This window comes from Culex quinquefasciatus, chromosome 3 (genome assembly GCF_015732765.1).
Source record: "Culex quinquefasciatus strain JHB chromosome 3, VPISU_Cqui_1.0_pri_paternal, whole genome shotgun sequence".
Classification (NCBI taxonomy): domain Eukaryota; kingdom Metazoa; phylum Arthropoda; class Insecta; order Diptera; family Culicidae; genus Culex; species Culex quinquefasciatus.
The window spans coordinates 89,254,938-89,387,785 of record NC_051863.1 but is presented as its reverse complement, the minus strand read 5'-3'; the positions used below and the strand labels follow the sequence as shown (position 1 = coordinate 89,387,785).

The 132,848-nt window shown below is 43.0% G+C and overlaps 6 protein-coding genes, 1 long non-coding RNA gene and 2 pseudogenes across 8 annotated transcripts; 4 read left to right on the top strand and 5 right to left on the bottom strand.

Annotated features, from left to right (window-relative positions):
• Nucleotides 1-25,240: 25,240 nt before the first annotated feature.
• Nucleotides 25,241-26,927, top strand: LOC119770605 (annotated as a pseudogene).
• Nucleotides 26,928-37,665: 10,738 nt separating this feature from the next.
• Nucleotides 37,666-38,237, bottom strand: LOC119770614. Of its 2 annotated transcripts, none has more exons than XR_005278914.1 (2): nucleotides 38,065-38,237; nucleotides 37,666-38,020 (listed from the first exon to the last, which is right to left on the bottom strand). It is a non-coding gene; the product is annotated as an uncharacterized LOC119770614 (long non-coding RNA). The 2 variants fall into 2 exon arrangements; XR_005278915.1 differs by having other exon boundaries at nucleotides 38,070-38,237.
• Nucleotides 38,238-42,437: 4,200 nt separating this feature from the next.
• Nucleotides 42,438-43,151, bottom strand: LOC119769049. The gene is made up of 2 exons (XM_038260939.1): nucleotides 43,057-43,151; nucleotides 42,438-42,927 (listed from the first exon to the last, which is right to left on the bottom strand). The coding sequence occupies exons 1-2, from the start codon at nucleotides 43,149-43,151 to the stop codon at nucleotides 42,438-42,440; spliced, it is 585 nt and encodes a 194-aa protein (XP_038116867.1).
• A 26,785-nt stretch (nucleotides 43,152-69,936) lies between these two features.
• LOC119770607 (viral IAP-associated factor homolog) lies at nucleotides 69,937-70,537 on the bottom strand. The gene is made up of 2 exons (XM_038265827.1): nucleotides 70,511-70,537; nucleotides 69,937-70,418 (listed from the first exon to the last, which is right to left on the bottom strand). The coding sequence occupies exons 1-2, from the start codon at nucleotides 70,514-70,516 to the stop codon at nucleotides 69,972-69,974; spliced, it is 453 nt and encodes a 150-aa protein (XP_038121755.1). The 5' UTR covers nucleotides 70,517-70,537; the 3' UTR covers nucleotides 69,937-69,971.
• A 1,585-nt stretch (nucleotides 70,538-72,122) lies between these two features.
• Nucleotides 72,123-81,470, top strand: LOC119769048 (annotated as a pseudogene).
• A 945-nt stretch (nucleotides 81,471-82,415) lies between these two features.
• LOC119769047 (uncharacterized protein K02A2.6-like) lies at nucleotides 82,416-86,876 on the bottom strand. Its single transcript, XM_038260938.1, has 2 exons — nucleotides 85,696-86,876; nucleotides 82,416-85,609 (listed from the first exon to the last, which is right to left on the bottom strand). Exons 1-2 carry the CDS (start codon nucleotides 86,874-86,876, stop codon nucleotides 82,627-82,629), a joined length of 4,164 nt encoding a protein of 1,387 aa, XP_038116866.1. The 3' UTR covers nucleotides 82,416-82,626.
• A 9,362-nt stretch (nucleotides 86,877-96,238) lies between these two features.
• On the bottom strand, nucleotides 96,239-96,913 carry LOC119770610. Its single transcript, XM_038265829.1, has 2 exons — nucleotides 96,400-96,913; nucleotides 96,239-96,338 (listed from the first exon to the last, which is right to left on the bottom strand). Exons 1-2 carry the CDS (start codon nucleotides 96,727-96,729, stop codon nucleotides 96,291-96,293), a joined length of 378 nt encoding a protein of 125 aa, XP_038121757.1. The 5' UTR covers nucleotides 96,730-96,913; the 3' UTR covers nucleotides 96,239-96,290.
• A 32,200-nt stretch (nucleotides 96,914-129,113) lies between these two features.
• Nucleotides 129,114-130,029, top strand: LOC119769046 (uncharacterized protein K02A2.6-like). Its single transcript, XM_038260937.1, has 2 exons — nucleotides 129,114-129,242; nucleotides 129,307-130,029. Exons 1-2 carry the CDS (start codon nucleotides 129,114-129,116, stop codon nucleotides 130,027-130,029), a joined length of 852 nt encoding a protein of 283 aa, XP_038116865.1.
• A 47-nt stretch (nucleotides 130,030-130,076) lies between these two features.
• On the top strand, nucleotides 130,077-132,221 carry LOC119769045 (uncharacterized protein K02A2.6-like). The gene is made up of 4 exons (XM_038260936.1): nucleotides 130,077-130,313; nucleotides 130,369-131,188; nucleotides 131,268-131,789; nucleotides 132,211-132,221. Exons 1-4 carry the CDS (start codon nucleotides 130,077-130,079, stop codon nucleotides 132,219-132,221), a joined length of 1,590 nt encoding a protein of 529 aa, XP_038116864.1.
• The last annotated feature ends 627 nt before the right edge of the window (nucleotides 132,222-132,848 follow it).

The following is a 132,848-nucleotide window of genomic DNA, read 5'->3' as shown; positions in this document are numbered from 1 at the left end:
AATTTGGACAACTCGAATTGCGGCGTGCGGCGGCAACACGCACACTTACAAAAAACTCGGTTTGATGAACCAAAGGGCCTATCCACGATTGTAATTTTGAAAATATTTATTTCAGAAATTAAATAATTATGATAAAACAATGGATTTGAATTTGAAAACGATCGGGACTGGCAACACCAGCCAGCAACAGTCAACTGTTCGGAGCTCCTCAAACTTTTCGATTTTTTCGCCGTAATTTACCGTGTTTACCCGCGAGTTTGCTGCTCCAGCATGCCAAGGGCCGGCCGTGGCCGTGGCAGTTCGAGTGCGGCCTCGAAAACCCGCGAAGTTCATCTACCGGCAGAGTGCAGAAAGGTAAACACACCAACGCCGCATCGACCGCCATCGCGCACGGGAGCGTGCCCAGTGACGTCACCGATCCATCGTTTTTACACGTGTCATACCGTCCACGTGAGTCCCCAGTACGGACGAGACAATCGACCCGGGCATCCGGAAGCACTTCCGGCCAGCAGCAGCAGCAGCAGCAGTCCACCAGCACTACGACAACAACCACTTCCAACGTTCCCACCAGCAACGAATTTGAGATGCTGAGTGGAGATGAAAACAACACCGCCAGTGACAGCAGCAGTGCTGGCGACGACGATGACGATGATGAACTTGCGCGCAAGCAAGGAAAGCAGAAAAAGTGTAACTCTCCGAAGGAACGACGACCACCTCCAATTTTTGTTTTGGATACGTTGGCTGACGATGTTGACGAGTTGCTTGAGGGACTCCAATATTGTCTCAAAATTAGCAAAACTTCTGTGCAAGTGATTACCCACAAGAAGCTGCATTTCAACTTGGTGGTGAAGAAGTTGAAGTTGAGAAACTTCAAATTCTTCACATTTGATCCTGCAGAGAAGGTCCCAGTAAAGATCGTCCTTCAGGGATATCCGGACCGCCCGATCTCCGACCTGGAAGAACACCTGACGGGCGTCAAGGTAAAGCCTCGAGAGATAAAGGTGCTCTCAAAATCGACTACGGTGACAGGTACGTACACCTTGTACCTCCTGTACTTCGATCGCGGGTCCGTCAAAATCCAGGACCTACGGCGGATCAAAGCACTGGACGGCTTCTTTGTTACGTGGCGATTCTATACGAAGAATCCGGCCGACGCAGCTCAATGCCACCGCTGTCAAAAATTCGGACACGGTTCCAGAAATTGCAATCTTCCACCCCGGTGCGTAAAGTGCGGTGAGACCCACTTCACCGAAAGGTGCAATCTTCCGCGGAAAGACCAGCTGGGGGAAAACGCCCAGCAGCACAAAGCGCGCGTCAAGTGTGCGAACTGTGGTGGAAACCACACGGCGAATTTCCGTGGCTGTGCCGCGCGGAAAAAGTACATCGAGGAGCAGGACAAGAAGAAGAAAGCGCCAGCGTCCCGCCAACCTCCAAAGACATCGAGCTCGAACGCTGCAGCAGCTGGCGGCGGAGCGGTTCCATCGACCAACCCAGCGTTCCCTCCCGGTTGGGGAGGTTCGTACGCTAGAGTAGCCGCTTCTGGGAGCGGTACTTCACCGGGACAAGCAGACGTCACCGGAGATGACCTCTTCACGCTTCCCGAGTTTTTCGCTCTTGCTGGAGAGATGCTCACGCGCTTCCGTGCCTGCCGGAACAAGGCAGAACAATTCCAAGCTCTCAGTGAGCTGATGATGAAGTACATCTACAACGGATAAGCTGCCTTGTGCAGCGAAGTTTTTCGACGTCAATGGACAAAACATACTGTGATTTAGTTTTAAGCTTTTCTATTTCTATCCTTTTCCTTAGTAAATCTAGAAGGTTTTTTTTTTTTTAAATTTTTCCTTCTCTTGCCAAATCCATTGTTAGAATATCCAATTACATCAAAATGAATTATAGTTTAAATCATAGTTGAAAGGAACTCCAAAACTCTATTAGGTTATAAGAATTACGAAATTGTGAATTGATTATTTACTAATAAAAACTAATTGAATTGAAAACTAATTGAATTTGAAAACGTGTTTTAATTATATTGAATGGAAACTCACGCATCTTTAGCAGATCTCTGTCCTATTTACAATTTGCGTATTCTTACGACCTAATTGTTCAAGCATTAGAACATAAAAGACAACCCGTTATTAGTCGCAATAAAAACACCTTAACTTAAAATCAAATGAATGACAGAGATACATAACAAGATGCAATGAAAAAAGGTTCTAAATTTTACGCAGAGCTTAAGTTCAAATATGATTAAACAATGAAGAAAATTTAAAGGGAGATTATAGCTTGTAACTTGGTGTGAAACTTTCTCATCTGCCATGTTAAACTTTACAGTTGCTTGACAAAAAGTTTAACTACATGTTGCACTTTTAAAAACCATAAAAAAAAATCTTTGTTTGAATACCAGGGTGCCTTTGATAGTCATAGTTTGTCTTGTTAAAAGCAGATTTGAGGTGTTCAAACATTATTTTTACTCTGAACTTACCATCACTTAGGTTGATGATATATTTTTTTAAGAAAATCATTTATGACAATATTTAGTTAACTATGTTTATAAATTTTTTAACATAATACATATAAATTTTAGGTAAAATTGTTAAAAATTCAGAACATTGCCTGAAATTCGTTGAAACTAGTTTTGTTTATTTAATTATAGATTTACTGAATTCAAAGAACGAATCAAAAATTTTTACATTTTATATTTATTCTGTTGTGTGTGTGTGTGTGGTCCAATCCAATACCCGCTAACCGGTAGCGAAATTATGGGAAAGTATAATTTGTATCAGACTTTGTATATGCCGAATGCTGATACAACTTATCTCAGTCCCGGGTATTAGGTGGTGATAGCCCTCGCGCTGCTTCCAACGACCCATTTCAGAATGGCAGAGATCCTAGCGGCCCAATTCCGAGGTCGTTGGGCATTGTCCGGCCCCGCCTTAACATAGAAGCAAGCACCAGACGGATCCTTGATCTATCTTAAGACTCTCAATCCCTTCAGGCAAATCAGGGATCAGAGCGTATTTAATATGAGAAGAATACAACATGTTTTATAACCTTCTGATGGCCGACTGGTTAGAGTCCCAGACCATCAATCCAGAGGTGTGAGTTCGAATCCCACCTGATTCAGTTTCGTTTTCGTTTTTGTTCCAATTCCTGATTCCAAATTTCAAAGGTACCGACCGGGATTTGATCCCTGAACCTTCTGCTTATGAGGCAGAAGCCGTAACCATTAAGCCACGGAGCCGGTTTACATTTTATATTTATTCTGTTTTAATGAAAATGCCTTTAAATTAGGAAATTTTTTTGAATTATGTTTCAAAAACAAATAATATTTTATAATATTTATTATTTACAAACTTATTTAAGAATCCGAAAATGCATTCCGTTTTACGATTCAAAATCATGTTCATTGAGAAAATCATGACACTTTGAGAAGATTAAAATAATGCTATTTATCAACATTTTCTTAATTATAGTTAATCAACTTTTCAAACTTTTCAAAAAATTTCTTGAAGGCTTCTTCATGAGGTACTTTGAACACTGCTCTACCACGGTCATTATTGATTCCATACCATTCCGTACGTATTTAGTTTGTACTCTTCATTTTGCGGAAAAATCTCAAACCTATCAAAGTCACCTTGGCTATCAAAGTCACCCAGATTTATGGTAATCAGATATGTCTCAAATAATAAAATTCTTAAAGTTAACATCGTATTAACCTCTCGGGACCATCCATAAACCACGTGGACACATAAGGGGGTAAGCGATTGTCCACGCTCCATACAAAAAGATTTTTTTGTATGGACAATTGTCCACGAGGGGGGGGGGGGGGTTGAGAATTTCATAAAAGTGTCCACGTGGTTTGTGGATGGTCCCCTCATGCTAATTTGTTTTCGAACATTGTTATTTTTCTAGCTGGTTCAATTGTGTTTCTAACATGATTGACACGGTAAAATCTAAAAGTGTAATTTATTATAAGCCAACGCTGCCAATTGTGAAAAATACGTTTTACCTGTATTTTAAAAAATATATATTGATAGATATGCAAAAATCAGACAAAACTTACAAAAATCAGTTTTCCATATGTATATTTCTCTGATTAGTTTGCAATATGTCGTAACAGCCATCACGATCTCCGACACTTATTTGATTTTTTTTTCTCTGAATCAAACCAAATTTTGTTTGTTTTCCAGTAAAGAGCATTAAAAGACGTGCAGATGACAATTCAAAGCATTTTTTATTTATAATTCGCAAATTGATCGAGAACTGATCGAAAAATTGATTTGTTTACAACTAGCACTCAGGATCTTTTTAAAACGAACTCAAGATTTTTTAAATTTAATTCATACGACTTTTTCAAAAACCACTCGTAAGCAATGTTGACAGCTCCTGTCATGGTGACAGCTGACGATTTAATGAACTAGACCCTTTAGGTTTTTCAATCGTTTCCCCTTCAATTCCAACAGGGTAGCCAGTTTGCATTTTTTTAAGCAAATTTTAAAAATATATGCAGCTAAATTGGTGATAATGATATTAAGACAAACATAAATCAACATCAGTTTAAATTTTGGGATACTTTGCAATCGGTCCTTACAATCATCTAAATTTCCATCATCAATTTGCATTTTTATCGTTTCAAAACACATTTTCATTGTTTCTGTTAATCATTTGCTTTTAAAGCTTAGATTTCTTTCAAATAATTACAGTAAAGGAATGCAATTCAAAATATTAAATAAAAAAATCAATTAATTTTAATGAAATATCGAAATAAATTGATAAACAAAACTGGCAACACCTTGTTATACATGTATTGGTGATAGCCTTGAACCGACGGCAAAGTAGCTCCAAAAACTGATCCAACGCGGCTGATTTGAAAAAATATTTTGAATTGAGTTTTTTTTCGATAATAGAATAGTTATTTCAATGGTTTAGTGACGAAAAACATAAAAGAATTAAATAGACAACAGTTACATTGCTCGAAAACCGGAGGAAATTGCTTGGTGTCCGTGCAAAACAGAAAAAATCATCATGGTGTCACGAGCCAAATCCGATAAGCAACGAGGTCGGAATATTTGGACCTAATCGATGTGCTAGGAAAATGTTAAGAAATACGGATGGAATTGGAAAAAGTGGCTGAAAAAGCGGAAATAATCAAAAATGTTAACATTTTTGGAAGAGGTAAGCTACAAAACGATCCTGCTTAAACTTTCTGTTGGTTGGATTCAGTGAATTCGTACTTTAAAAGCCTGTACTACCTCGATTAATAAGAATAGGTCCAAAATAGGTACTAGGTCCAAAATAGGGTCATATACCCTATGTATTTAAAAAATAATTCTTAGGGGCGCTTCAGTCAATTTTTCATATCCAGAATTTGCATGATTTTTTTAAGTCATAGGGGCGCCTCCAGTCAAATTTTTAATGTTGAGAATATGTTTAAAAAAATTAGGTCGTAGGGGCGCCTCCAATTAAATTTTCATATTGAGAATTTTTATAAAAATGTTTCATTCATAGTCATAGGTCAAATTTTCATAATAAGAATTTGTATGATTTTTTTTTAGTCATAAGAGCGCCTCCAGTCAAATTTTCATTATAAAATTTGTATGATTTTTTAAGTCGTAGGGGCGCCTCCAGTTAAATTTCCATAATTTTCATAAAAATGTTTTAGTCATAGGGCGCCTCTAGTCAAATTTTTCATATCGAGAATTTGCATGATTTTTAAGTAATAAGGGTGCCTCCAGTCAAATTTTCATATCAAAATTTGTATGATTTTAAAGTCGTAGGGGCGCCTCTATTTAATTTTTCGTATCGAGAATTTGCATGATTTTTTAAGTCGTAGGGGCGCTTCCAGTCAAATTTTTATATTGCATATTCGTATTGAAAAAATTAAGTCTTAGGGCGCCTCCAGTTAAATTTTCATAATTTTCATGAAAATGTTTTAGTTAATGGGGACGCCTCCAGTCAAATTTATCATATCGAGAATTTGCATGATTTTTTAAAAGTCATGTGGGATCCTTCAGTCAAATTTTCATATTGCATATTCGTATTGAAAAAAAATAAGTCTTAGGGGCGCCTCCAGTCAAATTTTTAATATTGAGAATTTGCATGATTTTTTTTAAGTCATAAGGGCGCCTCCAGTCAAATTTTCATAATAAGAATTTGTATGATTTTTAAGTCATAAGAGCGCCTCCAGTCAAAATTTCATTATAAAATTTGTATGTTTTTTTAAGTCGTAGGGGCGCCTCTAGTCAAATTTTTATATTGCATATTCGTATTGAAAAAAAAGGCTCAGGGGCGCCTCCAGTTAAATTTTCATAATTTTCATAAAAATGTTTTAGTCATAAGGGCGCCTCCAGTCATTTTTTTCATATTGAGAATTTGCATGATTTTTTTAAGTCATAAGGGCGCCTCCAGTCAAATTTTCATAACAAAATTTGTATGATTTTTTTTAAGTCGTAGGGGCGCCTCCATTTATTTTTTCATATCAAGAACATGCATGATTTTATTAAGTCGTAGGGGCGCCTCCAGTCAAATTTTTATATTGCATATTCGTATTGAAAAAAAATAAGTCTTAGGGGCGCGTCCAGTTAAATTTTCATAATTTTCATAAAAATGTTTTAGTCATAGGGGCTCCTCCAGTCAAATTTTTCATATCGAGAATTTTCATGTTTTTTTTTCAAGTCATAAGGGCGCCTTCAGTCAATTTTTATAATAGAATTAATTTGATTTTTTTTAAAGTCGTAGGGGCGCCTCCAGTCAAATTTTTATATTGCATATTTGTATTGAAAAAAATCAAGTCTTAGGGGCGCCTCCAGTTAAATTTTCATAATTTTCATAACAATGCTTTAGTCATTAGGGCGCCTCCATTCAAATTTTTCATATCGAGAATTTGCATGATTTTATTAAGTCGTAGGGGCGCCTCCAGTCAAATTTTCATATTGCATATTCGTATTGAAAAAAAAAAACAAGTCTTAGGGGCGCCTCCAGTTAAATTTTCATAATTTTCATAACAATGCTTTAGTCATTAGGGCGCCTCCAGTCAAATTTTTCATATCGAGAATTTTCATAATTTTTTCAAGTCATAAGGATTCCTCCAGTCAATTTTTATAATAAAATTAATATGTTTTTTTTTTTAAGTCGTAGGGGCGCCTCCATTCAATTATTCATATCGAGAATTTGCATGATTTGTTTAAGACGTAGGGGCGCCTTCAGTAAAATTTTTATATTGCATATTTGTATTGAAAAAAATTAAGTCTTAGGGCGCGTCCAGTTAAATTTTCATAATTTTCATAAAAATGTTTTGGTCATAGGGGCGCCTCCAGTCAATTTTTTCATATTGAGAATTTGCATGATTTTTTTAAGTCATAAGGGCGCCTCCAGTCAAATTTTCATAACAAAATTTGTATGATTTTTTTTAAAGTCGTAGGGGCGCCTCCATTCATTTTTTCATATCAAGAACTTGCATGATTTTTTTGAGTCGTAGGCGCGCCTTCAGTCAAATTTTTATATTGCATATTCGTATTGAAATAAATAAGTCTAAGGGGCGCGACCAGTTAAATTTTCATAATTTTCATAAAAATGTGGTAGTCATAGGGGCGCCTCCAGTCAAATTTTTCATATCGAGAATTTTCATGTTTTTTTCAAGTCATAAGGGCGCCTTCAGTCAATTTTTATAATAGAATTAATTTGATTTTTTTAAGTCGTAGGGGCGCCTCCATTCAATTTTTCATATCGAGAATTTGCATGATTTTATTAAGTCGTAGGGGCGCCTCCAGTCAAATTTTTATATTGCATGTTCGTATTGAAAAAAATTAGGTCTTAGGGGCGCGTCCAGTTAAATTTTCATAATTTTCATAAAAATGTTTTAGGAATCTATGACATTTCCCCGAAACCCATATTACCGAAGGGACAATTCCCCGAATGCCACTTCCCCGAAAAGACACTTCCCCTAATAGTCATTTCCCCGAATTCCATTTACCCGAATTTCCCATTTCCCCTAATCGTCCACATCCCCAAATGCCATTTTCCCGAATGGGCCACAATCCCGAATGCCATTTACCCGATTAGTCATATCCCTGAATAGTCATTTCCCTGAACGCCATTTCCCCGAACGCGGTCAAGCCGAAATGCCCGGTGCCCCGAAGCGCGCGCGCTCCTGGGCACCGGGCATTTCGGCTTGACCGCGTTCGGGGAAATAGCATTTTACAGTCTACTCTCTGCTTGTCAATATCCAAGGGACCGTCGAGGAAGAGAATCATCAGATTACAGAACGATGCAAAATGAAGACTCGATTGAAAATATTTTTTTCTTGATACCCAGCTATGGGAGACAATCATGGCAACGTCCATCAAACAAAAACAAACTAATGTCAAACACCCTTCAAAGCTTCGTTTCGCCAAGAAAAATGTCTATGCAAGCCATGAGAAACTGAAATTATTGACAACCGGAAGAGATTTTTAAAGCAAACAGGGACTGAAGAATTCATCGATAGATGGAGAATTATTGATATCGAGAAGATGGACAACCAGAGTGTCGACTGTGTAAGAAAAAAAATGATGGCAATTTTTATCACATCAAACTACATATAATATTTCTTGAAAGGTTCGTATTGGCCTTGAATGATCAACTTTCTTTTTGGCTTAACTCAGAACAGACGTAGCATTTTAGGGGGGAAGGGGTGTTGTAAGGTTTGGTACTATTCATTTAAATACAATGAATATTGTTACAGACTTATTTTATATATTCTCAAAACAAATACCTTTTCCTTATAGACATGATAATAATAATGCAATAGAAGTTTTGTTATTTTTTATGATTCAGAAAACAAACCGTGCGATTTTCTTAGTACAGAACCCCGTTCACACTGATCATTTTATTCGCATTGCTGGTTTGGGATTTGGCGAAAAGCATAATCAACAAAAAATTGTACCAGCCTTATGTACCTATTTGTTCGATTTTGGCGTTCTTGAACAAAATTCGAAAAAAAAAATCCTTGCAAATTTCTCAAAAACAACATCTAATCATGCGGTTGAATACAAATGTTAATTGAACAACAAAAAATCTAGTAATTCGGTCCTAAAATTAAGCTTAAATTTGTGATATTATTGTTCACAAGAAAAATAAGCTTTACTAAGTACAATGACCCTTTGAACGACCGCAAAGGATTTAAAAGGGATTTTAATTCAATTTCTAAAAATTCACTTCACGGCCCTTCTTGGCAGAAAATCTCCTACTTGACAGCTCGATCCAGGGGGGGCATAGTTGATCCATCGGAAAAATGTTGTCTTGTCCAAAACTTTTTTTTTGCATAAAAATGAATAAAAAAAAAGTTATCAGAAATGGTTTTCAATCGCATTTCTTACCGTTGTTCATAAAAATTGACAAAGGGCTTTACTACCCAATTTACAACATTTAATCAACAGCGAGATCATCAGCATACCCGAAAAAGCTGTTTGTTCGGTAAAATTGAGAAAGAAAATAACTGTAAGTCATGGAAAAAGGCTTTAGCGAAAATGATGATTAGGGGATATGCAAATTCGAGTAATTTTAAATTTAAATAAACGGCAATTGGCGTAAGTGTCATTTCGGCGAAATGGCATTCGGGAAATGGCCGATTAGGGTAAATGGCATTCGGCGATATAGCCGATTAGGGAAATGATATTCGGGGAAATGGCATTCGGGGATGTGGCTGATTAGGGAAGTGGTATTCGGGGATGTGACCAATTAGGGAAATGATTTTCGGGGAAATGGCATTCGGGAAATGTCATTCGGGGAAATGAGCTAGACCCGTACTTTTATGATGTTTTGTACTAACCAACATAAAACTTAAATGTGGATCACTTTTATGGATTGATCGAAGAAAATTCATCATGCTAAGTCAACATTTTGCTGAATACTTTTTCCGGTATCAAACTGAGATTCTCCAGTTTCGCTTGAGAAACTTCGGTACGAATACCTTATTTTGACTAAGGTACTCAATTTTAAATGTAGGCAACAGAAAATAGCATAGCATAGCATAGCATTGGTGTCTACCCGTAGCTGCTACTTCGTTATTGACCAGGACCCCCAAACATTGCTCCGTGGACCACAGATGAAAAGTAGGAACCAATCATCACCCCTTCGCAATTTTCAAAGGTCCCTATCATGCTGATCAATACCGACGCCGGCCACGACCAGAGGTAAGACACGGGGAAGTGGATGGGAATGTTAGTCCGATACTTGAGTGATGGGACCGCCAAATCGACTGCGTCTCCGACAAAGTATCACATGAGTTTTGAGGGGTTAGTAAGATGGGTATGAGGTCAGGATTCACTGTGGTAGGTGATGCGACCATAAGCAATTTGTTTATCGGTTGAAATTTTAAAAATCTTAGGCAGCCGGCTGCGGAAAGATAGCTATCTAGGGATTTAAATATAGTATTAATTCGACCGCGATTCTCCAGAAATTCTCCGTCGGCGTGCCTTCCGATCAACGGTGATGTAGGAAGGGCTTCATTTATTGAAATGATTATTGAAATGATATTGAAAGGGCTTAATCCAGCAATACGACTTGCTAGTCTAAAAAAAATAGGTACGTTTTTATAGAAAACTATAAATAGAGAACAACACAAAAAAACTCATCGGCCAACGAACGCGAGTGGAAAAAACAATGAAAAAAAAGAAGGTAAAAAAACAGAACTGCGCGTCCCGATAAGCATAATAGCCAATCACCCCATGCTCTCGAACAGCGACACAAAAGAGACGGAAAATAACACGAAAAAAAACAGGACTGCGCGTCCACACAGGCACCGCACTACTGATGCCATTATTTAATTATAATAGAGTTATCTAAGGCCGATCTCACGCACACTAGCACACCATTTGTTTTGCTGGCTGGTACAAAATTTAACCTCAATCTTTTTCGTGTACGTACACGCAATACATACGCACGTAGATAACTCTATAGCCAATCACCCCATGCTCTCGAACAGCGACACAAAAGAGACGGAAAATAACACGAAAAAAAACAGGACTGCGCGTCCACACAGGCACCGCACTACACTTTAAATGTAGGCAACAGAAAATTCCAATAAAGTCATTTCGAACTTCTTGAAACCACACTCAAAAAAATATTCACGTTGAAGTTACGTGAAAAGCTATGTGGTTTTTTTCCACTACAGTTTTCATGTAACTTCTACCACAGACAACAGACGTTTGGGCTCGATTCTTCCCTTGTGTAAATCTTCGCTACAGATTTTTTAGTTGTGGCAATCCGTTTGTGGCGCTGCAGTCGCTTTGCCCTGACACATTGCCCGATGTCAAAATATCACTTTCCGCCTACTGTCATTTTACATTTTGTTGGTTTTCAACGTTTGTAATCGTTTGTTCTGGTTCTGGTGTTTGAGGATCGCTTGCACTAGAATCCGGTGGGGGAATCTGACATGCCGGGGAGAACATTCAAGATTCAGGCCTTTGGTATGGCGACGAGGGTTCGCCGGAAGTGGCGGCACTTGAAGGTGGGGTGGGTTTCGAGGGCGTTGAAGAGGTTGATGTCTTGAAGGTGAGCGTTGAAATGATCGTGGTAGTTGGTTTGTCGGTTCCGGAGATAATCTTCGGAATGCGGTCGTTTGGGGCCAAAACGTTTACGGGGTTGGCCGTGATCATAGCTCTTGCTGACGGCGCCGATGACATCCAGACTTTACCGTGTCATACCTTGCTGTTTTTCCTTCTTCGACAGTTCCGGATTGTTTCGTTTCTGGTTACGGATCTTTTATCCTCCAAGAAACGCTTGCCCATCCTCCCGATTTCCACCGGGTCTTCCCTCCTTTTCGCTCACCTCTGTTGGTTTTGTTTATAAACACAACCAGCAAGAATTTGACAGCCTCAAGCGCGGCCTTGGTTGCTGTGTTTAAAAAAGCATCAGACTAGACTATTTTTTTAATATCGATAATTAAATGAAAAAAAAAACTTCCATGTGCTCGTGAATCATGTTAATTAATAATTAAAGTAGATTTACTATAGCATAAAAACATAATCTTTACCTTTTTAATTTTTATTTCAAAAAATTGAAATAATATATTTTTTAAACATTTCTGGGTGATGCATTTTCAAACACACCTTCTCAGAAAACCATCATGGCTGCTTTAGAGAGTGGCAATAGGCTAACAGATGGCGCTAGTAGATTAGCAGGATGCGGCAGCCATGTTTTTACACACGATTTTCAAATTATTTTGTTCTAGCCGCTACGTCTGTTGTCTGTGCTTCTACTAGGTGGCCCTAGTAGAAACGGGATTTGATTGACCAGATTATTTCACGTCGATTCTACGTGTTTCACACGTAAAAGCTAAATGAATCAACCGATGAGTTTTACTTATTTGTTTTAATAAAATTTATATGAACTTTTTAGTTGAAGGTTCTTGTTTTGGTCGCATTTTTTCAAAAAAGAATAATAAAGAATTGTATTTGCAGAAACTAATGTATTTTATCATTGATTAGCATCTTCAGAACACCTGCAGTCCTGCAGTATATACTAGAACATAATTTGGTGCCTCTTGCCGGAAACATTCAGATGAAACGCGTACGGCTAGTCTACCCAAGGTCGCGGGACCTGTTCTTCCGCCAGGTAATCGCTAATCCCGATGTGCTTGATCCTGGTCTCCTTGCCAAAGATCGCCACCGATAGGTATATTTCAAGGCACCACGATAAAATAAAGCGGACACCAACAAAAGTGATGTAACCCGTAATTGCACTCATTCGAGACACACTCAGGAATGCCCAACTTGAATGGCTTTTTAATTTCCGATGGCGCCAAGAACCACAGTGGCACGGACCGAGATTGCCATTCCGATGCATGAAATCGGTGTCAGGGAGACTGCCAGGTTATCTAATTGCCTTCAAGGAGATCTTTAGTTCACCGCCTATGTCAGCACCGGCCAGAATTCCGGTAGCCGTCGGATAAGAAGATGCTATGTTCAGAAGTTGACTTCTGCAAAAAATAATCGTTACTTAAAAATAAATACATATTAAACTTAATTTAACCTACTTTCTGTTAAAATTTGACGAGCACAAGTCTCGCTGCATCTTCAACGTTCGCCATCAATTTTCATACTAAAATAATCACGTAGAAATTTCGCGCATTCGAGTAAAAGAAGTTTCGTCGATGCTACATTCCAAAACACATAGAAGCTACATGAAAAAACCTAGTGGAAAAATACTATAAGGTTTTTCACGTAACATAAACGTGAAATCATTGTTTTGCCGGTACACTTTCACATTATTTTTACGTGTGTCACGTAAAACGGGGCTATGGAGGGGAAAATTGAGTTTACGTGATTTTTCACGTAGTATCTACCTTTGGATTTTTTTGAGTGCAGGTTTTGATTTTTGAAGCACCGATGCCCACGAAGTAGGTAGCAAAGCAAGTGAAGTAAACGGACGCATATGTAGATTGCAGCAAATTTTGATAAAACGTAAATGTTCAAAATGGCATATCTCCGAAAACGCAAAAAATCGCAGGCTGGAAATTTCAGCAATGTTAGATTATAATCCAATCTTTCAAGTGATCTTAGTTTCATGTTTAGCATCGGTTAGCAAAAAAAGTACTCGATTAACAAACACAAAAAAATATGATTTGTCAAAAAAATGCTCCAGTTATTCGATGAAAACTTCAGTTTTTGGTTTGAAAACAACATTTTATCTGTTAACAGTTTCAAAGCTTATCTAATTACCTTTCCAACGATGTATATTTGTCCAAATAAAACATTTAAAATGGCTGAGCTATGTTAAAATTAAACAATCAGCCTTTTTCTCGAAAAACGCTACTTTTTTACTCCATTTTTTGACTTTCAGCTTGCGTATCTCCGTAATGAACAAACTTAGAGCTTTGAAAATTTGGATTTTTCTTAGTCAGAATGTTTACTTTCGAGAAAAAAATACCAAAAAATATTTGGAGAAGGTAACTTTTTTGAAACTTGGCCACCCAATGTACCATAGTACGGAGATTGCAGCGAGTTGTTTGGAAGGATCAACAGCGGGACTTGGCCAGTCCCCGGCCCACTACTACCCGGCAAATCTTCCCGGTCAATCGGAAGCAACAGTTATTACCTTTTTTCGTAACAGATTTGCACACACAAAAAGTGATGTTTCTTGAAGATTTGGTGTAAACAAACAGACAACACCAATACTGCTATACTCACAGAGCCCACGCAGTAGTATTAGTGAAGAGCCCACGATAAACAACGTGGGCTCTTCACCAATACTACTATGTGGGGTTTTGGTGACTGTCAAACGTTCTAGCCATTTACAGTGGTGCCAGAGAGTTGAGCTTATCTCAGTCCCGGTTATTAGGTGGTGACTGCCCTTGCGCTGCTTCCAACGACCCATTTCAGAATGACAGAGCTCCTTGCGGTCCAATTCCGAGGTCGCTGGGCATTGTTCAGCCCCGCCTAAACATAGAAGCAAGCATCTGAAGGAAACTCGATCTATATTTAGACTTCCAATCCCCTCAGGCAAATCAGGGATCAGCGCGTATTTAATATGAGAAGATAACATGTTTCAACACTACTGATCAATTCACTGCTAGAGTGTAAACCTTCTGATGGCCGACTGCTTAGCGTTCCAGACTACCAATCCAAAGGTGTGAGTTCGAATCCCACCTAATTCATTTTCGTTTTTATTCGTATTCAAATTCCTGATTCCGAATTTCAAAGGTACCGACCGGGATTTGATCCCTGAACTTTCTGCTTGGGAGACAGAAGCCGTAACCATTAAGCCACGGAGCCGGTTTAACTGGAAATTTGGTTTATTGGACCTTTAAAAAAAACTTCAGAATTGCGCTTTTAAAATATTCACTCAATTTCAGTCGAAAATGTTCTAAACAATTGGCCAACATAAGGTGCTCGATGGAATTAAATGCTGATCTCAAATTTCAGTTCCGAGATTAAATGTAAATTTTGTAAAGAAAAAATAAACTGAAAAAAGTTTTAATTTATGTAAATTATGACCGATGCGCATACGACCTTTTCAAACGCTACGCGCCAAAAACTTGGTTCGATCTTGGTTCGATTTTGACTTCACTTGCCTTGTATGTGGATGACAATTGTGACGTAGCGTAGCCATGGCTATTTCACCAATTGGGTCCTAAAATGAAGCTTAGATTGCTGATATTATTGTTTACAGCGATAAAGCTTATTTTTCTGAGTACAATGACCCTTTGTACGACCATAAAGAGTTTAAAATGGAATTTTAAATCAATTTTGAAAAATTAACCTCGCGGTCCTTCTTGACAGAAAAGCTCCTACTTAACAGCTCATTCCAAGGGGACCATAGTTAATCCATCGGAAAAATGATGTCCTGTCAAAAAAAAATTTTGCATTAAAATGAAAAAAAGTGATCAGAAATGGTTTTAAATCGTGTTTTTTACCGTTGTACATAAAAATTGACATAGGGCTTTAGTACCCAATTCCAGGTTGGTAAATTTACCTGTAATTTTAGCTGATTCAACCAAAAAAATCCCTGTTTCACCCAATCTTAAGCCACACAGCTAAAAAGTAGTAATCCAGCTGCGTGTAAGAGGCCTGAGTGTAAAATAAATATTGCATTATTCTATGCAATTTTATATGATTTTACACCCTGAAATATGTAGCCCATCAGTATGGGAAACCTAAAAAAAAAAACGAAACTATTGGCACTACGCCCCCCGGGGCATGGCCTTCCTCTAACGTGGGATTTCTGCTCCAGCGCCTCTGACGAGACAGGAGAAACCGGGACCGACGTTTTACTTCACCATCCGATAGAAGCTCAGTGGATAAGGCGGGAATCGAACCCGCGTCTCATAGCATCATCGGGATCGGCAGCCGAAGCCGCTACCCCTGCGCCACGAGACCCACTTGACCTACTTGACCGAAATGTCAAGCTCATATATGCGTTTATCCTTACAGCTATTCATCGGTCTGATGGCCGAGTGGGATATGGCGCCAGTCCTTAATGTTGGAGCTGGGTTTGAATTCCGTCGCTTGCAACTTTTTTTTTGTGTATGCGAAAAATGTACATGCAGTGTGTAATATTAAGTGTTTATTCTGACAAAGGTGATGTCCATGCTTTTGCATGCGATTTTACCATCGGATTTTTTGCTGTACACAGCTAATTTGAATTGTTAAATTATAGATTAGATTAGAGTGTAACAAAAATGACTTTTTGGCGGGCATTCAAGGGTTTGTTCCGGTGGGCATACTAAGCCCAAATCCAAAATATGAGCTTGATTGGACGTAACAGGAGCTGGCGCTCCGCCCTTCAATTTTAAATGGGATTTAACCCGTAAAAAAAGATTTTTTCAAAAATGTCACTTTTTGAGGCATTTTGGCCACTGAAGCGTCCATTTTCAATATCACTGGCATGTAGGCCAGATCCTTGCGCATCTTTTGGTATATATAACATTGACATTTGGAGCACTCTGGAGCTCGGTACAGTTGGGCATTTTTTCGAAAAATCGGCCCCGGCAAAATCAAATGGCGTCTAGGGCGTCGCGAGGCGCGACGCATATCTTCTTTGCTGCCGGGACCGATTTTTCGAAAAAAAAATGCCAAACTTTGAAGGCCTGTACCGAGCACCAGGGTGCTCCAAATTTCAATGTTATATATACCAAAAGATGCGATCTGGCCTACACGCCAGTGATGTTTTTGGTAAACGCATTGGTGGCCAAAATGCCTCAAAAAGTAATATTTTTGAAAAAATCTTTTTTACGGGTTAAATCCCATTTAAAATTGAAGGGCGGAGCGCCAGCTCCTGTTACGTCCAATCAAGCTCATATTTTGGATTTGGGCTTAGTATGCCCACCGGAACAAACCCTTGAATGCCCGTCAAATAGTCATTTTGTTACATCCTATTATAGATGGAACTCCTTTCCGTGTGGGAGTCAATTTTGTTGCCACCTTTCGGTCCCTTGGATTAGCCGTGGATATTTTCACAGTGTCATAAGCTGCTACCGCAATGCCTCGCCACTGTACTGGAGGAGAAATGATACAGTTTTTTTTACGAGATTCAATCCCGTGATATGAGCTGTTTAGGTTTTTATGTAAACACATAGTATCAAAATGGCTGGTGCGTACTTTTACCCCGTTCTACTCTAAATCAATGTGAACGATTCAATGTAACCAGCAGAGACATTACCTTTTGTCACTTATATGGTATCCAGTGACGAGAATTTGATTGACAACTATGTCAACTGGAATGTAATCATATACCAGATCTAATCCAATCGGAAGTCTTCGAATAACACCTTTTGCAGCTCCCATTAAAAATCCTTGAGGTCCATTTTTAGAAATAGTCCACCCTGGTACAGGTTCTTTCCATGCTCCGGTAACTGTAAAATAAAATAACAACATGAAAGATAAAGGGGTTATAGTTATCGAACTCACACGATAATTATCAATCCGATATTGATTCTCTAGACTGCTGAGATGTGTACCACTAGGGTGCGTCACAAAAGCAAATAATTTGGCAATATCGCATAGATCAAGGCAGTGTGCTTGGACCGCTTCTTTTTATTTTATATATCAACGACCTGAAGCAAGCACTGAGACGAGTTCAAGTAAACCTTTTCGCTGACGATACTGTACTGTTTCTGACCGGAACAAGTTAACGTGATGAATACTGAGCTTGCCAGTTTTACTGAATGGCTGAGATGGAAGAAACAAAATGCATGATAGTGACCACACGACCAAGGGACGGCGTAAACAGAGCGGTTCGGATAGATGGCGAGGAAATCGAGAGGGTCGAGACGATCAAATACCTCGGAGTGATGCTGGACGAAAAATTGAACTTTAATGACCACATTGACTACACAATACCGAAAATTTGGAGTACTCTGCAGAACTAACCGTTACCTGACGACTGAAGCCAAAATAGATGTGTACAAATCCCTGATTGCTCCTCACGACTACTGTGCCTCTATCCTGTTTTTAGCAACTCGTCAGCAACTGAAAAGAATGCAGGTCCTGCAGAGCAAAGTGATGCGTCTTATTTTGAAATGTGATCGTTTAACACCTAGGCAAAACATGCTGGATTGTTTACAGTGGATGTCTGTTCGTCAAAGGATCGAGTACAATACGTTAATTTATGTGTTTCGTGTAACTGAAGGTGTTCGGGGATGGCCGATTGTGGGTAGTGGACTGTATTTCGGGTTGTTGGTGGATTTGCAGCGGATCGCAGGAGGTAGGAAAACACACAGAAGTTGTAATTTTCCGATGTTTATTTTCTCCTTCTTCTTCCTCTCCTACTTCTCACTACACTAAAAACACTTTACTTCACTTCTGCCGCGTGTTGCCTCGTTGGAGGTTGGACGTGTTCTGACGCGAGCGCCCTGCGCGCGCGGTTCGTGGATGACGTTTTGACGTTTGGCAGCTGCTGTCACTTGACACGGTGGGCGCAGGGTTGTGCGCACGGCGGGGTTTCCTCTTCGGTGATACCGAACAGAAGGGATTGCGCCCAAATACTTGACAGGCACGATGGTATACGGGAGGGATATCCATCAGCACGACACCAGATGAGCTGACAATCTCAGATTGCAGATGTGCAGGAAGGCGTGTACGCAGAATTCACTGTTCTACAAAGGATACAGCATGTACAACCAGCTACCGGAAGCAGCAAAGAACACCAGGAACATCAACGAGTTCAAAAACTTGTGTAAGAATTTCGTGCGTCAACGACCGATGGAGTAAAAGTGGACCACGACGGTACTGTGAGGAAGAGCATGTTATGGCGGCCGGCCATCTTCATTATCGGTACATGTCGCACTTGATCAAAAGTAACGCGAATCTGGGCTCGGTTTTAACCCTATGTGCTCATATGTGTGTGGGATAGCAAATGATCTCAATACCCTAAATGGAAGCTGCAATCTGAGTGATACACGCAAACATATTCCGGTGAACATCGGATGCGCATTCGGCTTTGACCATCCGATGTTCATACCTGTGAACATCGAACGTTCAAATTTCGTAAAAATTACCAACACAATTAAAACTTATTTCAATGTATGTGTGAACCTCCCTATCGAGCTGCTCTCTTCTTCTTAAACTTTGTTTCAATAGCGGGATTTCTTCCTTCATCGCGTTTGACAGTTGGATTTTTTTGCTAGCGCAACGTTTTGTTTTGCCCGGAATAAATCCGTCATTTTCCGGATCTTTCATTAAAATTAACGCCAAGTAGTGTGGCTTCTTCAGCCTTAGCCGGACAGGCTGGCCAGCTGAATACGATTGACCCAAACCTGCAGATCTCGCTGGATCAGTTTCAGCTGCAGGTGCGTTACTTTCTTTTCAAAAAAGTCGAGGATAATTTCTCACCAATTATTTCTCCCCTAACAAGGCCACCACGACCGCATCCGGAGCGACGGTCCTTCACCACGCACCCGGCGCAGTTGGCCAAGGCTGCGGGCGGAAGCTAGCAGTAGCAACCCAAGTTTGTGTTCAACGTGGACGCAGCAGCCCCAAACGGGAGGTCCGCCGATGTTGATTCCGGTTGACGCGTCCGGAATGCCCACGAAGATAGCCAAAAAAAGTGACAAGTAACGCAAGGAGAAGAACCGGCTGGCCGGAGTACGACAGGCGCCTGCAGGTCAACAAAGTGCAGCTGCAGCGGCCGCCGTTCCTGGAGGATACCAGTTTGAGGCTAGTCCCGCTCCGGCACCCATTCAATACCCGGCTGGAAACGTCGTCCAGGAGCGTCAAATTGACGTGGACTCGGAGACCGATTCCAACCACGATACCGCGTTGCCGCAGGCCTGTGCCGGTGGTAACAAAGAACTGGTGAAGTTGCTTATCAGTCGCGATACCGACATAAAGCGAAAATGGAGGCCCAGTCCGAACGCACCAAGGACACTCCACTGTCGCTGGCCTGTTCCGGAGGACGTTATCAAGTGGTGGAGTTGCTGCTGAACATGAACGCCAACCGTGAAAACCGTAACGTACCCGACTACACGTCACTCAGATTGGCCACCAGCGGAGGTTACGTGAAAAACATCAAGCTTCTGCTGAGTCATGGCGCTGAAATCAACTCTCAAACGGGCAGCAAGCTGGGAATTTCACCTCTCAAGCTCGCGGCGGCCGTTGAGGTCAAGAACAAAAAGGGCAAATCTCCACTTTGGCTCGCTGCCAACGGAGGCCACCTGGCGGTCGTGGAGGTTCTGTGCAACAAGTGGATGGTGAACTACAAACGGAAGAAGCGCAGAAAGGCTGAAAAGCGCGAACAGCAGCGCAAACTAGTCGAAGGCGAAGCCGAAGTAAGTTGAGGAAGAACAACCATTAAATGAAATAATCTCAATCTTTTCCCCCGTTTAGATCCAGTGCAAAAAAAGTACCAGAGCGTGCTTAATCGCCGCCTGCGCGTATTGAAAGCGTGCCTGAGCAAAGTCCCCGAAGAATCGTTCGACAAACAAGGCCCTGCCAACGAAACTCCGGCCATTCGGTCCGCGTGGTTCGAGGTCGTGTTGGCGTTACTTCAGCACACGCCGTTCCTGGTGGCCGGGCGCTCGTGAGCAGTGTGTGGCAATTTTCCGAAGTTGTGAAAGGTGCTTAAAATCAGAGCGAGAGGGACATGTTCCACACGCTGAGAGCATCAACGAAGTTTGTAGGACTCGAGCCGGACGACCTTCCACGTGGAGCTGATCCGGAACGCAACTCGCACAAACGTCAAGTTCAACAGCGGCTCGGCCGAGCGACGCGACGAACCCGACGCCAACTCGCACCCCGCTTCGAAGATCAACTCCACACGCTTATCCACAAAATCGTACGTCGATCGCATCACCTTCACCCGTGACCAGGCGTACGTTCTCAACCTAGAAAATATCATTCAGTTCCAGTGCGTCGAACTGTTCCATTTCCTGGCCGAACCAGGCCAACCCATCGGCGCTCTGCCGCAACATCTACACTCGAATCGTGCCAGACTCGTCAATCCGTGACCTAATTTCGCAGCGGCGGTTATTTGAGGAATTGGAGCCGGAAGAGAGGTTTAAAGGTCTACGTTTGGGATTACTCGTCACATTTCTAACAATCTGTTTTTATTTTAAGCTCGAGGAAACCGTCATGCCGAGCCTGTCTGGCGTTTCGTTAATCCGGATAGCTGTTCGTGGCGACACTTCCCAACACCTTCGTGCCAATCCGCCTTACTTGCTGTAGCGCGGTTCTTCCGACCGATGGAAGTCGATCTGGTGCTGGTCGACCAAGCGGAAACTCGGATGGAAACCCCCGGTCGACTGTTCCGTCAGGAAATATTTGATGCACTGGAATTGAACGGCCGGAGTACACAAGGCAGCAGCATTTTTTCCCGACTCTGCTAATAGAAAGTGGTTTTCCGATAACTGGAGTAACGAAGATTCATTGTTAAACGTTTGTAGTTAAATTGAATTAAACATAATTTAACGTCTTACTGATTCTTTCCTTTAGAAAGGGAATAGTAATCAAAACAGATGTTTTTATTAGGTCTATTCCCGTACTGCAGAATTCTGCAATTCTGCACGAAATCGGCAGCAGAGCGTTCCCGTACTTTTCTGCAACATAAGTAACTTTTTTTCCAGGCAGAACTTCTGCAATGAGAGAGACAGAAGTTGCAGCAAAACCGTTCCCGTACTTTTCTGCAAGCTCTCTCTTCTCTTTCTTGTTGAAAAGTGACTGCAAGTTAGTGTGATGGATGTTGAGTACACGCTTACATAAAGTTTGCAATTTGGGTGAAATCAAGCATTTTATTATTAGCTGTAATATTTTTTTTGTTTTATTATTACTAAATTGAATTAGTCTTTTGAAGAGACGTTTGTATATTTTGAATTGATGGATTTTTTGGGTAGTTAGTTTTTTTTATGTCTGGTTTTATTGAGAACGATTTTTTTGTGTTAACGATTTCATGCTTAGTTCATTAATGTAAATGAAATAGCGATATTTTTTTTAGTGTTAAAATGATAACTTTTTGAATAGACTAAATATGTTTGTTTAAATAATAGGTAAATTTAATTGCCAAATAATAAATTGTACCTTTAACGGTGCTACCAATTTGTATTCTTATTTGAACCAATAAATGTGATGTAATTTAGTCGAATTCTTAAATTTTAGGAAGTATAAATTGTAAAATTCGGAAATTCTTAAATGCGCCATCTTGAATCACAAAAAGTACATTTTTTGGAGTCGTTAGAAAATCAGGTTTAGAGATTGAACATTTTGACGAGTTCTTCGGAAAATAGAGTACGTTTCTGTTTCTATTTTTTTAATATTTGAGTTTTCATTTTTTTATGTACAGAATTTTAAAATTTTACTTTTTTAGTTTCTTAATTTTTATTATTTTTTAAACTGTAGCTTTTGTATTTTTGGTGTTCTGAACTTTGAATAATGAAAACTTTTTAATCATTTATTTCGAATTAAAAAAAAAAGAATTTTTATGTTTAGGAACTTTTAAGTTAGAAACCTTTATTTTTTATATCAAATTTTGAAAATTAAGATTTTTTTTTTAAATTTTCAATGTTTAATTTTTAATTATTTGAATTTTAAAGCTTTGAATTTCTGATTTATTGTTATTTTTCTGAAATAAATATTTGCATTTTTAAATTTCTCTAATATCCGATTTATTTTTTTCAAGTTCCTCAATTTGAAAATAGTTCTTTTTATATTTTTAATCACGAATTTCTTAATTTTCAGATTTATAAATTTATGAGTTTCAAAATTGTAGAGTTTGTGATTCATTTTTTTTTATTTGTCAATTTCGCTGCGTCACCGTTGTTCTTCGATGTGAAATCCAATCATAATTTATTTATGTTATCTTTCAAACATTTTGCTATTAAAACATGTATTTATGGTCTATATAAATATACCTTCTATATTAAACCTTTTTCTTTTTTAATCATGTTTTTAAACGTACCTGCCAATCTCATTTCTTAAATTGTTTACCTAATGTAAAGTTTTGAGTTGTTTCTAATATAAAATGTCTACCTAAGCATTATTAATTTCTAGTTTAATAAATGGTACATGCTTGATTTTTTAGATAAAATGTTGATTTGCATAAAAAATAAGTCCCCGTTCTAGAGGTAAACTTCTTTCAACTACAATTTTTGTCAATCCATTTTTTTAATTGTTTTGAAATAATTAAAAAAAACTTCAATACCCAATTTGAGTAAATCCACTCAACTGTGTACAATATTGCAGAAAAAGTACTGGAACGCGCTACCCAGGCAAAAGTTTTGCGGCTTCTCTCCTTGCAGAACTTCTGCAAAAGAGAGAGATGAAGAGAGCGAGCTGAAAAGTACGGGAACGTGCTGCAAAAAAGCACAGACAACAGACGTTTGGGCTCGATTCTTCCCTTGTGTAAATCATCGCTACAGATTTTTTAGTTGTGGCAATCCGTTTGTGGCGCTGCAGTCGCTTTGCCCTGACACATTGCCCGCTGTCAAAATATCACTTTCCGCCTACTGTCATTTTACATTTTGTTGGTTTTCAACGTTTGTAATCGTTTGTTCTGGTTCTGGTGTTTGAGGATCGCTTGCACTAGAATCCGGTGGGGGAATCTGACATGCCGGAGAGAACATTCAAGATTCAGGCCTTTGGTATGGCGACGAGGGTTCGCCGGAAGTGGCGGCACTTGAAGGTGGGGTGGGTTTCGAGGGCGTTGAAGATGTCTTGAAGGTGAGCGTTGAAATGATCGTGGTAGTTGGTTTGTCGGTTCCGGAGATAATCTTCGGAATGCGGTCGTTTGGGGCCAAAACGTTTACGGGGTTGGCCGTGATCATAGCTCTTGCTGACGGCGCCGATGACATCCAGACTTTACCGTGTCATACCTTGCTGTTTTTTCTTCGACAGTTCCGGATTGTTTCGTTTCTGGTTACGGATCTTTTATCCTCCAAGAAACGCTTGCCCATCCTCCCGATTTCCACCGGGTCTTCCCTCCTTTTCGCTCACCTCTGTTGGTTTTGTTTATAAACACAACCAGCAAGAATTTGACAGCCTCAAGCGCGGCCTTGATTGCTGTGTTTAAAAGCATCAGACTAGACTATTTTTTAATATCGATAATTAAATGAAAAAAACTTCCATGTGCTCGTGAATCGTGTTAATTAATAATTAAAGTAGATTTACTATAGCATAAAAACATAATCTTTACCTTTTAATTTTTATTTCGAAAAATTGAAATTATATATTTTTTAAACATTTCTGGGTGATGCATTTTCAAACACACCTTCTCAGAAAACCATCATGGCTGCTTTAGAGAGTGGCAATAGGCTAACAGATGGCGCTAGTAGATTAGCAGGATGCGGCAGCCATGTTTTTACACACGATTTTCAAATTATTTTGTTCTAGCCGCTACGTCTGTTGTCTGTGGTTTGATATAGTTTAATTTTCATGTTAAAGCAATAAAAGCATCTTTTTTGAGTAATATTTTCTCAAAAAAATTGATTACGTAAAATCACAGACAACAGACGTAGCGGCTAGAACAAAATAATTTGAAAATCGTGTGTAAAAACATGGCTGCCGCATCCTGCTAATCTACTAGCGCCATCTGTTAGCCTATTGCCACTCTCTAAAGCAGCCATGATGGTTTTCTGAGAAGGTGTGTTTGAAAATGCATCACCCAGAAATGTTTTAAAAATATATTATTTCAATTTTTCGAAATAAAAATTAAAAAGGTAAAGATTATGTTTTTATGCTATAGTAAATCTACTTTAATTATTAATTAACACGATTCACGAGCACATGGAAGTTTTTTTTTTTCATTTAATTATCGATATTAAAAAAATAGTCTAGTCTGATGCTTTTTTATACACAGCAACCAAGGCCGCGCTTGAGGCTGTCAAATTCTTGCTGGTTGTGTTTATAAACAAAACCAACAGAGGTGAGCGAAAAGGAGGGAAGACCCGGTGGAAATCGGGAGGATGGGCAAGCGTTTCTTGGAGGATAAAAGATCCGTAACCAGAAACGAAACAATCCGGAACTGTCGAAGAAGGAAAAACAGCGAGGGGAATGTCACTCCGCGATAACACACTAAAACGCACAAAAACGAGCTCGAAAAGCATCAACGCTACTCATCGTGCCGAGTTTTCACATAACGCCACCCTAAAGCAAGTTATCGCAAGTTAACGCACGTTAAAGCGAGTTAAAGCGACCAGCGTCTGCTCGACTTTTGAACCAGGGAAATTTATCTTGCAACCTTGCCGTCGAGCAGTTTTTGGTCATGTTTGGCAACTCGGTATTTGTTTTTGTTTTTGTCAAGCAGTTTTGACAGAAAGAAAAAAAAACAGCAAAAATTTAGTTTTTTTGTCGACGGCCGGAAAAGTTTGCTCCGGTGTGAACACCGATTCTACCATCCACAGAACAAAGTTTGCGTCAGGATTCTCCGCCAGTCATTTTAAGCTCTTGGTGCTAGAGCCGCCGATCACACCGGGAATAAGGTTAACTTTTCCGGTCGGCAAAACGTGCGCCTTCTCTAGGAGGAAAAAAGTTGCAGGGTAATGTTTTTTTAGCAGTGCGATTAAGAGATTTTAATTGTGATCCTTATTGTTGTTTTTGTAGGCAAATAACCGACGTGCTTGGCTGTAAATTAACCTAGACTGGGGCCATTACAGTGCCGGGCCCCGCTGACCACTGAATGGCGCACCACATCCTGTACGCTTTTGCCCCGATTGTGGTCTTCCCCCAGCGAATCGCCGAAACGTTTGCCGAGGAGGAGGAGGACGAAATCGCCCGGCTGTCGTCGTTTGTGATGGCCATCGGCGACCTGAAAAAGATCACACTCGGCCCGAAGGGAATGGACATCGACATGATTCAGGTAGCGCACGGCCGCAGCGCCGGCCAGGTTGAAGTCACCATCGAGGGGGCCGACGATTATGAAGGCGGTCTAGACTGTGCGAGCCGGAAAAGCTGATCGAGCAAAAGTTGCACCCGCAGACGATTATCGCCGGGTGGAGAGCGGCCACGCAGGCGGCACGTTCGGCGCTGATTGCCGCAGCTCAGGACAATTCGACGGATGCGGAAAAGTTCAGAGAGGATATGATGAACATTTCCTGGACGACGCTCAGCTCGAGGATTCGGTCCCAGCAAAAGGAGTACTTTGCCAAGTTGGTCGTCGATGCCGTGATGCAGTTGATTCGAGGATTCGTTCTTGGACGAGGGTTTCCTGCTGTACAAGAAGCCCGGTGTGCACCAGTCGAAGCGCATCGAGAATGCAATGATCTTGGTCGCCAACACGCCGATTGACATGGACAAGATCCAGGTTATTGGATCGAGCATCAAGATGGTCTCGATGGCGAATATTGCCGAGCTGGAGGTCGCCGAGAAGGAGTAGATGACGGACAAGGTGACAACCCGGACCAGGTTCGTCCCGGTCGTTGCAATCTGATCGAGCAGGTCAATGGGTGAGGATACGCTACGCTTCAGCGGAGATCCCCTAGGAGAGGCCTGTACCGTCGTAATCCATGGGGCAACGCAGCAGATCATCGACGAAGCGGATCATTCGCTGCACGCCGCCCTTCGCGTGCTGGCCGCTAACTTCAAAGAGGCCCGTATCGTGTACGACGGAGGTTGTCGCGAAACGGACCCCGAAAACATTGAAACACTGGATGAGAAAGAAGTGAACGTGGATATGGATTGCCTTCCGGAAAACGATCGGCACAAGCTAGTGGCGCAACACATCAAGGATTGCAATGAGTTGAATAAAAAGGGCGCTGCGGAATTCTAGAAGGACAATTTGGATTAAATCGAGCAGAATAAATGAAAACAAATAACTTATTAAAATTTGTCCTGATTTAATTCATAGCTTTCATCGCTGTATAAATATATAAAAACATAGGATAAAAATATAAATATGATTAAATGATTTCACGATTTTCTCTCCTCGCACATTCCATCCGGAACCTGCTAACTCGCTGAAGCCGGATCAGTACGTGTTCAGCCAGGTTTGAGATGGCGTTGGATGCTGTTGTTTTGAGCGGGTATCGTTCGGGGTCGGGTCAATCGGCAGAAAACCGAACGGCAGAATGCCGAATGGCAGAATGTCAAATGGCAGAAATTTCAATCGGCAGAAAAATAAATGGCCGAATGATAAATGGCAGAAAAGGTCAAATGGCAGAATATAATATGGCAGAAAAGGTCAATCGGCAGAAAGGGTCAATGAGCAGAAAATTAAGAAGCCGAAAAATCGAAAGGCAGAAAAATCAAAAGGCAGAAAAATTAAAAAGCAGAATAGTTAAATGGCAGAACGTTAATAAGCAGAAAAATTAATTGGCAGAAAATTAATTAGCAGAAAATTAAATGGCAGAAAGTTGATCAGCAGAAAAAATAAATAGCAGAAAATTAAATGGCAGAAAATTAAACGGCAGAATAGTTAGTTGGCAGAATAGTTAGTTGGCAGAATAGTCAAATGGCAGAACAGCCAAATGGCAGAATAATCAAATGGCGGAATAATTAATTAGCAGAAGAGTTGAATGGCAGAATAGTTAAATGGCAGAATGTCAAATGGCAGAATAAATAATTCACAGGAGAGTTGAATGGCAGAATAGTCCAATGGCAGAATAGTCAAACGGCAGAATAGTCCAATGGCAGAACAGTCAAATGGCAGAATAGTCAAACGGCAGAATAGTCAAATGGCAGAATTCACTTGATTTAATATTAATAGTACGTTCATTTGAAGTGCCGGTGCGGCACTGAGTGCCGCACTCGTCGGTGCCAGTTTTGATTCAATCGAACGTCATTTGTCAGAGTGCGTGGAACTCGCATGAAACTGAAAAAATATCGAGTGCGGCACTAGAGTTTCAGTTCCAAGATGGCAGCGAAACTCGTGCGGAACTAGCGCGAGTTTTTCCAAAGAAACACTTTGCTTATATTGTAACTTCAGTGTTTATTCAACATAAGGCTTCATCCATAAAGTACGTCACGCTAAAATCAGCCAAAATTTACCCCCCCTCCCCCCCTTTGTCACGCTTTTCCAATACTTATAACACGCAATGTCACACTTGCTCAGACCCCCTCCCCTAGAGCGTGACATACTTTATGGATGACGCCTAAACAGTTTATCAAACAGTTCATGCAATAAAAGTAATAATTTTTAATAAATTGTACTGTTTAACATTTATAGTCTTTTGAATAGGTCCTTTAAACATATGAAACACAATAGCTTATAGGACCTTTAAAAAAAAAACTATGAACCGATGGAGGTTATGTTACACATGACCAGTCTGCCCAAGAACTATGCAAGAAGCATGTTGAAATGGTGGCAAATTTTCGATTCGGACAATGCATGTGTTTGAATGGGGAGAAAGACCGCAATTTAGTACCGCCCCTTTCAAATGTTGCTCCAGCCAGCCCAGTCACGAAATATTCTTGCAGAGCTGGTTCTGCTAAAACCCTGCTAGAACGGTGGAGCATTTCTGCTAGAATGCTGTAAGAATTTCCAGCTTTGCTAGAACTGTGCTAGATCGTCGTAACTGGGAGATTTCTACCACTTGAAGCAGTGTATGCACTTGGTAAGAAACCAGTCAAGGAAAATTTCAAATGGGCAACAACAGCAGCGAAAGCAAGCCAGAGATGGTGTAGAAAACCCCCCAAAAAATCGCTTCGTTGTTCTGCTGTTCGTAAAAATGTTTTTTGACTCCTTTCCCTTTCGAGCTGCGTACTGGCCCTGTGTCCTAAATAGTTCCTTAGTAACTTTTTAAAATGGCGTAACCATTAATGTAAACAAACAGTCTATCCCACTTGCTCTGGTGACAGTTATGGTTGTGTAAGAGTGAGATAGAGTTATCTACGTGCGCATGTATTGCGTGTACGTACACGAAAAATTATGTTGTACCAGCCAGCAAAACAAATGGTGCGCTAGTGGGGTCTAGCTCATTTCCCCGAATGCCATTTCCCCGAAAATCATTTCCCCCTAATTGGCCACATTCCCGAATGCCATTTCCCCGAATATCATTTCCCCTAATCGGCTATATCCCCGAATGCCATTTCCCCCTAATCGGCCATTTCCCCGAATGCCATTTCCCCGAAGTGACACTTACGCCAATTGCCGTTTATTTAAATTTAAATTTTCCCGAATTTTTATATTCCCTAATCTTCATTTTCGCTAAAGCCTTTTCCATAACTAACAGTTATTTTCTTTCTCAATTTTACCGAACAAACAGCTTTTTCGGGTATGCTGTTGATTAAATGTTGTAAATTTAGTAGTAAAGCCCTTTGTCAATTTCTATGAACAACGGTAAGAAACACGATCAAAACCAATTCTGCACAGAAAAAATATTCCTGTGAATTTACATTATTTATCATGTACCAAAAGGTATCATGATAAATGATGTATATTTACATTAGGTTCATCGGAAATTTATATTAGATTCATTGAAATTTACATTAGTTTTGAAAATTTACATTAGTTTTGGCATTTACATTACTTTTGGAATTTACATTAGTTCAAATCAACTAAATCTAATTAGTCAATGGGAATGAGAAGCTCGACTTGGATTGCAGTAGGAAAAGGGTGTGGCCTATGTTCTATTTTAAAATTATTGAAGCGGGCAGCAAAGGAAATTCCGATTTTAAAAGTTGTTTCACAGGTAGGGGACGCTTTCTCGTCGACGGCCAAGTGGAATAACGCTAGACTGGAATCGAACGGACGACGGGTAGGATGTTCGGTGTTACTGCTGCTACCCGCTGCCGACTGAGCCATCTTCGCATTTTATAAACGAGCGGCAAAAGCATCAACTTGTTCAGGTCGAGGCTCAGGCAGTGGGCCAGCGAAGTATGAGAGCGATAGAAAGAGAACCAAATATAACTATTTTTAGTTCGGGTAGTTTTGAAGTCAACGTTTGGCAGAAATACATCGGATATATGATTTACATTGAATAGGAATTTACAGGAAGCCGAACACGGGTAGAAATCCATCAGATTTGAGTTTCCATGCTCAGCGTTTCCATTAGATTCATGATTTACATTAGATTTAGATTTACATTGGAGTAATTTCCATGACTTTTTACTCTTTACATCATATTTCAACATTACATTGAGTGAGTTTACATAAGAAACAGTAATTACGTGCTGTGTAAATTTACATATTTTTTTCTGTGTGATAACGTTTTTTTATTTAATTTTTATGCAAAAAAAAGTTATTGACAAGACAACATTTTTTCGATGGATCAACTATGGTCCCCTTGGAACGAGCTGTCAAGTAGGAGCTTTTCTGCCAAGAAGGGCCGTGAAGTGAATGTTTAAAAATTGAAAGAGTCATTGTACTTAGAAAAATAAGCTTTATCGTTGTGAACAATAATATCACAAATTTAGGCTTAATTTTAGGACCCAATTACAGTCCAAACTCGATTATCCGAAGCCTCAATTATCCGAAGTTTCGACCATCCGAAGTTCGATTATCCGAAGGTTTGTATGGGACTTCGGATAATTAAATCACGAACATTTCAGTTCTACAACCCCATTTTAGTCAAATTTGAATAGTTGATTGCCTGTTGAACAATAAAATGCATTTTTTCAACATTCCAGCACCGCCATATTGGCCTCCATCTTGGATTTAAAAGTTTTAAATCACTTTAACGTAGTTTAGGGGTCATACTTAAGCTCGACAATAAAAAATTAGGCATCGAAAAAAAAAATTCTTTTCGTGATTCGATTATCCGAAGTGAAATTTTTCCGAGGCCTTCGGATAATCGAGTCTGGACTGTACTAGATTTTTTTTTGTTCAATTAACATTTGAGCAGTTCTCTACGGAATCGGTCTTTTTTCTTTAATTTTAATTTTTGTATTTTTTAATCCGGCTGAAACTTTTTTGGTGCCTTCGGTATGCCCAAAGAAGCCATTTTGCATCATTAGTTAGTCCATATAATTTTCCATACAAATTTGGCAGCTGTCCATACAAAAATGATATGTGAAAATTCAAAAATCTGTATCTTTTGAAGGAATTTTTTGATCGATTTGGTGTCTTCGGCAAAGTTGTAGGTATGGATATGGACTACACAGAAAAAAAATGATACACGGTAAAAAAAATTTGGTGATTTTTTATTTAACTTTTTGTCACTAAAACTTGATTTGCAAAAAAACACTATTTTTATTTTTTTTTATTTTTGATATGTTTTAGAGGACATAAAATGCCAACTTTCCAGAAATTTCAGAATGGGCAAAAATCTTTGACCAAGTTACGAATTATTAAATCAATACAGATTTTTAAAAAATCGAAATATTGGTCGCAAAAATTTTTCAACTTCATTTTTCGATGTAAAATTGAATTTGCAATCAAAAAGTACTTTAGTGATTTTTTGATAAAGTGCACCGTTTTCAAGTTATAACCATTTTTACGTAACTTTTTTGAAAAAAGTCGCAGTTTTTCATTTTTTTAAAATAGTGCCCATGTTTGCCCATCTTTGAAAAAAATATTTTTGAAAAGCTGAGAAAATTCTCTATATTTTGCTCTGTTGAACTTTTTTGATGCGATCCATAGTTACTGAGATATTGCCATGCAAAGGTTAAAAAACAGGAAAATTGATGTTTTTCAAGTCTCACCCAAACAACCCACCATTTTCTTATGTCGATATCTCAGCAACTATAGGTCCGATTCACAATGTTAATACATGAAACATTCGTGAAATTTTCCGATCTTTTCGAAAAAAATATTTTCAAAAATTTAAAATCAAGACTAACATTTCAAATGGGCGTAATATTAAATGTTTGGCCCGTTTGAAATGTTAGTCTTGATTTTAAATTTTTGAAAATATTTTTTTCGAAAAGATCGGAAAATTTCACGAATGTTTCATGTATTAACATTGTGAATCGGACCTATAGTTGCTGAGATATCGACATAAGAAAATGGTGGGTTGTTTGGGTGAGACTTGAAAAACATCAATTTTCCTGTTTTTTAACCTTTGCATGGCAATATCTCAGTAACTATGGATCGCATCAAAAAAGTTCAACAGAGCAAAATATAGAGAATTTTCTCAGCTTTTCAAAAATATTTTTTTCAAAGATGGGCAAACATGGGCACTATTTTTAAAAAATGAAAAACTGCGACTATTTTCAAAAAAGTTACCTAAAAATGGTTATAACTTGAAAACGGTGCACTTTATCAAAAATTCACTAAAGTACTTTTTGATTGCAAATTCAATTTTACATCGAGAAATGAAGTTGAAAAATTTTTGCGACCAATATTTCGATTTTTTGAAAAAATCTGTATTGATTTAAAAATTCATAACTCGGTCAAAGATTTTTTGCCCATTCTGGAAATTTCTAAAAAGTTGGCATTTTATGTCCTCTAAAACATATCAAAAAATAAAAAAAATTAAAAATAGTGTTTTTTGCAAATCAAGTTTTGGTGACAACAAGTTAAATAAAAAATCACCAAATTTATTTTTACCGTGTATCATTTTTTTTCAGTGTAGTCCATATCCATACCTACAACTTTGCCGAAGACACCAAATCGATCAAAAAATTCCTTCAAAAGATACAGATTTTTGAATTTTCACATATCATTTTTGTATGGACAGCTGCCAAATTTGTATGGAAAATTATATGGACAAACTAATGATGCAAAATGGCTTCTTTGGGCATACCGAAGGCACCAAAAAAGTTTCAACCGGATTAAAAAATACAAAAAAAATCGAATGACCGAAATCTCAGAGAATTGCTCATTTGTATTCAACCGCATAATTAGATGTTGTTTTTGAGAAATTTGTCTTCTTTCGAATTTTGTTCAAGAACCCAAAAATCGAACAAATAGGTACATAAGGCTGGTACAAATTTTATTTAAAGTTTTTGTTGATTATACTTTTCGCCAAATCTCAATCCAGCAATGTGAATAAAACGATCAGTGTGAACGGGGTTCTGTACTACGAAAATCGCACGTACGGTATGTTTTCTGAATCATAAAAAATAACAAACTTTTTATTGCATTATTATTATCATGTCTATAATAAAAAGTATATGTTTTGAGAATATATAACAAAAAGTCTGTAACAATATTCATTGTATATGAATGAATAGTACCAAACCTTTCAACACCCTTTCCCCCCTAAAATGCCAATAAGGACCTTTTAAGAAATATTATATGTAGTTTGATGTGATAAAAATTGCCATCATTTTTTTTCTTATAAAATGCTATTTCCCCGAACGCGGTCAAGCGGAAATGCCCGGTGACCAGGAGCGCGCGCGCTCCGGGGCACCGGAAATTTCCGCTTGACCGTGTTCGGGGAAATGGCATTCAGGGAAATGACTATTCAGGGATATGACTAATCGGGTAAGTGGCATTCGGGATTGTGGCCCATTCGGGAAAATGACTTTCGGGGATGTGGACGATTAGGGAAATGGGAAATTCGGGTAAAAGGAATTCGGGAAATGACTATTAGGGAAGTGGCTTTTCGGGAAGTGGCATTCGGGGAAATGTCCCTTCGGTAATATGGGTTTCGGGAAATGTCATAGATTCGCGCTAGTGTGTGTGAGATCGGGCTTAGAAAGCTCTATATAGATCTCCACGGTTTCTCTCACGCGCGAGAGTGTGTTAGTTCGTAACAAAATTGACACGCATACTTAGGCAAATCGAGTAGAATGATTCGTCTGTCAAAATCAGCCGTGGTGGTGCACGTGGTAAACAGCTGGTTTTACAGGCGATTGATCTACTCGAAAATAGTATAATCAAAATCTAAGCTATCTAAGCCCGATCTCACGCACACTTTGTTTTTGCTGGCGGGTACAAATTTTAACCTAAAAACCCTTCGTGTTCAAACACGCAATACATGCGCACGTAGATAACTCTATCTCACTCTTACACAACCATAACTGTCACCAGACCAAGTGGGATAGACTGTTTGTTTACATTAATGGTTACGCCATTTTAAAAAGTTACTAAGGAACTATTTAGGACACAGGGCCAGTACGCAGCTCGAAAGGGAAAGGAGTCAAAAAACATTTTTACGAACAGCAGAACAACGAAGCGATTTTTGGGGGTTTTCTACACCATCTCTGGCTTGCTTTCGCTGCTGTTGTTGCCCATTTGAAATTTTCCTTGACTGGTTTCTTACCAAGTGCATACACTGCTTCAAGTGGTAGAAATCTCCCAGTTACGACGATCTAGCACAGTTCTAGCAAAGCTGGAAATTCTTACAGCATTCTAGCAGAAATGCTCCACCGTTCTAGCAGGGTTTTAGCAGAACCAGCTCTGCAAGAATATTTCGTGACTGGGCTGGCTGGAGCAACATTTGAAAGGGGCGGTACTAAATTGCGGTCTTTCTCCCCATTCAAACACATGCATTGTCCGAATCGAAAATTTGCCACCATTTCAACATGCTTCTTGCATAGTTCTTGGGCAGACTGGTCATGTGTAACATAACCTCCATCGGTTCATAGTTTTTTTTTTTAAAGGTCCTATAAGCTATTGTGTTTCATATGTTTAAAGGACCTATTCAAAAGACTATAAATGTTAAACAGTACAATTTATTAAAAATTATTACTTTTATTGCATGAACTGTTTGATAAACTGTTTAGGCGTCATCCTAGGGGCTGGACAGATAGGTTAATACACTATTAGTACATTAAAATAGATTAAAATAATTGGTCAGCGTATCGACATTTCGTTAATATATTGACGAAATCCCACCCTGAGTTCAGAACCTTGCCCAGTTGAAATGTCATTTAAAATCAAAACAAATATTTCCAAACAAACCGAGAAATACCATTTTCATTCGCAATTTTCAGGATACAGAAAAAAAACCTCATCGAATTGGCGATATGAGTGACCACCAAGGTGACCGGCTTCTCTTTGCCACGGTAAAAAATACAACATGAGAGGTAAAACGATGCTCAGAAAAGGTTTTTCCGACGATTTTTCTGCTGGCGTATTTTAGCTGCTCAATCCGGCGAGGATAACCACAACTGACAGGATGATGCATCCGGTGGTTCTGTCTAAACTACTGGTTCTTGCTACCGAACTGGTAGTTCCATAATCGTAGCTGTATCAACCGAATTCAGGTGGACCGTAGTCAACCTGTCGATGAACTCCTCTGAATGCGTCTTTTTCCCGTGATTCCACCAGCACACACCCATTCAACTAAACCCGTCGGATCGGAGCTTCTCTCCCGGAAGCGTTGAACGCCAGGTCCAGCTTCACGAAGCACCGCGGGTGTTTGTACGACCATAGTCGACGACCAACTTAAATGCAAACATCAGCACCGTTTCCGTCATGGCAACAGAAAGGGCATTGATGGCGGATATTTTCAGAAGTGTACTCGGATAAAGATTTCAACCCACAACAATAAAGTTCTGCTGAGATTACAAGATAGATGAACTAGGAACAGGAAACAGATATAGTTTATTTTATTTGACGGGGAGGGGAAGCAGGCGTGGAAGTAGGAGTGTTTTAAAGTAGTTTATTCGAAAGCGACAACAACGGCTTGAAAAAATCAACTTTGCGGGGGAAGAGCAGTTTGGAGACGTAGGTACGCTGGCGGTCGAGGTCGAGGAAATGGCCCTGGCCATCTGCGAACACTCGCTGCCCAGAAAACTGATTGGAAGAGCCGGCGGTCGCTTTTTGCGATCTGTGCATCATTTGGGGTTGTCTCCGTTGGGTTATATTGACCGTCTCCGCCACCGCTGAGTTACACGTCAACAGGCTATTGTGATCCGATCCGATGTCCGCCGAGGCGTTCGATTTGAACAAGAACGAGGCTAGCTTATAGAACTTTATGAGCTGGACCGGTTCATTGTGGGGCGTATATTTTGGTTCACAGATGCTGGATGGCCGCTAGCGGGTCCGTCTAAACGATCTCTAGCTCAGCATGTTGCCACTGGTAGGATTTTTCCAGCTGGAAGTCATCTTCTCGTTTCTGCGAAGGAAGGAGGAAGATACGTTGTAACTTCACAACACCTTTACAAACTAGAGCTTACTTCGGTTCCAAGATCCAACCGCCAAACGCGTTGATCGTCTGCTTGTCCACGTCGATTAAAATCTGGTGGTGCGCCAACCTGGGCCGTGTCCGGGCAGATCAGAAACCACGTTTTGCTGGCCGTGTTGTACAAGTAAAAGTCGCTGTTAATGTTCTCCTCGGTGCGTGATACACTCGGTCATCTTAACGCCCTCCAGCTTCATATCGGTTTCCCCCTGCATTGCGCTGCTGACGGCAGTTTTGCATAAAGAGCAGCATGCTCTCGACCTTGACCTGGTCCTGTTTTACTTGCACAGATTGGACAGGGCAAAGATCGAGTAATCGATACCAAGCAGTTTGATGTACCAGATGTAAAGTTAAAGCTCGGTCCCACATGAAAGCAACGGCACATTCTGAATGCACTTGATCGGCAACAGCTCACACGAGTCGGTGCGGCGTTACTGCTTTATGGCTTTGCTTTGTTTCTTTACCTTTTAAAACACTTTAAATACTTTTTAAAGTAAAAATGATAAACTTAAAAAAACGAAAAAACACCTGTTTATGTTTTTAAAAATCAAAGCTGTCAAATTTGCCCGAGGTTCAACACTACACGGTGGGAACGTCAGGTCAACTGATGGTTAAAGTATTAACGAAAATATCAAAACCGCCGTCAATAGATTAACGAATAATAAAAGTATTAATTCTGTCCAACCCCTAGGCGTCATCCATAAAGTATGTCACGCTCTAGGGGGGAGGGGGGGGTCTGAGCAAGTGTGACATTGCGTGTTATAAGTATTGGAAAAGCGTGACAAAGGGGGAGGGGGTAAATTTTGGCTGATTTTAGCGTGACGTACTTTATGGATGAAGCCTTATGTTGAATAAACACTGAAGTTACAATATAAGCAAAGTGTTTCTTTGGAAAAACTCGCGCTAGTTCCGCACGAGTTTCGCTGCCATTTGGAACTGAAACTCTAGTGCCGCACTCGATATTTTTCAGTTTCATGCGAGTTCCACGCACACTGACAAATGACGTTCGATTGAATCAAAACTGGCACCGACGAGTGCGGCACTCAGTGCCGCACCGGCACTTCAAATGAACGTACTATTAATATTAAATCAAGTGAATTCTGCCATTTGACTATTCTGCCGTTTGACTATTCTGCCATTTGACTGTTCTGCCATTGGACTATTCTGCCGTTTGACTATTCTGCCATTGGACTATTCTGCCATTCAACTCTCCTGTGAATTATTTATTCTGCCATTTGACATTCTGCCATTTAACTATTCTGCCATTCAACTCTTCTGCTAATTAATTATTCCGCCATTTGATTATTCTGCCATTTGGCTGTTCTGCCATATGACTATTCTGCCATTTAACTATTCTGCCAACTAACTATTCTGCCGTTTAATTTTCTGCCATTTAATTTTCTGCTATTTATTTTTTCTGCTGATCAACTTTCTGCCATTTAATTTTCTGCTAATTAATTTTCTGCCAATTAATTTTTCTGCTTATTAACGTTCTGCCATTTAACTATTCTGCTTTTAAATTTTTCTGCCTTTTGATTTTTCTGCCTTTTGATTTTCGGCTCTTTGACTTATTCTGCCAATTAATTTTCTGCCTTTTAATTTTCTGCTGATTGACCTTTTCCGCCATTTAATATTCTGCCATTTGACCTATTCTGCTATTTGTCCTTTCTGCCATGTAATTTTCTGCCATTTGGCATTCTGCCATTCGGCATTCTGCCGATCGATTTTCTGCCGATTGACCCGACCCCGTATCGTTCGACCTTGTAGGAGGGTTGATTGTGTTTTGGAGTATCGTCCTGGTCCACTTTTCATTCCTTGAACTTGTTGACAGGCAGCACGGAATTGTCTCACTTGGAGGGGCAGGTTTCGCACTATGATTGACGTGTGACTTGGACAACAGGAGCCTATCGAAGAATGCATCCGCGTATGGTCCATCATCACGATGTACGAGGAACACCTCAAATCCCCGCTGTCCGGATCAAAATAAAGCGTCCCTTCTGGATGTTGCCTGATCCGCGTTTCACACGACACGTATTCTCCGCCTTCTTCGCGTTCCGCCACCAACGAAACTTACTTCTTGCTTTTCCAGTGCTTATCGATTCCCGGTTTTCCGGGTGTGGTCCATCACGACGTTGCGGCAGGTGCAAACCAACATCCTCGAAACGGCTATAAAATAACGGCGGCTTTGGCGATTTTGTCCAGGTATATACTTAACATTTAGATGGAAGGTGGAAGATGGTGAAAAAGAAGGTTCTTCCTCCTCCTCGTGGTCGTCGCAGTTCTCCGGCGACGGGATGCGGTCTAGAATTCCGATGGCAGACGATCGGTTCCAGCAAAACAAACTGCTCGACTGATTTGACAACGAGAACTGTCATATGCGTTTGACAGTTCTCGCTGTCAAAAAAATCGAGCAGTCTGATGCGTGAAAGCAACAAAAGGCAAGCCAGAAAGCAAGTTATCGCGGTTAACACGAGTTAAAGCAACATAAAGCGGAAAAGCAAAAAATAGTGCTGCAAAGGTTTGAGAAGGGAGCTTTATCGCTCGGTGAACGCAGGAGTGACGTCCCCTCGAAAAACAGCAAGGTATGACACGGTAAAGTCTGGATGTCTTCGGCGCCGTCAGCAAGAGCTATGATCACGGCCAACCCCGTAAACGTTTTGGCCCCAAACGACCGCATTATCTCCGGAAAGACAAACCGAAGAACGAAGATTATCTCCGGAACCGACAAACCAACTACCACGATCAATTCAACGCTCACCTTCGAGACATCTTCAACGCCCTCGAAACCCACCCCACCTTCAAGTGCCGCCACTTCCGGCGAACCCTCGTCGCCATACCAAAGGCCTGAATCTTGAATGTTCTCCCCGGCATGTCAGATTCCCCCACCGGATTCTAGTGCAAGCGATCCTCAAACACCAGAACCAGAACAAACGATTACAAACGTTGAAAACCAACAAAATGTAAAATGACAGTAGGCGGAAAGTGATATTTTGATAGCGGGCAATGTGTCAGGGCAAAGCGACTGCAGCGCCACAAACGGATTGCCACAACTAAAAAATCTGTAGCGATGATTTACACAAGGGAAGAATCGAGCCCAAACGTATGTTGTCTGTGGTAAAATGCTCATTGAACAGAGCCATCTAGCGGCAAAAACATTGAACAGAGCCATCTAGTGGCGAAACGCGGAACTGCTCAATAGCGGCCATGTACGGTGGCGCCGCCAGTGTTGAATAGAGAAAACAGCAAAAAGCTGTGCGTTGCCACACGCACACAATCAAAACGAACTGTCAAATTCCATTCAAAGCGAAACGAACATCGGATGGTCAAAGCGCTTTGAGCATCGAATGTGCATGATCGTTTATGACCATTCGATGTTCAAAATTTCGATACCAATGGTCAAAGAATTCGCATTGGTTGTTTTGCGTGTCGACATCTGGCCGATTCAACAACGGCGGAAAAAAATCCAGCTAAGACGAGAGAAACGGGAAGGCGAAACAAGAGTGCGAGGAAGAAAACGGAAAATATCGCAAGAGCTCAGTCATTTCAATTCGAATTTGGAAACGGAAGCTAATTAGATTCTAAAAAAATTAAATGGAATGCAATCGAATCTAATTAGATTCCGTTTCAGAATTCAAATTGAACTGACTGGGAGGAAAAGAAACCCAAAAGCCAAAGTTTGCAACACGCACCCACATGAACACAAACGTACACAGCTTTTTGGGCCAATACTAAAAAAAAACGAAACTATTGGCACTACGCCCCCCGGGGCATGGCCTTCCTCTAACGTGGGATTTCTGCTCCAGCGCCTCTGACGAGACAGGAGAAAACCAATACTAAAGGAACCTTAAAAATACTGTAAAACCTGCTGTGTTAATTATATATTTCAAGGTTTTTATGTAACTTTTACAGTACAATTTTGTGTAGAACAAAAAATAAATAGTATAAAAAACCATAAAACACACTGTAGTTATTATTTATTTCATTGTCCGATTATAGTTTTTATAGTATCATTTAGTAGGGAAAAATCCATGAAGAACTGTGAATTAACTGTGCAAACCATTGTAATAGTTATTGTTGTTATTATAAATATATTATGTTTTCTATGGACAGGGTCATTTTTTGGCGGAAAAAGCATCAATGAAAATACGTAAAAAATGTATAGCATTTGTTTTTTTTTTGTACGGGGAAAAGTCGAAATTTTTATGGTGAATATGCCTAACAAAACCAATCAAAAATATAGTTGAACCTAAAGCCGTGGAAGCATTCATAAATGGTCTAAAAGATCAATCCAAAGTTTTGCAATTCTCGTAAACTACATCAGCAAACCTTCTGAAAGTTGGCCCAGAGATAGTTGACAGGAACAATTGACTTTTACAGTGCAATGTCGGTAAATAGATTACCCAGGATGCGTTCCTGATTTAGTGCGAACGATTACATCCTCATCCGATGGAAGCATGATTACATAAAATCTCGTCTCCTAAAATGCCACCGGGCCGACTGGGATCGAACTCAGGCCAGTGGGTTGAAAGGAAGCCACGCTTACTACAACACCACCGAATCCGTTAAACATTCTCTAAAATTCAAAACGTAGACTTCTATCAGGATTACTTACTCATGCTAGGACGCACAATTCCGCATGGTACAATATGTGTTAGTTTGTTGACTTCATGCTCTGCCAGATGCTTCGTAAACGTGTATGTGTTTGGATGATTTTTTAAAAGCCTATTTGGATGAGAAAAAAACTAATTATTAAGAGCTACAATAATACATCTAAAAATTATATTCAAGTAAATTTGGCCACTGTCTTAGGTTTGGGACTCGGGGCCGTGTAAAAAGGTAGAGTTTTGGGTGTTTCGGGTAGTTCGACATCGAAAATACTCTATCGTAGAATTGTACCTACTTAGATAGTTTACTGACATTTTGCAAAAATATGGTGAAATTTGACGAACTCTACTTTAAATGCCAATCATTTGAAAATTGACCCAATCTCTGTCGGAGAGCGGAATAACTAGGCGACTGGTTTATAAGAAGTTAAGTACAGAATGGTTTATTCAACTAGGTTTACGAATAAGGTTAACTACAATCGGTCCAACTCCACAGCTTGCTAGATCCCAACACTCCTCCTCAAGCTGCGTAGGTTGGGGAACTCATCAACTTCTTCCTCAGCATCTCAGCTTGATCTTCGACAGCGGCTTCGTCAGTACAGCAGTTACCATCTGGTAGGCCTCCGACTACGCAACTTATTCGGCTTGGTCCTGATGATCGCCGTCCTGGTCCTCCGAGCTCCAATTCTTCCGTGGCTTTCGGATACCGCAGCGTCCGCTCAGCTTCGGTCTTGCCCGTCTCAATCGGGTTGCTTCCCTTGCGTCCACTGGACGCACTGATCGCTATGTAAGTCCGTGTGTTAACCGTAACGTACAGCAAAGCACTAACGAGACTCTGGTAGTCGTCCTTCCGGGGCAGCGATTCTTCCTCCTTTTGCTGGCGTTTCGGGTAACCTTGATCAATCCTCACAGCGATCGTATTGATGTACGCGCTTCGATCCAGCCAGAACCGTCCGTTCTGCGAACTGTCGAACGATCTATCGTCGACCTTTTTTCTCACGAACAAACAGGGGTCCGCTTCTGACGGCTGGTACTCCAAGTTTCGCAGCACGTCAGAAATCTGCTGGTTCCAGACGCGTCCCGCCTGCTCCAGCCCGTAACAGCATTTCTCAAGATAATAGACATCGCCCGGTAGCATCGCGCCGGTCTCAAAACTGGCCGAGTTCTCGTTAAGGAAATGGATCTCCTCCTTCAAAGCGCGCAACCACATCTCGCGGTCCGAGCACTCCATCACATCAGCGAACGTACGGGGCTCCCAGTGCTCGTCGAAAGGGTCTTCGGGCGACAACGCATCATCAACGTCGTCCGTATCATTCCGTCCGTCGCCGGAAACATCCACCTCGAAATCGCTGGAGTCTGCCTCGATCGGGTCATCAGCGTTCTCCTCGCCATCGTAGATCGCTCCGGCAGGATCCTCACCGCCGTCGTGTTCGCCATTGGGCACTAGAACAACGGGCACGTCATCAGCCACACATTCTTTTGGGAAGACTTCAGAAAATGGATAAAGAACGATACTTCCCTACGGAGGTTCGGTTTCCCGAACCTCCTGATGTGTCATAAAATGACAATGTCGGCTGATGGTCCACTAGTGCGTATCAGGATCGATGGAACGAGCCGAGCGACACTTGCGCTCCGAGGCTCCATTCCACCACAGCGCTTCACGAACCGGCCGCATCTTGTAGAGTCTGCCGGCCATCGCCGCGGATCCAATCACCTTGTTGTTTTTTGAGAATCCGGCATCCGTTCGCATGGAAATCGACCTTGGCCCCACAATCAGTCAGCTTCTTCACAGAGATGATGCTGGTCTCGAACTTGGGCACGTACATCACATCGGACAGGACAACGTCGTTTTGTTTGCCCTCCGGAGACTCCCAGATCAACTTACATGAGCCAACACCCTCCGAGATCGTCTTCTTGCCGTCCGCAAGGTAAACGTCCTGCTTCACGCTCCGATCCATCGACACTTTTCTGGTCCAGCGTCAAAATGAAAAATTCTCCTTAACGTCCTCGTGAGCCGTCAACACCTTCTTGCGCTTCTGGTGGTCAACCTGGAGGACAGATTCGCCGGCTCCGCGAGTTCCACTTTTGGCCACTTCGTCCACCAGTTTCATCTTGACCAGCTTCAGAGTCAATTCCTCGTTGGACCTCGCCTCCAAAGCCGTCGTAAGGGTGTTAAACGAGCTTGGCAAACTCCGCAGGATCATGGCCACGCACAGGTCCTCGTCCAGCTCTTGGTCAGCCATCGCCAGCCTCTCGAAAATTTCTTCCATCTGCTGGACATGCTGCTGGATGTTCTCTCCTTCCGAGTACTGCATCCCGCACAATCGCTTCAGCAGAGCCACCTTAGACGTCAGGGTGACCGTCTCAAAGTGGTCCTTCAGGGCGTTCCAGCAAAGCTTAGCCGTCGTCGCATTCTTGATGAAAGGCAACTGGGAGTCCTCCATCAGCAGCCCGATCGTGGCCCGCGCCCTCTGGTCGCCGTTGTCCCAAGCTTCAATCTCCGCCGCGTTGAGTACGACTTGGTTCGCGCCAGCAGCAACATCCAATCCGGAACCGACAGCCACTCGCCGTGTAACCGGCTTCGTTCCGACTACTTACCGCCACAAATCATCCCGGATGAGCAGGAACTCCGCCTTGCGCTTCCAGCTGCAGTAGTTCAAACCGTTCAACTTCACGACTCCCATCCGGTCCATCTTCAGTGGGGTCTTCAAATTTTCTTCGTTGAAAAAACTTCTTGATGTTTGTCTCGTCGTCGTCTGGTTACATGTGCAGGCTAGGGTGCCCAGAAAAATGACCCCCAGCTCCACAAGCCGAAAACTGATCCCTAGGGTATTCTAAGCCTCTGTGCAAAATTTGAGCGGAATCGGTCAACAGTAACCCATTGATACTCGGGCATGAAGTTTGTATGGGAAAAATCGTCAAAATGTATGGAGAAACGGCACAGTTTCGTAATACTCCCTGTAGGTGGCGTTGCGAGTGTCCAAAGTTTGCCAAACGTGAGATTCTTATGTGAAATTTAGGGAGCGTTCTTTTATTACGTAACGCAAAAAAATCGGATTTTCAGACCCCCTCCATCCCCCTCGTAACAAAATTTCCATACAAATTTTAAAAATTTTGTATGGAGCGTAACACGGCCTCCGACCCCCCCTCCCCCACAACTGCGTTACGTAATAAAAAAAACGCTCCCTTAATGCCCAACAACTTTGTAGAAGAGTGCAAGACGATCCGAGTTAACGGTACACATCAACCATAGCTTTTGCACCCAGATTTCTGTTACAGACATTTTAGTATTATCAATACTACGGGAACTATCGATATCATTTTTTATTCATCCCCTAAATTACTGTCTTCGTAGTTATTTACAACAAAGTTTGACTATTTTTACAATCAGATTCATGCAGGATTGGGTCCGTAAGTTTGACAATTTTGGTATAAGAAGACAACAACTTCCTTGGTTGCTGTGCACCCTTAACCCCAAAAAGTTATTAGCATTTTAGTGAAGTGGTCACCAACCGACATGGCCAAAGGGCCTAATCCGGTATTGCCACTTAAAAAAGCAAGCATAAAATTGTAATTTTGGGATATTTTTTGTCAAACAAAGACAACAAAATCAACAAAGTATGAATTAGACTAAATCGATCCAGCTGAATCCGAATTTTAAGGTTGATAAGCGGAATTTTCAAAGAGACGCAAGACATTCAAGATGGCGTCAAAAATGGCGGCTGTTTAGAAAACCCTAAACACAAAAGGTATTATGCGACCTGCAATCGACTACTCAAATTTAACTAATCTTGGGGCTCTGAACACGATTAAGACCACTACAGAATTCCAAACAGACAATGTTATTCAAACCAAGATGGCGGCAAAGATGGCGGCTGTATAGAAAATCCTAAACACAAAGGGTATTATGCGACCTGCAATCGACTACTCAAATTTAACTAATCTAGGGGCTCTGAACACGATTAAGACCACTACAGATTTCCAAACAGACAAGGTTATTCAAACCAAGATGGCGGCCAAAATGGCGCCTTTATATGAAATCCTATAGAAAACACTAAAATTAGAGGGTGACGATTCTCGAGAATTTGAATTTCCCGGGAATCGAGAGTTGAATTTGGCCATTTCCCGGGAATTCTCGGGACCCGGGAGTTTTTTTTAGCTATGCCAGTAGTGCCAATAATTTAAAAAGGAAAAGTCATAAATTTATTTCTTTTCAAAGAATTCGGTTACAATTTATTCATACTTATTCATACATGGTTACTCCAGAGCACCACTCATTTTTGTCTTCAAAATTAAATCTCTCTTCAATCATGCATTTTTTCAACCAGGTTCAACCTGCGTTATTTTAAATAGAATGTTAACTTATAACCATTAAAATTTCATCGAATTTGGTCGAATCAGTTTCGAGTAATGGTGGAAACCTTAAAAAATCTCGATTTTGCTCTGGGCGGGAAGGAGTTAAGTAGCCTCATTATTTCAAGGAATTTTTTCAACCTTTAATTTTTTTTCTGAATCTGCAAATACAAGATCGTTTTGAGCTTTTGGGACTCAAAATTGTAGTTTCAATTACGAGTCTTAATTCGTAATTGAAACTACAATTTTGAGTCCCAAAAAGCTCAAAAACGATCTTGTATTTGCAGATTCAGAAAAAAAATTTAAGGTTGCAATAATTAAGACGAACTAAGTGATTTTTCAAAAGTTGTTGCATGCACTTGTTTTTAGATTTTTGTGAAGTAAAAAATAGCAAATATATAATTTCCCAGTATCGGGATTTTTGCAATATCATACATAACAATTTGAATTTTTTTTCTTGTTTAAGATCAACTGAAAATATTCATTGAAGAAAAATTTACATTTTTCAGGAAAACCCGAATGTTCACAATTGGCGGACCTTAACAAAAATTGAGGCAATCTTTACAAATTGCCGAGTTTTTCTTCCAAAATATATTCTAATATTGAGGTTGATGCGAAACACAAAATGACTTATTGCCATCAACAATGAAATTGCTATGCTTGAGAGAGTATATGGAAATTGAACATTTTGAAAAGGGTTATCCTTATTACAAATAATAAAAAAAATCTATTTTATTTCTGGGATGTAACCGCTAAGTTTGCTTTATGGTAAATTTTGGAGTCCACATTTATTGGGCTTCTCTCGATTATAGTTATTGGAACGTACGACAAGTTAACATCCAATGTTCTAAACCATTTGAAATTTGTCAAATGATGTTCTGATTAGTTTATAACATTTTGCTTCGATTTTTATAAGTACAAAATTTCCCGGGACTCTCGACCAAATTTCCCGGGAATCGAGAGGTCCAAAAATGGTCACTAACTAAAATACTAAAATACTAAAATACTAAAATACTAAAATACTAAAATACTAAAATACTGAAATACTAAAATACTAAAATACTAAAATACTAAAATACTAAAATACTAAAAAACTAAAATACTAAAATACTAAAATACTAAAATACTAAAATACTAAAATACTAAAATACTAAAATACTAAAATACTAAAATACTAAAATACTAAAATACTAAAATACTAAAATACTAAAATACTAAAATACTAAAATACTAAAATACTGAAATACTAAAATACTAAAATACTAAAATACTAAAATACTAAAATACTAAAATACTAAAATACTAAAATACTAAAATACTAAAATGCTAAAATACTAAAATACTAAAATGCTAAAATGCTAAAATGCTAAAATGCTAAAATGCTAAAATACTAAAATACTAAAATGCTAAAATACTAAAATGCTAAAATACTAAAATGCTAAAATGCTAAAATGCTAAAATGCTAAAATACTAAAATACTAAAATACTAAAATACTAAAATACTAAAATACTAAAATACTAAAATACTAAAATACTAAAATACTAAAATACTAAAATACTAAAATACTAAAATACTAAAATACTAAAATACTAAAATACTAAAATACTAAAATACTAAAATACTAAAATACTAAAATACTAAAATACTAAAATAGCATAGCATAGCATAGCATTGGTGTCTACCCGTAGCTGCTACTTCGTTATTGACCAGGACCCCCAAAAATTGCTCCGTGGACCACAGATGAAAAGTAGGAACCAATCATCACCCCTTCGCAATTTTCAAAGGTCCCTATCATGCTGATCAATACCGACGCCGGCCACGACCAGTGGTAAGACACGGGGAAGTGGATGGGAATGTTAGTCCGATACTTGAGTGATGGGACCGCCAAATCGACTGCGTCTCCGACAAAGTATCACATGAGTTTTGAGGGGTTAGTAAGATGGGTATGAGGTCAGGATTCACTGTGATAGGTGATGCGACCATAAGCAATTTGTTTATCTGTTGAAATTTTAAAAATCTTAGGCAGCCGGCTGCGGAAAGATACACAATCATTGATTTAGAAATAGTTTTAATTCGAACGCGGCGCCAAATTATCATTCATTCCCCCGTCGGCGTGCCTTCCGAGCAACGACGCTGTGAGAAGGGCTCCTCCTTTTACTATTTAAGCAATATATTAAATTGTATTTTCTGTGGTTTCCAAATGAATTATATCAAAACTTTATAGTGAAGTTTGCAATGATTTCATCGTGTTGCAGGATTTTATGACGAAATGATCCGAAAATAGTAATCTACGAGACCGACAGAATTGCGAAAAATAGTAACTGAAAGTTTTCGTTTCGAGCAGTTATTAATAAAGTGACACTATCACGAATGGTACATTTTTACGAATGGTGCATTTTTAAGCCGAAGTCGTTATAGGTGGTTATATCTTTTACGTTATATTTATAATTATCGGAAAAATAAGATCAGAGTAAGAGGAGAACGAATCCGTAAAAACAACGCATGAACTCGGGTTAGACATTCTCGTTTAACGACCGGTATATTATTTTTACGCGACTTGAAAGAAGGAAAGAAGAAAAAGAAGAGGGAAAGTGGGGAAAAATATGATAAATATAAGATACATACAAGGATAAATTAAAGTAAATAGATAGATTGAAATAAATAAGTTAAAATAAATTGATACATTAAAATAAATTGGTCAATAAAAAAAAATAATAATAAAATTAAATCCATTCATGCTTCCATCCATACATGAGCCAAATGATAGAGTTCACCAATTGTGGAAACTCACAAATGGCTCTTCACAAAACTATTCATGCATCCACCTCACTCGACTCACACATACATGCACACAAGCAAACTCACCCAGGGTTCCCAGTGTCGCATAAAACACGCTGACCTCTCCAGTTATAAGACACTCACCAAGGTATGCTTTTCCACCTAAAACACCAACGTTTGCATGAGCATTCCGTTATCGCCCGTTAATAACACCACACCAAAGCTCCCGAAAGCTTTGAAATTGACTCCCTCTGCTGCACTATGCGTCGACATTCATTGTTACGATTCAAAGCAAGCAATACAACTCTTTCCAATTCCCCCCATTTTGTTACTTTACCAATAAATCGTACTTAAAAATTACAAAAGCGTTGACTATGATTTAAAACTAAGAGGGATAGACACTTGTGTTTCAACAAGCATCTCTTAAATCTACAGCTACAGCAACCATTTCCCGATTAACACTGTTCATTCAAGTTTTTAATAATTCACAACCCGATCAAACCTTATACCAACCCCAAGAAAACAAAATAACAACACTTTTATCGATTCAAACTGTTTACCACAACACATGTTCTCACACAATCTGTACTGCTCAACGCGTTCGCATTTATATCACCGTAAACACTTTTACCAGACTTTTGAATAAGCTATTCCAAGCTTTTTCACTAAAATACTAAAATACTAAAATACTAAAATACTAAAATACTAAAATACTAAAATACTAAAATACTAAAATACTAAAATACTAAAATACTAAAATACTAAAATACTAAAATACTAAAATACTAAAATACTAAAATACTAAAATACTAAAATACTAAAATACTAAAATACTAAAATACTAAAATGCTAAAATGCTAAAATGCTAAAATACTAAAATGCTAAAATACTAAAATGCTAAAATACTAAAATACTAAAATACTAAAATACTAAAATACTAAAATACTAAAATACTAAAATACTAAAATACTAAAATACTAAAATACTAAAATACTAAAATACTAAAATACTAAAATACTAAAATACTAAAATACTAAAATACTAAAATACTAAAATACTAAAATACTAAAATACTAAAATACTTAAATACTAAAATACTTAAATACTAAAATAGCATAGCATAGCATTACGGGTCTGCACCACGCTGTAGGGCAGGGGTGCTCAAAGTTTCTGGATGCCGGGCCAAATTTGAAACTCAAATTAGCTTGCGGGCCAAATGTACAATATAGTTAATTTAAAAAAAATAAATTGCGTTATTTTAATTTAAATGGCTAATATTTACATCAATAAGTTGAAGTTTATTAAAATTTCTGTTATATTTTGAAAATGTTTGCTATTTGAAAATAATACAAAACAAAAAATTGGTTTTATTGTTTTAATAGTTCTGGTAAACAATGGGAATATGTTGAATGTGCTTGTGTATTTATGGAAATTGCATGTATTCTATTCAAAATAGTGACATAAAATCTGATGAAAATGTGTTTATCTTCAAATTAAGTGTAACAAATGAAAAATCGTTGCAAAATTACTGCCCAACTATTAGTCCTCTGCAAATATTTATAAAAGTTTTTGTGAGCACAAATAATAGCAAAAAAAATATAAAAAAAATAAATTATATGCCAGAATTTTAACAATTAACATTCAATATTACGAGAAAAAAAAAAGTGCGGTGAAATGTCGAACATTTTGAAAGACAGCAGCCTCATTCCTTCGATTTCAACAATAATTTGTCTGCCTGAATCAGATCGTAGCTAAGCATTCGTTTCGTTATTCGTTATCCAACTTTTATGAGTTAGAATCCCAAGGTGGAAAAAAGGATTCTAAGTACAAAGTAAGTCAGATTTGAACGTTTCATAAATCATTTCTGGAAATATTTGATTAATGTTTTCTTGAATTTCACTAAATATTTTTGCTCACATTGAAACTATGATATAATATTTGTATCGTTTAAAAGGATCACAATATGGATAAACCATTAGTTTTGATCAACAAAAATAAAAAAATAGCATAAAATGGTTTTGAATGAACATTCATTTAAAAAATAAAAATAAATCATTATACAAATGATCAAAGGGCCAATTTACATGATCATTCAAAATGGGTCCGCGGGCCACCAAAAATCACCTCGCGGGCCACGTTTGGCCCGCGGGCCATACTTTGGTCACCCCTGGTAGGGGGTGCCACAATGGTCAATTCAATATTCTTAGACAATTTGATTGCTGCCCGGTACAACCAAAAATATCTGAGAACGTAAATTTCCACACTGTGCTCCAAGGCTACGCCCATACAGTCCCGTGGGGATTTGGGAGGGGATGTTTTTGTTGTTCACTAGTGGCAAAAGTGCAGGGAACCCATGCGACTTTTAAAAGTGAACGGAATATTTTTGGGAGGTTTGGAATGAGGGTTAGGGGACTTTCATCGGGCCGATGAAAATGATTGAATGCATAATGTATAAAATGTTTTGGAAGTTTGTATGTGTAAGTGTGAGTCTGTATTGTAATATCTAATAAGCATATTATTTTGTAATGATAATATATAAAATTAAGATGATTCCAGGAAGCTGTAAAAAATAGCAATAATTTAAAATACAAATGCTCCACAGGGTTCCATTGCTGTTTTAGTAAGTGTCATTAGTTTATACAAATTGATCATATATGGTACGAGGAAATGGTAAAATGAAGGAAAAGGAATAGGATATTTAATCATTTAAATAAATCATATGAAGAGTAGACTATTTAATAAAAAAAAGGAAAGAAATGCTCCAAATGGACCTATTGTTGTTTTTCTGAAGTATCGTTAGTTGATGCAATTTGAATATATATATATTATATGGGGAAATTGCATGATAAAGGATAAGGAATAGGACAAGGAATGATATAACAATGCAAATAAATATAGTGAATAGATAAATACATATTGGCAGTTAATTTAAAAATGTTTCCAGGAAGCTGTGAAAAATATAAATAATTTAAAAACTAATGATTCAGATGGACATGCATGATTGAAACACGAATATAACACAACAGAAAACAAATAAAATCAAAGTTTCCAGCACTGCTGCTTGCACTAACATCGTGCATTGTATGGTAGATATTCTGAACATAAAAATGATGTAATATAATAAGGAGAAATTAGAACCCTGTCACCAAATTCAGTTCAAATCCCACCACCTATGTTTTATAACTAAACATAAACTTATGACCATCTCAAAAAAGCATGCAGACAAGTTACCACACAAGACAAAAACGAAACCCAGAAATTATAAATTTTACTGAAAACTTTTTCTAACAATAAATTTGTAATCCAAAAATATGGCAGCCTTGCCTTTTTAAACTGTACAATTGAGGATTTGCAGCGCGACTGCGTTTCAAATGTAGATGGCGCCAAAATGAGGTTATTTGCCTAAAATCGTATGCCTTTCTGCCGATGAAAGAATAAAATCGTTTATTTCTCATGATTCCCTGCATCAATCTTAATGAAACTGGTTGCAAAAGACGAGAAAAATTTTTTGCTTTAGAATAATGAACATCAATTTTTGGGCGCGCTAAAATTTGTGACCTTTTTCTTTTAAAAACATGTTTTGGAACACGAAAAAATGAGTTTCCTCGTGTATATCAATGAAATAAACAGTTATATAGTTGTTAACAGATGTGTTAACGTATATTCAACTATTTTTATTGATTTTTGACAGACTTTCATGCCAAATAGTCCAAATTACTATCATTTTCAAAATTTATAGTTTTCTCATAGAAAAACCAAACAAATATTGGAAAAATGTACACCAAATTGTTGGAAATAATTTTTCTCATCTGAATCCGACATAAGTTTTATTAAAATGTTGATAATGAAGGAATGTGTCTTTACGCTTTGCTGCAAATTCTCTATAGAGGCCTGCAAAATGAATTATCCTCAGCACTCAAGCACTCACCTAGTGGGAGAGGGTCTCCTGTCAAAGGAACTCACCTCTCTTCCGAGGAACGGTCAAACGGAGCGTGGGCTCTCCGGAACATGGCCTTCTACGAGGAAATAACTCACCCGCACCCGGGTGAAAAAAAAACTCTCCTGAATGGGCAAGAATACACAAGAGACAAGTATCGGATAATTTCCGCCGGCCTTCGAGTAGCAAGTGGAATATCCTCCGAAAATAACACCACCGGAATTTCCATAAATTAGCCTAGGATTTCACAACATTTCAATAAGCCATGCAAATCATTTTCTTGAATCACTAAAATACTAAAATACTAAAATACTAAAATACTGAAATACTAAAATACTAAAATACTAAAATACTAAAATACTAAAATACTAAAATACTAAAATACTAAAATACTAAAATACTAAAATACTAAAATACTGAAATACTAAAATACTAAAATACTAAAATACTAAAATACTAAAATACTTAAATACTTAAATACTTAAATACTTAAATACTAAAATACTAAACTACTAAACTATTAAAATACTAAAATACTAAAATATTAAAATATTAAAATAATAAAATGAGCATGAGAGACCACCCATGGTTGCCCCTCCGTTGCTGAACAGAACCGTAATATCCTTTCAGCACTACTGATCATACACACAAAAAAAATTCTGAATGTTACATCATGTATGATGTAACACTTTTGCACGTCATTAAACATTTAAATTTAAATGCAATTTGATGTTAATTTGCGACAAATTATACGTAAAAACATGATTTTACGTGTGATTCAACCGTTTACGTCGAATCTCAAGTTTACAACAACTGAGTTTACATGTGATGCATTTTTTCCGTGTCGAGTAAATGCACATATTTTTTTCTGTGTAGTCTACGACTATCAAGTGGTATTTCCCTTATCAACAACATGTAGGAATGCGCTGAAAAGATAAAACACCATGATTGCTAAAACAAGATTAGTTGCGAATAGGTAACAGTCATTGGCCACCAACGGCGCCCGCCATGTTAGTTTGTAGATCTCGATTTTAAGGGACGGGAATGTTAGTTAGCGCAGGTTGCTACTAGGGCAGCTGATTTACTCTGTGCTTACACCCCACGAGCGCCAGGAACCTGAAAACTTGTTAGTAGGATAGGGTGTTTGGTCAGGATTCATCATAGAAGATGATGATGCGACCTAAAATCATAGTGTTTGTTGTAAGGTATTATATTTTATTCTCAAGGCAAACAATCGGATGCTGCGGATGAGACATTTCCCGTTTAACTGTTGTTATTTTTTAAAAGGAAATGGTTTAATCTCGGGTAAAACCTAGATGACCGCAGACTTCTTATTGACGTTTAGGCCTGCTCATCCAACATAACCCCTCGTGGAAAGAAGCAGACGCGCGCCCGGACTTGACATTCTTCATCAAAAAGGAAAACTGAAAATGCAGCACCAGGAACCAGCAGCCAGTAGGAACCAGTGGGGTAGTAGTAGCAAGCGATGTTAATTAGCACTCAAACATAATTAAAAGAAATCCCCAAAGGCATAATTAGGAAATTGAATGACTTTTTATGGTTGATATTTTCATATTATTATCATTCATAAATGGCGTATCCCTGTCCAAACTAATAAATTACAAAAAACTAGTAGTTAAAGTATCGTAAAGCGACATTACTCACAAATAAAGGATTAAATTAAGAAAAAAAAAACTTTTGAGCGAACACCTTGAAAGTATTTTATGAAAAGCCTGTTTAACATTCTTGTCTGCCACGATATGTTCTTGAACGGTTATAAAAACGTTTGCCCAACTCCCTCCTGAATCTTAAAGGCAGAATGTTGTTAAACGGTTCTAATGACGTTATCCAACCCGGTTCAGAATCTTATAGTCAAGAGTTCTTATGACATGTTCAGCAAACGTTCTCTATGCAAGTAGGACGTGCGCTGGTAAAACTTAATTAAACCATGCACATTTCTAACGGGTTAAGAGATGTTCAACAACAGAAAAACGTGCGCTTTTTCCAGCGTTCAAGAGTTCTCAGGGATGTTGGGAAAACATAGTAAATGAGTTCAACAACAAGTTCGGAAATCTTTTGGTGAACAAAGTGTGCTACTTGGGTTCCAATATGCAGCCTTTGTCGAAATAACCTACATATGGAAATCGACATTAGAAAAATAATGCAGCATCATTTAGAAGGCAGTCATATGATCTTGACTCACATCAAGACAAATGACAAAACAAATCAAGAAGCCCTTAATGAACTGCATAATAAAATCATAGGCCTGCAGGAAGAAATTAAAAAATCTGCAGAAATCGCAAGTCGAATACATACGGCAGTATTAACACAGGCACCGGCAATGGACTTCCCTTTAAACGAAGTCAGAAAAGCGTTTGAAGACACCACCTCGGACCAGAATCAAAAACTCGCTGAATCATTCTGCCGTATCCAGGAAATTACGTCATCCCACCGGGATGACATAATTAAAACAATTGCCTCAGCAGAAAAATGCCCCTCGGACATAATTCTAGCAGTCCACGATGAAGTGAGGGCCCTCACTTCATCCATCAATAAACTGCAAGACAATGAAATTGAAGTCCGGCAAAAATCACTTGCAGAAGAATTAAACGAACAAACCGTACTGGAAATCGAATCTGGCTGGCGACTTATCGGCAGCAAAAAAATCTGGAAGCCAGACTGGACCGACTTCGACGCCAGACAGCGGACTCGCCGTCTTCAGGAAAAGGAAGCCGAAAAAGCACGTCGCCGCAACCGAAAACATCGTCAACAAATGCAGCACCAGCAACAACAACAATCACAACAACATCATCAGCAACGCCGGCAACAGCAACACCAGCAGTCGTATGAACTATTCTTTAAAACAGTAGAAATCATAACATCAAAAATGGAACCGGAAGTAAAACTTCACATTTATGGGGACTTTAATCAAAGCAAAGTCGAATTTATATCTGACCAAGAAAATGAAGCAATTCTTCTCCCAGTCATTGGGGAAAATGAAACTTTGCATTTTCTCTTTGACAATATTGCAAATTATGGACTTTTCCAAATCAATCATGTAAAAAACCAAAGAAATTCATTTTTAGACCTTTTATTCACTAAGAGCAACCTTATCAGCGTGAGTATTAGGCCGGTTTTAGCGTTTTGTAACGCGTGTTAGTAACTTTGCTCCCACACCGGTCGTTGCTAAATGGGTTGCTAAACTAAAACGTAACGCGTCGGTTGGGAGCGAGTTACCAAATCTAGCAACGCGCTAGCAACGCAACACTCAAAATCAGAAGTACCCTTCAAAAAGGGTTTTATCTACCCTTTATCTGTCATCCCAAAGAAAAAAAACCCTTTTTTGAGGGTTACTTCCAGCCTTTTTTCAAGTTTACCGGTAGTAACCCTTTGCAAAAGGGTGACGACGGGTGAACTTGAAAAAAAGGGTGGAAGTAACCCTCAAAAAGGGTTTTTTTCTTTGGGATGACAGATAAAGGTATATAAACCCTTTTGAAGGGTACTTGATTTTGAGTGAACTAAAACTTGGAACTGTCAAAGTTCAAAACAAAGTTTGTTCAGTTTTTATGTTCGAATGTTGTTTATGTGTTTTTTCGTCTTTTGTCGGTCGAAGTGACCAAACCGCGCAAAAATTAAGAAGGAGTTGGATTGCGGCAATAGAAAATCCGGTAAGTATCGTGAAAAATGGCCTGGATTCCGGGTTTACTGGCCACGGAACCGGCTACTGAAGGATTGACTGTTCATGAGAATGGTTTTCCCAGTTTTCTGAAAACAGCATCCTTCCTCTAGCGCAGGGAACTCCTTCCGGATGGTCACGGAGCTGGCAAAAAAAATCCGGCAGCATCATCTCATGCGCAGGGAACTCCTTCCGGATGATGTTTGCTGGTTTCGTAACCATCCGGAACGAGTTCCCTGTGCAAGAGGGAGGATGCTGTTTGGACTTCCGATAGTCAGAGCCGGCAAAAACATCCGGAAGGAGTTCCCTTTACATCAGGGAGGATGCTTCTTTTATTTGCTGGTTCCCACATAAGGTATTGGGGTCCGTCGACCCCAAACTTAAAAAAAAATCGTCATAATTCCAGTTTTTGACCGATTCCGGTTCTTTTGGTCACAAATGAAAGCTCGACGTCCCCTTTTCGAAACCGACATGGGAAACCGGATTTGGACACCGGTGGCCACGGGAATCGGCTACAACCGAAAAAAGACCTTTTTGAGACCCCAACTTTGACGACCTGTATCTCCGGTAAATTTCAGCCAATCAGGATGCTCCGGGTTGCATTAGACAGGCATTTACCTGTACTTTGACCACAAATATTAATATCAGGGCCAGGTGACCTACCGGTTCCGGAAATCCGGAACATCCGAAAAGTTCATGTTTTAATGTTTTACACATATACAGTAGTTGTTCGGTAACTAGGCGTTGTTTAACTGGGCTGCTTTTTAACTGGGCGCTCGATAACTGGGCCGTAGCCCAGTTAAAAAGCAGACAAACGTCAAAAAACCAAAACAAACCAAAATGACCGAGGAGTTAATGGATGCAAAAATAATATTCAATAAATAAAAAAAGTTTTTTCAAACTTTTGTTTAATTTCAAGTTACAATTAAAGAAATATGAAAAGTAAGCATTGTAAATAAATTTGAGTGAATTTTATTTTTATATTTCATCTGGAAAATATTATACATCGGTGGTCCCCTCGTTATTTTTTGTTCAGCCCAGTTAACGAGCAGCATTCGGTGACTGGGCTACGTTCTCAGCCCAGTTACCGAACAACTACTGTATGTGATACAAATACTCTCACAATGGTTGAAATTGATCCATAAAACTTACTAAAAATACAATACACGATTGCCAGAACCACTCTGGAGTGTTAGTGGCCACTTCCGGGTATCCTGGAACCGGTTCCCGGGTACCCGATGAACGGCCAACTTGAATTTTTTGGTGAAAACTCATCATGTTGCACTTCAAACTCCATGAAATTGAAAGATATGTCCATCTTTGGTAATGCCGTTATTAGCTGAGCCATCCTGGCCAATCTGGAACCGGTTGCCGGTGGCCTCTTGGGGACACTTCCGGAATATGAGAGAAACCCTATCATCCGATATATCAAACTTCATAAAATTGAAAGATATGGCAATCTACGGTCATGCCGTTGTTAACTGACCCATTCTGGCCAATCTGGAACAGGTTACCGGTGGCCCCTTGGGGACCCTTCCGGAATATGAGAGAAATCCTATCATCCGACATGTCAAACTTCATGAAATTGATAGATATGTCAATGTACGGTCTTGCCGTTGTTCGCTGACCCATTCTGGCCATTTTGGAACCGGTTCCCGGTGGCCCCTTGGGGATACTTCCGGAATATGAGAGAAACCCTATCATCTTACATATCAAACTTCATGAAATTGATAGATATGTAAATAAACATCGACATATCAAACTTTATGAAATTAAAAGATATGTCAATTTACGGTCATGCCGTTGTTCGCTGACCCATTCTGGCCATTCTGTAACCGGTTACCGGTGGCCCCTTGGGTACACTCCTGGAATATGAAAGTAACCCTACCATCCGACATATCAAACTTCATGAAATTGAAAGATTTGTCTATCTACGGTCTTGTCGATGTTCGCCGATGTGACCCATTCTTGCCAATCTGGAACAGGTTACCGCTGGCCCCTAGGGGACACTCTCGAAATATGAGAGAAACCCTATTATCCGACATATCAAACTTCATGAAATTGATAGAAATGCCAATCTTTGGTCATGCCGTTGATCGTTGACCAATCTTGGCCAATCCTGAACCGGTTACCAGTGGCCCCTTTGGGACAATCCCGGAATATGAGAGAAATCCTATCATCTGGCATATCAAACTTCATGGAATTGAAGGATGCAGGCACCTAGCTAAGGGGGTGGGCTTCGGGCAAACCCCCCCCCCCCTGATTTTTTTTTGGAAGACATATGGGAGAGAGGGAAGAAGAAGAAAAAAGAAGAAAATATCATGTTCAAGCCCCCCCCCCCCCCCCCCCGGGACCAAAATTCTGGCTACACTTCTGGAAGGATGTGTCAATCTACGGTCATGCCATTGTACGCTTATTCATTCTGGCAATTCTGGAACTAGTTCCCGGTGGCCTCTTAGGGACACTTCCAGAATATGAGAGAAACCCTATCATCCGATGTATCAAACTTCATGAAATTCATAGATATTTCAACCAACGGTCAGCGATCAATTGCATAACCGTAGATTAAGGTAGTTTTCAATTTCATGAAGTTTGATATGTCGGATGATAGGATTTCTCTCATATTCCGGAAGTGTCCCCAAGAGACCACCGGTAACTGGTTCCAGAATGGCCAGAATGGGTCTGCGAACAGCGGCATGACCGTAGATCAGGGGTGCTCAAAGTTTTTGAAGGCCGGGCCAAATTGGAAGCTCAAATGAGCTTGCGGGCCAAATTTACAAAAAAATGTTGTTAAAAAAATAAATTACGTTATTTTAATGTAAAAAATCAGACATTTCTGTTATTTAAAAAAAAATCTTTTCAAAATAATAGGAACCACAAAATAACGAGTTTCTATCGGTATTGTTGTTTCTGGTATTTGAAAAAAAAAGTTCTTAGCTGAATGTACTTGCATCTTCAAAAAAATTGTTTTTATATTTCGAAAATTGTGGTGACATTACATGTTGAACAATTCTTCTATAAGTTAAGTGTGGCTAATGAAAAATCGTTGAGATCCAGAATTTCAACATTTCAATGAAAATTTTTTTTTTGGAAAATGTTTTAAGCTTTCGTATAGTTAACCTGCAATCATTATTTTCAAAAAAAAAAAGCGAAACAACATTCATTTATTTCATCGAAAATTCACTAAAATTCAAATTATTTTTAACAAACCCAAACATGCTCAAATGATTTTAAATGCAAAGGAATGCATATTTAATTAATTTCAGCTGAATGCTCTTAATTTTTTTTTTTTTTGAAAATATATTTTTGCTTCTGGTTTTTCGAGTCAATTTTTTAATAATGGTGGAGGGGTGGGTTGATCGACGAAAGCTTTGTAAAATATTTGCTGCAAACTTGATCCTTCGATTTCCACATTTTGTCTGCCTGAATCAGTTGATAGTCAATCAGATTCGTTATCTAACTGTAATGAGTTCGAATCCCTAATGAAGTGCATTGTATGATTAAGGGTGACTTGCAAATTAATAAAGAAAACTTTTTTTTGCATCTATTACAGAATTCTACCAAAGGCAAACTTGAACGTCTTTTTGATATTTCTAAAAATGTTTGATGAAAGTTTTGACGACATTTACTAGTTTCACTCACATTGAAACGTGTGAAATTGTTTTAATTATAAAATATTTTGAACATATTATTTGTATCCTAAAGTGGGGATTAAAATATTGATAAATCATAAGTTTTTTATTAACAAAAAATAAAAAGATTAGCATATAAAAGCTTAAAATAAACCATAATTTTGAAAAAGTATAAAATCACTTTACAAGTGGTCAACGGGCCATTTTACATGATCATTCAAAATGGGCATCTTTCAATTTCATGAAGTTTGATATGTCGGATGATAGGATTTCTCTCATATTCTGGAAGTGTCCCCAAGAGGCCACCGGTAACCGGTTCCAGAATGGCCAGAATGGATCAGTGAACAACGGCATGACCGTAGATTGACATAACTATCAATTTCATGAAGTTTGATATGTCGGATGATAGGATTTCTCTCATATTCCGGAAGTGTCCCCAAGGGGCCACCGGTAACCTGTTCCAGATTGGCCAGAATGGGTCAGTGAACAACGGCATGACCGTAGATTGACATATCTTTCAATTCCATAAAGTTTAATATCCAACATGACAAGGATTCATAAAAATAATCAAGTTGGCCATTTTTCTGGTATCCGTTTCCATGTTAACTGGCCATTTGGCCAATAAGCATCCAAAGTGGTTCTGGAAGGCGCCTTCTGTTTTTGTAGTATGTTTTTGTATCAATAAAAAATATAATTTAAAATGGTGAAAGCTTTTATATTTTCTTCAAACAATGATTTCGAATCATTTTCATGAAACTGCCATACAGCAACCACCGGTAAGGTTGCCGGGTAGTAAATTGCTAACCCAATTTAGCAACGACCGGTGTGGGACCGGATGACTAAACTAAAATAGAAGCGTTACGGGTTAATAAAATAGCAACAATTTCCGCAACGCACCGGTAATGATGCTCTAACTGTATTGAAGACTTTCATGTACAAGAATCTGTAACCCCCCTTTGGAAGAATGAAGTCTTCCATACAGCAATTGAATATTATATTTATGTCCATAAAAACATTTTGCCCATTGACTGGGAATATGAAGAAGTCCTGGAATACAATAAAACAAACTTTGTAGAAGCCAAACGTAAACTACTTGCAATTGACTGGCAACATTTATTTAATAATGAAGGAAATGTCGACGAATTAGTAGGAAAATTCAATTCGGAAATTAACACTATAACATCTGAAACCGTACCTACTAGAGAAGAAGACGACGTAATAACACAGGCAATAAATACCCAGTTTGGTTCACTCCACAACTAAGAAATTTAAAAAATAGAAAACAAAAAGCCTACAAACTATACAGAAACAATACAAATGACACAAATCTTCTGAATTATCTGAATATTTCCGACCATTTTTTTCGGCACTCAATTCTGCCAACGAAGAATATAGTAGTAAAGTCGAATCCGAAGTCAAATCATGCCCGAAAAATTTCTTTAATTACGTAAAATCCAAATCCAAAAGTAGTAACTTCCCATCGCAAATGCAACTGGACGAAAATGTAGGCAGTAACTCAAAAGAAATTTGCAATCTTTTTTCAAAATTTTTCAAAGAAGTATACACCTCATTTTCCGAAGAAGACCGCGACCGCGACTACTTTTTATAAATACCAGAATTTCCAAATGACGTCTCAGTCAATTCTTTGTCAGAAACGGAAGTACGCCAGGCATTGAAGGACTTAGACTCATCAAAAGGACCAGGACCCGACGGAATAGCACTTGCATTCCTAAAGAACCTTGCAGAAGAATTGACATTTCCACTGCATCATCTTTTCAACATGTCAATAAATACTGGGAAATTCCCACAAACATGGAAAAAGTCTTTTTTGGTGCCTATTTTCTAGTCAGGCCGAAAATCAGACATACGTAATTATCGCGGAATTGCCTTTTTGTCTTGCATTCCAAAACTTTTCGAATCTATTATAAATGAAAAAATCTTTCAGCATTCGCATTCGCATTCGCATGGAGATGGTGATCTTAGCGGGTTGCAGACTGGATTTCTTCATGTACATGTGATGATTGTCCAGCCCAGGTTGCTTAGAAAATGATTAAAGGGAATTAAAACCAATTCTACCCGAACAGGACAGGCAGCACCATGAAAGCCATCCATTGCCGGCCGCTCCCATCTCCACCATTCACCGGGAGAGGAAAAAGGATTCGGAGCACGGGAAATGTTGATGCTTGACTTACTTAGAAAAAGGTAGCGAAACCGCAGGCTCTTTTTCCCAACCCTATTGTGGAACTTGACCAAATTGACCGTTTGACCAAATTTGATCGAATTTAAACAACAGGGCTGCGTAAGTGTCGCGGGGAGTTGGTAGTTGTGATAGGTAAAGGTCTGGGATTCGCCCTAAGCAAGCGATACGACCATTGGCATAAGTGAGATTAACGGATAAACTATTATTCTCAAGGCAAGCAATCGGATGCTGCTGTTGAGACATTTCCCGTTTAGTGAATGTGCGGAATTAATATTTTAACGATTGAAGGTTTATTCTAAAGCAACTAAATGTTGCTGTCGAATCAGTTTCTATTTAGTTTGTTGTTAGTATTTTTAAATGTTTAATCCCGACGCGAATAATAGTTTATGATCCAATATTAGACAGCCGGCTGTGGAAATAAAGGATCTTATAAATAAATCAATTCTGTTGACAAAGTCATAACGACAATTGCAAATCCCGTTCAAGATGACTAAAAAAATCGAAATTGCGAAACCTACAGAATCTAATCTGTACACGATTCTTGAATAGAACATGATAAATTTAAAGAGCAATTCTCTACAAAACCGGCCGATTTCGACCATTTTTATTTTTTGTATTTTTTGATTTGGCTCAAACTTTGTGGGGCCTTCCCTATGACCAAAGAAGCCATTTTGCATCATTAGTTTGTCCATATAAATTTCCATACAAATTTGGCAGCTGTTCATACAAAAATGGTACGTAAATATTCGAAAATCTGTAACTTTTGAAGTAATTTTTGATCAATTTGGTGTCTTCGGCAAAGTTGTAGGTATTGTTAAGGAGTATTTAGAAAAAATAGGTACACGGAAAAAAATTTCCCGATTTTTTATTAACTTTTTTCACAAAAACTCAAATTCCCAAAAACGTATTTTTGATTTTCGAGATTTTTGATATGTTTTAGGGACAAAATCCGCAACTTTTGAGCTATAGAGAAACATGGTCAAAAATCTGCCGCCGAGTTATGATTTTTGAAAAACTGGTGATTTTGGAAAAAATCGAAATTTCATACATAAAATTTTTTGACCTCATTTTTTATGCAAAATTGAATTTGCAATCGAAAAGTACTTTACAGATTTTTTGATAAAGGGCTCCGTTTTCAAGATATAGCCACCGAAAGTTTGATTTTAGCGAAATATTTGCAGTTTTTCGATTTTTAAAAATAGTGACCATGAGTGACCATTTCTAAAAATATTTTTTTTGAAAAGTTCAGAAAATTTGCTATAAAATTGTCTAAGAGACATTGAAGATTGGACCTCTGGTTGCTGAGATACAGCGGCTTAACCCTCTACAACCTAACCCCGCCTTTAGACGGGCTTCGATCTAAAAAATCGCCAAAAATCAATTTTCCAACCGATTTTTGATCTTTAAAAAGCATTGGAAAGAAGAGCTCTTAAAATTTTAGAAAATTTCAGGGTTGGAAGTTTAACTTGTTTTATGTGACTTTGCCAATGTTTTTAAAAATGTCATTTTTTTAGGGGTCAACTTTGGCTGTGTTTTTTACTAACATTTCCTATATTTTCAGTAAAAAGAAGTATGCAGTAATTTTTGTAGTGTCCCAGACTATGCCTCTACGCATTTTTTTGCAATTTAAATGATGATGGTGCGATTCTATAGCAGAAAATGTGAAAAACATGCAAAAAATTGAAAAAGTGACTGTAAAAACATGAAAAAATTAGATAGGCGAAATGTTATTATATTAGGTGGTAGAGTAGGCCAAATACTACCAAAAACAAACATAAACTAAACAAGATAAATGCAAATTAAAAAAACTAAAAATGAAACAAGAAAAACATAAAACAAGAGAAGTAAAGTTTTTCGTAAAACAAAAGATGCTCAAAATGACCTCCTGAACACGGGAAAAATAAATATTTTCGAAAAAAAAATTTGGGCAGTAGAGGGTTAAAGAAAAAGAAACACGAAAATTGAAGTTTTCTAAGTCTCACCCAAACAGCCCACCATTTTCTAATGACGATATCTCAGCAATTAATGGTCCGATTTTCAATGTTAATACATGAAACATTCGTGAAATTTTTCGATCTCTTCGAAAAAAATATTTTGAAAAAAAATAAATCAATACTAGCATTTTTAATGGGCATAATATTCAAAGTTTGGCCCTTTTAAAATGTTAGTCTTGATTTATTTATTTTTTAAATATTTTTTTTCGAAAAGATCGGAAAATTTCACGAATGTTTCATGTATTAACATTGAAAATCGGACCATTAATTGCTGAGATATCGTCATTAGAAAATGGTGGGCTGTTTGGGTGAGACTTAGAAAACTTCAATTTTCGTGTTTCTTTTTCTTTAAGCCGCTGTATCTCAGCAACCAGAGGTCCAATCTTCAATGTCTCTTAGACAATTTTATAGCAAATTTTCTGAACTTTTCAAAAAAAATATTTTTAGAAATGGTCACTCATGGTCACTATTTTTAAAAATCGAAAAACTGCAAATATTTCGCTAAAATCAAACTTTCGGTGGCTATATCTTGAAAACGGAGCCCTTTATCAAAAAATCTGTAAAGTACTTTTCGATTGCAAATTCAATTTTGCATAAAAAAATGAGGTCAAAAAAATTTTATGTATGAAATTTCGATTTTTTCCAAAAATCACCAGTTTTTCAAAAAATCATAACTCGGCGGCAGATTTTTTGACCATGTTTCTCTATAGCTCAAAAGTTGCGGATTTTGTCCCCTAAAACATATCAAAAATCTCGAAAATCAAAAATACGTATTTTGGGAATTTGAGTTTTTGTGAAAAAAGTTAGTAAAAAAATCGGGAAATTTTTTTTCCGTGTACCTATTTTTTTCTAAATACTCCTTAACAATACCTACAACTTTGCCGAAGACACCAAATTGATCAAAAAATTCCTTCAAAAGTTACAGATTTTCGAATATATACGTACCATTTTTGTATGAACAGCTGCCAAATTTGTATGGAAATTTATATGGACAAACTAATGATGCAAAATGGCTTCTTTGGTCATAGGGAAGGCCCCCACAAAGTTTGAGCCAAATCAAAAAATACAAATAAAATCCATTTCCGGTTTTGGTAGAGAATTGCTCTAAAGAAAAATTAGACTTATAATCCAACAAGAGATATTGCTATAAACGCGCGATTCATGTTTATCCTGATTCATATTGAAGAATTCTGCCGGTGCTAGAAAACAGCATATTTTGTATTTGTATCACGCAAGTAATCACACACACACACACACACACACACACACACACACACACACACACACACACACACACACACACACACACACACACACACATGCATTAACACGGAACAAACTCACCGGAGTCATCCTGCATTGGCCGATTTATCAAATCCACAAAAGCAGCTGCATATTTTTCTTCCTTTGCACAGATGTCCAAACAAATGATTCGTACTCGAAAAACGCACGCGAAAAGTTTCTTTTGCATTAAATTTCTTATTTTGTTCACTTTTTCTCATTGCTAGCTTGTACAAACATAACAGTTAGAATGTACAGATATTCAAAAACACTAGCTGGCATCCCTGACCTAAAAGCTCTCCTGTAACGCACGACGACCCTTTTGACGTTTCTCGCCGAGGAACAGCAGAAAACGAAATCGCACAAAAGCTCCCCGCTGCCTCCCGAATGCAAACAAAAACAAACTAAACCGCGTTGGACCCGTTGGACCGGTCACGCAAAATTCGATTTTTCCTTCAATAAACCACGATATTTGTTTTAAAACCACTCTATTCCACTACTATACGTAGTTATAAAAGTTTTAGAACACAATTAAGCTACAATAAGGCACAATTATCACGTCAAATAACAGAAAACAACGGAGCGCGAGCAAAAGTGAACTTCCACACAAAAAGCTTTTCTATAAATGAAAAAATCTTTCAGCAAGTAAAAAACCGCATCACATGTAAACAGAACGGCTTTTTTAAAGGCCGCTCTACTAGCACCAACCTTTTAGAATTTGTAAATTTTACACTGAATGCAATGCATAATCGCAATTTCGTAGAAGTAATTTACACAGACTTTAGTAACACATTTGACAGAATCGACATACCATTATTAATCTTCAAACTGCAGAAAATTGGAATTCAACCGAATCTTTTGGAACGGCTTAAGTCATATTTGACTGAGCGCGAACAAATTGTTCGCTTCCAAAATGTACTATCGGAATCAATTCACGTCACCTCTGGGGTTCCACAAGGATCCCATTTAGGACCTCTTCTTTTCATCTTGTATGTAAACGACATTTCCTTCATTCTTAAAAAAAATTAACGTACTTGTATATGCAGACGACATGAAATTGTATATGGGTCATTCCACCCGAAGCGGAACAGCACTTGAAAATTACCATCTCCGATTCTGCTCAAATTTAGCAGAGCTGTTGAGACTATCAAAACATGCAAAAATCCCGAATTTCATCCAAATCGGACCACCCCCTCCATTTTTATACCCTCCCAAAAAATCGACTTTTTGACGATTTTTGAGCAAAACCCCTATCTTCAAACGACGATAACTCAGGAACTGCAAATCATAGAGGGTCGGTCTTAGACTCAATTTTGAAGGAAATTGGACGTAGAATCCATTTCCGTGATCAAAATTTAGATTAAAATATGTTTTCTACCTGTATTGAGCAATTGAAAACTTTAAATGGCCGTATCTCAAAACAGCCCTATTTATTTTTTAAATTTGACCTCACCATCGTATTCCCCGGCCAATTTTACATAAGAATCATTTATCGACAGAAAGGAATATGTTTCGTTCCAGAGATATCGAATTTTAAAGTTTTGAGTATTTGAGATTACCTAAATTAGCTACACTCGCAGCATCTGCTAGAAGCACTCGGGCGCGTTGATCAATAATTACTACCTGGTGTTCTGTATGATGAATTATTTTTATTTTTTTATACGATTTTGAGATTATTAATCCCTTGACAAATCTATTTTTTGTTTAAGAATTATTTATTGAGTAATTTAAGAGTCCGGTTTGTGCTGTCACTGAGTTCGGATCGTTGTGCTTCGTGTGTGCGGTTTTTTGTGTTTTAGGCTGTTTTGGGAAGTGTTTGTTCCAAGTTTTGTGTGATTCGGCCCATGTTTGTGCTGGGATTGGTTTTGCGGTCGAGTTTTTGATGGTTTTGTGTTTGATTCCCGTTAAATTCAATTTTCTCTTAGATTTTTCCAATCCATATTGATGGTTTGCGCGGCGTCGGTTCGGTGTGGCTTGTGTATTAGTGTCGTCGAAAGGAAATAAATAACGAGTTTGGTTGTCTGTATGCGTGCGTTGTTCAGCGATGACACGAGGTTACAGCGGGTTACAGCGAATGTTGTAGCGCGGGTTGCGTTGGTGTAAGTGAGCTGTAATGTGAATGCGGTTACGGGACTGTTGTGGACGAAAGGAAAAAGGGGCGAAAGAGACACGCAGCACCACATTCATTTGAGAGAGCAGAGCGGCAGCCGAGCCGAGGTTTTGTCACATCACAAATTCTTTGGTCGTGGCTTGGGACTGGTGGAGTTTTCGGCGGGAGCAGCGGCAGAAACTGGTGAGGAAATTCCAATGGGAACCCAGAGCGAGAGAATGCTAAAGAATGTATGTGTGTGTGCATGTGATTTTACAGATCAGGGTTGCCGGATTGTCTAATTTTTATTTTTACAACCAATTTTTTTTACGATTAACTAAAAGATGAACCTTTTCACGTTTCTTTTATCTTGCTGTTCTTTGGCGCTAAAATGCATGAATAGCTAAAATGAATTGATATTCAAGCATATGTCTGCGTCTGGTTTAATGGGTTGGGTTTTTATTTCTTTTGTGTTGCTGTTTGTGTGCCTAAGACAGTAATTAAATTAATTATTTTTTTGTGTGATTGGCTGAGTGAATAAATGAATGAAAGAGTATGAACATTACTAATGAAATATTTGGTTTCAGAGCAAGCTTACTGCTGATATAAAAACGAACGGGTAGCGTTTTTCGGTAGTCGTGTGATCGATTTTTATATTAATGTTCATAAATAAATAAACAAATTTAATTCGAAAGTTTAGTCCGAGCAACGCGTCGGGTCAGTTTTGTTTTGCGCGTTCGTCGCCGTGTTTGATAAATGATATAGTAGTTTTCCTTGTATTATTTCTACGGCTTGAAAATATGTGTTTTGTAGGTGCGCTATATGCTTGCGAGGTATAAATTTAAAATTCGAAAAGACTCTCAGCATAGCCCGGAGAGCACGATAACGAGTATTTCTCCTACGCGATTGCCAAGCCCTTCTTGTTGCTTCGTAACTCATCAGTTATCGGTCGCTATTCTTATAACTATTCAAAAGTTGAAATCGTCTATGATCCACTCGAACTTAACACTTTAAGTAGAGCTTTGTTAAATACATTCTTTGTGGTTTTATCTTTCCACAGCCGGCTGTCTAAGATAATCCATCTAATCCTAAACAAACCACAAATAAACGGGAATAGTCTCAACAGCAGCATCCGATTGCTTGCCTTGGGAATAATACATCACCCCATTAAACAAAACTTATCGATTATTTGGGTCACATCATCATCTTCTATGATGAATCCTGACCATCACCCTTCCCTACTAACAAAATCCCAAGTAGAAGTAGTTTTCCGGCACACGCGGGGGTGTGGATATCGTATAGAACCCACCCTTGGTAGCAGCCTGTGCTAACTAACATTCCCGTCCCGTCCCCTCGAGATCTACAAACTGACATGGCGGGCGCCGTTGGTGGCCAACGACTGTTACCTATCTGCAGCAGTTCTAGTTTTGATGATCTTGATGTTTTATCTTTTCATCGCATTCATGCATGCTTTTGATAAGAGAAACATCACTTGATCGTTGAAGCGTATGATCGGTTGTGCTGTTAGGTTATTACGGTCCTGTTCAGCAACGGAGGAGGACAACCATGGGTGGTCTCTCATGCTCATGCTCATGCTCAAGAATTATTTATTGGGTAATTTAATTTGAACCGTATCAAGTAAATTTTGAACTTTTAATATTTATTTGCAAATACTACAGCGTTTTTACCATATAATTTTATCATTTTCATATCATTAGGAAAAATATGAAAATAATACAATTTCATATTTTTCCTAATTCCTAATTTCTTCTTTTATTTAAAGCGAGAATAAATGTAGAGCTGGCTGTAGTAGATGAAATAATTCTCATTGGTTGCCATGTGCGGTAGCGAAATAGTGCCATTCAGCAAAAACTCCTAAATCTGCCATACGGTTTGAAAGATTGATCATATAAAACCGATTTTTTATATTGTGAGCCAGTTTCATCTGAATAATTGATAATTTTTTTTTCAATTCTGATAAATTTAATTTCAAAAACAAAACCATATTTTTCTGATACATGTGGACAGCAGCTGTATCAAAAACAAAAACAAGAAACCAACACAACTGAATTTGATCTTAATCAGATCATAAATCAAATTAATCTTTGTGATTTTCTCACATTTTTCAGTTTTATACTTTCCAGAAATCCTCCTCCTTAATTATGCTTCACGAGAGTTTAATTCATGTTAATTCATCATTTTTAACACGATAATGTATCGTACACTTTTTCTTAAGAAGTGTTACTTACAACACAGAGAACAGATGTACATCTTGGTTCTAACTTGTGTGTAAACCGTGTAAACTAAAAAAATGCGTTGCATACAATCTTGCATCAAAGAAATTAGAGTGTGCAGGATACGCTTGGCAGCGCCACCGTCGCGGCTGAGAATACTTGACCTAACAATGGAAAAGGCTCAATAGAGTTATCTACGTGCGCATGTATTGCGTGTATGTACACGAAAAAGATTGAGGTTAAATTTTGTACCAGCCAGCAAAACAAATGGCGTGCTAGTGTGCGTGAGCGGGCTTAGATAACTCTATAATTTCGAAAGAAAATAAATGTTAACCTTGTTTAAATATAAAATTCACTTCTGTATAATTCCAGTTGACTAAAAATAATGCAAAAATGCAATAACATTAACAAAAACATAACAAAAAAATCATTCAAAAATGATTTTTCAAGCGACAACTTAAAATAGTCCCTTTACACATGTTATGTCCGATTTCGTTTTGTTTACCTTCTTTGGCGCGTAAAATTGCAACCCTCTGATGAAGGGCAGTCAGACATTGGTCTGATGTCGTTCGTACGGAATGTTTTATGCAGTGATTAGATGGTCCAACGTTCTGCTACTGTAGGCCATCATGATTTTGGAAGTGGCGCTATCTAGGCGGATGGTGCACACCCTAGCTCTTTTCAACGTATTTTGGTTTGAATTTTTACACACGTTTTTCAGTGCTGTTTGTTCAATGATATACATCTGTTCTCTGTGCTTACAAGATCAATTGCAATTTCCTGCTAGCTCTGTGTGAATTCCATTCTGCCCTGTATTGCGTGTCGTTCTTGCTCTGTCCTGTGGGCTAGCACATAAATGCACCGTATACTTTTTTTTAATTTAAGATTATACAGCAGTTTCCTACTAATTAACTAATGATTATTTGGGATGAAATCTTATTTCAATAAATAACCAGGTAGCAGTTATTGATCAACGCGCCCGAGTGCTTCTAGCATATGCGGCGAGTGTAGCTAATTTAGGTAATCTCAAATACTTAAAACTTTAAAATTCGATATCTCTGGAACGAAACATATTCCTTTCTGTCGATAAGTGATTCTTATGTAAAATTGGCCGGGGAATACGATGGTGAGGTCAAATTTAAAAAATAAATAGGGCTGTTTTGAGATACGGCCATTGAAAGTTTTCAATTGTGCAATACAAGTAGAAAACATATTTTAATCTAAATTTTGATCACGGAAATGGATTCTACGTCCAATTTCCTTCAAAATTGAGTCTAAGACCGACCCTCTATGATTTGCGGTTCCTGAGTTATCGTCGTTTGGAGATAGGGGTTTTGCTCAAAAATCGCCAAAAAGTCGGGCCGGAAAACGGGGCGCCAGCTGGGACAGATGCTGATTGACCAGCGAACAGAACGGAACTCCTCGGCTGTACAGGTGCAGCACGACGTAGATTCCTTCACCGGCCTTGGTCACCTCGTTCACGTAGTCCTGGCCGGAAATCTCCAGCAACGAACCGAACTTGGCCTTCCGGGCCAGCTGCTGCAGCTCGGCTATCCGCTTGCGACGGTACTCCTCCAGCACAGCTTCGTCCTCGGAATCTTCCAGCTCGTCCAGTTCGTCCAGGCCCATCTTGGACATGTCTTTGCCGCCGTTCGCCTTCTGCTCGATCGTGTTCTCAATCATGCCGATAATGTCATCCTCGGTGATTTCCGCCTCTTTTGGCTTCGGCGGAAGGATTCCCTTGGCGCGGAGGACATCGTTCCACTCGGTGTCTTCGTTGGGGTCCTACGGAACGAGGGAACGGAACATCATCAGTACGATGGAATCAGCCTTGACCGGATATTTATTTGCCCATATATGGTAAACGAGTTGCTTACCTGCATTTTGAGTTAAGTTTTTGGGATGTAACTAAACCAAACACAACTATTCTAATTAAGTACAACTGAAATACTTGATATTTCACTATTTAGCACTAATTTCAATTCACAGTTAACAGTAAATTCAATCTAACTAAATTGGATATTGAGAGGAGTGCCGAGCGCATGCAGTTTAGTCATGCGAAGAAAGAAAAGTCAGACTAAAACATTGCTACCGTAGGCGAAGCGAATACTGGCCATGAATACATGAGAATAGAGAAAAATCGAGTTTTTTAATGGTCCTATAAACTATTGTCTTTCAAAGAGAAAGAGCCGTTTGAGTTTTGTTGGAAAGGAAGTCTAGAGAGCGTTTTTCTACGTAGAGCTTGTTTTCTGAGAAGTGCCGGAGAGTAGTAGTGAGGCAACGAAGAGCGTAAAAAGGAACGAAGAGAGAAAAGCGCCCCCGGAATGGTGACTGTTCGAGGTGTGCTGCTGTATGAAGTGTCAAGTGGGTGAAAGTGTGTGTGGCAGTGATTGTCACAGACAAGTGGAAATAATATTTATCAACTTAAAAAAAATTACAATCACAATGAATCAAAGGAAATTCTTGGCGAAAGGGGGGAGTGAAATTCGAAAAGTGCTAAAACTTAAAATTGTCGCTCCTGAGAATGTGATCAGAATGCTGGCTGAAGAGTCTTCAAATTAATCGCTTTAGTGATCAAAGCCAACAACCATCGACGCCATAGGATCCTGTGAATTTGGTGAGCTCGTTTTATGTTGTGTGTGTATGTGCGTGTGTGCGTGTGTAAGTGCGTGCGTGTGTGTGTGTGCGCGCGCGTGTGTGTGTGTGTGTGTGTGTGTGTGTGTGTGTGTGTGTGTGTGTGTGTGTGTGTGTGTGTAATTGGGTGAATGCAGTAAACCACAAACTTGTTACTTCTTAGGCAATCATTTCAGGATTAGATAGACGAGAATCGTTTATCGAAAAATACGCTAACAATTAGGATAGGACAGATTGGTGTGCGTTGCAGTTGAAGAGTCGCGCGTGTTCGGTTGCTGGTCAAAATTCGCGATTTTTGCTCGAATTTCGAGGGTTTGGTTTGCAATGGTGGTGTCAGTCGATCGGTGCATATAGGTTCTTCGTGGAAGTGGTAGAGTTCGTTGGTTTTCCCGGTTAATTTGTGCTTTTCGCGATGTTTTTCCTGCGGTCGGTGGTGCATTTTTTCTCGCAAGCGTCGACGGAAGAGGGATCTGTTTAATAGTGTTGGTGTAATGGGAATCGAATTATTCAACTTGCATACAAGTTTTGCGTGTGTGGTTGTGTTAGTCAGACGATGACCGTTTGGGTTTGACAGATTGGGTGTGAGTGTATTAGTAGTGTGTAACATAAAATTCGTTCGTTTTTTTGTGCTGATGATCGTGGGGCAACAGAGTTTATGCTGAAAAAGCGGGCTTCTGAAGAGTAGAGAGCAGATCCACTGCTTGCTTTCCCCGCTTTCCCCGGGTTGAGAAGAGAGGGATAGTGAGTGCCTCTTACGGCGCGCGCCGTTCTGGTCGTATTGGTGTGCAGTGATTGGGGTGGCCGAAGTGGACTGCAGTTAGCAACTGCAACTGCGTTGCTAGCAGCACGAGAAGGATGCGACTGATCAGCGAGAGGGTGGGAGGTGCTGGACGGCGATTCTGTGCCACCCCGTCGCTCGGTGGGGTGGAGCGGCAGCGATCGAGAGACAACTACATGCTAGGCCGTGACCCGGGTGAGAGCGTTCTGTTTTATGTTGTGTTTGTGTTTGTGGCAGGAAGAGGGATGTTAGCCGTTTTGTATGTATGTATCTTATATTTTACATATTTTTCCCCACTTTCCTTTTCTTTTTCTTCTTTCCTTCTTTCAAGTCGCGTAAAAAATAATATACCGATCGTTAAACGAGAATGTCTAACTCGAGTTCATGCGTCGTTTTTATGGATTCGTTCTCCTCTTACTCTGATCTTATTTTTCCGATAATTATAAATATAACGTAAAAGATATAACTACCTATAACGACTTCGGCTTAAAAATGCACCATTCGTGATAGTGTCACTTTATTAATAACTGCTCGAAACGAAAACTTTCAGTTACTATTTTTCGCAATTCTGTCGGTCTCGTAGATTACTATTTTCGGATCATTTCGTCATAAAATCCTGCAACACGATGAAATCATTGCAAACCTCACTATAAAGTTTTGATATAAATCATTTGGAAACCACAGAAAATACAATTTAATATATTTCTTAAATAGTAAAAGGAGGAGCCCTTCTCACAGCGTCGTTGCTCGGAAGGCACGCCGACGGGGGATTGAATGATAATTTGGCGCCGCGTTCGAATTAAAACTATTTCTAAATCAATGATTGTGTATCTTTCCGCAGCCGGCTGCCTAAGATTTTAAAATTTCAACAGATAAACAAATTGCTTATGGTCGCATCACCTACCACAGTGAATCCTGACCTCATACCCATCTTACTAACCCTCAAAACTCATGTGATACTTTGTCGGAGACGCAGTCGATTTGGCGGTCCCATCACTCAAGTATCGGACTAACATTCCCATCCACTTCCCGTGTCTTACCACTGGTCGTGGCCGGCGTCGGTATTGATCAGCATGATAGGGACCTTTGAAAATTGCGAAGGGGTGATGATTGGTTCCTACTTTTCATCTGTGGTCCACGGAGCAATTTTTGGGGGTCCTGGTCAATAACGAAGTAGCAGCTACGGGTAGACACCAATGCTAAAATCGCCAAAAAGTCGATTTTTTGGCAGGGTACAAAAATGAAGGGGGTGGTCCGATTTGGATGAAATTCGGGATTTTTGCATGTTTTGATAGTCTCAACAGCTCTGCCAAATTTGAGCAGAATCTGAGATGGTTATTTTCAAATTTGCATTTTTTCTTGCACACTTCAGGTGGAATGACCCATATGGAAATGGGAAATTCCAATGACAGTCATGTATTCCAAAACGAAATTAATCTTTTCTACACATGGTGTAGTAAAATCCTACTCCAATTGAATGTAATGAAATGTAATTCCATTGCCTTCAGCAGAAAACATGAAACACCAAACATAACAGTATTATTAGGAATCCAACCAGTAGAAAAATGCAAAGTAGTACCTACGTGATCTAGGTGTCATCCTAGACTCACAACTAACTTTTGTAGAACACTATAACACAATAATAAACAAGGCAAAACGTACATTAGGCTTTATAAAGCGCTTTGCATTCAACTTCCAGGACCCGTATACTATTAAATTACTCTATTTAACGTATGTCAGGCCACTCTTGGAATACTGTAGTATCGTCTGGAATCCATACTATGCCGTACACCAAGCACGTATTGAATGTGTCCAAAACATTTTTACTGTACGCACTACGTAAACTTAACTGGACTGCATTTCCTCTCCCATCGTATGAAGCACGCTGCATGCTCATAAACATACAATCATTACAAGAACGTCGTAAATTTGCCATGCTCTCTTTCATCAACGACATTATTTCTCAACGCATACAGTCAGCAGCATTATTTTCAGTAATACGCAATAGTATTCATGAACCAAGCCGTACTCTTAGACATTCACCACTTTTTAGAATAACTGCATAAACGACAAATTATTTAAAAAATTCGCCGTTAAATCAAATGATGCGCTTTTATAATGAAAATTCACAGTACATACATTTCGACATGTCTAAACCGGAACTACGAAAAATCTGTACAATAGAAATAATATCTAGTATGTAAGAAAATTGTAAGTAGACTACATAAGCTTGACGAATTAACAATAAACATGAACTAATCGTACAATATTTCATTTACGCTGAGCGGATCCGCTCATTTGAATTTCGCTTATGGGTCATTCCACCTCAACTGTGCACGAAAAAGTGCAAATTTGAAAATTACCCTCTCCGATCCTGCTCAAATTTGGCAGAGCTGTTGATACTATCAAAACATGCAAGAATTCCGAATTTCATCCAAATCGGACCACCCCCTCCATTTTTGTACCTCCCCAAAAAATCGACTTTTTGGCAATTTTTGACCAAACCTCCTAGTTTCAAACGTCGATAGCTCAGGAGCCACACATCTTAGAAGGTCGGTCTTAGACTCAATTTTGAAGGAAATTGGACGTAGAATCCATTTCCGTGATCAAAATGTTGATTGATTTATTTTTTCTACCTGTATTGCGCAATTGATAACTTTAAACGGCCGTATCTCAAAACACCCCAACTTATTTATTTTATTCTCACCATCGTGTTCCTCGGCCAATTTTACATAAGAATCACTTATCAACAGAAATGGTTGGTAGCACTGCTCGTGAGAGTTCGGACATTATTTTTACTCCGCGTCTTTTTGTATTTCTTGCTTGTTTCGGTCCATAAAATATGTATAAAAGTGACGATAATGGTTAATAACAACGCGTTGTAGTGGAATAATATCGAGTTCTAAGGATTTCTCTTGAATTTCGTCCAAAAAAGACAGTTTTGTGTATCGGCCCAGCAGTGGTTTTGTTTGTTTGTTTTTTTTTATCTACGGGAGCTTTTGCGCGGTCCCACCAAGCGACGTTTGTTTCTTTTGTTCCCACGGGAGCTGTCAAAAAGCTCGCGCGCTCGGGCGGTTGTTGCAGGAGAGCTTTTAGGCCGGGTTGCCAAATAAACGGTGGAGGAATCTGTAAATCAGATTTGGCAACGGTTAGGTTTTGCCACAGACTTTTCCAACGGTTTGTGCGTGCCGCGATAATTTTGTTTTAAGGTGAAATTTGTATGTTTTGAGGTCGAACCAGTTTTTGTTCGTGGTCTTGTTTACCACAAGATGACTAGGACGACAGGATGTGTTCCGAAGCAGCATGAGGAAGCTCAAACTGCTCGTGATTGAGGACCCGCAGCTGGAAGACCGAAGCTGCAAAAAGGACTAAAGGATGTTTCAGAAAATTGGTGAGATCTATCCAAACTGAATCTTTTAACTGCTGCAGACTTTCTGATCATTATTAAATACGCGCTAATCCCTGTTTTGCCTTATGGGATTGGAAGTTTAAAGATAGATCGAGAGTCCTTCTGATTCTTGCTTCTATGTTTAGGCGGGGCCAGACAATGCCCAATGACCTCGGAATTGGACCGCAAGGAGCACTGTCATTCTGAAATGGGTCATTGGAAGCAGCGCGAGGGCTATCACCACCTAATACCCGGGACTGAGATAAGCTGTATCAGCATAAACAAAGCCTGATACAAATTATACTTTCCCATAATTTCGCTGCCGGCCAGCGAGTATTGGATTGGACTACACACACACACACACACAGAATCACTTATCAACAGAAATGAATATGTTTCGTTCCAGAGATATCGAATTTTAAAGTTTGGTGTTTTCGAGATTACCTACATTAGCTTCATTCGCCGCATCTGCTAGAAGCACACAGGCGGGCTGATCAATAACTGCTACCTGATGTTCTGGGAGATGATTAAGAGCGAGTTTTTCACCGATGTGAAACAGGTCGTATCGAGGTGCTCCGATTTGGATGAAACTTTCAGGGTTTGTTTGTCTATACATGAGATAAACTCATGCCAAATATGAGCCCTCTACGACAAAGGGATGTGGGGTAAAACGGGCATTGAAGTTTGAGGTTTTTTACGCGTTGCTAACCGTTTTAGAGTACTTCCGAGGCCATGACTAAGGCCTTTATCATGGGCAGTAGCAAAATAGTGCCATTCAGCAAAACCCCAAAACCTGCTTTAATATTATTATTATTATAGTTTATTATTGACACTTTACCATAATTTGGCAAATCTGATTTATGGTTTAAAAGATTGATCATATTAAATCAATTTTTATATTGTGAGCCAGCTCCATTTGATTAAAAGATGATTTTGGTCAAGGTACACAGCAGCCGTATTGTGTTCCAAGAATCCAAGAATGATAGAAGAAAAAAAAACACTGTTGTTCGGACGGTGTCGAAATCATCACAACTTAATTTGGGGAATTAGCCGCTTTGCTGCAGATCAAACTTTGTGATTTTCTTACATTTTTCAGTTTTATACTTTTCAGAAAACCTTTTCCTACTCCTTGTGATCGTCCTTCACTAGAGTACAACGTACACAGGAAAAATACGATAGTAAAATCGCATGCAAAAGCATGCACATCACCGTCGTCAAATTAAACACTTAATATTACACACTGCATGTACAATTTTTGCAAACATAAAAAAAAGTTGCCACCGACGGGGTTCAAACCCAGCGCCAACAGTAAGGACTGGCGCCTTAGCTCACACTGCCATCAGACCGATGAAAAGCTGTAAGGATAAACGCATATATGAGCTTGACATTTCGGTCAAGTAGGTTTCCTATACTGATGGGCTACATTTCAGGGTGTAAAATCACATAAAATTGCACAAAATAATGCAATATTTATTTTACACAAAGGCCTTTTACACGCAGCTGGATTACTACTTTTTTAGCTGTGTATCAACAAATTTTATTCATTTTAACGGTACACATCAACCATAGCTTTTGCACCAAGATTTCTGATACAGACATTTTAGTATCTTCGAAAATACGGGAACTATCGATATGATTTTTTATTCATCCCCTAAATTACTGTCTTCAAAGTTTCTTACAACAAAGTTTGACTATTTTTACAATCAGATTCTTGCAGGATTGGGTTCGTAAGTTTGACAAATTTGGAATAAGAAGACAACAACTTCCTTGGCTGCTGTGCACCCTTAATTCATATTTTTTACTCAATAATGTATCGTGCACTTATTGTTCAGTGCTACTAACAAGATTAATTGCATTTTCCTGCTCGGAATCCAATTCTGCCCTTTACTGCTAAGTGGTATGGCTGAGTGCTCTTCATCTTTGTTGTATTTTTCGTTTCATTATTAACTTATCTCATACATTTACTTACTTCAAATTGTTTTCAATTTTTTTCATTGAATTGAATACATTTGGATAAAAAAGAAAAAGCAAATCACTTTAACAACTGATCCTAGATTAAATATTGGTCAAATATAGTTGGTTAGAGTCTCAAAGGCATATTCATAAGAAATTTGAGTAATACCAACATGAATGCACCGATTTTCTGTGACTTTTTTGAACTAATATTCCATAAAATCGAAAGATTGACAATGAAAGATGGCGGCGGTGTGGAAGTTGTGGATTGCTGTCGCGATTTATTTTGCCGATTTCTAAGTGTTTTTGTAGTGTTACGGTCGGGAAAAGTGCATCTATACAATAATTAAGTGGCAGGCTATCCGATTTTTGTGAAAATTACGCGTGTTTCTGTTTTGAAAGAGGTTTTGGTCCATTTAGTTTTTGTTGTCGTGTATCTAAGGAAGAAAAAAGTAGCCAAACGTCATTTCTGTCAGAGAGTTCGCTCTCGGAGAGCGTCACAGGAAGGAGAGTGTGTGTGTTCGGTGTAGTTTTGGTTTGCCGATGACGCGCCTCGACACTGCTGTGCGGCGGAGAACAGTTCTCGGTTGGCGGGGGAGTCGGAGTGGCCGTCGCTTACTCTCCAAGGGAAAGGTGCAGGCTCCTGAGTCAGGAGCAGGTGGAGGGGTGGTACATTGTGGGAGAAGAGCGGTGAGGTGACAGCACAAGCTGGTTGCTTGTGTGTGTATTTGTGTGAAGTGCAGATGGATTCTGCTGCTGCTTCATTTTTCGCGAGTGTTTGTGACATACGTCATTTGAACTATGAAGTGTAGTTTTTGAAAAGGGCCAATCTACACATGCAGACTTTAGATATAACCTGCAGACTTTTTACAAACATTGGGTGAGCTCGTTTTATGGCGAACTTGGGTTTGTGCGAGGTGGGTAGGGGAAGGAGGATGGGTGTTGTGAGCGTTAAAACTTGTGCAGTGGATTTGTTCGTACCCCAGAGAAAAAAATATTGTGAAACTGATTGAGGCAACATGTGAGAGGAGCGGCTGTCAGTAGGTCGGATGTTGAATACACGGAGCAGTAAGGCCGACGACAAACGGATTTGTGCGGTGCTGCAGTCGTCGGTCGGTGTGGTCGGGTTGCACCTGATTTCGATGCTGCGGCGGCGGAGCAGTCTTCAGTCTTCAAGACCCCGGTGAGCTCGTTCCTTGATGACATCTCAAGCATGTGTGTGTGTTGAAGAATGAAGAATGAATCATGAGTGTAAGAGTAAAAACCATTTGCGAGCGAGAACTTTTTTTTTCGCGAGTAGATTTTCTCCTTTGCTGGAAATTCTACCCAATTTAGGGTACTTTGTTATTTCTTATTTTTGCAGTACAGGCTGTTTTCATTATATTGATGCCTTTCAAAAATAATTTCAAGTCTAATTTAAAAATCTTTCTCACTATGTGTGGCAGTGCGTGGCCGAATTGTTACGCTGTCCGCTTTGTAAGCGGATGATTCTGGGTTCGATTCCCATCTGCTCCAACCTTCCATCGAATGAGAAAGTAAAATGTCGGTCCCGGCCTTGGTTGTTAGGCCGTTAAGTCATTCCAGGTGTAGGAGTCGTCTCCATGCCATAAGAACAAACAACACACCAAACCAAGCCTACTCCGGTTGAATCGCTGGCGGCGGTTGGACTCGCAATCCTAAGGTCGTCAGTTCAAACACTAGGGTGGAAGGTTCCTTGGAGTAGAAAGAGGTTTGGGTGTGAGAGCAATAGAGACCACAAAAGACCCGGGGGTCGTTAATGTGGATGGTTTGATTTTGATTCTCACTATAATGTTGAAGTCTAAAAATGTGCCCCTATGCTTTGCTTTGATCCTAACTTAAAACTAAAATAAAAAATCTTTGAATTATTCAAAATCATTTGAACGAGTAAACTACGAACTGTATTTCAAGATGAATGCTCCAAGGTCTTACTTGTTCCTGGTGAGTTTTGTACTCACGCAGTGTTGTTGTCATCTCGATGAAAATGTTCAGAAGTTCTTGTGGAGAAAACAGGTCACTACGGCCTTCATCCGTTGATGCTGGTTGGTTTTTCCTCGGTTGCTGACTGAAGCCTGGAGGTGTTGTATACTCTGCAACTCTTTGCGCTGATAACAGCAATGGCTGCAGATTCGGAACCACTCGAGCAGATCCCGCTCCTTGTGACGCAAAAGCAGGAAAATCCACGTCCGTGAATGCTGGTGGTGTTTTGCGACGATTTGGTTGGTTCCTCGTCGTCGCTTGCTGCCGAATTTTCACAAACTCAGCACGTATTGGGCAGCTTCGATTCTTGGTCGAATGGTCACCACCGCAATTGAAGCATTTAGCTGTTTTCGTTGATTGTGTTGCAAGCTTGAGTTTTGTGCTCACCTCCGCAGGTTGCACAACGACTCTTGATGAAACAGTGCCTTCCACCATGTCCAAATTGCAAGCAGCTCGAACACTGCGTCACGTCACGGTGCACTGGACGATTACGTTCCCAAGTCACGATGATGTTGAAAATTGCCCGAACTGCTTTCAGCTCAGACGAGGTTGTCGATCCTTTCTCGAGATGAACCAGGTACAGTTGATCACGATACTTGATGTCCTTGTTGTGTCTCGTCATCTTGAAGACTTCGATTACGTTCAACTTAAGAGTTTTGAGCTCTTCTTTCAGTACGCTCACATCCATGTCCATGTCCATGGGCGTTTACCTGGATCGTCATGGCTGTAGTATTCAATCTTTGTGTTGTTCAGGAAATCCCGAACGTAGTTGTAATCTTTTCTGCTAGGTAGCATAATTTTGAGTCCATCAGCACACAAGCGAATGGAAGCTCGTAAATCACCAGATTTGATAAATCCGGTCAGCCACTTTCGCACCGAATCCGATGACGATGTTGCCACAAAAATGGGTGGCATTTTTTCCCGTCGTTCAAATTCTTCCTTCTCGCTCACGTCCACAGGGAGGGTAGCGAACTGGTTTCCAGACGAATTTTGAGCGTCCTTGCTCAAACTGCCTAGCTTTGCAGGTAGCGCTTCGACATTCTTTAGCTTCTTAAAATCTGCCGATCGAGGACCGCCTCTTTTTCTTGTCGTGAGGCATTTTTGCACTTTTTAGCACTTTTCAGGAGCTAATATCGAGGAGTACCTCTCTAGTTGTTGGTTCCCAAGGGAATGAACAAAACATATTTTTTGTTAAATTTAAGATAAATCCGACTCCGGGTTATCAAAAATTCTCGACTCCAAGTCCTCACCGACTCCGACTCCGCAGCCCTGTAGAAACAGTGTCATGTTTTTAAATGCTTTTGAAAAAAATTGTAGATCTGCACAGACTTATAAAAAAAGATAGCAAAAATGTTGCGTCGTTCCGAGGGGCGTGAAACTGGGCTTAATGTATTTAATTTGCGCATTAAAAAAATTAAATTCCTCTTGTCAACTAACATTTGACAGCGCCCAACCTGCTTTGTCAAAAACATTGATTTGTTTTGCGTCTCCTTCGCACACCCGCCTGTCAAGTTTGTGTTGATTAATTTGTTCTTGGTGAAAAATGTGGCGATGCAGGTCAGTATTTCTTGTTTGAAATTTGTTTTTGGAAGGAATTGGTAAATTTAGATTTCTAGTAGCTACAAAAGGTGGTACATCGTTCGCCGCAGTTGCGCAGGTTACGAAACGCCGGTCTGTCGGTATCGAAGCCGACTCAACCCGCATCACCAAGGAGGTCATCGAGCTGAATGGCAGGTCCGTCGAGTAACTGATCACTTTCGGCCGCGAGAAGCTGTCCTCGATTACGTCCGGTGGTGCTGTCCCGGCCGCTGCCGCCGAGGAGAAGAAAGAGGAAAAGAAGATGGGGGAGTCCGATTTCGAGGACGATGACGACATGGGCTGCGGTTTCTTTGAATAAGGGATTTCCCCGTGGCCACATCGTTGGATGGCTGCTGGCGGTTGCACTGGCCCAAAGACGGCAGGACGGAACTGTTCCGTGCAGTGGTTCCGGAAGTGTACAAATTATGTATTTCTACGAAATGCTAAAAGAAGGAAAAAGGACGATGGCCGTACAAAAAAGGGCAATAATTATTTCGTTTTTTATTCAGCTGCTTTGTTGGTACTTTTGGCATTGAGTTGTTAGAGTTTGAAACAATAAATAAAGAATCATCTGCTTGTTTTTATGCTTCCCACGATCAGCACGTTCGATGGTCCATCCATGTTTCCGCCGGCACGGTGATCAGCTGGGATGATTGCTGAGCGTTGGAACTGGATTCGGTTGCTTCGGAAGAGGCTCTCAACGAGACTCCCGAGTGCGCGACAGCCGCAGGTACCGGTTCGACCTTGGACGAACTTCTAAACCCGGGTTCCATCTCGGCGGCGGCTGCCACCGGAATTCTTTCTCCGTTACTTCTGAGAATGTTCGGCTCGCAACGATTTCTAATCAAATAAATCAACTGCGGTGGCCACTACAACTTCGGATGGGGCATCACTTGGCGGGGAAGGGGTTTTGTTGTGGAGCTGCTGCTGCTCATGGAACTTTCGCAATAATATGATGGCCGGATTGGAGTGGATTTGAGAGACGTGGATTTTGAGTCCGCTCGACGACTACTCTAGCTCAGGGTCGTCAATGTAGACTTCGACTGGGTGGTAGGAGAGCTTGTGATGACAATCTGGCCGACGCTGCTGGCTTGAACGAGTTGTGATCCGATATCAGGGTTGGTAAATAGGCCACGGATCGGGTCCCGTTTGTCATAGGTTCGGAAATCAGCTTTAAACCATGGTTCGGAAGTTGCGCCTCTGTTCATCGCTTGCTGTTGGAGGTCGTAGAGATGGTACTGTCCTCTAGTAGCTCCCTGTCGTCCATTGCAATCGGGATGTTGTCAAAATCGAACTTGTTCCCGTCGGAAGGTACCCGGTGCGCCAGTCGCAGAAGACGACGAGCTTCCAGCTGATTGGAAACCCTGATGATTCTCTGTACTGGCCAGCTGCAACAGGTCTCCTGAACTCGATGACCATTTCTGTTGCGATTCCGCAAATGTAATAGAAATGATTACGAACGAATAAAGACTAACGTTTATTGATTACTCCTAATTATACAAATAGACACGCGATAGTTCGTCTTGCCGGCGCGAGTGCGGGAGTAGAGTGACGGCACAGATCGAGTGCATCCGGTTGGATGACAGATCGGCGACCGCTGTCGCGATGACATCAGTCTGCTGGCAGTCGGGGCGAAATAGAGTCGCACCCCAACACCTCCCCTTTTAGTAGAGCTGGTACGGCTCGTAGCGGACCGGTGTAACCCGTGACCTCGACGAGCGGCGCAGCGGCACTTCAGGACCCGGTCTTGCCGGCCGTGGTCGTCGATTCGTGTTGGTTGTTCGAAAAAGCTCTCGCAAGAACTCTCGCTGTAGATCGCTCAATCCCTCAGGTTCAGCCGGCGGCGGCGGCGGCGCTGCTTCGGTCGTAGTGGAATCTCCAGATGGTTTTAGACCCCAGGCGCCTAGCAGAATGTCAAGTGGGATGGTCTGCTCTGCTTGATCCGGTACTCCATCGCAGTCGTCATAGCGCGGCCGCAGCTGGTTGCTGTGTGAGCGGATGAGACGCTGTCGTTCGGGGAGCCACACATTATACATGACTCGTCCAACACATTCGATCACTTCTCCGGCGACCCAGCTCCAGTTGTTACCTTGGTGCACCTGAGCATACACCTTGTCTCGCACCACAAAGCTCTTCTCCTTCGCACCGTGCTTCGCGTTGAACTGTTGGTCCTGCTTGTTGTTGTTGTCCTTGGTGAACTTGCTCGGCGGGCGCAGCAGCTCCAAGGATGTGCGCATTGGTCGGCCAAGTAGGATCTCAGCAGGCGATTTCCCACCAGGTGCGTTCCGACACGGCGTTGATCTGTAGCAGTTGAGAAAGATGTCGAGAGCTTCGTCCAGATCTTCCCCTCCCGCCCGAATTTTCTTGACTGTCCTCTTGAAGGTGTCAACAAAACGTTCCGCCTGCCCGTTGCTTTGGGGGTGGAACGGTGCTGTTTTGAGGTGCATGATCCCGTTGGACTCGCAGAACTGCTCGAAGGTGTCGCTGGTTAGCTGCGGGCCGTTGTCGGTCACCATCACTTCCGGGTTTCCGAACCGAGCAAAAATTTTGCGGAGGATCGAAATGGTGGCAGCTGTGGTGGTGCGCTTGGTCGGAATGATCTCCGGCCACTTGGAGAAAGAATCGACCACAAGCAGGAAGTAGGTGTCGTTGATGGGACCAGCAAAATCCGCATGTACCCTCTGCCACGGCTTTTCGGGGGTCGGCCACGACTGGAGCTTCGTTTTGGTGTCAGCTTTCGCAACCGACGCGCATTCCTGGCAGGCGCGTACAAGAGCGGAGATTTGGTCATCGATGTTGGGCCAATAAACGAGAGTGCGCGCTAATGACCTCATCCGATCGATGCCGGGGTGCCCTCGGTGCAGTTGTTCGAGGACCTTCTTCTGCAGCTTCTTCGGGATTACAATCCGGTCACTGTACATCAGCACCTTCTGGGCCAAGTACAGCGAGTCACGACGCGCGAAGAACTGCTGGACCTCCGGTGTTCCGGAGAGGGATTTCGCGTCGCTGGGCCAGCCTTTGTCCACGAACTCCACGACTTTCTGCAGTGTCCGGTCCTGGCTAGTCTCGGCAGCTATCGTGTGGTACGAAACTGGCAGATGCTCAATGGACTGGCAGACGACATTGCAGATGACGGTTTCCACCTCGATCGACGCGATGACGTAGTCCTCGTCAGGCTTGATGTGGGAGTTGATTAAGCGTGAGAGGATGTCTGCATGTCCGAAGTGGTCAGTGGAGATGTGTTCGATCCGGAAATCGTACAGAAGCATCGTGAGGGCCCACCTCTGGAGGCGGTTGGCCGTGTACGGTGGGATTCCACGCTTTGAACCGAAAATCGCTAGCAGCGGTTTGTGGTCGGTCTGAAGAACGAAATGCCTCCCGTAGATCATCCGGTGGAACTTTGTGGCCGCGTACACCAGACCCAGGGCTTCTTTCTCGATCTGGCTGTAGCGGGACTCTGCTGGCGTGAGGCTTCGGGATGCGTGGTAGATGGCCTTCTCCGACCCGTCCGGGAACCGATAAGCGATGCGGGCGCCAATGCCCACATTCGACGCGTCTGCGGACACCACCATTTCCAAGCGAGGGTTGTAGTGCGTCAGCATGAGCGGTGATTGGAGGATTTCCTTGAACCGGTCGAAGGAACGCTGGCAAGCGTCGGACCACTGGAAGCTGGCACTTTCCTTGAGCAGCTCGTCCAGCGGCTGGCGAAGTGTACGCATCTCCCGAATGTATTTCCCGTAATAGTTGACGGCGCCCAGATACGACCGCAGAGTCGGGACGTCGTGAGGCGGGGGCATGTTGACGATGGCCTTCACTTTGTCCGGGTCTGGGCGGATGCCCTCCGTATCCAGCAGCTGGCCCAGATACTTGACCTGGCGCATGAAGAATCTGCATTTCTCGAGCTTGACCGTGAACCCGTACTGCTTGAGCCGCTCCAGGACACGGTACAGATTCTCCTTGTGCTCCTCGGCGGTACGACCACCGACCAGGATGTCGTCGAGATACGGAGCTGTACACGGAACACCACCCAGCATGGTGCCCATGATCTGCTGGAACGCGCCGGGGGCGCTCTTGACACCGGGGGAGAGCCGGTTGTAGCGGTAGAGTCCCAGGTGCGTGTTGATCGTGACGAGTTTTCTGCTGTCCTCGTCGACCTCGACCTGTAGATATGCATCTAACAGATCGATGTGGCTAAACATCGTGCAGCCCGACATCTGGTTGAAGATGTCCTCCGGGAGAGGAAGCGGGTAGTTGTTGGACTCGAGCGCGTTGTTCAAACCGGTTGAGTAGTCCGCACAGATGCGAACGGAACGATCGGGCTTGCGGACCACCACAATGGGAGCGGCCCAGTCCGAATAGCTGACCGGCTTGATGATACCCAGATTCTCGAGTCGCTGCAACTCGTCCTCGACGACGGCCTCCATGTTGTACGACACCGGCCGCTTCGGCCGGAACACGGGCTGGACGTCTGGCTTGAGAACGAGGCGCACCTGCGTTTTGGTGCACAGGCCCAGGCGATCGTTGAACACCTCGGGAACTTGGTTTTCAGCTCGACCACTTGCTGATCCGGTGTTTGAGTTCCGACCAGCTTGCAGAACGACGAAAAGGGTACGTCCCAGAGCCCGAACTCGTCCATCAAGTCGGAGCCTAGAACGTTGAGAGAAAGGTCAGCGCTACAAACATAGCAATTGCTCTCCTTGTGCGTTCCGCCGATGGTGTAGGTTGCTCTGAACATCGCCTCGATGCCCAGTTTGTCCCCGGAAGCTGTCTGCACGTTGCAGTCCGGTGGAGACGTTGGAGGTGACCCGACATTGACCCAGTTCTGCCTGGAGATGATTGTGATGTCTGAGCCCGAGTCCAGCTGCAGGTCCACTGGAACTCCGTTGATCGCCGTCTCCACGTAGCTACGTTTGAGGTTCTTGACGGTGACTATCTTGGATGCGTGGTTCTTGACGTGCTGCTGCTTTCCTTTGAACGGCTTTGATCTCGACTTCGACGCGAAACAGGAACAGTACCCCTCCTTATGGCCGGTGCGGCCACAGTCGCGGCACTTGTGGTCCTTGAACGAGCACTGGCTGTTGTAGTGCATCCCGCCGCAAGACCAGCATGGGGCGTTCGGCACGTCGGACTTTCCGCCAGTCCGCTCCTTCTTCCGGAACTTGCCGTGGGGAGAACTCGTTCGGACAGCCTGCGTGGAGGCGGTAGCGACGGTGGAGGTAGACTGGCCACCGATGAGCCCGGTGTCCTTTTTCAAGTTGATGATGCTTTTACAGTCCTCCACTATCTTCTCCAGCGTGATGTCCGCCGTCTCGTTGATTTTCGAAAGCAAGCGCATCCGGATGTCCGCGTCCTTCGGAGACGTCAGCCCGCACACGAAAATAAGGCATTTGAACTGGTCTTCTTTGAGGTCCTTCAGCTTAAACTCGACACAAGCTCGGTTGACCTTGCAGGAGTAAGCGACGTAGTCCTCGCCCTCTTCCTTGACCGTCTGTAGGCACTGGTACCGACGGTGAAACGGAGAAACCGGACTGCCAAAGATGGACTTGAGCTTGGCAACCGTGTCGTCGAAATTAAACTTTTTAGGAAGCTCGGGCAGGATGAAGGATGTGTACCTCTCGTGTGCGGCGGGACTGAGCTTGCGCAGCAGCAGACGCACTTTGCGTCGTCGTCCAGCTTGCATGCATCCTCCGTAAACAGATCTGCATACCGGGAAAACCAGGCCTCGAACGAGCTCCTTCTCCAGGTCGTACTCGAACTCGGTGATATTGCTCGCGAGGGAATCCAGTACGAGCTCGCTGCCTTGGTTTCCTCCTTGTTTCTCCATCTGCTCCGTAATCCGCTTCATGAGGTCCTGCTGGTTGGTGAGAATCTGCAGGATCGTCTCCTTGAAGTCCGGCGGCGGAGTTGGCGTCATGGCGAAACACGTGCACGGCGCACAGCGAACGGTACGGCACACGGTACTGTGCAGTCAGATTTCGCGAGAAAAACAAAACAAGCCGGTCGTCACTCACGACCTCGTCGCTACTGTTGCGATTCCGCAAATGTAATAGAAATGATTACGAACGAATAAAGACTAACGTTTATTGATTACTCCTAATTATACAAATAAACACGCGATAGTTCGTCTTGCCGGCGCGAGTGCGGGAGTAGAGTGACGGCACAGATCGAGTGCATCCGGTTGGATGACAGATCGGCGACCGCTGTCACGATGACATCAGTCAGCTGGCAGTCGGGGCGAAATAGAGTCGCACCCCAACAATTTTCAAAGGATCTCGTACGGGCCAGTTAATTTATTTTTAAGAAAACAATTTTCCACCCAACGCAACAACAACAATCACGCGCGATGTTGAACTGTCAAACGTCGTCGGTCAAATCAATGTGGTGTAAAGAGAGGTGACGATGCTATGATCGTAAACAAAAGTTAATTCCTGCAGTTAATTAATTAAATGTATTTAATATTTTACTATTGTCGCGCCCCTCGCGTCGTTCCAGAGAAATCGACGAAGTACAAAGCGTAACGTCTGAGCGTAACCCGGGGTTTTAGTGTAGTTGATTAAAATTAAGCAGATGATTATATATACTCATCAGTCAGCTGGTCAAGGGCCTCATCTTCAAGAGTATTGACTAAATCAATAACTTTTTCAGCACTTTCATGTACTTTATACAGCTTTTCGTCTGTTTCATTCAAAAATGAATTGACATAGGCACTAGAAACGTGTACCACACACTGAAATAAAAAAGATGAACAATGTGTCACTTTATATCGTAAATGGAAATGATTTCAAAACTAAAGCTATTTTTAGTTTTTCATTAAGTTGGTTTTCGTTTTTTTGTTTACTCACCTTCAAATTTTGCATTTCTTTGCACAGTTGCATTACTCTTCTAGTACCAAGTAGGTTTATTTGTACTGTTGGTCTAAGTGTGGCTTGAAAATCCAAAGTAGCTGCCGAATGTATTACGATATCTATAGTTTTGGATAAAACCACTCGATCTTCACTAGATAAGCCCAAACCTTCTTCTCCGACATCTCCAGCAACGGCATGTAGTTTACAAAACAAATCAGATGTAGCTTGTTGTAGCAATGTTTCAAAAACCTGTAATTAGATTGTGTCAAAATAAACTTTTAAATAAAAAATATAATTTTTTGTTTGAGTGTCAGATTTTGACAATAAACACCTTGAAGTCATGGCTTTCTACCTAAGGTAATCGCGATTGAGTGTATAGTAGTGCGGTTGTCAAAATAGTTATCTCTGACTCTCTCACTCCACTGACACTGACATTGTTTATGTTTTGGTTTTCCTGGCACGGTCCATTGTTCGTTTGTTATTGTTTTGGTTTTAGTGGCACGGAGTCATGCACTAACACTAATGCAAAGCAAGATCGCGAGTACCTATGATATCCCAGACGGAAACGGGGGGCGCGCGTCTGGCGTTTGTCTTGGGCATTGCGCCAGATTTCTGGCGGATTTTCCCCCAGTAATTCTGGCGAATATGACACAAACCGGTCGGGCGCGGTCAACCGATTGAACCGATTAAATCGGATATGCGGTTTGACAGATGGATTCGACCAGATTTTCGCCAGATATGACGGACGACCTGCGCCCGATTTCGGGCAAAATATCTGGGGGGAATTCTGGCGGATTTCGAGGACCACTTCTTCTTCTTCTTTGTTGTTATATCGGATTTTGAGGTTGTGTTTACTTTTTGTTTAATAATGCAACAAAACAACAAATTAAGAGTATTTTATTGGCAAACATATAAAATTACAAATTCTCAAACACAATATGTTAATCCTATCTTGCTGGTTTTAAAAATGGTTGCACTTGAGGTTGAACAAGGTTGAACTAACTAGGACTACAAGTTCTTGTTGAACAGCGCTCTCGGTTCCAATGGCTGACGAACCCATCGTCAGCCGGTGATTAATCCGATGGCCTTTTTCGTTTCACCTCTGCCAAATCTTCTCACCTGGTGCCAGCACGTAATCGCTTCCTCCGTAGGTTCGCCAGATCGTGATCTAAATGTGATCCGGCCACGTTCATCAGTCGTTTCGGCTGGTCCGAAGACCCTCATTTTTCAGAATTATGATTCGTCGCCATCTGTGCAGTGGGACACGCAGATATTTGATCCTGTCTCCGTTTAGTCTTCGACGTAGTCCTGGTCGTGTTCCGTGACTTCGGACGCGTCGTCCGCGCATTCGAGGTCTGCCTTGGGGTTGATGGTTCCGTTGGATCAAAATACCAATGAATTCCGGTTCGGAACAGGTAGCTGCTCGATCCGGCATTGTGTTAAAGTTTTTGTTGAGTTTCTTTTTCAGGGTTACCTGTTAGGAGGAAAAGCTGAGTTAGAATCGTTTTTAGGGTATTCCGGGATATCATCTTACCTGCGATACTAGTCGGGACTCCGGCTGCAAGAGTATTTTTAGAACACTTTGCAGTTGCCGTGGAGGTACACGTACGGGCTGGACTGGGTGTTGAAGTACTGGATCTACAGCCAGTCATTAAGGTGTTGGTGTCGAACTGGATGTTGCACTCGCTTCTGCAGCACACCGTTTCAACATCCGGTGTAAAACCATGTAACCGAACTTGCGCGTACCGTTCCGCACCGGGAAGTGAATCCAATCCAATGTGTTCCGACCCGAGGAAGAGCCCACGGTGGTCGTTTTGTTGATCAGTTCCTGCATGACGAAGGAGGTGGTGGCCGAACCGGATGCCGCAGCTGTTGTAGATTCGCTGGACATTGCTGCAGCTGCGAAACTTCCCGCGGCATCGTCAAGACGCGATTTTGATTTGCTGCTGCTCTGGGATTGCGACCTTGCGCTTCAGTATGTCCAACACCTTCAGTTGGCCCGGGCTGTGAGATCGTGTGCGGGATGCGTGGGATTGAGAGGGGAAACGTCAGAATGCCCTGCTCGGCGTTGTACGCATAAGTGCCCGACAAGTGGGGTGCGTCTGGTACAGACGGGACTGCTTGCTGGAACCGGCTTCCGGCTGATGATGACGGGCGGCGGCGTGGTGGTGATGGTGACACGGTTAATTGGTTGGAATCGCTGAATTGTAGATTGCGTTCAGCTGATCGTTTCCGTTGTTAGGCGTGGCGATAGCTCCGGAGATGATCGTGGGTTGCTTCCGCTATTGCATTTTCGTTGCCAACGAAACCAGGTGGAGCGTGCTGGTTGACATCTGCTGGTGATGGTTCGTGTGGTGCAGCGCTGTTTTGGTGAAGGCGTTTTGGTTGATTGCGGCTTCCGGACGACGAAGCCGATGTTCCTGGCATTACGTTGGTCGGCGAGTGGAGCAGAGTTGAGCTGGTCGGCGCTTGGCTCACCGGTTTCGCTGAATAGACGCGGCCATTGATAGACTTGTTGGAGTGCCTGCGTTTATGATCATCGTTCCCTGCGGTTGCGCGAGCAGTGCGTGATTGATCTTTCGCTGGACGGTCCTCGTCGTTCCGGCGTCTCCGTTGATCCGCTGCATCGAGTGAAAATCGATCGTTAAGGTGCGTCCCAGGGTGCTCAAACTGATCTCGTCGTCCGAGTTGAGGTGAGCGGTCTCGATCATGCGGGAGTAGATCGACGAATACGGACGACTAACGCCCCGATCGTCCACTGGCACTGAACGGCGTCTTAGACATTGGCTTAGGTTCGTTCTAGCAGGGAATCTACCGCAAAATGCCATCCGTTGGCAGGCGTGTCATTAGTCCGCCGATCAAGCACGTGATTTCGTACAGTTCCGAAGGACTTCGCGGCACGAGTTCGAAGTCGGTCGTGACGGGGTCGGACGAACCGGTCAACAGGTAGTGTAACGTCGAAGCGATGTCGTTTATAAGCAGTGATGGCCAGGTCGGGACAGTTTGCACCTAGGGGGGTGCCACTTAGGTTCCGGCAGGTTTCTCGGGTTTGAAACCGCTTGATCGGCTCCAAACCCTCCAAACGCTCCGAAACTCGCTCCGAATCCGATTTGGAAGTATGTACGTTTTGAGGTACCGTGTACACGCTGTCAAACTTTGATTTGTAAAACAAAACAAACGTCGTGTTTTTGTTTTCATTGCAAAAAAATCTCGAAATCGGATTATTTCTGCGCGTGTCCGCGAAATGTTGGAGTCGGTTCCGGCAGATTGTGAGAAGGTTTGCTGAATAAGTTTTTTTTTTCTTCTGGTTTAAACAAAGTTTCTTTATTTTACGTTCGTTATAAAAATTACAATGCTATCTTAACGGAGGTTGATGGTTCATTCTTCTATCCTTGGTGCTAAAGTGTATAAACAAAGCAGATCTACAAACATTTAAATACCACTAAATGCTTTAGATCCCCGTTCTCTCACCAGCAAAACAAAGCTTTCATTCAGCTCTAAATTGCCACCAATTTTGACAAAATTTCGTTCTACAAATGCCACATGATTGCTGTCGGTGTTAACGTTGTCATCTCCAAGGTCATCGGTTTGCCATTCTCGATGACGGGTTTCACAGGCCTACCCAGGAAAGCCGCACCAAGCTGTGTCGAGCTCCCGCTGGCTGTTGAAATCGCCGCCAGCTTGGGGCAATTCTGCTTTACGTGCCCCTCCGCCTTGCAAAAGAAGCACTTGTTCTTAAGGCCTTCGTAAAAAAGCGCGCCCTGAAGTGCCCAACGTACAGGTGGGCCGGGATTTCCTTTGACACCTCCATGTGCACCCCGCGGACGCCATTGAAAATGTCAACCTTCATCTCACTCGGGAACCGCTCTCGCACGTGCTGTCGAATCGTGCCGTACTGCCCCATTACGTACTGGATTGCACTGTCCTCGATCTCCGGTGGGAGGTTGAAGATCCTCACATACCGGAAGATCCGCGATGCTTGTTCGACTGTCACCTTCGCCGTCGATCCGTCCTCAAACTTGAAGATGTACTCCTCATCCGTGTCCGCAATGAAAGCCGCAAACGATTCTTCGTCCACGAGTTTAACATAAAACTGACCGCCATTTTCGTCCTTGTAGATGGTATGCATGTCCGCCGCAGATAGTTTCAGGTTGTTCATGGTAAATTTCAACACTTCCAGGTACGACGGTACCTTCACTCCCGGTCCGAAAACCAACCTAACCGTGTTCTTTCGCACGTTACTGGCCATTTTTACTCTTCCTTAGAAGATTCCGCTATAAAACAAAGAATAAACTCGCGTGTGGAACAATAGCCACGGAGGACTATTGTCCAAACTTTTTCTCGCGACTGAAAACTAAAGACGTCCGTTCCGCACGAGCACTTGTCCGGGAATGAGTTGGGATTAAATTTAGCAAGTGTTGTGCAGAATCGATGGGAAAAGGGCGCGCTGAGAAAATGACGAGGGTAGTGCTAGAAGTCTGGACGGATTTGGCAGCGATCTCGTCTATGGTTTACTACCATTTGAGATTGTTTGGACACGATAATCGTCAAGTGCATCGATTACAAGCAGTTGGGGATCGAGCTGGAGAAGAATCCGGCCAAAGTGAAGTCGATCAACAGTTTAGGCAGGCGTTGGGGATCACACTGCAGACGCACCGGATGGACGTGGTGGAGTCTTCGCTTATGAAGGAGTACGTAATTACCGGGATGTTGGCGTATGTTTTCCAGTTAAAGTTAGGTTTAGAAAACATTATTATATTCCTTCCCGCAGGTCACCTTGAGCCTCATCCAGAACCGCTTCATCCACAACACGGTGCTGTGCTGTCTGGTTTGCCTGTACAGTAGTCTGAGCGTTCCTGATCGCGTCTTATCTTCCTAGAAGACCCGCTGGCCGTCGCCAAACTGCTCGACAACCAAGGGTGTTGTGTAACAGATCGCGTTCGATCTGTCCGAAACGGCAACCCAGCAGTTTCTGCCCAAATTCCCATGGAGGTTCAGCAGCATCAGCAGCCGGCTGCGACTGAGGTCGCGCCGGTCGTCCCCGCCCACCGATCTACAGGTCGACCAAAGAAAGACCCGAACGCCCCCAATGCCAAGTACAGGAAGGACAAAGCAGCTGCGGCAGCAGCTGATACGCTACAAACCTTTGCCGCCGCGGCAGCCACTTTTTTCAGCAGCAGGCCCTGCTTCCGTTTGCCGCAGGTCAGCAGCGGTTCACGTTCATGCCCATGCCCAAGTACCACGAGCGGGATATCCGGACTCAAATGTCCATGCTGTACAATTTCCTAACGCGCGGGTTCGACGCCGAGGACGTTCAGTACATCCACCAAAGCTACGAACTGATGCTTGGTGATGACACCGACATCAAGCAGCACTCGACGGGGTCGGTGCGTACGCAAAGCTTCTGCAAGATAGACCCGCGGGAAAAGACCAAATACAAGTACCTCCATCTGTGCGGTACGGCAGCCGGAAACCACCTGAAGAACATCGAAACGGCCAAGGCCGTCACCAAGATGCAGGGTCTTCCGCGAGAAGCCCAATCGAACCAGCGCCAGCACCTAGTCAGAGCTGCTCAAGTTCCGCAAAAACCACCTCAAGTTTGCCAAATCGACAATCCACGACTGTTTACGATGGAATCGATTGCTGCCGACGAGATGCTCATCGAGTAGGTGGGCCAGGTGGTCCGTCCGTCGGTGACGGATCTGCGCGAGACCAAATACGAAGCGATAGGCATCAGCAGCACGTACCTGTTCCGTCATCATCGACGCGACCAAGTGCGGCAACCTGGCCCGGTTCCTCAACCACAGTTGCAATGTGAGAAGATTCTGCATAGTTGAGTTCTGATTACGTTTCTAATCCTTTTCAATTCTCTTTCCTTCACAGCCCAACTGCTACACCAAGGTCAACACGATCGAGTCGGAGAAGAAGATTGTGATCTACTCGAAGCAGCCGATCGGCGTCAACGAGGAGATCACGTACGATTACAAGGTCCCGCTCGAGGACGACAATATTTCATTTTATTGAGTGCGCAATTCTTGTTAAATACAGTTATTTTTTTGTAAGATGACAAATATAATGTGTGAATATTTTAAAGGCTATGCAAAAAAACTTCAAGCTCAGCATTACAAATTTTTCACTGAAATTGTACACACTTTTATAATTGGCCTGATCGATTTGCCAGAATCTTCTCCATAATCAAGATTTTCTAAGTAATTTAAAAACGCTATTATTCCCTGCCTCTAACCACCCACTTTGAAATTAAAATGGGCAACGGCGATTTTAATTTCAAAGCCTCCCCCCCCCCCTTGGTAGCTGTGCCTCAAAATACGGGTCCGTTCCGCGTCACGAGTCACGACATCTACGCCCATGCCGCCACCACCACCAGTGGACTCCCTCGTCGGAGAAGGTGGTTGCTCACTGCTGGGTTCTGTTCTACAGCTGTGGTTGTTGTCGTCGCCAAGGCCATGCTGTCACCACCGCCCTTACCGCCCTTACGCGTCTTGTGAATTCCGAGTGCCCAGGCCGAGATTCCAGAGTTTGCCGAGTCCGGCTGGACCGAGCACGTTCGCTAACGATGACTATCCGCCGGACTGTTAGTTGCTCACAGCTAAAAAAGTAGTAATCCAGCTGCGTGTAAAAGACCTGGGTGCAAAATAAATATTGCATTATTTTATGTAATTTTATGTAATTTAACACTCTGGAAAATGTGGGGAAACCTACTTGACCGAAATGTCAAGCTCATATATGCGTTTATCCAACAATTTTTCATCGGTCTGGTGGCCGAGTGGGCTAAGGCGCCAGTCCTTACTGTTTGTGCTGGGTTTGAATCCCGTCGGTTGCCACTTTTTTTTGTGTTTGCAAAAAATGTACATGCAGTGTGTAATATTAAGTGTTTATTTTGACGAAGGTGATGTGCATGCTTTTGCATGCGATTTTACCATCGGATTTTTTGCTGTGTAGAATAACTTGGCGGTTGGCTTGACTTCATGCCCGAGTACGACTGGAATCCTTGATGAGCCGGTTTAGGTTGCTGTTGCTAGAGTTTATGAGCCTGCTGAATTGCGGTTTGCTGTTGCAGCAGTTCTTGCGGATTTTGTTTCTTCTTGCGACCCCTTTTTGGCTTGTCCCACGGGAGGCGCTGGAGGTTGACCCAAAGATACGTTCAGTGGAGATTTTACTGGGGTTGATAGTGGTAATTTCCGCCATTCGCCGCCGCTCCTTCAGGTCTTCGGTATTAGCGGCCGCCGCGAAGAGGTAGAATGCTGTGTGATTAACACAAACTCTTGCTGAAGTTCGCGCCTGGCTTCGCTCGCTGGTGAATAAACGACGGATTGTTCCGGAGTTGAATCATTACGTCGGAACAGAAAGCGTTGCTTTTGGATGACAGCTCAGGAAAGCGAAAGAATTCATCATGAAAGGTAAGGTTTAATTATTTGTTGATCGCTATCGAGAGGACAACTTTCAACCGGATACAACCAAAGTATTCCTCGGCCCGTGGCAAAAGGTCCATCAGCTCCTTTTCAATAGCCAATTTTTTTTATGAATCATTCATTGATTCATGTGATTGCTTCAACGGCGCCAACATTTTTGGTTCATTCCAAGCATAGGGAAACAAGATGGATCCTCTGCGGACATTCCTTCCTACAGGATGCGATCCGCTTTCTGCTCTACCAGACTCGTCTTTGTTCGCCGAGACTTGTTTCTCTTTCAAACTTTCCACTCGGTGCTTTCGCTTCCTTCGGTACTTGCTCACGGTAGATTCCGGAAATGCCCTGGAGGGGACGCTATTATTCCCTGCCTCTAACCACCCACTTTAAAATTAAGCTTTATTATTTATTATTATTATTAATCCATCGAACCAAGGGTCTACATGGATGTTTTGGTTGGCGAGGGCAAAAGCCGATGTGAGTTGAAACATTAGAATCATTCGCACAAAGGCACAAAACCTCACTTCTTTTAAAATAAATTACATCGAGATTGATAACAACACATAAATTACAATACATTTTAAAAATTAGTCAAGTCATTGTCGTCCTATGCGTAACCGGCCAACGACGGGATCCTGGCGAGGCGCACCAAGCAAAGTTCTTGTACGCTCCTGGAACTCGATGCGTAGTTTTTCGCGAAATCTTGGAATGGGCTCGTGAAATTCAAACAGGAAGTACATTTCGTTGAACGCCGCCGACATCGATCGAACTGGTGAGTTGTTGTGGAACTCGGTCCTGACACGCGGTCGTGCGAGGAAGTTTGGACGATTTCGCAGGTCCCTAGAAGAAATTTGAGTATTAAGTAAGTTCAACAGATTGGGGGAGTCGATTTGCGCAGTCAGTATTTTAGCAGCGAAGATAGATTTCGATATGGTCCGACGATTTTCCAGGGTCTCGAGTCCAATCAGGTTACAGCGTGCCTCGTAATGTGGTAGTGTGAGCGGACTAGCGCGCAGTACAACGAGCGTAAACAGAGGGGGTCGTCGAATTCGCGGGTCATTCTAAACAGAAAACCGAGCTGTCTGTTGGCCTTGTCCACGACTGCTGCTTGTTGTGGGCGAAAAGATAAGGGTTCGTCTAGTAGAGCTCCTAGACCTTTCACTACTTTCAGACGTTCGAGCGCGTGTCCATCCAGTGTGTATTCAAATGTAAAAACCTCCCGGCTGGTCTTGCGATGAAACGATATCGTAGTGCATTTAGAGACGCTCAGCTCCAAACGATTCAACGCACACCAGTTGGCAAATTTGTCTAGGCGGGACTGCAGTCTGTAGCAATCAGGTAAGTTGTCAATAGCGAGGAAGATCTTGAAGTCATCAGCATACGAGAGATTGCAGTTGTCGTTGAAGAGAGAGTTGGAGTCGTTGAAGAAAGTGTTTAAAACAATCGGGCCGAGGTTGCTACCCTGTGCCACTCCTGAACCGTTGGAGAACTCCATCGACAGCGATGTTCCAATTTTCACCTGAATGATCCGATTTTTGAGATAAGACTCAAGCCAGCGACAAAGACGTGCAGAGAAACCGAGTTTTGCAAATTTTTGAAGGGCAATGTCGTGGTCAATACGATCGAATGCGGCTTTCAAGTCGGTGTAGACAGCATCCACTTGACGCCCAGCTGCCAGATTTTCAAGACAAAAATTGGTAAATTCCATCGAATTAGTAGTGACGGAGCGACCAGGTGTAAATCCATGCTGCTCAGAACTGATGAACGGTCGGCAGTTAAACATGATGACTTCCCCGACCACGATCTCGAGAAGTTTTGAACCAGAGCACAGCGACGTAATTCCTCTGTAGTTCTCGACCGACCGTTTTGCACCTTTCTTAAACACTGGAAACATTACGGATCTTTTCCACTCCTCAGGAAACTTGCACTACGACATGGAGAGGTTGAAAACTCGGAGCAGTGGGGCAGTAATCTGGCTGAAACAACGCTTGAAGATCACCGGCGGGATTCCGTCAGGGCCAGGAGAATTCGACGATTTTAATTTCTGTATTCCTCTTTTCAGCATGTCCTCCGTAATTTGAAACACATCAAGATCAATCAAATCGCATGGAACTGTTTCTAGATGCTGTTGTGAAGTCGGTGGAGTGCCAGGCGGCCGGAAAACTGAAGCAAAGTGTCTCGCAAACAGCTCACATTTCTCGATGTTGGCCACGGTTTCTCCTAACGTCATCACGGCAGGAAGTCCAGTCTCTTTGTACTTCGATTTCACAAACTTCCAGAACTGCGACGGATTGCGTCGAAGATTCGCCTGCGTCCTCTTAATGTGTTCGGCGTACCGGCGTTTATTGTAAGCTTTATAACGGGAACTTGCGGCATTGAAGACCCTCTTGGTTTCAGGAAATCGGCGTTGAGAATATCGGTTAAGTGCAGAGGCACGAAATTGCTTAAGCTTGCGAAGGCGTTCATTACTCCAAGCAGGTTTCCTTGCAGGCAAGAACACGGGCGTGTGGCGTGTAAGAGTACTTCGCAGGATCTGGCCAAAGGCGGCTACGGCTTCGCCAACGTCGATGGAAGTGAGAACAGACGACCAATCAGTTTCTCCTAAACTCCGTTGTAGGCCAACGAAATCAGTTTTTCGGAAATTTAATCCAAGAGGGTCGAGAGTGTCTTCGTAACTATTGTTGAGCGCAGCCGACACTTCGAAGGTTAGAGCAGGATGGTAATTGTCCAGTGAAATGAGCGATTCTAGAGCAGTTTCAGGGGCGGAGTGCGTCGCACCGTCGTTGATGAATACTAAATCCAGAATTCGGTTTTGGTGATAACACACAAGATTGCTTTGGTGCATGTTGTTACTCGCAATACCATCCAGCAGAACTTCATGCGTACACAGAAAAAAATATTCCTGTAAATTTACATTATTTATCATGTACTGTTGGAGTGGTCACGATTAACAACCCTGCATCTACTGTCGGGTCACCACTGTCGGGTCAACTGTGACCATCCAACGCGAGTGACCACTCTTATCACGGCTGCACGCGACCTACAGCAGCTGATCGCGGTATTGGTGATTGCGGTGATCCTCTCGCGAGATGGACGATCGTGATCGCTGATAGGACCAACACCAACAGCAGGATGCACTTTTCCGGGGTCGATGACCGCCGGGCCGGGTTGATGACCTGACCTGCCTCAACGAACGACGGGAGCAGCTGACCTGCTGCGATTTTTAGTTTTAAGTTTTATAATCCTACAACCAGCAGATCGAAACGGTCGATTCTGCGCCCATAAGGCAATTTTCGTGTGTTAGCATTATTTAAAATAAATGTAGTCCTTTTTAGTTCGTGTATTTAAGTAAAAATTGTGTTTAAATTAAAGTACTGTGTTTTTACTGTGATTTCGTGTTGTTTTAATTGTGAAACGCGTGAATTCCGGAAGCCACCCTACGCACGGACTACCCATACCCAACGAACCAGGCCCGGACCAGCCAGCCCAATCCGATCCGGTCGATGCTGGGGGCCACCAGAGCTGTCGAAGGCTAGGTTGTACTCCGGCTTCCCAACATTCTGGTCCTTCGAACCGGATCGGACGGATCCTGGTTCGCGGGAGGAAGGACGGTTGGACGCTACATTGCCGTTTGTGGACGAGGTTCGTCGCCATTGGACTGCGGCGTGGCACGGTTCGCCATCGCTGCTGGGAACAATCAAAGCGCGCCAACGGTTTGGCCATTCATCCCTGGGACAATAGGACATTGTACCCTCAACCCGGACAACGAACTTCGCGCTTGGACATCTACGCGCCAACGTGTTGCGTTTGGTAAGTGGAACCACTACGTATATGTCCGCCGAAGCGGTCAGACATTCCCGGTACTGACACACCTCCCATCCACATCTACGCTGTACATTCCGCTGGAGCGAACCGCTGCGTGCGTCCCATTGGATCGAGCGAGCCATCTGTTACGCGCTGCGCGGCGAGAGCGCGTCTCCGGTCACGGTCAGCCATTTTCTGGGACATCCGGTCAGCCATTTCCTGGACCATCCGATTGCTGCGTTGCTGCCGGAGCCATCCGACTGCTGCGTTGACACACTGTTCCAGAAAGGACACCTTTTGCCCAGGTAAAATATTCTAAGCACAGTGTATGTCAGCCGAAGCGAGTCGCTACCGTGAAACTAACACCATTTTTCGACCACACAACTCTTTACTACGCCCGAACCGGCTGGACGCCGGTGATTGCACGTGCTGTGACCACGTGGAGGTCGCTGACTATCTGCACGACTCCAAGCCGACACGCGGCGACTCCGAGGTCGCTGGAGATCTACACGACGATCTGCACGACTCCAAGAGGACATCTAACGGTGGCCACAACCGTTTGCTACCGTTCAGACCACCCGAGAAGGACGACATCAACGTGACTGACACGTGCCAAGACGGATCGCCACGTGGACTGAAGAGGCTGCGCAACTGTTCGTTTCTACCGGTGAGTGCTAATGAATAGTATATTGCCGAAGCTAAGACGACAGAAATACACCATTTTAAATCGAGTTTGTATCCTCTTCGCTTACACCACGCATCCCTGAGGTCATCCCATCCGCTGATTGATTTACGATCTGATCTGGTTCACGTTGTTTTTTTGGTCGCTGCTACTGTTTCTCCAGGTGAGATACACTAGCAAAGTATATGGCTTGCCGAAGCCAAGGCACCGTTGATACTACATGCCGTTTTCCACCTCTTCTTCGCACACCCACGCATTCAATTTGAGCTGCCCACTTGACCGCTAAGGACATTTTGGTTTGACGTCTCGAGCTACCTGGTGCTTCCGGTTCTGATTGAACTCCCAACTGCTTTGGGTACGATCACTTACTGCTAAAAGTAAGTAATTTGCTACAGCAGTATATGTTCTTGCCGAAGCCAGGACGAATCGGAATACTACAGCACCACACTTTTTCGCTTTACATTCTCTGACGTCATGGCACCCCGGAAGTCCTTGTTAGGACCGACGCTGAAGGCGTTGACCGTTAAATACCAAGAGTTACAAGCAGCGCTCAATGACATCTTCAAATTTGCTGATAAATTTAAGGCGGAAACAACCGCTTCCCAGGTGAGTGTGCGCTTGGAAAGTCTCAACAAGCTGTGGGATGTTTTGTGCACTACCTTGGTGGAAATCAAATCTCACAAAGACTACAACCCTGAGGATGACCCTACCTACAAAAAGGACCGCGAAACGTTGACTGAAGGCTATTACCGAGTAAAATCCCTTCTACTGGACAAGCTGAAGGAACGACAGGAAGTTCCTTGTGAACCGACCCACAACGACACGATTGTTGGGGGGACTGATCACGCCCGTTTGCCTCAGATCAAGCTTCCTATGTTCAAGGGGAACATCGACGAGTGGCTGAGTTTTCGTGACTTGTTTCTCTCACTCATCCACTGGAAGTCTGACCTACCGGATGTGGAAAAGTTCCACTACCTAAAGAATTGTCTTGACGACAAACCCAAGAGGATCATTAGTGGACTTTCAACCACGTCGGTCAACTACAAGCTGGCATGGGATCGTTTGCAGAGGTACTACAACAACCACAAGGTACTTAAGCAGCGACTGGTGCAATCGTTGTTTACCCTTCCAACCCTCGCCGAGGAATCTGCCACCGATCTGCATTCCCTCGTTGATGAGTTCGAGCGTGTTCTGAACACCCTCGATCAGGTGGTCTCACCCGTTGACTACAAGGATCTTCTGCTGGTTAATTTACTCGTTACGCGTCTGGATCCTGTTACGCGTCGCGCATGGGAGGAAGTATCTACGGCGAAAGATTTGGTTAGAGATTCGCTAGGTGATTTTGCAGATGATTCAAGGGAGGAATCTGCTAACGACACGACGAAGGACACGTTGAAGGACTTGTGCGATTTCCTAAACCGACGCATTCGAGTTTTGGAGAGTTTGCCACCGAAAACTGTGAACAATCGGGCTGTTCAACACCAACAACAACAGTACGTTCCCAAATCCAAGGCAAAAAAGGTTAGCTACAGTACGGTGCAACATGCTGGCTACTCGTGCGTAGCTTGTAAGGACAACCACTTACTCTACCAGTGTTCTGCATTCCAACGGTTGGCGGTGTCGGAGAGGGACGCATTACTCAAGACGCATTCCCTCTGTCGCAACTGCTTCAGAACTGGTCACCAAGCCAAAAACTGCACGTCCAAGTACAGTTGCAGGAACTGCAAGGGTCGGCACCATACTTTGGTATGCTTTCAACAACAACCGGAAAGGGACAACGCGGTGACGGCACTCGCGGTTGCAGGGAGCAACAACCCTTCCAACTCCAAGGAAACCCAAGGTCCGACTACATCCCACGTGGCAAACATGGCAGCCACGAACCCATCCGTATCAGGCGCAGCAACCCAAGCTGCATCCCAAGTGCTGTTGGCTACAGCAGTGGTCATTGTCGAGGACGACGATGGCAATCGGTACCCTGCTCGCGCACTACTCGACTCGGGGTCGGAGAGTAACTTCATATCAGAGCGACTGGCGCAGCTGATGAAGGTCACGCGAGAAAAGGTGGACATTTCCGTGCTAGGAATCGGTCAATCTGGCACAAGGGTTAAGCACAAGATTCACGCAACGGTGCGGTCTCGGTTATCCAACTTCGAGCGAGACATGAACTTCTTGGTGCTCTCAAGGTTACGGTCAATCTGCCAACAACAACAATCGCAACAAATGGATGGTCGATTCCGGACGGAATTGAATTGGCAGATCCAGCATTTTTCCAGTCCAAGAAGGTGGACATCGTCCTTGGCATTGAATGCTTTTTCGAGTTCTTTGAAACCGGTCGAAGAATTCCCCTGGGAGACAATCTACCAGCGCTGAACGAGTCGGTGTTCGGCTGGGTGGTATCCGGTGGTCTCTCGGTTTCATGCAACTCCACGCAGGTGAAGTGCAACGTGTCAACCTCAGAGAAGATGGAAACTCTGATGGCACGGTTTTGGTCGGCTGAAGACGTCGGTTTGGACGACGCGTTCTCTCCCGCTGAAAGACGCTGCGAAGAGAGCTTCCAACACACGGTTCAACGGTTATCCGACGGTCGGTATTCCGTTTCCATGCCCAAGGTCGAAGGTGGAATCTCCAGATTGGGCGAATCCAAGGAAATTGCGTTGCGACGGTTGCACGCAACCGAGCGCAGACTGGCAAGGGACGCCAATTTGCGGAAACAGTATACAGATTTCATGGACGAATATCTGGAACTGGGTCACATGTCCAAGGTCGAAGAAACAACTCCAACCCAGGTCAACCGGTGTTTTCTACCGCACCATCCGGTGGTCAAGGAGGCCAGTACCACCACCAAATGCAGAGTTGTTTTTGACGCTTCTTGCAAAACATCTTCTGGAGTCGCGCTGAACGATGTGTTGCTGGCAGGGCCGGTAATCCAAGAAGATTTGCGCTCTATCATTCTGCGGAGTCGGATCAAGCCGGTTATGCTTGTGTCTGACGTAGAGAAGATGTTCCGTCAGATCATGGTCCACCCAGAGGAACGGCCATTGCAATCCATTCTGTGGCGTTTTTCTCCGGACGAGGAAGTTGGCATCTACGAGCTGAAAACCGTCACTTACGGCACCAAGCCCGCTCCATTCCTCGCAACCAGAACGCTAAAACAACTAGCGACGGATGATGGACCTCGATTTCCGCTTGCTGCACGGGCAGTCAACCAAGACACCTACATGGATGACGTCATCACCGGAGCTGAGGACGTCCAGTCAGCAATCGAACTTCGGAAGCAGCTAGACGAGATGATGCTACGAGGCGGTTTCAAGCTTAGGAAATGGGCATCAAATCGACAGGAAGTGCTAGCTGGAATTGCTGAGGAAAACCTAGCGATTAGCATGGAGGAAATCAACCTTGACACGGACCCTGGAGTGAAAACTCTTGGTCTCACATGGATGCCGAAAACGGACACGCTAAAGTTCCAGTTCAACATTCCCGATTTGGACAAAGTTCCTGAGCTCACCAAACGCTTCATTTTGTCAACAATTGCCATTCTTTTTGACCCTCTTGGACTGCTAGGACCGGTCATCGTAACGGCCAAGATTTTCATGCAATCTCTGTGGACGTTGCTGAACCCGAACGGAGAACGTTTGGATTGGGATGAGGCGGTACCTGAAATGGTGGGTGAGGTCTGGAGGAGATTTCATTCACAGCTCGCTTTGCTCAATGAACTTCGCATCACTCGTTGCGTCATCTGCCCTGAAGTGTTCAAGATGGAATTGCACTTCTTTTCTGACGCATCTGAGAAGGCCTTTGGAAGCGGTGCGTATTTGAAAAGCGAAGATCCAAAGGGCAGGATATTCGTGAACTTGCTCACATCCAAAACCAAGGTGGCACCGTTGAAGAGCCAAGCGATGCCAAGATTGGAACTACGCGGTGGCGTTTTGTCTGCTGAACTCTACGTGCAAATTCTGCAATCGCTGAAGGTCAAAATTCCAACCTTTTTCTGGGTCGACGCCATGTGCGTGTTGTACTGGCTACAATCACCACCATCAACATGGGTCACATTCGTCGCCAATAGGGTGGCCAAGATTCAAGCTCTCACGGAAGGCTGTGTCTGGGGACACGTGCCTGGAGTTGAAAACCCGCAGATTTCCTGTCACGTGGAGTCATGCCAGCAGATCTCATCGACTTGGTACCATTCTGGAAGCCAGGCTGGGTAAAGAAGACGAAAGAGCAACGCCAACCACAACCGAAGATCGTGACGACGGAAGAAGCAGAAGAAGAGCGAAGAAACACTGCGGCATCGGTAGCTGCAGCAACTACGGCTGAGTTCAACGTTTGGTTCATCTCTCACTTCTCTTCGTATCCCGATCTGGTCAGGCGTACGGCGTATTGGCTACGCTTGAAGGATCTACTTCGCATGCCCAAGGAAAAGCGGTTCAAATCGGACTTGTTGACGGTTGCGGAGCTGAAAGAAGCAGAGTGCGCATTAATAAGGCTCGTTCAGAAGCAAGTTTTCGCTGATGAATGGAACAAACTAACCAAGGGAAAACCAGTTGCGAACAGTTCACCACTGCGGTGGTTCAACGCGTACATTTCCGATGAACAGCTCATTAGAGTGGGAGGACGCTTACGTCATTCATTGGAATCCGAGGACACGAAACATCCCATCGTACTTCCGGCTAGGCATCAACTCACACGACTTCTTTTTCGACATTTCCACGAGAAATTGCTTCACGCTGGTCCACAGCTGGTGTTGGGAGTCGTTCGATTACGCTTTTGGCCACTTGGGGGCAGAAGTGTGATCAGAGAGGTGATCCATCACTGCAAGGAGTGTTTCCGGTCGAAACCCGTGGCTGTTCAGCAGTTCATGGGAGAATTGCCTTCTGCTCGGGTTACCACATCGCGACCGTTCGCGCGGACAGGTGTGGACTACTTTGGACCACTTTATGTGCGCCCAGCCCCAAGACGACCTGCAGTTAAGGTTTACGTGGCACTTTTTATCTGCCTCTGCACCAAGGCTGTCCATTTGGAATTGGTATCAGACCTATCCACAGAGCGTTTCATCCAGGCACTTCGACGATTCGTAGCCAGGCGGGGAATCTGTGACGACATTTATTCCGATAACGGAACGAACTTCGTTGGTGCTCGTAATAAAATGGCCGAACTCCTGTTGCTGCTCAAAGACCGTAAACATCGCGACATCGTCTCCAAGGAATGTTCAAACCAAGGAATCAAATGGCACTTTAATCCACCCAGTGCACCACACTTCGGAGGCCTCTGGGAGGCCGCGGTACGATCTACAAAAAAGCTTTTATTAAAAACGATCGGCGAAACACCTGTTACCGCAGAGGATCTCAACACGTTGCTGGTCCAGGTGGAAGGTTGCCTCAACTCTAGGCCGTTAACTCCGATGTCCGATGACCCTAATGACCTGGAACCATTAACACCGGCACATTTTCTCGTGCAGTCATCGCTGCAAGCAATTTCCGATGCTGATTTATCAGCAATCCCGATGAACCGGCTCAACAAATTCCAGACGATGCAGCGCATGCTGCAAGACTTCTGGACTAGATGGCGAAGGGAGTATTTGTGCCAGCTACAGGGACGGGTCAAGCGCTGGAAGCCACCAATACAGATCGAGGTCGGTAAGCTTGTGGTCATCAAAGACGAGAACTCACCACCAATGCGATGGAAGATGGGAAGAATTTTCGAGGTACACCCAGGCGAAGACGGAGTGGTTAGGGTAGTAACGCTGAAAACCGCCGACGGCTATCTCAAACGTCCGGTGGAGAAGCTGTGCATACTGCCACTTCCGGAGTACAGCGACGCCATGGAATCAACGAATGCAGATCTTCAACCCCATTCCTAACTTCCTATCCCTATTCCCACATCCCCGAAGAGGTTTTGTTTGTATCTTTTCAGAAACTGGTCATTTCTGGGTGGGTGAGATGTTGGAGTGGTCACGATTAACAACCCTGCATCTACTGTCGGGTCACCACTGTCGGGTCAACTGTGACCATCCAACGCGAGTGACCACTCTTATCACGGCTGCACGCGACCTACAGCAGCTGATCGCGGTATTGGTGATCGCGGTGATCCTCTCGCGAGATGGACGATCGTGATCGCTGATAGGACCAACACCAACAGCAGGATGCACTTTTCCGGGGTCGATGACCGCCGGGCCGGGTTGATGACCTGACCTGCCTCAACGAACGACGGGAGCAGCTGACCTGCTGCGATTTTTAGTTTTTAAGTTTTATAATCCTACAACCAGCAGATCGAAACGGTCGATTCTGCGCCCATAAGGCAATTTTCGTGTGTTAGCATTATTTAAAATAAATGTAGTCCTTTTTAGTTCGTGTATTTAAGTAAAAATTGTGTTTAAATTAAAGTACTGTGTTTTTACTGTGATTTCGTGTTGTTTTAATTGTGAAACGCGTGAATTCCGGAAGCCACCCTACGCACGGACTACCCATACCCAACGAACCAGGCCCGGACCAGCCAGCCCAATCCGATCCGGTCGATGCTGGGGGCCACCAGAGCTGTCGAAGGCTAGGTTGTACTCCGGCTTCCCAACATGTACCAAAAGGTATCATGATAAATGATGAGCATGAGCATGAGCATGAGAGACCACCCATGGTTGTCCTTCTCCGTTGCTGAACAGGACCGTAATATCCTATCAATACAACCGACCATACGCTTGAACGATCTAATGGTGTTTCCCTTATCAACAGCATGTATGAATGCGTTGAAAAGATAAAACATCAAGATCATTAAAACTAGATCTGAAGCAAATAGGTAACAGTCATTGGCCACCAACGGCGCCCGCCATGTCAGTTTGTAGATCTCGGGGGATTGGGACGGGAATGTTAGTTAGCACAGGTTGCTACCAAGGGTGGGTTCTATACGATATCCACACCCCCACGTGTGCCGGAAAACTACTTCTACTTGGGATTTTGTTAGTGGGTAAGGGTAATGGCCAGGATTCAACATAGAGGATGATGATGCGACCCAATAATCAATAAATTTTGTTTAATAGTGTGATGTATTATGCATTCTCAAGGCAAACAGTCGGAGTTTGCGGATGAGATTATTCCCGGTTATTTGGTGTTGAGTTTAGCATAAATGATTCAATCTTAGACAGCCGGCTGTGGAAAGATAAAACCAAATAAAATGCGAAAACGCGAAACCGCTCGGACCGAAAAACACACACAATCGAAAACGGCAACGAAAATCCTGCGTGATGACCGCGACGCGCACCGTTCAAATCCTCCAAAGCAACTGTCAAACAATCGCGAAATCACCCGGGTCGAAATACACACACAACCGGGGGGAAAACAAAGACGGAAACGGCAACGAAAATCCTGCGTGATAACCGCGACGCGCACTGTTCAAATCCTCCAAAGCAACTGTCAAACAATCGCAAAATCACCCGGGTCGAAATACACACACAACCGGGGGGAAAACAAAGACGGAAACGGCAACGAAAATCCTGCGTGATAACCGCGACGCGCACTGTTCAAATCCTCCAAAGCAACTGTCAAACAATCGCGAAATCACCCGGGTCGAAATACACACACAATCGGGGGGAAAACAAAGACGGAAACGGCAGCGAAAATCCTGCGTGATAACCGCGACGCGCACTGTTCAAATCCTCCAAAGCAACTGTCAAACAATCGCGAAATCACCCGGGTCGAAATACACACACAATCGGGGGGAAAACAAAGACGGAAACGGCAACGAAAATCCTGCGTGATGACCGCGACGCGCACTGTTCAAATCCTCCAAAGCAACTGTCAAACAATCGCGAAATCACCCGGTCGAAATACACACATAATCGAGGGGAAAACAAAGACGAAAACGGCAGCGAAAATCCTGCGTGATAACCGCGACGCGCACCGTTCAAATCCTCCAAAGCAACTGTCAAACAATCGCGAAATCACCCGGTCGAAATACACACACAATCGGGGGGAAAACAAAGACGGAAACGGCAACGAAAATCCTGCGTGATAACCGCGACGCGCACTGTTCAAATTCTCCAAAGCAACTGTCAAACAATCGCGAAATCACCCGGTCGAAATACACACACAATCGGGGGGAAAACAAAGACGGAAACGGCAACGAAAATCCTGCGTGATAACCGCGACGCGCACCGTTCAAATCCTCCAAAGCAACTGTCAAACAATCGCGAAATCACCCGGGTCGAAATACACACACAATCGGGGGGAAAACAAAGACGGAAACGGCAGCGAAAATCCTGCGTGATAACCGCGACGCGCACCGTTCAAATCCTCCAAAGCAACTGTCAAACAATCGCGAAATCACCCGGGTCGAAATACACACACAATCGGGGGGAAAACAAAGACGGAAACGGCAACGAAAATCCTGCGTGATAACCGCGACGCGCACTGTTCAAATCCTCCAAAGCAACTGTCAAACAATCGCGAAATCACCCGGGTCGAAATACACACACAATCGGGGGGAAAACAAAGACGGAAACGGCAACGAAAATCCTGCGTGATAACCGCGACGCGCACTGTTCAAATCCTCCAAAGCAACTGTCAAACAATCGCGAAATCACCCGGGTCGAAATACACACACAATCGGGGGGGAAACAAAGACGGAAACGGCAACGAAAATCCTGCGTGATGACCGCGACGCGCACTGTTCAAATCCTCCAAAGCAACTGTCAAACAATCGCGAAATCACCCGGTCGAAATACACACATAATCGGGGGGAAAACAAAGACGAAAACGGCAGCGAAAATCCTGCGTGATAACCGCGACGCGCACCGTTCAAATCCTCCAAAGCAACTGTCAAACAATCGCGAAATCACCCGGTCGAAATACACACACAATCGGGGGGAAAACAAAGACGGAAACGGCAACGAAAATCCTGCGTGATAACCGCGACGCGCACCGTTCAAATCCTCCAAAGCAACTGTCAAACAATCGCGAAATCACCCGGGTCGAAATACACACACAATCGGGGGGAAAACAAAGACGGAAACGGCAGCGAAAATCCTGCGTGATAACCGCGACGCGCACCGTTCAAATCCTCCAAAGCAACTGTCAAACAATCGCGAAATCACCCGGGTCGAAATACACACACAATCGGGGGGAAAACAAAGACGGAAACGGCAACGAAAATCCTGCGTGATAACCGCGACGCGCACTGTTCAAATTCTCCAAAGCAACTGTCAAACAATCGCGAAATCACCCGGGTCGAAATACACACACAATCGGGGGAAAACAAAGACGGAAACGGCAGCGAAAATCCTGCGTGATGACCGCGACGCGCACCGTTCAAATCCTCCAAAGCAACTGTCAAACAATCGCGAAATCACCCGGGTCGAAATACACACACAATCGGGGGGAAAACAAAGACGGAAACGGCAGCGAAAATTCTGCGTGATAACCGCGACGCGCACCGTTCAAATCCTCCAAAGCAACCGTCAAACAATCGCGAAATCACCCGGGTCGAAATACACACACAATCGGGGGGAAAACAAAGACGGAAACGGCAACGAAAATCCTGCGTGATGACCGCGACGCGCACTGTTCAAATCCTCCAAAGCAACTGTCCCAAAAGGTATCATGATAAATGATGTATATTTACATTAGGTTCATTGGAAATTTACATTAGATTCATTGGAAATTTACATCAGTTTTGAAAATTTAAATTAGTTTTGGAATTTACATTACTTTTGGAATTTACATTAGTTCAAATCAACTAATTCTGATTGGCCAATGGGAATGAGAAGCTCGACTAGGAATGCAGTAGGAAAAGGGTGTGGCCTATGTTCTATTTTAAAATGATTGAAGCGGGCAGCAAAAGGAAATTCGGATTTTAAAAAGTTGTTTCACAGGTAGGGGACGCTTTCTCGTCGACGGCCAAGTGGAATAACGCTGGACTGGAATCGAACGGACGACGGGTAGGATGTTCGGTGTTACTGCTGCTACCCGCTGCCGACTGAGCCATCTTCGCATTTTATAAACGAGCGGCTAAAGCATCAACTTGTTCAGGTCGAGGCTCTGGCAGTGGGCAAGCGAAATATGAGAGCGATAGAAAGAGAACCAAATATAACTATTTTTAGTTCGGGTAGTTTTGAAGTCAACGCTTGGCAGAAATACATTGATATATGATTTACATTAAATAGGAATTTACAGGAAGCCGAACACGGGTAGAAATTCATCAGATTTGAGTTTCCATGCTCAACGTTTCCATTAGATTCATGATTTACATTAGATTTAGATTTACATTGGAGTAATTTCCATGACTTTTTACTCTTTACATCATATTTCAACATTACATTGAGTGAGTTTACATAAGAAACAGTAATTACGTGCTGTGTAAATTTACATATTTTTTTCTGTGTAGTTGTTTCCGATGCACCCCGCGTGTGGGAACAAAGGATCAACGAATGAACGGTTGCCAGCAAGCGGCTTCCAAACGAGATGAGACTGGTTGTAGTCACCCACTACCACTATAGTGTCATTTGGAGCGGAGATGGAGCGAACAGTTTCGATGCAGGTCAGGTGTTGCTCTACCAGTTGATGCTCATATCGTTTTTCCGAGGGAAGATAGAAGCAGCCTATGAACATTTTTTGATTCTTGAGATGAATGGTCACAAAAATACGTCCAGATTATCGGCAGCTGCCTCGACGCAGACGACGGAATCCAGTGTTTTTCTGACCGCAATTAGAACACCACCCCCAACTTTACGACGGCTGTTAGCTGGATTTCGATTTGTTGTGTAAACTGCAAACAGGTCGCCGAACAACTGGAGTGGTTTAACGCTACCGTCGAGCCACGTCTCGGTGAGCAAGATAACGTCGTATTCGCAGTCCTTACAAGCCAGGAAGAATTCATCAACTTTGTTATTCAGCGATCGAACGTTTGATCGATCGCTTGTGCATCGGCTATCTCGGGGCTAGGAACGATCGCCGCGAAGTCGCCAGTGTCCTTTAGCGCATGGCCCGAAGGGTCCGGACAACTCGGATGGCGGCGAGTGGAACTGAGGCTATGGAGTACGGAAATTTCGTGATTTTTTTGAATACAATTAAAACATAAAAACGTAACTGGCTAGGGGGCCAGCTGGCCCCCAGGATCCCTCGGTGGTTGCGTAAAAGGCACTAGGAAGCAGCCGGGGCACTGACACCCTTTGAGTACGGGCACATTGTCGGACGTGAACAGCTCACATGCGCCAGCCCATTCAGCCAGATGGGTGTAGTCATTGGATGGTCCATTCAGAAAACGACTCGTAAGCTCGAATTCCACGTCAGATGAGTAGCGGTCACTAAAAGCCACGGGAACATGAGGCAGCGAAGAAGTTCCGGGAGAACGCAAGTACTTGCCTAAGATGGAGGCTTGGTTGGCCCCACACTTCCATAACCGAACACATGGCCGGGACGTCTCTGGTGACTGGAACATATCTGGGCGCTGGAAACGGTGTCGGCGATTGGCTCAGTAGTGTCGGAGGAATGGGGGCCAACCTCAATGCTTTGGTACGTGCGTCCCAGACCAACAACGTAGGCAGCAGGGCAACCTGCGACGTCCCTCGGCGCAATTTTACATGCAATAACTTAACTGGTTTGGGGGCCCGGTGGCCCCCGTACTCCCACGCAGACTGATGGCACTTCACTCCACGCGACGGTTTTTGAGGAACCCCAAGTTGTCGACGTCCGCTGTCTTCTTACGGTCGTAGAAGATGAACTCGTGGAACGAAACGCCGGCGGGCCAGTTGTCACCATCCATCGCCGCATCTTCGTGCTTCACGTCGACGCCAATTTTGAAGGAGACGGCACGTAATTTGCTGATACCCGCATCCTTCTTCACCAGCATCTTCACGTCAATTGTCTCATCGGCATCAAACGAGAGACACTCACGAACCATGGCACGAATATCATCTTCCGTCACGGTCGGCGGGAAACTTGACAGCCACATCCACATCATGTTGTCATCACCGTTGGTGGTGGGGACGATTGGCACTGTGGTCATCACTTTGCGACCAACGGAAGCCTTGGGAACCTCTGGTTTCGCTGATGAGGATGAGGAAGAGCTACGCCGTCTTTTGTTGGAAGGCCAAGTTGGTGCAGTTTTGGGTTCAGGTAGCTTCGAAATCAACTGGTCGATCTTGTTGTTGGTTTCAACCAGCTCAGCTTTGACCTCTTCAAAAGCCTTCGTGTGGGTTTCCGAGACGCTGCGCAAAGCTTCACATAGGGCCCGGAATGCAGTGCGATACTCGGGGGTTTTCATGGTCACCACACATCCATCGCAGCGCCAAAAAAGATTCGGCACATCCTGCACCGACCTCATCTGTTGTTGGGTGGAGGAAGTGATATGCATGTGGAAAGAACTCCCACAAATGCCGTTGCACCGGAAGAAAGCAGCCGCCTTGATGGCCTGATGGCATTTTTAGCAGTCAGTTGCAGTCGAATCCATTGTAATGGCAGCACTGCACGTTCAGTAAATCGCCAATAAGTATGCAACCCAAGTGCAGAAACTAGTCGCGACTTCGCTATCAGCCAATAGATGGCGCTGATTTTAATCGACGAAAGTGTTGGAGGAAGATGAACAGACAGCAAATATCCGAATCACTTCGTAAACAACACTTTACTTCAATAATATTAAAAACCACTTTTACAATTAAGCACGCGCCGAATTGAGTAAACTCCAGTTGATCCGAATAGAAAAACACCCGATGAAAACTCCGAGTGTAATTTTGCGACGAATACGAGAGTGTAACTGTTAACGCCTATGTTAACTGTTTGTATATTTGACCATTTATGTACTTGACCCTTGCCCATAGTGTTGCACATATTGACGATTTAGGAAGAAAGTGGAGATCACGATGAACAGTAGTATGATCGTCTGCTGTATTGAAGCCCGAGACAATACTTTGCGTCTCCGAGGGTTTCTCCTCTGTTTCGCATCGTATCGTCAGAGGCACAGAATCAGCTGATCTTCAACAGCTGGTACAGATCGTTTTAACCGTTGCAGAGAGAACATCTCTCCATGGGGACAGCTCGATGCTGTGCCCCGTGCGTTGTAAATTAGTGACAATAAATGTTATTCGTTGTTGATAAACTCTCGGTGTTTTATTCGATCGCGTATTATACATTTTGATCTGATCGAACCGGATTGTGTGTCGGGAACCGCAAAGTCGAAGGACAAATCCGCCGGTAAAGAAGTCCGCGATGGCGCTGTGTAAAACCCCGTCCAAGCTGCAAATGGCCCGAGCGCCATTCCTACCGCCGCGGTACCGTACCCAAACGGAGAAGTCCCGTCCACTTCTCACCTGCAAAAGAAGATTGCTGTAACGCAAAACCGCCGAGCAAAGATGAAAGAACTTCCCGAGTGCGCATCCAAAATCCCGCGTCGAAAAGTGCATCAGAAGTCCATCGGAAGGATTCGCCATCTTCCGACGTCATCAAGATTTCCGTCCAGATATCCGCCATTCTCACGTCGGCTACAGCATGGCCGATCCCGGAGCACTCGGCTACACAAAGACGCACGATTTCGCCATCGTGATATGGCCACTAACCCGGAAAACACCGTGAACTTGACCGCGAAAACAATCCGATCGAGTGAAAAAACCGCACCGCGAACCAAGTGAGAAAGTGAAAACCAAAACAAAAGTGAACTGCCAACATGACGTTTTCATTTTCGAAACTTCAAGAAGAAATTGTGCCAGTTTCCCGAAACTTGTCTGCACGGCCTCCGCAAAGGTCTGCAGGAACATATGTCGTGTTTAAGTTCCGCGTCACGTTGAAAATCCGCGGAAAACCGTGATGGCCGCGGACGCCATTTCTCGGGAAAGAAAATGGCGCCGCTTGTGAAGAAAATGTCGGTCGAGCTTCGATCGGCACACGAATATTCCCATCTCTGCAGTGAAAGTGAAAGGTCTGCGCTAGACCCATGCAGCAAACAGTGTTTTCGGAAAACCACCCTACCTCGCTTACCGCGGTTTGACAAATCTTGCGTTCGAAATGAGCAAAGTGAGACGTGAGAGATCGTGAGATTCTCACAGTGAGAAGAAAAAGGTAAACAAACCCAGACGGTTCGCGGGTGCAAGCAACGACCGTCGTTGCAAATCGCGAAAAAGGCATCTCGGTTCGTCGCGAGATGTGCAAATTTCGTCGTGCGTCGCGTTCTCTCGGCCGAGTGCAGTGCTGGGGCTGGAAGAAGCCACCGAAGAACGATCTGTGACTGAAGAAAGTCACAAAAAGCCGTCCGCATCGAGAAAAGCGACCGAAGTGAAGAAACCGGGATCAGTGCACACACATCTCCACACACAGCTAACCACAGCTGATGTTTTCTGCGGTGCTCTTGGCGATCAGCAGAAAAGTTCAGAGGCGTCGCAGGGGCGCCTATTTTGTGTGCTTATGGCCCAGTTTGCGGTACAGATGCGATTCGAACGTCGACTCAGCACGCAATACGCTGACAGCAGGATCCAGCTCTAAGGCCTGAGGGGCGGCGCGTTCGTGGTCGGACGGGCCAGAACAGCCCCCCACCACCATCCTGAGATAAGTATCTTGCTTTTTTGTAGTTTGACCAGTGATTTAGTCGCTTCAAACACTCAGGATCGGTGCTGCTGGATTTCTCAACACAACGACTGCATTGGACATCCACGGCCTGGCGATCAGACGGATCGTCAGCAACAACACCAGCTTTGGTCGGCCAGCTGGTCGACAACCACCACACTGGGCAGCGCCACGAGCTGCCATCTCGCACCTCGCAGTCGGACGGACTGGAGGTCACCACACTCTCCGCAGTCGGACGGACTGCCGGAGACCTTTCACGAAGGAGAAGCAACCCTGCCATCGGACGCGGCGAGCGTTCCCCCAAGAAGTGGCTCACTCGGAGCGCGGAGAACCAACCCAGCTGTCGGACGCAGCGCGCGTCCCCAAAGAAGAAGAGGCTCCTCGGAACGCCGAGCGCGAGCATTCCAGTTTCCTGGTTCGCGGCGGGTAGAACCGATCTACCGCGTCGTTTTACCTTCCCCATCGACGTCATCACCCACGGTCTGTTCGCCAAGAGCAGAATCTCCTCCAACACCAAGTTGGAACCCCGGCTATGCTGCCGTGCACAGCAGCATCGGTCCGGCCGTCTTCGGCCACCTTCCTCTCTGGGCTCGCGGAGATGGATTGAAGTCACGAGCAAACGGGTGACGTCATGGTCAACGGGGACACCTGGTCCCACACTCCAGCCACACCATGGTGGCATTTTCCAAGGCCTCAACGGAGGCAACTTACGGCCACACAGCTGGCACACTCAAGCCCTCACCGGAGGCACCAAGATCCACACACGGTGGAACCCAAGTCGGCCACAACGGTGGCATCACACGCACAAGAAGCAGGAAGCATGCAAGCAGTTCGGACGCGCGGACGGCGCAGCAGTTCATGGCGGGCGGCATCTAGGCCGCTGGCACCTTTCAAGGGCGGCACCCAGGCCGCAAATCATCACCATCACGGTCACGAAGCTGCACAGCCGGTGCAGTAAACGGCGGGCGGCGCGCAAGCCGCACTACCTCGGCAGAAGTCAACTCACATACAGTCCACACACACACAAGGGCAGCACAGTCGCTGCACTCTCAAGTTGCACCACAGCCACGACGAGCGGCAAGAGGCCGCACTCCTACGACCCACGGCGGGCGGCGCAAGAGCCGCTGACACCAGCTCACCCGAGCAACGACAACGACGGTGACACGATCGTCGCATGACCGCAACACGGCGGTCCCCAAGCGGCGCGCAAGCCGCAGAAACACCACGCTTACCCTTACGTTAGGGCGGTGCAGCAAGGCACCAGTTCAGCGAGCCAAATGCTGAAAGCGGAGTTCCAGCACCGAGGCATTTGGGGGTGGCGCGTTCGTGGTCGGACGGGCCAGAACAGCCACCCCGCCACTTCCCCAAGATAAGTACCTGTCGATTAGTTTTTCACACAGTAGCTCAATCACCACAAATCACAGGTCCTGCTGGAACATCCCTGGAATGCCAACCACTGGCAACGAACTCGGTCGAAGGATTCGGCCAACCTGACGTCAACAACGAGAACAAGGAGAGCTCACCAACCTCAAAGCGACTTGCGGCAGTCTAGAATGTTGCAAGATCGCCCCGCAAACGGTTGTCAGGGTAGACGTACTCTGGTCAATCGTCTCAAGCAGAGCTCCAAGCATCGTGACGTCAGCGATGGAATCCACACCAAGTCTGCTCAACGAGGAGCGGAACCGGTAGCAACGCGCCTACCAACAGCAGAAAACATCGTCTTCGGCCGCGCTAACTAGGCGGCGGAGTTTTCAACAGTCGCACCACCACAGCGTGAGGGCGACACCCCAACGGCCGCGCCAGCGCATGGCGGACAGCATCGTGAGCGAAGCGGTCGCTCTTGCCAAAGTCATGGCAATCGAGGACACAGCAACAAGGCACGAGGAGTGGCGCGTTCGTGGTCGGACGGGCCAGAACTGCCGCTCCACCCCCACTCCAAGTTAACAAATTAACTTATTGTACAAAGCTCAGCGCTTTCCACCCTCACAGGTTGCTGTCATCCCTCGATTCGGCCAAGCATCGTCAACGACACAGCAGAACATCGGCAACAAGCCTCCAACCAGCAGCCCAACAGTCAGCAAAATACTTGACGAAGATATTTAAAAGAAAGAGCTGTGATAGTAGTTTTAAGAAAAGTAGGGCTGTTAGGATTTAATTTTGTTGAAAGCCTTCGGCCTTTCAAGGCGGGCGGTATGTTAACGCCCAGTTAACCAAAATTGACGATCTAGTAGAAACACTTTCAGACAACACTGTAGATTATGTAACTCCACACACACAATCACAGTAGCCCTTCGTGTACCTTTATGTTCAATGTTTGTAGTCGTTACAGAGCACGAAGTGGTTTGTCTTTTGTAATGTTTTTGTAGACTTCCCGGTCGCAAAGAACTTGACGAGCTTAGAACTAGACTAGACACTTTCCACAAAACACTTCTGACCAGATGGTCGACCGGGACAGTCACCCCTTCTCAGGGGTCAAGTTAAGTAGACCAAATAAACACTTAAGAATTGTACCCTCTTTTGTGCAATAAAGTTCATCCCCTAGTTATCGCGACTTTTCTGTAACTTACCGGATCACTAAGCTTCACCCCCGACACACAGGACCACATCCGCTACGATGTGCGTAAACATTTTGAATGGTTACGCTTGTTCGCGCGGAACTTTACCGACCTCGTCCGAGCGACGATTGCATCACGGAATCGGTTACATCCCCTTTCTCTGCGATCAAAATGGAGTCGCAGGTCCAGCGCAGCCGCCATTTTCCTGAGGAATCACGCCAGTCGAGGGACTCCTGGCCCAAGCTCGAGGGAATCGAGCAGTTCCTGGAGCACCTGTAATGAGGAACAAGGCCTCGCCGTGTGGGTTTCAGGAACCCCGCGGCTGGGACTTGACCAAAGTTAAGTACCCTTTTGTTCCTTTATTCGCAACATGTACAGGTTGCTCTATTCACAGCTCATCTCGATGACCCCGGACCGCTGAAGGCTATTCACCTCGGAGTGGCTAACCATCATCATCACCACCTGTTCCGGCCAGCACGGCGGGGAGATCCCGGCCAAGATCCACATTCACGTGGCACGTCGGCGCACGTGTCATGGCGGGTAGGTCTTCTCGCAGTCAACAAGCCGATCGAAATTCGTACTACCAACCATGACGTCATCTCAAGAGGTCTACGTGGCACATCGTGTGCACGTGTTCAGGACGACGACGACTTCACGAGAACAACATCCAACACATCTCCGAACGACCACATTGTTCCTGCCGAGTCAAGACGGGACAATTCTGCAACGGAAACGAAGAACCATGTTACGTACGTCGTACGAAGATCAACAACAAGTGCAATTCATGCGATTTGAATTCATTATGAATTCGGCGGGGAGTATGTTAACGCCTATGTTAACTGTTTGTATATTTGACCATTTATGTACTTGACCCTTGCCCATAGTGTTGCACATATTGACGATTTAGGAAGAAAGTGGAGATCACGATGAACAGCAGTATGATCGTCTGCTGTATTGAAGCCCGAGACAATATTTTGCGTCTCCGAGGGTTTCTCCTCTGTTTCGCATCGTATCGTCAGAGGCACAGAATCAGCTGATCTTCAACAGCTGGTACAGATCGTTTTAACCGTTGCAGAGAGAACATCTCTCCACGGGGACAGCTCGATGCTGTGCCCCGTGCGTTGTTAATTAGTGACAATAAATGTTATTCGTTGTTGATAAACTCTCGGTGTTTTATTCGATCGCGTATTATACAGTAACACTTCAAATTTCGCGAATAAAGGCTCACAAAATAAAACCAAAACAAACCGTACTGTGAAAATCGAAACGTATTCATTAAAATCACCGCTACCAAGATCGAACCAAAGTGGAAATCATTCCCCGAAGCAGCTGCCATATAAATTCCTCCTCGGGAACCATGACAATAAACACTGGCTTATCCGCGATTATCGCAAGCAACTCTTCGTAGACCGGGCCGTGCTAGTTCCTTCCGCAAACCTAATAATGTTCGGAATCGGCCACAAAAAAAACCATCCTTTTCTCCGCGACCACGTTTGATAAATAGAATCAAAGCATAAACAAACAGCTTGAAGATTCAAAACGTTAAAATCTGCACTCTCTAAAAAGTTACCCATATCTTGTTTAAAAGTTGGATCGGGTCTGAAAGATCTGGAGCCGATCCAAATCCGCTCCGAAAACCTTAAGTGGCATCCCCCTAGGTTTGCACACATTACGCTCAGGATTCGCTCTATGTTGGTGAAGGTTCCCGAGATGAGCTCCGAGCGGGAGCGATTCCTTCACAGAATTTCCAGCGCGGTCAAGCTCTGCTCGGCCACGTCCATTCACTGAATGATCTGCAACTTCCATCGGAATCTGATCCACAGTAGTACCGAGCCCGGCTCAAACCTGGGCAACTGAAACAAAACACGGAAAGAAGGTTTATCGTAAATCTTGCTAAATTTTGGTTAAAAATCCTAAAAAAATTGGCTGTTTTTTCAACCACCATTTTTTTAGCTGGAAATCCTAAAAATATCCTGGATTTGACAGCTGGATCCAGGTCCTAAAAATGATAAATCTAGCTAAATTTTTAGTAAATTTTACTAATTTACAAGCTGGAAAAATGCTGCCAGTCTCAAAAGCTGTATGTTTTGAGAAGGTCTGTTAGCTATTTTAGCTAGATTTTATGGTATTCTAGGAAGTTTTATAGTTAGCCCAGCAAGTTTTTAGGCTGTTTCAACTAGTTTTTTTTTGGAATCATTCTCAAAATTTTCCATTGATGGCTGCGAAGCCAGGTATTTTCACACATCTTTTTAGCTAGTTTAGCTAACTTTGCCACTATTCTTGGTAGGTGTTTTGGTTGGAATAGCTAATTTTTCCACTATTTCTATAAGATTTTTTTCAAAAGCCTCCGTTGCTGCCTGCAAAGCACGCATTATTCACCCAGCCTTTTGGCTGATTTAGCTCGTTTCTTTTTTGTACTTGCTTCGTTTTTCGCACGGGTATTGATAGTAATTAACTATTCTGGGGTTAAATATAAGACGAGCACATGGAGTCCCTTAGGGGGATTGCTCCATAGGGCGGCACACGTATCTACCCGGAGATTTCTCACACAAAGACAAACATTTCATACTCACGTGAACCACACTAATTTTCAACCAAAGACTAATTTTTAGGATTTTAAATAAATAGGACAAACACAGCTTGATTGAGACCACATTTTTACTTTTTATTTAGCTTTTAAGACTTTCAATAATTTTAAGAACTTTTAGGGGTAATAAATTAAGGGAAAGACGGGGGAATCCAATTTTAACGTGTATTTGGGGTACTAGTACTTGCGCATGCGTTTTATCGTTGGGATCCTGATGCTCGGTGGCCGGCTTGTTGCGTCGCTGTCATGGCTGCTGCTGCTGGTCGGGTTCCAGAACAGGAGAAACGAACGGCGGGTCCGGTTGGACCGCCGAGAGGGCGTCTTCTTCTTGGCTTCGCCCCAGAGGGCCACAGGTTGGTGTCGGCGCGGTCTCAGAAGGAGACCGCCAAAACACGTGATCGCGGACCCTATTTGTAGCGGAGGGTCGAGTTCGCGGGTCTGGAGGGTGGTGCACGCGCGAAAGGGGGGGGGGAAGTGGTCGATCCGAGCGAGGTACCACTGGGGAGACTTTGACTCGGGGCTGGCCAACAGGTTTGACGGTGTGCCACTTGGCACTCAGCACCGCGGTGCTTTGTGCGGCCAGTCCCGACCACTTCACTACACTTCACTGCAGGTTCTTGTTCTTGCACCACGCTCGCTCGGATCCGTACGATGGTGACCGGAGGGACCTAACTCGGTTAGGAATTTTTAACGTGTTGTGGTGTACGTCTAACCGTCCGTGGTGCTGTCACACTCCGATCCGTACTCTTTGGGCTTATTGGTTTTAATTTGTTTGTGGCACTTGACTGTTTCGTAACCAATGTTTTTGTGTAATTTTAATTAGGATTTTTCAATTACACACGCGAACTTTTCTTCCCGTGTCGTTTGGTGACGGACGAACTTCGGGGCGATCACTGTTCTTCACCACTCCGGACCAAAATGCAAAGAGGCCGACACCATCGTCTGCGCCCGTATTTATGCGCCGCCTAGCTGTTCCCTCCAGAACTGTTTCCTGTTTTGCCACAGGAATCGGTGACAGCTCGATGACACTGACGTACGGGGTGATGATGGTGTTCGCAGGGGTGGGGATAACAAAGTTCATATGGGTTGGTGTATCAGATGCAAAAGGCCTTTTTCCCTAAAGTCGACTATTTGAATTATTTAATTGTATGCTAACATAAAGTAACAAATAGGTAATAAATAACAGATAACAAATAATTCAATAAATAGCAAAACTCCTAAATCTGAAAGACACCAACCTGGACGCTCAATAAACATGAAATATCATATGTTCAAAGTGTAAACACAGAACAACAAATACTGCACATTTAAACATTTACTAACAATATTTTATAATCTTCCTTTAATCAAGCTGGTTTGGTGTGGTTCGAGTATGATTTTATTGAAACCGATTTTCAAAAGTTTACAATCTTCCCGGAGTCGGGGTAAAAAATGACAAAGTTATTTTTTGTTATCCTAGGCACATACACATCTAGACATTGCTCGAGTCCTTAGCTTCAGCCAAATCATTGATTTAGTTAAAGTGATTGGTACCATTGAAGGAAAGCTCTGCTCCACTAAATCATTGTGATTTGTCAGAATTAAGGACTACCACTCATTAAGGAGTAAAGTAAAGTCAGGGGCAATATTTTAATGATTTGATTTTTTTAAATTTGTTATTCTAGGCACATACACATCCAGACATTACTCGGATCCTTAGCTTCAGCCAAATCATTGATTTAGTTAAAGTGATTGGTACCATTGAAGGAAAGCTCTTCTTCACTAAACCATTGTGATTTGTCAGAATTAAGGACCACCACTCCTTAATGAGTAAAGTAAACGCAGGTATAAATGTTTTATGTTTTGACGATAGACAACATCGAAAACATACCAATCTTGTAATTGATCCTTCCAGATTCCACACAGTTCATCAACCAACAACATGAAATACAAAAGCAAACAACTATTGTCAACTGGTCACTCGAAGAGGATCAGAACACTTTGTTAACCGTTCCCATTTTGGGGTATCAGAACAAAAGCTCTTGCGACAAAATTAACTCTTCCTTGGTCTGGATCTACTTTCGTAAAGATTCCTGTTCGTTCCTTGGCCCTGGAAATTCACGAAAAAGAATGAATTTGAAAAACATAACCTATAGCTTTTATTCGTTTCTCCTCGAACTCACCCACACGTCCCATTCCGTGGCAGCTCCCATTCCATAGATAGGTTGTATCCGGCAGTCACTTGCTTGTCGAAGAACCAATCCAATTTGTGGGCCACTGTTCCGGAATCCACTCAAGCAGGTTCAACTCCGGCTACAGGAAATTTTCCTGGGGTGCATCTTAATTTTACCGAAAAGTGTTTGTGGCTTCCGCCTGTTGGGATACTTGATAAAGAACTCGGTCCCGGTTTTGTTTGCCGGTTCCTTGGAATGCTAGTGGCGGTGATGGAACCGGGTGCGCTGTCTTGAACGCCGTCTGTAGCAGGACCGGGAACGCAATCGCGACTTTTCGTGTGCGTTTTCCTTTTTTCTTGTTTGTAAACAATATGCAGCGCGCGACGACGACAACTGACAACCTGCACCACTGAAATAAATCGTAAAGTAGAATTTCGCGTTTTTTCTATCTCGTGAATACGGATGCACATACGGATTTACATGCGAAATATGTTATATATGTATAGTGACCACCCCGTGGAGATGAACCTTCTGTAGTAGTTGGCCATCCCAAGGAACCGACGGAGCTTTGTGATAGTCGTAGGTCTCTCGTACTCGACAATCGGACGTGTCTTTTCCGGGTTGGCCCTGAGACCGGACGTGCTCAGCAGATATCCCAAGAATGGAATCTCCGCTACGCCGAATTTGGACTTCGCCAGGTTGATGCTGAGGTTGGCTGCTGTCAGACGCCGCGCGATTTCTTCTAGAAGCTGCACGTGATGTTCGAAGGTTTCTGTGACGACGACAATGTCGTCCAGGTAAACAAAAACATTGGGTTCCAGCTCAACGTGGCCAAGAACGTTGTCCATCAATCTGGCGAGACTTGCCGGACTGTTGACAAGCCCGAACGGCATACGACGGTACTGGAACAGCCCTTTTCCTTGAACGCTGAACGCGGTGTACTTCCGGGATTCTTCTGCGAGAGGAACATGCAGGAAGGCTTCGGACAGATCGATTGTGGACAAGTAGTTGGCCTTGGGAAGCTGGCCCAGGATGCGACCAGGGTGCGGCAACGGGTACGCATCACGCACAGTTCTCTCATTGATCTTGCGAGCGTCCAAACAGAGCCGAACCTTGTTGGGTTTGATAACCGGAACGCAGTTCAGGGACCAATCCGAGTTGCTTCTCTCCAAGATGCCGGTGTCCAGCAGCCGCTGTAACTCGATAGCAACCAGCTCTTGCGTCTTCGGGGACATGGTGTAGGGAATTGCCGGACAGGTGGTTTGTTTTTCCACTCATCGGCCAACACGATTCGGTGTTCGGCGAGCGGCGTAATCGTCAGCTGGCCTTCGCACGCGGAAATGAACTTCTTCTTGATGTTTTCGATCACCTGCTCCTCCTCCTCCGTCAGAATTAAACCCGTGGGTGGGAGTTCGATCGTCGTGACCATCTGGGGATCGTTCTCAAAGTTGGTCTCGTTCACCGTAGGGTGGATCCGGTATTTACGCCAGAAATCCATACCGCAGATGCAATCAACTGAGAGGTTGGTCACAACCAGCGTGGTCACGACTTTCGTGGACCCGCGGAAGTCGAACGGAATTGGAATTTGACCTAGAACCTCGAGCTCATCGCCGCTGGCAGAACGAAGCGTGATAGGTTTTGACAATTTTTGAATTTTGTTATTTTTGAATAATTTGAAAAGTTTTTCGCTAATAAGGGTGTGATTACTGCCACTGTCCAAAAGGGCGTGAATTTGAATTTCATATAATTTAATATTTACATAAGGACGATTATCGTTACGAAAAGGATAGGTTATTTGACAAATTTCAGCAGAGGATTCGTAATCTTGCTGGTTCGCGGGCTCCCAGAATTCTGGAGGGTCACGCAAAAACGGTTCTACGAACGACGGTTTTGGTTCGCAGCGTTCGCGTTTTTTAAACAATATGGACAATGTTCCGCCGGAAATCCGCGCAGGCCACAGTTGCCACAGAAAAGTGCACGTTGCTGGCGACACATGACAAAGTGATGACCAGCTCGACCACAATTAAAACACGAATTTTCAGGAGGAGGAGCGTGAGCATTCACCAAGTCGTCCAGGGTCATCGTCGGTCTGGGCGGTTGGCCGGATTGACCATTATGGTTTCCCTGGGGTCTCTGGGTGTTACTTCCGGATGGACATGCTTGTTGTTGTTGTTGTTGTTGTGGAGTAGATGTAGAAGTGCGCTGCTGGTTCCTGTTGTTCTGGTTCTGAGGTGGACGTGCAGGTTGACCTACGGCATTGACGGTTTCCCCAGCTGATTCTTTCTGCTTCTTCTTGTTGGACTGGTTCGTGGTGCTCACAGCGTGCACATTTCGCTCCAAACCAAACACCTTGTTGTAGGCTGGGAAGCTGTGTGCGTCCAGCATGCGTGCGGCGTTCACCAGTATGCTCAGGGTTTGTTTGGGGACGAAAGTGAGCTGCTTCTTGTAGTCGGTTCGCATGTTCTGCTTCAGAATTTGAATCTTCTCGAACTCCGGGAGTTGGTATTGCATCGAACGGAACATGCTCTCGACTTCGTTGTGGTAGTCGTGGAAGGACACGTTCTTTTGCTGTTTGCGCCCGTAGATCTTAATCCGCATCAGGGCGTCCAAGTCAGGGTGCATGTACGTCCTACGCAGCTCAAAGACGAGATGATCCCAGTTCATGAGACGACCAAACGAGCATTCGGTCATGTACCATTTCAGGGCTGATCCGGTGAACAAGTGAATGGCCGAATCGAACAGCTCCTGGCTCGACACATGTTCAGCACGAGCATGGCCATAAACGGTTTCTAAAACTCGTTCAACCTCAGACCTTGGTCGTCTCCACTGTACTTGGGGATGTCCCATCTTGAGACCGGTAGAGAACGACGGTTGTTGTACTGATTGAGATATTTGGGAAGTGGATTATGTTGTTGTGGATTTCGTGGGGGTGGGTTGTTATGCTGGTTGTTATGCTCGTTGGGATAATTGTTGTTATTTGGCTGTGGATTTCTTGAATTGATAATTCCAGTGTAGCCATTATTATTGTTGTTATTGAAGGGGTATTGTGGGGGTGGAGGATATTGTTGATTTTGTGGGGGGTAACCAAAAGGGTAACCAAAAGGGTAATTGTTGGGGTTATTGTTGTTTCCGTAAGGGATGTTGTTTTGAAAACTCGAAAAGGAGTTGTTGAAATCGAAATGAGAATGCTAACTAGGAGGTGGAATAGGATCGGGATTGGGATTAGGATTAGGATTAGGATTGGGATTGACATCTTCGTTTTGACGGTCACGATTTGAGGAAAACGTCACTTTTGGAGTTTGTGTTCCCATCTCGCGCACTGGAACTTCAAACGCCAACTGCCCTTCCAAATGCGCAATTCTCGTTTGTAGATCGTGCATGTAATCCAGATCGTCTTGTGTAAACAAGGATCCCACCTCTTTCAATGGGATCGGTACAGGAGGATTTGGTACGGTTGGGGGCTCTGGTTCTTGTGGTGGTTCTTCGTAGAACGCGTACAGCAGAGAAGTCAACTCCACCACCATGTTCTGCAGCGAGCCATGAAGATTTGGCGACCATCGCGACACACGTAAGACTGCAACCAAACGTATCCCGAGGTGAATAAGTCGGTCTTGAACTATGTTTCGCCGTTCCTCGTCTACATCAGGTGTCATCAATGTCTTCAGCAGCTCGTATCTGTCCGTATACGTGGCGATTTCGTCCTCTGGAGGTCCTATCACGTAACGAAGACCGATCTCCGCCTCGCCAGACTGCTCCTGTGCCAACCTGTTCTTCAGCATCTCTCGTCGTTGATCATTTGTGAGATGTTGGTTCAAAATGACTTTTCTAGCTTTCAGTTCATTCAAAACTTCATCGTCGGCTAAGTTTTCCACTCTCATACGATGATACCACCCACCCAAAAGCGTACAGGCATCATCAAAAGTGAATGAATTAGCCATGATTTAAATGAATGAATGACAAATTTAAATTTTTGTTTCACAAAAATACAAATGTGAAAATAATTCGTGTAGGCATGCACAATTATTAATAAATGCTACCTCAATAAATATTGGTGTGAATAAATAAATAAATAACATTGAAGAATAAATAAGCGACAAATGAATCGATCATGCAAATAAATTAACAACAAAATTGAACAAATAATTCAAGATCAATACAAAAGTACTAAATTTGACTTGAAAAATCACAAAATTGAACTATTTTCAGTACGGTCGAGAAACTAATTCTTACGGACTGTTACTGATTCATGTTCACACTTCACGATTGAAACAGAAAGCTTAATTTGAGGTTTTTATCATCATGTACGACCGAGTTTGCTTGGGAGATCATGTTGTTGACTTTCTGCCTCGTAGGTTTCATCTGCTGACCTTGATTTTATTGAAATAAATTACATTTATTGAAATTCTCCGGGAGACCGTTAAAAGGAATTTTCTTCTGGTCTATGGAAGAAAATTACTTTTTTGAAAAATTTAGCGTTGGGCGCCAATTGATAGTAATTAACTATTCTGGGGTTAAATATAAGACGAGCACATGGAGTCCCTTAGGGGGATTGCTCCATAGGGCGGCACACGTATCTACCCGGAGATTTCTCACACAAAGACAAACATTTCATACTCACGTGAACCACACTAATTTTCAACCAAAGACTAACTTTTAGGATTTTAAATAAATAGGACAAACACAGCTTGATTGAGAATCCAATTTTAACGTGTATTTGGGGTACTAGTACTTGCGCATGCGTTTTATCGTTGGGATCCTGATGCTCGGTGGCCGGCTTGTTGCGTCGCTGTCATGGCTGCTGCTACTGGTCGGGTTCCGGAACAGGAGGGAACGAACGGCGGGTCCGGTTGGACCGCCGAGAGGGCGTCTTCTTCTTGGCTTCGCCCCAGAGGGCCACAGGTTGGTGTCGGCGCGGTCTCAGAAGGAGACCGCCAAAACACGTGATCGCGGACCCTATTTGTAGCGGAGGGTCGAGTTCGCGGGTCCGGAGGGTGGTGCACGCGCGAAAGGGGGGGGGGAAGTGGTCGATCCGAGCGAGGTACCACTAGGGAGACTTTGACTCGGGGGCTGGCCAACAGGTTTGACGGTGTGCCACTTGGCACTCAGCACCGCGGTGCTTTGTGCGGCCAGTCCCGACCACTTCACTACACTTCACTGCAGGTTCTTGTTCTTGCACCACGCTCGCTCGGATCCGTACGATGGTGACCGGAGGGACCTAACTCGGTTAGGAATTTTTAACGTGTTGTGGTGTACGTCTAACCGTCCGTGGTGCTGTCACACTCCGATCCGTACTCTTTGGGCTTATTGGTTTTAATTTGTTTGTGGCACTTGACTGTTTCGTAACCAATGTTTTTTTGTGTAATTTTAATTAGGATTTTTCAATTACACACGCGAACTTTTCTTCCCGTTTCGTTTGGTGACGGACGAACTTCGGGGCGATCACTGTTCTTCACCACTCCGGACCAAAATGCAAAAGAGGCCGACACCATCGTCTGCGCCCGTATTTATGCGCCGCCTAGCTGTTCCCTCCAGAAATGTTTCCTGTTTTGCCACAGGGATCGGTGACAGCTCGATGACACTGACGTACGGGGTGATGATGGTGTTCGCAGGGGTGGGGATAACAAAGTTCATATGGGTTGGTGTATCAGATGCAAAAGGCCTTTTTCCCTAAAGTCGACTATTTGAATTATTTAATTGTATGCTAACATAAAGTAACAAATAGGTAATAAATAACAGATAACAAATAATTCAATAAATAACAAAACTCCTAAATCTGAAAGACACCAACCTGGACGCTCAATAAACATGAAATATCATATGTTCAAAGTGTAAACACAGAACAACAAATACTGCACACACTCATTTTTGGTTTTCGAGCTCGGCAGAATTCTGCCGAAAACAGAACAACTGATTTCTTCGGCAGAAAAATGCCGAACTTCGGCAAATTAACTGTCATTTTTCACCGAGTAATCGGGACAATGACTCACATTTTGCCGAGATTCGGCATATATTTCTGCCGAGCGATAAGTTGTTCTGATTTCGGCAGAATTCTGCCGAAGTTCGGCATAAAAATCTGAGTGTGCACATTTAAACATTTACTAACAATATTTTATAATCTTCCTTTAATCAAGCTGGTTTGGTGTGGTTCGAGTATGATTTTATTGAAACCGATTTTCAAAAGGTTACAGTATGAATCTTCAAGCAATTTCAATATGGCGACTTGTAGCAGAAGGAAGTGAGGCATTTTCGCTATTTCTCACTGTTCTGTGTTCTGCGTGCACGTCCGCATACATCGACCACACACATACTAACACAAAGCGCCACCAAGAGGCAAAAGGTGATTACGAATATTTTTGACACTTACGTTAAAAATATGCGGTTTTGCAAAAACAAATAACAAAACCAATATTTAAGTGTAGTTCAACTGTCAAACTTGTAATTCGTTGCTGATTTGTTCAAAAATTTGTTAAAAATAATAAGTTTTTTTGCAGCACCCCTTTTGGACGGACATTTCTGTTGTCACCTTCTGGTTCCTTGGACTGGTTATGGATAATTTCACAGTGTAATAAACAGGGCAGCTACCACCACGTGGCGCCACTGTTTCGAATGAGAAAATGATACAGGTTTTTCAGACGAGTTTCAATTTTTCGGTAAGTCCAGCTAATTTGACGACTACCTCGAGAGAGCCGAAAACTTTTTCGAACTGAACTGCATCACGGATGATGAGTTCAAGCGGAAGCTGATCGTCCATTTTATTGGCTTGCACGCGCTGAAGAAGCTGCAGCAGTTGCTGTACCCGAAAACCCACAAGCAGTCGACGTACAAGGAGGTTACCGACAAGCTGGAGTCGTACTTCAGCCCCCAGAAGAACCGGATCGCCCAGTCCGTGGAGTTCTTCAAGCGAAGCCAGCACGAATACGAGAAGGTCGCGGATTTCGCGGTCGAGCTGCAAATCCAGGCCGAGCTGATGAACAGCCCGGACTACACGAAGTTCGATGAAGCCGTCACGAAAGCCAAGAATCTGGAGCAGATCGAGGAGGACCAGCAGAAGATGAAGGCCAAGCAGCAGTACGCCAACCGAGTCAATGGCGGAAACTTCAACCGACGAAACCGTTCGCAGTCCCGGAAGCCGGAGCAGTCCGAGAGAGACCAGCGCAGCAGTTCGCGAGGCAGACCCAGCTCGCGAGGAGGACCACGTAGCCGCAAAGATTTCCGTTGCTACACTTGCGGAAAGAAGGGCCACATGGCGCGGTCGTGCTGGAGCAACAAGGCGAACGTGGTGAACCGCAGCGACGACGACAGCGTGGTCGACTCTGACGACGAGGTCAACCACGTGGTGAACGTTCCGCTGTTCAAGAGGTTGTGACTAGACGGTAAGTGGCTGGAATTCGAGATCGACTCTGGGGCATCCTATACTATTATCAGTGTGAACGACTACAAAGAAAATTTTGCGCGCTTGAAGCTGCAAAAGTGTGAAGTGAGGTTAAGGGTTATTTCGGGCACGATGTTGAACATTGCGGGGTCCATACGAGTGAGAGTGAAGTGCGATGGCCGATCGTACACGATGACCTTGATCGTGATCGACGGGAAAAGCACGTTCCATCCGTTGCTCGGGCGAGACTGGTTAGATGTGCTGTACCCAGAGTGGAGGCAATTTTTTGAGAACGAAGTCGCAGAGGTCGATCAAAGTGAGGTTAAGTTGGACAGTACTCGCGCCTTCTAACCTCACCGCACGCTATCGCGAATTGTTCACCAAGAACTTGGAAGAACCAATCGAGACTTTTGAAGCTAGTGTGGTTCTGAAGGAGGACGCCAGGCCGATCTTCTACCGGCCGTACGAAGTTCCGTTTGCCCTGCAGGAGAAAGTGTCCAGTGAGCTGGATAGGTTAGTGCGTGAGAAGATTTTGGTTCCGGTCAAGCACAGTGAGTGGGCATCGCCGATCGTGGTTGTGGCGAAAGCAGATGGGAGTGTACGGATTTGTATGGACTGCAAAGTAACCGTGAACAAGGCGATCTGTACCGAACATTATCCTTTGCCTAACATAAGTGATGTTTTTGCGAACCTAAGTGGTTACCGGTACTTTGCGAAGATCGATCTGCAAGGGGCGTACATGCAGGTTAGAGTGTCGGAGGATTCCCAGAACTATCTGGTGATCAACACGCACAAGGGACTTTTTGCCTACCAGAGACTACCCTTCGGGATCTCAAACGCGGCCTCCGCGTTCCAGTTTATCATGACTGAGGGCATTTTGAAGGGGGTAGAAGGAGTCCAGTGTTATCTAGACGACATTTTGTTGGGAAGTGAGACCGTTGAGGGGTTAGTGGACAAAATTCACGAGGTTCTGGGACGACTGAAAGAGTTCAAGGTCAAGGTGAACCTTGAGAAGAGCGAGTTCTTGGTCAAGAAAATCGCATATCTTGGGCATCAGGTTTCTGAGAAGGGTCTCAGTCCATCGGAGGAGAAGGTAAAGCGATCGTAAATGCACCAAGGCCGAATGATGTGTCCCAGCTGAAATCATTCCTCGGAATGATCAACTACTACTCCAAGTTTGTCCCCAATCTGTCCGTGAAGTTGTGTCCGCTCTACGCGCTGTTGAAGAAGAACGTTCAGTTTAAATGGTCTGCTGAGTGCGAAAGTGCGTTCGACAAGTGCAAGAAGCTCCTGTTGAGTAACCGTCTCCTAGAGCTGTACAATCCTGAGCTACCGATCGTGGTCGTGTGCGACGCGAGCTTGAATGGCGTGGGAGCCGTTCTGTGCCACAGAGTTGGTGACGTGGAAAAGCCCGTTTTCTACGCGTCGAGCACTTTGTCCGCTGCAGAGCGAAACTACCCGAATCTGCATCGAGGAGCTCTTGCCGTGGTCTGACCTGACGAAGTTCTTCAAGTACATCTACGGTAAGCAGTTTACGGTTGTCACCGACAACAAGCCGTTAGCAGCCATTTTGGACCAGAAGAGAGGTCTGCCGCCGTTGGCCGCGGCGCGGTTGCAGAAATACGTTTATTTGCTTTCGATTTTTGAATTTGAGATCGTGTATCGCAAGGGGTCGAAGATTCCAAATGCGGACGCTTTGAGTAGACTACCGGTTTCTGGTACCACCGGGGTCGACTCAGAGATTGCTGAGCTGTTGAGGGTGACTGAGGAGTCAGCCATGATCGATCTGGAGGTCATAGGCCGGGAAACTCAGAGAGATGCTCTGCTGAGTACGCTTTTCCAGCTGGTGCAAAGTGGGTGGGACGAGAGTAACGTACCCGCCGACCTGAAGTTTTACTTCGCAAACCAGAGTTGTCTGTCGTTGTTTAACGATTGCGTACTTTATTCGGAAAAAGTTATTGTTCCGAAGTCTTGCCAAAAACGTGTTCTAGAGCTGATGCATGGTTGTCATCTTGGAATGATCCGGATGAAACAAGAAGCTCGACGGTACGTTTACTGGCCGGGGTTGGACAAGGACATCGAAGAATTTGTACAGCGGTGTGAGGTTTGCAGTAAGACCGGAAGAATGCCGAAGAAGGTTTACTCGAAGTGGCCGGAGGCAAGTAGACCGTTCGAGAGAGTCCATCTGGATTTCTTTCACTTTGCTGGAAAAACGTTTTTGATTGTCGTTGACGCCTACTCGAAGTGGATCGACGTGAGGTTGATAAGTAGAACCGATTCAGATTCGCTGATTAACGCTTTGAACTCTGTGTTTCTCATTTTTGGGAAAAGCGATCTGATCGTCAGCGATCAACAGTCAAGCATTTGTGGACTACGCGAGACAGATGAAAATTGAGCTGAAGAAGAGTCCGGCGTATTCGCCCGAAAGTAATGGTCTTGCGGAAAGGGGGGTCCAGACAGCCAAGAGCGGTTTGAAGAAACTGATGGCTGATCCAAAGTACGGTAGCTGTAAGATTCCGGAACTGGTCGAGGTTTTCCTGTTTAGTTACCGGAACAGTTACTGCCAGGCGCTAGGGTGTTCGCCTGCGAGCAAAATCTTTTCTTTTGTGCCAAAAACCGATTTGGACAGTAATTTGAAGCCGAAGCAAGAAAAGGTAAAGAAAAGGGTTAGATTTGATCTGCGGGTCAAAGAGAAGATCATTGATAAGCGGGAAAGTGTCAATGAAAAGCCAAGGGTCAGGAAAAACGATGATTACGCTGTAGGAGATCTTGTGTGGTACCGTTGTGAGTACAAGACGATGAGATCTTGGTTGGAAGCCGTGATCGTGGGTGTTAACAGCAAGAATACGTACTACATTGAGGTATCAGGTAATACCAAGTTGGCTAGCAGGAACCAACTGAAGAGAAGAGTTGTGGAGAAAAACGATTATATTTACCCAAAAGTTGAGCCCAATGTAATTGTAACACCTAAGAAGAGATACAAGCGAAGGAGAGAGAAGAATTCACCTCTCAAGACACCTGAACGACCTGCGAAGTTGCGTAGGAGTAAGCGTGTTAGGAGACGACAAGAAAGATACGAAGTTTTTAGATTTCACAAAATGTCATTTTGAATTTAAGCGGGGAAGTGTCAAGTATCCCTCGTTTAGCTGGTCTAGATCATTGTAATTGTATCTTGAATCTGTTTAATTATATTGCAAGTGTGTTGCATTTCTAGTACCTAAGCTATTTCCTGTACGACCCTATATAAACCATTGTAATACTATTGTATTGCTCTTTCCCGATCCAGCAGTTGAAGAATAAAGTGTAAAGTGAAACTAGTCTTTTAATCCGCACCGAAAAGACAGTTTAATTAAATTTAACAAAAATTTCTAGATAAACCACATTTGACTAAATTTATTTCTTTTTTACTATGTTCAGTTTAATTATACTAAACTTAACTTTACTTAATTTAACTTGATTTTTAATTAATCATAATGATCATGAGCATGAGCATGAGAGACCACCCATGGTTGTCCTTCTCCGTTGCTGAACAGGACCGTAATATCCTATCAATACAACTGACCATACGCTTAAACGATCTAATGGTGTTTCCCTTATCAACAGCATGTATGAATGCGTTGAAAAGATAAAACATCAAGATCATCAAAACTAGATCTGGAGCAAAAAGGTAACAGTCGTTGGCCACCAACGGCGCCCGCCATGTCAGTTTGTAGATCTCGGGGGATTGGGACGGGAATGTTAGTTAGCACAGGTTGCTACCAAGGGTGGGTTCTATACGATATCCACACCCCCACGTGTGCCGGAAAACTACTTCTACTTGGGATTTTGTTAGTGGGAAAGGGTAATGGCCAGGATTCATCATAGAGGATGATGATGCGACCCAATAATCAATAAATTTTGTTTAATGATGTGATGTATTATGCATTC

Bases quoted from the DNA above. Each gene is read 5' to 3' on its own strand.
- LOC119769049 (XM_038260939.1), bottom strand. From the start codon at position 43,151: ATGGACCGGATGGGAGTCGTGAAGTTGAACGGTTTGAACTACTGCAGC. The intron at 42,928-43,056 runs GTAAGTAGTCGG...CGGCGACCAGAG, and splicing joins ATCCGGGATGATTTGTGGCG to GGCGCGGGCCACGATCGGGC.
- LOC119769047 (XM_038260938.1), bottom strand. From the start codon at position 86,876: ATGACGCCAACTCCGCCGCCGGACTTCAAGGAGACGATCCTGCAGATT. The intron at 85,610-85,695 runs GTTCAGAGCAAC...TCAACGTTCTAG, and splicing joins AAACTGGGCATCGAGGCGAT to GCTCCGACTTGATGGACGAG.
- LOC119770610 (XM_038265829.1), bottom strand. From the start codon at position 96,729: ATGGAGTTCTCCAACGGTTCAGGAGTGGCACAGGGTAGCAACCTCGGC. The intron at 96,339-96,399 runs GTAGTGAAAGGT...CACAACAAGCAG, and splicing joins ACGCGCTCGAACGTCTGAAA to CAGTCGTGGACAAGGCCAAC.
- LOC119769046 (XM_038260937.1), top strand. From the start codon at position 129,114: ATGACCTTGATCGTGATCGACGGGAAAAGCACGTTCCATCCGTTGCTC. The intron at 129,243-129,306 runs GTTAAGTTGGAC...TTGTTCACCAAG, and splicing joins CAGAGGTCGATCAAAGTGAG to AACTTGGAAGAACCAATCGA.
- LOC119769045 (XM_038260936.1), top strand. From the start codon at position 130,077: ATGATCAACTACTACTCCAAGTTTGTCCCCAATCTGTCCGTGAAGTTG. The intron at 130,314-130,368 runs GTTGGTGACGTG...TGTCCGCTGCAG, and splicing joins GAGCCGTTCTGTGCCACAGA to AGCGAAACTACCCGAATCTG. The intron at 131,189-131,267 runs GTAGAACCGATT...TCTGATCGTCAG, and splicing joins GATCGACGTGAGGTTGATAA to CGATCAACAGTCAAGCATTT.